General features: G+C 40.6%; 1 protein-coding gene across 1 annotated transcript; it reads left to right on the top strand.

Annotated features, from left to right (window-relative positions):
* The first annotated feature begins 23,946 nt into the window (after window positions 1–23,946).
* On the top strand, window positions 23,947–117,896 carry LRRC8C (leucine rich repeat containing 8 VRAC subunit C). Its single transcript, XM_055139747.1, has 3 exons — window positions 23,947–24,156; window positions 82,724–82,865; window positions 110,986–117,896. The coding sequence occupies exons 2-3, from the start codon at window positions 82,728–82,730 to the stop codon at window positions 113,257–113,259; spliced, it is 2,412 nt and encodes an 803-aa protein (XP_054995722.1). The 5' UTR covers window positions 23,947–24,156; window positions 82,724–82,727; the 3' UTR covers window positions 113,260–117,896.
* The last annotated feature ends 12,375 nt before the right edge of the window (window positions 117,897–130,271 follow it).

Genomic DNA, 130,271 nt, shown 5'->3' on the forward strand with positions numbered 1-130,271 from the left:
AGTACCACTGGACCGCCAGCACCCTCAACCCTCAAGCATTGCAGCTGGACCCAGGTATCAAGGAGATTGGCTGCTGTCCCCAACCCACTCTTGGGTGTGGCTCCCTGCTAAGAGAGGGCAGGGGAGGACAAAGAGGAGGAGAGGAAAGGCAAGGATTTACTGTTTCTTCCCAGTGGGAATCACTGATTTCTCTGGGGAAACTGCTTCAGGAGCTTACTCTAGTCTAAATGGATTGTGATTAAACTTTCCCCCTTCACTGAGAGAAAAAAGAGAACACAAATAGTGTTTCTTTTCTTTAACACAAATAGTCCGGCATGCCAAGGTGGAGTCCATAGCTAGAAGCCCCACTGTAAAGGAGAGATAGAGTTTAAATTTGACTCCAGACAACTCTGAAGACTAATGTTCTCCATCTCAGCAGCTGTGAGCACCTCCAGGAATTCAGAGCCGGAGTCTGAATGTCTCTATAGTGGGAAAAACAATGGCTTCTCTTGGGGAGTGGGGTATGAGGATAAAATGAACTCACTTAAGTAAAAGCACTCACCCTGGGCCTGCAAGGCAATAGATTCTCAGTGTTCTCTGGCTTCTCTTCTCTTCCCCTCAGTTGCTTTGTTTTACAGCCAAAATTAGAAACAGCTTGGTAAGCAATGCATAGACAATGCTCTCCTAATCCCTCCTCTCCTAACCTCTAGAACCATTTCACCAGCTCCAGCAGCCTGAATCGGAGACTTGCCACTGGGGATTCCAAAGATTTGCAATTTGTGGAAGATTTTAAAAGAGCTGCAGAGGATTTCAAAGCATTGTGCAGAACATACCCATTTGCTTGTAACCCAGCGGCCAGACCTGTCTCATTGAGGTAGAATATTTCTCAGAATAGAAGCTAAGTGGAGACAGATACTTAGGTGGCCTTCAGCCCAAACTAACCACTGGTAGGACCCTGTGGGAAGAAGATCAGAGATCACAAAACATTCCCAGTCTTTGTCCTTGACTAGTCAAAACATTTTTATTCTTTTTGCCTTCACATTCGCAGCATGATTCTTTAGCAAAAGTTCATCCAAGCAGATTCTGTGTAAGTCACAGTTGAGAAAGTAGTATTTTATATGGTCTGGGGAGGCTTTCAGGAAATCAGTCTTTCCATGACAGCTATATCAGATAAAAGCATGCTCTGGTGACTTGATCTCCAATTGGACCTCAAATAATACAGCTTTATTATAATATTGATAAGGAGAGGATCCAGGCAACATCGAAACAACATTATTTGGGGACTGCTTTCCATTATATATCTTCTCACTTAAATTGGTTTCCAAGAACCTATCAACACACTAAGTGAGGACTTACTGTATTTCCGTAGATTCCAAGAATAGCTACTTAGCACCGTCTCTGTTCTTTCTCCAGTCTAACCCAATTCTATCACTGATTCCCCAGAATTGACACAATTGCACTGGCTGAGGGCAAATCCTTCACAGAACCCTTTCCCCAACACACACACACACACACACACACACACACACACACACACACACACACACACACACACACACACACACCCCAGACACTGCCATAAGTTTCAAGGAGTCCCCAGCCCACCCACATTTTTTTCCCACTCGCATTAAATTCAGCCAAACTCGGGCTGAATTTTAAAACCAAACTCAGGAGTGACAATTCACTAGCATTACTCAGAACTCAGGAAAGTGTTACTTGTTATTCTTATTTCGACTTATGAAGAGCCTAGCTCAAGACACTCACACGAAGTGTGTGTAGGGTGAGGGATTGAGAGACTGCAGATCCACTGTACCCTCCCCGCCAGCAAGTCAGGACATGTCATGTCAGGTCAGTCCAAGGTCCCTCTATGCAGTCACCAACCAGCCACAGCCACATTGAATCTCAGTGTCTAGAGTTCTTAATTGCTGTTTATATATATATATATATATATATATATATATATATATATAGTTGATATATATATATATAGTTGATTAAGTAATTGGCAGTTGGGGCCAGATTATGTACAGGTAGGCATTTGCCTTGTATGTGGTTGGCTGCAGTTCAATCCTCAGGACATGTATGGTCCCTATGCATCTCCTGAGCATAGAGCCAGGGGTGCCATAAGCACGGCCAGGTGTGGCCCGAACACCCCTCCTTTCAAAACAATAATAAAAAGATTTTAAAATTGGCCATATAACTGGGCTCAGTCTCCAGTTCTCCCCTCCCCTAGCCCTGGAGTGCAGACTGGCATAAAGTTCTAGCACTAATCATAGGCTTGGTCTTTCCGGGAACCTGTTGAAGTTGGCTGGGAGGTGCTCCTGAATCCCCTCATGAGCTTCACAAAGTCTTTTTTATCACTCAGGAAATTCCAGCAGTTTTAGCTACTCTGAAGAAGGAACCAGAAACAAATACCAGAAATATTATTTGTTATTCCATTATCTCCCACTATTGTTTACATACCAGGACTTTGAGTGTTTGTGCTTTTTTTGAGGTAGGAGTGGGCAACAGGGAGCGGCTTAAAGCAAGCAAAATTTATGCAGCTGCTATAGGCCAGCTGCTTATAACATATGTACGGAAAATAGTGTTGTTGAAAGATAAACAGACAATTGCATAGGGTGGGGTGGGGATGGGGAGTTTGGGAGAGATCCAGTCACTGTTTTGTAGTACACAATGATGACAACTTAATTAGGAGGGTAGAAGCAAAAGCAGACTGGGAAGAAAAGAACAAATTTGAGTGAGATTTTGAATGGGATTTAAAGTTTTGACATTAGGAAGTATTAGGTAATAGATACAGTGAAAACTACTTGAAGAATTAATCTTTTTTTTTAAATATCCATGTATCATTGATAAATAAAGTGACTCCACTATGATTAAAAGAACTCTGTGTTCTAAACGAAGGCTGGAGCGATAGTACACTGGGTAGGGCATTCACCTTGCATGCCGTCGACCCAGGTTTGATTCCTCCGTCCCTCTTGGAGAGCCCGGCATGCTATCGAGAGTATCTCACCCACACAGCCAAGCCTGGCAAGCTACCTGTGGCATATTCAATATGCCAAAAACAGTAACAAGTCTCACATGGAGATGTTACTGGTGCCCACTCGAGCAAATCGATGAGCAACAGAGTGACAGTGTGTTATAAACAGATAAAGCTTAACAAATAAGAGCAATCTTAGTACTTTTACCTCTTAAACCCCAGGATCTTTTCTAAGTCCTTACTACCATTTTCTCATTGGTTCTTCAGATAAAAACTGTTAACTCTCTTCATCTTTGTAGGGAAGTGTTGCAAACTGAAGCACAAAGGGGAACCAGTGTGGGCTGAGCAGCCACAAAAGAGAAACCTACTCAGTCCTGCCTGGAAGTGAGTACCCAGGGAGTTTGGGTTTGCACAGGATCTGCACGAGCTCTGCATGGCACAGATGGTCTAATCCTGCCAGCCTCCTGAGGGAAGCTGTCAAGTTACACCTGAGATGCACTTTGTCAATTTCATGTGGTTGTTCCTTCCCACCTGAATTTTCAGGAAGCTGTGGTCATCAGGCTGAGGGGCAGTTACACCCTGCACAGGAAAAAGTCAAGGCTATTCTTTTTTTTTTTTTTCTTTTTTGCTTTTTGGGTCACACCCAGCGATGCTCAGGGGTTACTCCTGGCTTTGCACTCAGGAATTACTCCTGGCGGTGCTTGGGGGACCACATGGGATGCCAGGGATTGAATCCAGGTCGGCCGCGTGCAAGGCAAATGCCCTACCCGCTGTGCTATCGCTCCGGCCCCAAAGTCAAGGTTATTCTTAGTCTCCATCTGAGATTTTCTAGATTGGTCGTCTGTCTTGCAGAAAGGAATTTCAGGGGTGGAAGGTGGAAAATGAATGATATAGTAAAATAGTTTTACTAGGATCTATGAAAGGAGAGAGAAGAGAAAGAGTTCCACAAGGAGGGAAATAACACACGCTGAGATGGAATGAGAGGACCCCAGAGTGGAGTTCCAGGGATGCTGTATACCTGAGCTAGAATTTGGGCGACTTCTAAATGGAGTGCACCCCAAGTTGCCTCAAGAAGCTGATTCCAGAGACCTTTCCCAAGCTGCCTTGGTGTGGGGCTTTTTATAGTCAAAAGTCTATAGCCAGGGTTTAATCAAGGACTCTGAGCTTGGTGGTCTTTATGCAGAATCTACTCAGGGCTTCTGCTCTGGCTGAGTTGTCTCCTGAAGTTTGGACTGGGTCTGAGAGCTAAGCTCTTTTCATATCACATCTTGGTTTTATGACTTCCTGAAACCGATTGTGCAGAGGCATCCCCGACCTTACTTCACTTTTTAAATTTTTATTTTGGCTTTTGGTCTATGCACAGTGTTGCTAAGGTTCTGTGCTTAGGAATCACTCCTGGTGGTGCTGCAGAACATATGCAATGCTAGGGTAATCTAGGGTCAGCCACACATCTCCAGCACTGCACTAAAACAGATTTGTTTAATGAATTTACTTTGGAGAGTCTTGCTCTTATAGATCACAAATTGATGAAGGGGCTGGGAATACATTAGGATATACTCCTATAATCAAGACTTTTTGCAACTTTGTTTCTCCTCTCCCCCCCAAAAAATAATAAAACAGGTCTAGGGAGATAATTCAAAAGGATACAACACATGTTGTGTGTTTATTTTATTATTATTATTTTACTGAATCACCATGAGGTATAGTTACAAGCTTTTGTGTTTGAGTTACAATCACACAATGATCAAATACCAATCCCTCCACCAGTGCACATTCGCCACCACCAATACCCTCTTCCCCACCCTCCCACTGCCTCCATGGCAGACAATATTACCCATGCTCTCTCTCTACTTTTGGGCATTAGGGTTTGCAATATAGAGAGGTTATTGTGTTTGGTCCTTTATCTACTTTCAGCACACATCTCCCATCCTGACTGATTCCTCCAACCATCATTTACATGTTGTGTGTTTAGGCATGTAAGTTTGATCCCTAGAATTGCCTGACTCCACTGAACACTACAAAGAAAAGCCCTAGTGGGTCACAAGAACCACAGAGGTGACCCTCAATACACTGGTCCTGAGCACTGAACCATCAGGCCTACAACACTGAGCTAAGTATTGTCAGACAAGGTTCCTAGGACCCAAGCACTGCTGAGGAAGTCCCCTACATAAAAGTTAAAAAAAATTTAAGTTTTGCATTTAAATTGGGGGTGAGGAATGGAATAATTATTTGAAGGTATCATGGGTCATATATAAAATATAAACAAAATTATAAAATTATTCAGAGGTATGATAAGACATTAACTAAAATTTTTGTTATATATTAAGTTACAAGACACTGGCTTTTAAGAAAGTGGGCAACTCTTCACCTTGGTCAATGTGCTTTTAAGAAATAGTTTCCTACAGCATTAAAGTAAAATTAAGTAAATCAAATAATTTTTAAACCTCAGGCTGGAGATTTAAAAATTATCTTCCCTCAACGTGGGAAGATGCCATCCTTGACAACATCGACGAGGAATACGACTGACTGGTTCAGCACCTCCACGACTGTGCGAAGAATGCTAAGAGTGAGAAAGCCACAAACAGACGCCTGTCTTCGGAAACTCTCGAGCTCATTCGTCAACGTGGTTTGGTGAGAGCCTCAGGCAACCACAGGCTAACGTCCAAGCTCACAAAGCTGTGCATAAATTCGATAAAGGAAGATCTCAAAGAGAGAAGAGCAGTAGTGTTGGCCAGTGCAGCAGAAGCAGGGAAAAGTATTTGCAATGCTCGCCTGTCCTTTGCCAACCACAAGACCAAGATGACTGCCCTCCAACCTCCTGATGGATCTATCACATCTTCCAGAAAGGCAATAGAGAGGATTATTCACGACTTCTACTTGGATCTCTTTGACAGCCATGTCCGCCTGCCCACATACCAAATTCCGCAGGATAGATATGTCGTTCCCAGTGTTCTCCCTTCTGAAATCCGACACGCCATTTCGTTGGTAAAGACGAGTACAGCACGTGGTCCGGACAAGGTCAGACCCGAACACCTGAAAAATCTGCCGCCAGTACTCATCAATACACTGGCCCGACTCTTCACACGCTACCTGTCTGAATACAAGGTTGCGTCTCAGTGGAAAACCAGTAGGACCGTTCTGTTGTACAAGAAGGGAGACATCCATGACATCGGCAACGATCGCCAAATCTGCCTGCTGTCTGTCGTCTACAAGTTGTTCACTCGTGTCATCCTGAATAGAATAGGTAGAACACTAGACAAAGGACAACCATGCGAGCAAGCCGGGTTCTGAAGAGGATGCAGCACAATAGACCATATCCACACAGTGACCAAACTCATTGAAGTTTCGCGAGAGTTCAAGATGCTGCTCTGTCTAATGTTTATCTTAAAGAAGGCCTTCGATTCTGTTGAGACTGAGGCAGTCATCGAAGCCCTGGCCAAACAGGGCGTTCAAACTCAGCATATCAAAATCCTCGGCGAGCTGTATTGTAGATTCACCACAAGGATCTTACCATTCAACAGGGAAGTGATCATTGATGTAAAGAGAGGGGTGTAGCAGGGTGATATCATTTCACCGAAACTCTTCAATGCCACCCTGGAGAACATCATGGGACAACTGGAATGGGAAGGAATGGGAGTGAAGATAGACAGTCAGCAATTACACCACCTCTGCTTCACTGATGACATCATTCTCATAACACCAAATATTAGCCAAGTGGCACAAATGCTGGCCGACTTCGACCATGAGTGTTGAAAGGTCGGATTGCAGCTGAATCTCAACAAGATGATGTTCATGAAAAATGAACTGGTCCCTGAAGCTCCATTTGCTCTCAATGGAACGAACATCTCTGAATGCAGCAGTTATGTGTACCTGGGTCGAGAAATCAACATGAGGAATGACTTGGTGCCAGAACTGCGCAGGAGGAAGAGAGCAGCGTGGAATGCTTTCAAGAGCGTCAAAGAAGTGGTTAAGAGAACGAAGAACCTCCGACTCCAGGCACATCTTTTTGATTCCACCGTTCTTCCTGCACTAAAATATGCCTCAGAGACCTGGGTCCTACGCAAACAGGATGAGAAGGTTATTAGGGTATCCCAAAGAGGAATCGAAAGAGCTATGCTAGGAGTATCATGTCTCACTCAAGTCTGAGAAGGAATCCAGTTCTGACCTCCATTGACGGTCAAGAATCAGGGGCGCTGTCTCTTTTGCCAAGGCATCAAAAATCAGATGGGCTGGTCATGTAATGCGATTCAGAGATGACTGCAGGACTAAAGCTGTTACCGACTGGATTCCACAGGATGTCAGAAGACCTTGTGGCTGCCCACCAACTAGATGGTCAGATTTCTTCATCAAATCCCTGAATGAACAATTTGAGGCTCTTCGTGTACCTGGAGCAAGCAGATATCATTGGGCTGCACTAGCATGCGACAGGGACAAATGGAGATGTTACTGGCACCCGCTTGAGCAAATCGAAGATCAACGGGATGACAAGTGATACAAGGCTGGAGCGATAGCACAGCAGGTAGGGCATTTGCCTTGCATGCGGCCTACCCAAGTTCGATTCCTCCATCTCTCTTGGAGAGTCTGGCAAGCTACTGAGAGTATCCCACCCACACGGCAGAGCCTGAGCAAGCTCCCAGTAGCGTATTCGATATACTAAAAACAGTAACAAGTCTCACAATAGAGACGTTACTGGTGCCCACTCGAGAAAATCGATGAGCAATGAGATGACAGTGATACAGTGATGTAACGAGGAAAAAATGGAAAACTTTGAAAAGATGTAACTTGCAGTTAAATATCAATAAAGATGAATTTTTTTGCATGTTTGTAATGTGTCAGGCACTGTTCTGAAGAATGTTAAATTGATGTGGGTGGGAGAAGTAACTCCCCAAAAGAAGGGCCCCTGAGAGTTGTGAATTATGTGGCAGGTTACCTGGACCTGGCTATGTCATCAGGTGATCTCCATCACCTAACTTGGGTGAAACGAGGAACAAGGAAGGGAGCCTTGAGAGGAGAGTGTAACCACCTTTCTGTTCTATCATCACTGGAAGTCTTTGAACTGGTAAATTGGGCCATGAAGAGATCTGGAAATTAGTGATCCACCAGCCTTTCTGGCCATTCACCAGATGGTGCCTGAAGACCACTTGATTGACATGGTCATAAGCATTGGCTCCTAGAATCCAAGTTCTCAAGTAGCAGTGGCCCCAGGCTGGAGTGAGGAAATGCTCTTTGCAGGAATGGGAAAATCAGTCCTAATGTCAGTCCAGATTTTTCAGTACTGTCTTCCCTAACAGAAACAGAATTTTAAGAATAAACTAATGAAGTAAAAATAGTTTTATTTTGATACGTGAGCAGAAAAGGAGAGAGAGAAAAACATGTTCAACAAAGAACACAGGTTTCTCCAGAAGGGAGAGAGCCAAAAGTACACATCTCAAATTGAGAGGAGATGGAATCCCCAAATGGAGAATACCCACAGTTTGTCTTTATAAAGGTGGTTATGGTTATTTATTTATTTTTGGGGGGCCACATCTGGCTTTGCTCAGGGCTTACTCCTAGCCAAAGTATCACTCCTGGCATTGCTCAAGGGGTGGAGCTGGGATCAAAAAAGGTTTTTCACATGCAAAGCAAGTGCTAACTAGTCCCTACAAAGATAATTTTATAGCAGAACTTTTCTGAAACTGCCTCCCTGCCAGCCTGGAACTTACTATGTAGCTTGGGACTTTCTATAGAGATTGCTAGACATTGTTAATGGGAAGAAACTTAGACTCTTGATGGTCTTTTTTATTATTCATATACTGGCCTTTCCTCTTGGAGCTTCTCTTCTGAAGGGTCCACCTTTCTCTGGGTCATACTTTAGTTTCTGCATCTCAGTGCTGCCTCATTTTTTACAATCATGAAAGAACTCAATATTTGTTTCTCAAAAAGATGTGGTCCTCATGCCTTTAGGCTATTTCAAGGGTGGTTACCAGGTAATTCTTTGGTTTGTTTCCTTAAAAACCCATTATCAGTGGTTGGAGGTCATGTGGGGGAAAGATGATGCGGGCCCAATATAGACTAGAGACTGAACACAATGGCCACTCAACACCTTTATTGCAAACCACAACACCTAATCAGAGAGAGAGAACAAAAGGGAATACCCTGCCATAGTGGCAGTGTGGGGTGGGGGGAGACTGGACTGGGGAGGGGGGGAGGGATGTTGGGTTTACTGGTGGTGGAGAATGGGCACTGGTGAAGGGATGGGTTATCAAACTTTGTAAGGGAGAAACATGAACACAAAAATGTATAAATCTGTAACTGTACCCTCACGTTGACTCACTAATTAAAAATAAACTATTAATTTAAAAAAAAATAAAAATAAAAATAAACCCATTATCAACTCCACACCCCTCCTCTCCTCCACTCTCCCCCTCCCTGCCTGCAACAAGATCATCAAATCCTCACAACACTGTAAAGTTATCTATGGAGAAACTGAGGCTCACAGAGGTTAAGAAACTTATCCAAATCCTCACACTGAATGGGGGATAATAAGATTTTTGTAATTAAGATGAGAGTTTACAGAAAAACAAATGTTAGGAAAACTTCATGGAAATGAAATTTGAATAGGACATTTAAAAAGTTATTAATTTGGAGGGGAGCAGAGAGAATAGGAAGAGAAAAAAATAGAGAGTTGTAGAAAGTTGTGAAAGACACATCCTGGGCAGGGAGGAGAGGAAATCAGCTTCCAAGTTGTCAAAGGTATGAGCAAATTTGATAATGAGTTCCCCTTATAAGCAATGTAATATGGAGGAGGTGACTTCACCAGGATAAATCTGCGTCCACAGTAATTCCTTTATAGCACTTTAGCACTGTCATCCTGAGCGGGCACCAGTAACCTCTCCATTGTGAGACTTGTTACTGTTTTTGACCTATCAAATATGCCATGGGTAGCTTGCCAGGCTCTTCAAGAGGGATGGAGGAATCAAACCCTAGCCAGCCGCAAGCAAGGTAAATGCCTTACCCGCTACCATGCAGTTATTTGCCATCTCAAAATGATCAAGAAAGGGGTTGTTACTTGTTTCACTTAAATCCCTAGATTCATTCTAGATAACAGAAAAAAAAGCCAAAAACACCCCCAGAAGTACCCACCCTGCTCTTGGTTCCTTAAAGTCTGATCAGGAGGAAGTGAAAAACTATTTACCAGTCTCAGAAATCTTGTTCTAATAGACTGTGACTAACCCCTCACTTTCTTGTAAAAGTGGTAGTGGGGAGCATAGTGGGACATGGTGCTCTTGCACCCAAAGTTTGTCCAACTTTTGTTTTCAGTGGCCAGAACACTAAACAGATCTAACATTGCCCAGATGTACAGCATATCTTCCTAACACTAGTTTTCAGAAATAACGACAAGGCTTCAAAATCTGGGCAGCAACCCATAAGTGCTGCATGGTAAATGATTTGTTCATCATTCTAAGATATATTTGTCTGAGAGTTTAAATAACTTTCCCCTTTAAACCCTCCAAAGTCCTCCACTACTACCGACCAGCTCCAGGCTCCTTGGGAGATTGGTGAGATACACTGCCTGAGATACACTGCCGGTCTGATTTGAAGGAAAGTATTGTGATGTGATTGCTTTAGTCTAGCTGGATCACAATATGCCCTTCTGGCCACTGTGGGAATTGTTGGGAATTTGAGGACTGGTAGAAACAACACTTTGATTATGAAAATAGAGCTTGCATAAAGATTATTATTTTAAAAATACTGTGGCTTTTCTCTCTTTAACTATTTGATTAAAGAAAAAAATATGTTGTAAGGTTTTGGTGTATCTCAAACTCCTAATATAAGATACATTTGAAATATTTTTAAATAATCTGATACAAGTACACAGCATATTTTTTCTTAAGCACTCCAGAAAAAAATTTTTTCCAGTAGTTTTAAACTTCTGTTAAATGGCATAAAGAGAATATAAAGAGAGTGTGGTTCTGCCACCTAATGGCAACAGAACCTTAGGGAAGTGTCATTTTCTAACTGTGCCCCACTCTCCCCATTTGTGAAATGGGGACAGGAATAGTGTTACACAGATTAAATAATACATGTGAAATGCCTCAAATAATATTTCACATAGAGCAAATGTTAATTTACTCCCTATTTGTGATATCAGATCACTATAGCAAATTGTCAGCCTACCTACTAAAATTCCCAAAGATTGTTTCTGAACTGCTTACTGTGATAACCTAAAAATCTCCCAAAACCTTTTAATCAGAAAATGTTTGCTTCAAAGCAGTAGACCATATTTATTATTACAGAAAGCATAATTTTGAGTTCTGGTTTTGCCAATGAAATCAACAGTTATTATGAAATGATATCATTTGAAATGAACAGTTATTATGAAGTGGTATCAGATGCAAACAGAGTGTTGTCAGGAACATTTACAAATTGAAGGATATTGGGTGCGTTGAAAAAATCTGTATGTCTCCTAAATTAGACGATAGCTGTGTTCATGGTGTGGTGGAATCATCTTCCTTTTGATTGCCTGAAGCAACTTATCTGATTTCTAGACTTTTCCTCTTTCTACATAGCTGATCAGTACAATTAGCTCCAAAGTATCGCCCTCCCACCCCAAGGCTCCCCCATATCCATTCTTGACACTAAGTTAGTATTTTCTCTTTTTTCTTTTTGTATTGTTTCTGAGCCACACCTGGCAGCGCTCTTGGTAGTACACTGGCAGTGCTCTGGGTACTATGCAGTGCCAGAGATCAAACCAATACTTCTGCATGTGAAGCATATGCTCAGCTCTTTGAGCTATATTCCTAATGTAGTACTTTTTAACTGAGGATTCCAATACTCCGTTAGAAATATAACATAATATTTTGTAATAATTATCATGAAATGTTATTTGTACGGGACAGAAATTTCTAGTGCCTTTCTTTGAACACAGAATGCATTACTTATAAGATCCCTCTCCTTACTGTTCTTAGAAATAAGGATGGGCCAGGCCATAATGTCAAGAAGCCTAGAAATGCATTCATAGAAGAGATATTTAGAAGGGCAGGTATGATTTATTTTATTTGATTTTTTATGTTAGGGATTTTATTTTTTAATGAATCACCGTGAGGTACAGTTAAAGACTTACAAACTTTCGTGGTTACGTTTCAGTCTTACAGTGATCAAGTACCCATCCCTCCACCAGTGCCCATTCTCCACCTCTCCCCTCACCCCACCCTCCCTTACTCCACCCCCCACCCCTGCCTCAGTGGCAGGCACATTACCTTTTACTCTCTCTCTTCTTTAGGGTGTTGTGGTTTGCAATGCAGGTATTAAGTGCCTATCATGTTCAGTCTATAGTCTATTTTCAGCATGCATCTTCCATCCCAAATGGGCCCTCCAGGAACCCTTTACCTGGTGGTCCCTTTCTATCTAAATGCCTTTTCCCCCAGCATGTGAGGCTGGCTTCCAAGCCATAGAGCAATCCTCCTGGTCCTTATCTCTACTATCCTTGGGTGTTAGTCTCCCATTCTGTTATATTATATTCCACGAATGAGTGAAGTCTTCCTATGCCTGTCCCTCTCTTTCTGACTCATTTCACTTAGCATGATACTTTCCATGTTGATCCACTTATATGCAAATTTCATTACTTCATCTTTTCCATTGTGTAGATATAGGGCAGGTATGATTTAGAGACAGAAAATTCCCCCCAAATATAAAGTTAATCTATTGGTGTCCAACTCTGAAGAGAAAATAACCAGGTATTGTCAAGAACTGTCTAAGGTCTGGTATTTTTTTTTTTCTAAATTTTTATTTTTATTTTTTTTTAAATTTATTTATTTTTAATTAGAGAATCACCGTGAGGGTACAGTTACAGATTTATACACTTTTGTGCTTATACTTCCCTCATACAAAGTTTGGAACCCATCCCTTCACCAGTGCCCATTCTCCACCACCCGTAAACCCAGTGTCCCTCCCACCCTCCCCAATCCCATCTCCCCCCCACCCCACCCTGCCACTGTGGCAAGGCATTCCCTTCTGTTTTCTCTCTCTAATTAGCTGTTGTGGTTTGCAATAAAGGTGTTGAGTGGCCGCTGTGCTCAGTCTCTAGCCCTCATTCAGCCCGCAACTCCCTTCCCCCACATGGCCTTCGACTTCAATGTAGTTGGTGATCGCTTCTCTGAGTTGACCTTTCCCCGGAACGTGAGGCCAGCCTCGAAGCCATGGAGTCAACCTCCTGGTACTTATTTCTACAGTTCTTGGGTGTTAGTCTCCCACTCTGTTATTCTATATACCATAGATGAGTGCAATCTTTCTATGTCTGTCTCTCTCTTTCTGACTCATTTCACTCAGCATGAAACTTTTCATGCCCATCCACTTGACTACAAAATTCTTGACCTCCTTTTTTCTAACAGCTGCATAGTATTCCATTGTATAGATGTACCAAAGTTTCCTCAACCAGTCATCCGTTCTGGGGCATTCGGGTTTTTTCCAGATTCTGGCTATTGTAAACAGTGCTGCGATGAACATACATGTGCAGATGTTGTTTCGATTGTACTTTTTTGCCTCTCTGGGATATATTCCCAGCAGTGGTATTGCTGGGTCAAATGGGAATTCAATATCTAATTTTTTGAGAGTCGTCCAAATTGTTTTCCAGAAGGGCTGAACCAGTCGGCATTCCCACCAGCAGTGAAGAAGGGTCCCTTTCTCCCCACATCCTCTCCAACAGCGGTTGCTTTTGTTCTTTTGGATGTGTGCTAGTCTCTGTGGTGTGAGGTGGTATCTCAAAGTTGTTTTGATCTGCATCTCTCTGATGATTAGTGATGCAGAACACTTTTTCATGTGCCTTTTGGCCATTCGTATTTCTTCCTTGGTAAAGTTTCTGTTCATTTCTTCGCCCCATTTTTTGATGGGGTTGGATGTTTTCTTCTTGTAGAGTTCAACCAGTGCTTTATATATAAGGTCTGGTATTTTATTCTCCTTGCGAGCTCAAAAGGTGAGCTTGCTGGCTCCTTGGAAACTGGTGGGAGGCCTGAAATTCCTGAATCAGGTAAAAGGAAGTTTATTCCACATAGCAACCATAGAAGCCAGAGTATCCACATTGTACAACATCAGTTCCTGGAAACCCAGCTTCCCAGAGATGTGTAAGGGACCGAAGAGCACCTGTAGATGCTGTATACTGTGCTCTGGGAGAGGAACTATATGTTTAGGACATGTAAAATTTTGCTATACAGAGAAACATTATTATAATGGAAAGTAAATATATTTGCCTTTCTCTCTGGAGGGAGATATCTTTATCTTCAAACATCATTCACTATAAGATATTCTTGAAATTTTAGTATGGAAAAAAAAAGAGCCTTAATTACAACATAGTGCGAAGTCTCTAAATACCCATGGAAATTGTCTATCAACAATTAGCAACCAATAAACTATTATAGGTCATTTATCTGAGCCTAAAATGTATGAATTTGACTTATAGAGTTTCGAAGCTTCTAAAAGAACGTCAAAGAGAGTCTGATAAAAATGTGTAAAAGAAGGAAAACTGCTCCTCAACATAAAGGAGAAAGCTACAGTGAGAAAGGGTGTTCTTTGTCTTACTAAAGAATAGCTGAACAAATATCTACCAGGAGGATTTATTTTGATAAATACTCATTAAATGAGTTAATCGGGTTTACTAATTCCTTCTTTTTCCAAAGAGAAAAAAATGATTTTTTAGGAAATATTGATTTACTTTATTTTTCAGGAATGCTTTTTCATAGCTCTTGTTACACTATGTTCAACACCAATTTGCCAAAATCCTTCCATCAACCTCTACAGGATTTCAGCCTTGGTGTCCCCTTTGCACCCCACTTTGGCAACAGCCCCAATATAAGGTTTACTTTTATAATCATTTGGTCAGCTCCCTTGCTTTGTTTCTTTATATCTCACATATAGATGATCAGTTTGGTATGTCTGTTTCTAATTTTTTCACTTAGCAAACACCCTCCAACTCTATCCACACTGTTTTAAGTGACAAGAATTCACCATTTAAAAAATAGAGCTGAGTAGTATTCCATTATGTATATACAAAAACTTCTTTATCCACTTTTCTGTTGGTGAGCACTTGGATTGTTTCCGTATCTTGGATTATTGTAAATAGTGTTGTGATGAACATAGGAATGTGTGCATCCTTTTAAATTTGTGTTTTAAAAAGGGAGTGCCCTGCCACAGAGGCGGGGGGGGGGGCGGGGGAGGGGTGGAGGTGGTGGGAGGGATACTGGGATCATTGGTGGTGGAGAATGGGCACTGGTAGAGGGATGGGTACTCCCTCCATTTGTATGATGGAAACGCAAACACAAAAGTTTGTAAGTATATTTTTTTAAAAAGTTTGCAAGTATATAACTGTACCTCATGATAATTCACTCATAAAAAAATACATTTGTGTTTTATTGTCTTTGCATAGACATATACAATTGGGATCATTGAGCTGCATGGCAAGTCTATTTTAGCATCCTAAAAAACTTCTATACTTATTTTCAAAGAGGCTGAGCCAGTTTATATTCTCAAGACAATAAACAAGAAGTATCTTTTCTCTGCAATATCAACAATTGTTTGAAGTCTTTGTGATATAATCCATGCTCACAGGTATGAAGTGATATATTATTGTAAATATGATTTACATTTCATCTGTATATTTTTAAAAAAGAAACAGCTATTCATCTTGCTGCTCATTTTCTTTGGATTCTTCTTGTTGAGTCCAAAGGAAAAAAATCTTACAAAGGCTCTCCAGTCTTTAATTCAAAGCTACCAATTCAAATATTTTATTTTAAAAGATAACATTCTTCTTAGGACATTAGCAGGTAAGATAAAGAAAATAGTTTTATGGTCAGATAAATTTAGACAAATGCTAGATTCAGCACGATTAAACAATGACTCAGAGCACAGAACTCCTCAGAACCCTAAGTATGTCATTATGAATAAGTATTCATCTCCAAAAGGAATAGAGTATCCTCCAAATTAATTTGACCCTGGACCCCTATTTTTCAGGATTCTCAAAGTGAAAAATTATTTTTAATGTTTTTTTAATTTTTTGATAGGGAAAGGAGAAACTCCCAGCTGTGCTCAGGGCAACATGCAGAGCTGGGATGGAACCAAGGTCTCCGGCATGCAAGGCATGCACTTACCCACTGAACTGCCCATTTGAACGGTAAGCTTCCACACAAAGCTGCTTGGAAATGCTTCCACTAAGAGTGTTTCTATCTCACTAGCAATGATAGCACCTATTTCTATTCATGCCTCTGAAGAACAAATGGCTCTTATTAAGAAAAGAAAGAGGGGAAAGGAGAGGAGTAGAAAAAAAGGGAAGCACCAGCAGTTTCTTGGGCTTAAAATCAGGTGCTTTATTAGTGCCAATATCACTGAAATTCAACCAATTCACACTGATACTGTGAAATACTCTGTAACATATATACAAAATAAATATTTTTTAAAACACTGAAAATTTTGAGTTTCAGATAAAATAATCTTCCTAAAGACATCTTAATGTTTTCTTTAAAATAAAAAAGATCTTTTTTAATTCTTGAAGAAAAAAAAAAGACTCTTAAGACTTTTTATTATCATTTAGTGCTGTGGTTCCTGATTCCTGATTCCTCTGCTCTTCTTTAGATAGACAGATTTCCCCATGATGGGCATGGTCCCCTGCTTCCTTGATGAAACACCAGTGATTATATTCATTTCTGACCAAAATGTGGAGAGGACCAATATATCACTTAAAGACTGGTATGAAAATTTTTAGTACTGAACGAGTCCTAATAAGTTGTCTAGTCCAACTTTTTCACTTCAGAAAGGAGACTGAGGATCCAAAGATACTAAGAGACTTTATCCCTGCCCAAGATACATAGTTATTTAGTCAAAGCATAACTTGCCTGGAACCAGTTCCCATTATTCTGTCTAGTTCTTTCCAATAATAGCAATAAATGTGAACATTAATAATCAATATTACTGATAGTAAGAAGGCAATCCAGACTTCCTTTGTATTCCTGACAGAAAAACAGGAGTGAATTTAGGAAATAAATGAAACTTCAAAGACTCAAGAAAGACACCGTGACATTCAAAGTTCTTCATAGTTGAGTTTTATGGGCTGGAGCGACAACACAGTGGACAGGGCATTTGCCTTGCATGAGGCCGACCCGTGTTCGATTCCTTTGCCCCTCTCGGAGAGCCTGGCAAGCTACTGAGAGTATCTCGTCCACACTGCAGAGCCTGGCAAGCTACCCGTGGAATACTCAATATGCCAAAAACAGTAACAAGTCTCACAATGGAGATGTTACTGGTGCCTGTTTGAGCAAATCGATGAGCAATGGGATGACAGTGATAGTGACAGTGATAATCCAGCACCAGACGCACCCCAATGCCTCCCTCCACCAGTGTCCTCAGGGACCAGAGCCTGCCCTCTTAACCAAAAATAAAAGTATTCTAGTGATAAGCATTTACCAAAAAAATCTTTAAAAAAACCCTCAAGAATATATGTCTTATTTGAATAAGGATTGTGACTTTATAAAGAGCTATCCTACAAGCAACAAAGAGAACTCAAAAAGCTGCACTGATGTTAAATGTTCAAGTTACAAGAAAAGACAATTGTATTCAAATTTGTAGAGCCTAGAAAACTAACTAGTGGTAAATGGGCTGGAGAAATCACTTTGATGGTCACTTTGATCACCTGGAATCTTCTAAATCTTGAAGAAATGGTACTTTTCCTTAGAAATAATGCACAAGGAATAAATTTTTAAATATATATATTTACTGTTCTGCTCTATCAATCTCACTTCTATTATTTATTCAAAACAATTGAAACAATCTAAAGAAGACATTAGTGCTCTCATGTTCATTGTACAACTATTTGCATATGTACATTGTTTCCATATTTGCAGGTGGAAAAAATGTAAATGTCTATCAGCAGATGAATGGATAAAGACAAATATGGCCTGTGCATACAGTGGAATCTTATTCAGTGTTAACAGAAAAATAAAAATATGCAATATTAACAACATGCATAAAACTTGGGTACATTATGCTAAATGAAATAAGTAAATCACTGATAGAAAAATATGTTAGTTTCTCTTGTAGGAAGTATCCAAAATACTGAAATTTACAGAATCAAAGAGTAAAAAATGTGGGTGTCAGAACTTGTGGGAGGAGGAGATTAAGTGTTGCTAATCAATGGGTATAAAGTTTCAAACAAAATGAATTATACTCTAGAGATATGCTGTTTAACACTACCTATAGTCAAAAAAGACTGTATAATGTACTAACATTTTGTTGAGGGTTAAAAAAAAAAGACCGAGAGATTCTAGGTATGGATACATTTTTTTTTAACATACATAAAATTCTGTGACAATTTTTGGAGAGATTCATGTTATGGGAGTCACAAAAGTGTCTTCAGTTTCACTACCTGATAAGACTTCTTGAGTCATCAATATTCATGACTTATATTTGGAGCAGTGAACTTCTTTCTAAAATAAGGAAACAAATAACAAATACAGCAGCAATGGACCTGAAAATTAGATGCTTTGTCAGGATTGATGCCACCAAAACTTGAAGTAATTTGAAGTTACACTATGGAGTGAGGTGTTTTAGAATACATTCTATACATGTAATAAAATATAGTGTTATGATTAAAAATCTTGAGAGGAGATAGGGAATAGTATTGGGGAGACACTGAAAACAATGGTGGAAGGAAATGAACACTGGTGGAGGGTAGAATGAGCTAGAATGTTTTATGCATGAAACCTTACCATTAATAGTTTTGTAAACCACAGTGCCTAAAATTAAATTTTTTTTTAAAAAGCCCCCAAATCTTGAGTACTGGGGAAAAGAAATTATTTAGCTTAGGATGTAGAACTTAATTATTTCAGGTAAATAAAGAAATCTAAATATATGAGTATTTTACTCCCAAATAATTCACTTCATAGAGAGTAATTTGTAAATTTAACTAAAGGGTGAATACATGATACATGTTAGTTCTTAGACTAGTAGTTGTACATGCTTAGTAAATAGTCGCAAGCAAGTAATGTTGAGCAGTACAGTTAAAGAATTAATTTTATTTATGTATGTATTTTGGTTTGGTGTCACAAATGGTGCATTTGGAGGATTATTCCAGGCTCTGCTCAGGGATTATTCCAAGTGATTTTTAGGAATAATCCTAAATTATTCCTAATTTAGGAATATGTGGTCCCATGGGGAAAAACTCGGGTCAACTACATGCAAGGCAAGCACCTTACCTGCTATACTATAAAAACTACCTACCCAGTGGAAAGCTGTGATTATTAAATGAGTTAATAATCATAAGGCTAGACTACTCACAGTATTACCTAGTAACTATTCCCCCAGCAACTCCCCCACCCCCGCCCCAAAGAACATCTCACCAGTTAGTGGGGCAAACCACTTCTACAGTGTGTGTGTGTGTGTGTGTGTGTGTGTGTGTGTGTGTGTGTGTGTGTGTGTGTGTGTTGGGATGGGAGGGAAAGGGACAGAGGTTTACAAATATTCAAGGCTAAGTTTTGAAGATTTTGGCTCTTTTTGTCCTGTCCTATTTTCCGCTCAGCACCAGCACTCTTATTTCAGTTCTCCAGCACACAGAGAGCTGCATTTTAACTTCAAGACCACATTGATCACATTATCTCTTCACAAGACATTTTCTAGAAGAGCTCTTAATCTTATTCTGTTAGTATTTCAATAGCAGAACCAAGAGGTTCAAAATTGTTGCCAAAGGTGGGTTTTATCTTGCAGCTGTTAATTCAGAAAGTGCTAATTGTTTCAAGGGTGTTAACAGTAGAAACTTGAAGCATTTCCTGTTGGCTCAACCCTTCCTACAAAGCTCAGAAAACAGTTTGGGAGCAGATCTGCACAGAGTAAAGAAAAACATTTGGTAAAATTTTGTGAATAATTTTGGTTGAGAACTTGGGTTTGACTTTCAATGTTAGTAGGTAGAATCAACTGACATTAAACGCACTATAAAAGAATAGCAGATTGCTCTTTTTAAAAAGCCCAGTGGTAAAAACCAAGATTTAAACAAATCCATACTACACACTTTTGATATCAACCCTTTTTTAACTAAAGGGTTCAGATTTTAGAGTGGATCGTTAAAAGCAATTTATACTGAATCAGCACAAGAAATTGAAATCTTTTAAAGCTGTTCTTTCAACATATCACACCAGCCTCTGTGCTAGGTGTTGACAGAGGGATAAAGTCACAGTCCTTGTCCTGGTATTCCCCTAGGTAGACGGAGTTGGGGGGGTGGTGCAGAATGTAGAGATAAATAGTAGCATACCAATGTAGATTCTGAAATACAGGTTAGAATTAAATGTTACAGGGAAACAAGAGAAAGAGAATGTTGCTTGCCTGAACATGGCAGGGATTTCACAGATGTGACTTGAATTATGCTTTTAAGTATGAATTAGCCTAGCCTATAGTTTTGTGTAATTAACTACAAAACAAAAATACAGTATAATTACCTTTCCCCTGCAACTCACTGAAGGGGTTGCAAATATAAGTCTCACCAGAACCTGAAGAAGTATGTAGGCATTGATGTCCCAAGGGTCAGATGAGCAAAGGTTATGTAACTCAAGGAGGTCACATAGTTAGAAAATGGGTACAGATCTGTAGGGTTCCAAATTCCTTTCTTGCATTGGCAAAAAAGACCTATTTCTGCTGCCTAGGGTCAACCATTCCACGGTTAACTTATCGGTAGAGTCTGGTGGAAGTCCATCTGAGAATCAAACTCTGGCCAAAAGAATTGGCTGTTAAGAGAAGGAACAAACCATTGATTTTGTATTCCCAGTTCACCTTGCCCACAGGACCTCTCTCCTTTCTCTGAACACCAACCACGTGAAGTTCAGCAAGGTTTATTCTGATTTGTGTGCATGCCATATTCCTTCTCTTATGAGCTATGAGTGCTCAGTGTCAGAGAAGGAGCTGGATACTTTTTGGAGGCTCAGAGACCCTGCTCAGTCTGGTGCTTTTAATCAAGGGCTTACTATGAGTGGATGCATTGCAGCTTTCAATGAAGTTGACTTAAGGTAGGTGACTAGTCTTATTAAGGTTTAAGAATTATAGAGATAAGGACCAGGAGGTCTGCCCCACAGCTTGGAAACTGGCCTCACAGGCTGGGGGAAAAGGCAGCTGAGGGGGGCTGGAGAGATAGCACAGCGGGTAGGGCGTTTGCCTTGCACGCGGCTGACCCAGGTTCAAATCCCAGCATCCCATATGGTCCCCTGAGCACAGCCAGGGGTAATTCCTGAGTGCAAAGCCAGGAGTAACCCCTGTGCATCGCCAGGTGTGACCCAAAAAGCAAAAAAAAAAAAAAAAAAAAAAGGCAGCTGAGATAGAGAAGGGAACATCAAGTAGAGGATGTTGGGAGGACCCATTTGGGTTGGAAGATGCGAACTAAAAGTAGACTATAGACCGAACATGAAGGCCACTCAATACCTCTATTGCAAACTATAACACCAAAAAGGAGAGATAACAAAAGGGAATGCCCTGCCACAGAGGCAGGGTGGGGTGGTGGGGGATAGGGTGGGGGTGGTGAGAGGGATACTGAGATCATTGATGGAGGTGAATGAGCACTAGTGGAGGGATGGGAAAACGATCACTGTATGAGTGAAATGCAAACACAAAAGTTCATAAGTTTGTAACTGTACATCACAGTGATTCTCTAATAAAAAAATTAAAGAAATAAAAAGGTTTCCATGTCAAAAAAAAAGAAAAGGAGAACTAAGCAGAATAATGGGTTTTGAGACTTGTGCCTTCCTCAGACTTGTGTGTGCTTGTAAATCACCTGCCAATATGGTAGAGCTTTCCAGTGTACCTTCTTAGACAATAGGCACAGAGTTGACCCAAGTATTGCATTTAAACAACTGGATGGAAGGGCAGGGATCAGATTCCATCTCTGCTACTTGTTGCTTTCCTATTCATAGTTGTTCATTTCATTTCCAAAGCAATTAAGAATAGTTAAGTACAATTTAACTAGTACAAAATGTCTGGCACTGTTCCTGCTTCTTTAAACATATTTTCTAATGCTCACAGCAACTTATAGTATTGATCTACATACCAACATATACCAATAAATAAGTATATTACAAATAATGGGGGGGGCGCGAGAATGGAACAGTGGCCTTCTTACACGTATGCAAGAATTGGGGCCTGTTTTTGGCCTACTTAAGTCGAGTGGATAACGTTAGCTCCTTGATGTTGAATGGGAGTGGGTATTTTAAAGATGCATATACATTTCTGGGTATGAAACATATAAGGAGAGGTATGTATTTAGAAAGCACTCAGAACAAAGCCCTCTTAGGGCGCATTTGTGCCCTGGTACTCTTTCTTTGTGTGGGGAGAGTACCACATTTGGTGGTGCTTAGGACTTACTCCTAGCTGTGCTCAGGGATCACTCTTGTGGGGCTTGGGACACAATATGGGATGGCTGGAATCGAACCTGGCTCTGCTGCGTGCAAGACAAATGCCCTACTTGTTGCCTTGGCACTCTGAGAGCTTAAATCCAGATTAAGTACTGAAGAGCTGGAGCTATATAAGATAGTCTTCAAGGCTTACAAGATGCTCCCATATTTTGCTAGCAAATTGACAAAGTCGGTCTCTTTTTCTCTAGAAACTCTCCAGAAAAATTTCCACCTGTTGCCTAGGGAAGGATATACCTATCCCAGAATTCTGTCTTAATGTAGATTACTTAAGGCTGTTGTCAGAGTCATCACAAGGCCTTAGAAGGGTCTACAGTTGTGGTCTAGTCCCTGAAAAATATGGAGTAGTTTGCCAGGCAAGCAGAACACTTGGTTAAAAGCCCTAGAGAATGACTTTTAGATGAAATTCCTTTCCATGTTGACTTGGAAACAGGGGGTAAAAGAAAATGTTACTTTCTCAAGGTTGGTGGTGTTAAACTCACTAGTTAGCTGTCAATGAACGCTTCGTCTAATGTAATCAATTGCACTTTTCCATAATTTAATTTCTGGTGTTCTTAGAAGAAACGGTATTGAAAAGGTGCACCCCACATTCCTCTGTCATTTGCTTTGCACACTTCCCCATTGTGCAGGTCACCCTCACGGAGTTGTTCATTTTTACGAAGGGGGGGGGGTGTCCAGCAATCTGGTGGGGCCTGGAGGAGAAGCAAAGCTGGATTCTGATCAATCAGTTAGGAGACCCCCACCTCCCTAGTCTCAACAGTCTTAAAACAACAGGTAGTTTTGCTGTGCATGCTTAGCCATGGAGGTCAGCAGCAGGCAGCGCATTGCAAACCGTTTGCCCTGCAACCTGCGCGGCGCTGAGGTCTGGGATTCCGTCGGGAGGGGTCTGGGAACCGGGTCTCAGGTGCCAAGGGCCTGTGTGGCCCAGAGAAATTGGGGTTTGCTTTGTCCTACTCAGTTCCCCACTGCTTCCCACGACTCCCACCCACTCCCTTTCCCTTACGAAGTTCTCTGGGTGGGGTGGGGAGCATGAGGCGGGATCCAGTCCATCCTGCCCTGGTCGTTCCTAGGCGAGCCCAGGAGGGCCGTTTTCGGGGTCGTAGATTTCCCCCTGACTTACCCCGGGGAGGAGGCGCGGCGGCCGCGCAGGCCTTGCAGCCGAGAAGCCTCCGCTTTCCACGCATTGTTAGGGTCGGGGGGAGCTGGGGAGCGGGGACAGCGGGTGCGGCCCGCAGGGGCCACCAGGCGCGCGCATCCCAGGCCCGTCCGGGAAGCGTTTTCCAGACGGTCCCCCTACCCCCACCCCAAGTCCTGAAGAAAGGGGACTGCGCGGGCCGGGCGCGGGGGGCTCTGTGCAGCGGAGGAAGTTCCCGGGCGCGGCGGCCTGCGTCACAGCGGGCTGCAGTGGCGGGGCGGGCTGGCGCGGCGGCGGCGGCGGCGGCGGCGGCGGTGGCGGTGGCGGTGGCAGCGGCCACCCCGGGCCCGGGCGCTGGGCGGCGCTGGCTGCCGCTGGCCCGGCTGCGCGCGGGGCGGCGCTGGAGGCGGCTCCGACCGCGGCCGGGGAGGCGGAGTGGGGGGCCGGGGGGAGGGCTGCGGGGCTGGGGCGTTAGCTGCGTCCCGCCTCGGAGCCCGCGAAGAGGACTCGGAGGAAGGCGCCGCCGTGGCCGCGGCCGCACAGCTCCGGGCGCGACGAGCCATGCGCTGCGGCCCCGCCGGCGACCCCGCTGCCGCCGGCCGCCGCTGAGCCCCGCCGAGACCCGGCTCGCCGCTCCCCAGCTCGCCTCCACGCGCCCGGAGGTAAGGGCGGGGATCGCCGAGGGATGGAGCGCGGCCGGCCGCCGCTGAGCGCCGGGCTCGGTCCGCTAGGTGCGCGGGAGCCCGCACTCGCCCCGCCGCGCTCGCGTCCCCGCGCCTCGGGCTGGCGGAACAGGGTCTCGGGGACGGCGTGGGGTAACCTCGGAGCCTTCCGGGTTTCCAGCACCCGCCAACTCCTACACCCCACCCAGCCCACGCTGGTAGCCCCGGCTTCCCCGCCGAGGACCCCAGCCCGGCGCCCGGCGCCCCGCGCCCAGCGCGGCGTGGCCGCGGCAGGTTCTGCGGAGTCGGGGAGGGAGGTGGGGTGGAGTGGGGGTGGGGGAGACGCGGAGAAAACCCGACTGGAGCCGGGGGGCGATGCTGGTTCTTTCTACCTTTCGATTCCCGGCGACCCCAAGGCCTGTCCCTTCTGGTCTGCGCTTCCCCCTTGGCAGCCCAGAGCCCCTGAAGTTAGCACTTTGGGGAAGGAGGGAGAGGAATTTGGAGGTCCCCGCAGGGAACGAGGGCGCGGTGTTTGTTCAGAGGCTGGAGGAGAGTGGGGAGACGGCGGGCCCCAGAAACCAGGTGTCTAGGCCGGTGGTGGAGACCAGTACAGCTGCCTTCAACCCCAACCAGGTTCGCCCATCGATCGTTCCGTGTCCACTTGGAGTCCAGCACAGGGCGGCTGGGGATGGAGTTCGCAGCTCAGGGACCTCGGGGTGTGCGTGTGGACGCCCATCCCTTTTCTCTGTCCTCCACCCAGCCTGGTGGTGTGCAGACATCCCACCCCAGTGCGTGGCACTCCGTGCGCGGTACCCAGCTTCAAACAGCCACCGGCGTCAGAAAGGGTATTTCTGCCCCAGGGCCAAACTTCTCTTGCTTTTAAATTGCCCACGTATTGGAAACTACCAGCAAATTAGTTAGGATGCGCTTTCAAGTTGCCATGCTTCCGAAATGGACAGATTCGACCCCATCCATCATCGGGAGTGGGGCGTGGGGCGGCGGGCGTGAATGACCCTATTTAACACAGCCTTTGGGGGAGAAATGGGTAAAGGAAATGGCAGTTGTTTGTCACCGGAGCCTTCAGCCCCTCAGTCTTGTAAAGAAGTGTGGCTTTCATCAGCAGCCACATCGCGGGATTGTGTTGACTTATATAGGGCACGAGGCTTCTTTGCGCACAGGTCATTAAAATGCCTTGACTCTGCGTGTCTGGCACCCTTTTGCCTGGCACCGCACTGTCAGATGGCCAGAGCCCATCAGCTTTATGCGTTTATACATTTTTATTTTTAAATGATGTGTATGTCCCCCAAAGTGAGCTGAAAGTCAGAAAGCATGCTTCAACGTGTGAACGTAACAGTTTAGAGGTGTATAGCTCTAACTTAGACATTTTGTAAATTTCCCGAGTCTTGCTTTAATGGGGAAGACCTAGGGTGTGACCCTGATTCGTTTCAGTTTGGTAAATCCTCTCTTGAGGACAGTTTTCTTTTCAGAGGTGGGGGAGCAGTTTTGCAAGGAAGATGTTTTCATGGGTCACTTCATAGATTGACTGGGGCACTCCAAACCCATGGTGATAGGAGTGCTACAAAGTATGCCTAGATATTTCTTAATAATAAAATTAACAAACCCTTTCTTAGTGGTACCAACTTTTTTTTTTCTTATTTCAGATTCAGCACTTGGTTAGTGAAACATGCTTTTCTAGTTTATGAAGTTTGTGTTTTTAACAAACGCATGAAATTAGCAATCTTTTAATTTCTAAGGTTTAGGAATTAGAAGTTGCATTTGCAACTGCTAAGTTTTAACTGATTAAAAGGAATAAAACCTGGGCCTGTACCTCTGTGGTGGAGCACTTTGTTGTGTGTGAGGGGGAGGGATGGCTGGGAGCTGGGGACTGGAACCACACACAATTCCTAAAACACACACAATATAAGTAAATAAAATATTTAAAACAGGATAGTAAAAGAAAACAGGTTTTACCAAATTGTCATTGCTTTTTTAATAGTTTGCAATTTTTAAAGTTATAACACTATAGTAGAAGCAAAGTTTAAGAGGAAATGGGGGTGGAGACAAATTCTTTTGTTAAAGATTAGTGATTTAACATGGCACAGTGCTATAGACTCACAGAATGTCATGTTCTTACAAAAAACCCTTAAGGTAGATGGTGTCATCTGCTTTATCGTTTATTATTTGCCCCAAGACGATACAATAGTATAAATACCTGAACCAGGCCAAGTTTTATTAGCCTTAATAATTTTCCATTTTCCAAAGTCATTGTTTTTTCTATATAACTTTGTCTTGATGTACCTTAATGATTGTGAGAAAACTGAAATCAAGGAAGAAAGCCACTTTGTCCTGGGTTTTCCATATAATTACTATAAATGAGAATTCAAATTTGGAATCAAAGACATCTCTTTCCCAAGTCCATGTTTTTGCCACTCATCTGTATTAAAGGACCGATAAAGAGTTTGACCCAATGGATGTCTTACACTTACTCATACTCCCAAGATTCTTTATTTAATCCTTGGAGTGCTGTGTATCCTGCTCTGGGTCACTAATAAAAGCAAAGTGCAACCAACAGGATGACATTAGTATTGAGATATCCTTGAATCCTCTTGATTTCCTTTAAAATGTAAATCGGGAAATAGAATCCCAATAGCCATGTGATAAAGTGCGTTTCTTCATCATAAAAAATGTTGTTTCTGAATCCTGGCTCCCCTGTGCAGTAGGAGTGCAAGCTAATTCATGTTACAGAACTTCTCAACACCCCGATATCCTAATGCCTAATGGAGTTTGTAAGCCTAGTTAGCAGGATGGGTGTGCAGTCTAAATGTAGAAACACATATAAAGGACAGCTCCTGTCGAGTGCTCAGTAACAGTCAGCAAATGGTAAGGATCAAAACCCCTGTGTCCCAGCATTGATTGAAATTTCTGCTGTACTTCACTCGATGTCTATTGTAGATGCATATAGTGATTAGTCAGTGTAATCCTCCTTACAGCCAGGCAAAAGCCTAATCCAGTTTTTGACATCTTTAACTTTTGAATCACATCCTCTTTTTTGTAGTCTTGACTTCGAATTATTTACTCACCTTATGTAGTTCTTCCTTTGCTCCATTCAGCATATCTTTTAGAACTTTGCTAACCCTGTTTCAGTGGATTGGAATTTGTATTTTTTGGCAAACATCCTTTCCTGTTTTCTGCCTCTCCTTATTTCTAGACCTTCCTTATCACTCCAGACACCATGACAATCCCAATATCTCCCCATCACACTCTTCACATTTGACCAAGTCTCTGTATTCTGTATCTGAAATTCTCTATCTGCTTCAAGGCTCACTCAAAATGTTACTCCTACCTGAACCCATACACCTTTTACTTTTAAATTCGTTGTCAGTTCATATTCAATCCCGATAACATGGAAACATCCCTAATGCTACATTAACTTTTAATTTATTTATGCAGTTATATTTTCTAGATATGTGCTCAAATTATAATTCTGTGAAAATCTATAAACATTTTGAGATCAGAGGTGTTTTTATGTTTTTTTTATAGTCGTTGTTTAGACAAAATATGTATGGTTTCTATTTCCTGAATGAAAGATTAATCAGACTAGGAAATCACTTGTCTCTGTTTCATGCTTGTTAGAGGCACCTTCTAACAACCCTTTGTTTTTAATTTGTTCATTAACTCTCAGAAAATCCAACTGGTATTATATAAATTGGAAGGCACAGTTCTTAGACAAAGACTTGGCCACTGTGTACCTTGTCTGAAAGCTGGGTTTCATTAATAAATTGCTCCCATGGTAATAGGATATACCTCGTTAGTTTGCAAATACATTGAGCACATCAATAGTATTTGAGTCAGTTGGCTCTTTAGAGGGAGTAATGGTCCAGATGGGTTTCTTTAATTAAGAATGGGATTTACCTAAGAGAAAATAATATCTGCCTTAAGAGCGAAGGGTGAGATAATAAGCAGAGACGATTCCAGACGCCTTTCATTGGAAATAGGATTGATCATTACACAATGTGGAGTATACAATCAGAAGTGACCTTCATGAGAGCACAGGAAAAAAAGACATATTGTCTCACCACAATAATGAGAGGTAGAAAATATAAAAAGAAATATTCATATTTTATATAAATATAAAAAGGGCTGGAGCACAGTGGGTAGAGCGTTTACCTTGCATGCCGATGACCCGGGTTTGATTCCTCTGTCCCTCTCGGAGAACCCAGTAAGCTACCAAGAGTATCCTGCCTGCAGGGCAGAGCCTGGCAAGCTACCCATGGTGTATTCGACATGCCAAAAATAGTAACAAGTCTCACAATGTAGACGTTACTGGTGCCCACTCAAGCAAATCAATGAGCAACGGGATGACAGTCAGTGATATAGTCATGATAAAAAGAAATAGAAAAAATAAATGAAGGATGACTGTAATACTACATGATGAAGCCTGCTGAATATTGGTCCTTCCTGGGCTGTAGAAAAAAGGCTATGGGGAGAGGGAGGGCAATCAAAAATGGGCAAGGGAAGAGAAAGTAGGGTGGCCTGAAATATCTATCTGGAACATTCATATGGTCCTGTTTGGTAATGTCAGAATTTTGCTTTAAGTAGTTTGGCAGAACTGTAGTAAAAATTTCCTGGGTATCATAAAAGGTAGCTTGAGAATGGCTAAATTCTTTCCCAGTGTTATTCATGAAACAGAAAAGAACCCAGACCCTCTACTTAGAAGTGTTGCAAAGAGGAGTGTAACATAGAGTCACAAACTTGGGGAGTGAATTTTAAATCATTTTCCAGTATAGAGTGAGTTTCCCTTTAAGTATGGGCTTATGGTATAAAGTGTATCCAACTGTGAATGGCACTTGGTAATGGTAATGAGTTCAGAAAAGGAGAGTTCAGAAAAGGGAGAACTGGCAAGATTCAAAAATCAATTCTGAATTGATTCAAAGAGGTTTTAAAGCTCAGAGAAGTAACTGAAAGTGTTCCAGAGGACAAAGTAGAATCAAAGGAATCCAGGAGAACTATGTGTTCTTTAAAGAACCCTTCTAAGGATGCGGGACAAAAGTTATCTTATAGAACGGGAAGATAGAGCAAAGAGTTTGGAAAATTTTCAAAAAGTGTTTCTTTTTCAGATATAGTTAGTATGAGGGATTTCATAGACAGGCCTTTCTCAAATTTTTCATTTATTTATTTACCCTCCTTACCAGAACCTATTTTATATAAATTTTGATGCTACAGACACACTATGTTTATGTATTGTGGCCTTTAGGCAGACTACAAACCATTATTTAAGATTTTGATCAACTTTTAGTTGGAGAAAGATTTCTCCTCTATTAAGAATAGGAATTAGGGGCTGGAGAGATAGCACAGCGAGTAGGGCATTTACCTTGCACACAGCCGACCCGGGTTTGATTCCCAGCATCTCATATGGTCCCCCGAGCACCACCGGGATTAATTCCTGAGTGCATGAGCCAGGAGAAACCCCTGTGCATTGCCGGGTGTGACCCAAAAAGCATTGCAATTCATTGTAATTATATAGCATGCTATATTCTACGATATAGACACAAAGATCATATGGAACCAACAGACATGAAAAATTGTATATCATACCTTATTTGTCAGGTCCATTAGGATTAGATTGCAGGGTTGGGGTTGTTTTTATTTTTTGTTTACAGGAAAAAGCATGCTTCGTTGCCTCTTTTTTTCAGTGAAGCAAATAGTTTTATTGAGAGAAATTTACTTAAGGAAATTTGAGGGAAGAGAAAGAGTTACTTGTTCAAGAGAGCACAGGCTTCTGTGGAGTGGGGAAAAGCTACTTTACCGGCTCTCAGACTGAAATATGTACGTAAAAAACCTAAGACTTCTAACTGACCAGATTTCACCTTGATAAAATTAGTGGACTCATTGCTAAAGTCCAAAACCACCTCAATATACATCCTTTTATTACCTAATGGGAAGTTGTCCCCAAACTTTAAATGCTCAGCATTCGTTACTAATTTCTGTTATGCTGAGAAGGCTGTTTTAGCCATTCATCCTTATGCCTGGTTAATTATTCATAACTATAAAACTCTTTATAGTTATTTTAAAGCCATTTATTTATAAATATTAAATACCATGGGCTCAGAGAAAGAGTGGACACTTCCTTTGCACATGACCAACCTGGGTTCGAGTCCCAGCACCCCTTAGGGTCCCCGGGCCTGCCAGTAGTAATCCCTGAGTGCTGAGGCTGGAGTAAGCCTGAGCATCACTGTGTGTGTTCCGACCCTACCCTTCCACCCCCAAATAAGGAGCATGTCACCTATCAAAGAGATTCCATGCCTTAACAAGTAGATATTCGGAGAGGAGGGGCCTCTGAAGTCATTCTTTATGTTTTTGTGTTTTGTTCCTTTCCCTGATTTCCTAGGGAATATAATCCTGGGCTTCTGACGTGATCTGGAGAGCTTCTGGGAAAAGTCTTTCTTTGTATTTTTGAGTGTGGTGGACAGGGGGGTGGGCGCTGTCAGTGCTCAGGGCTTCCTCTTGCCTCTGTGTTCATGGATCAATCGTGGTTTTTAAGGTACAATTAAGCAATTAAGTGATGTCAGGGATGGGTCAGCTGCATGCAAGGCAAGAACTCTACCTTACCTGCTTTATACTCTCTGTCTCTCTGTCTGTCTGTCTGTCTGTCTGTCTGTCTCTCTCTCTCTCTCTCTCTCTCTCTCTCTTTCTCTCTCAGCATTTGGGGCCTTCTTTGCTGCCTTTGGCAATGTTAGGCTGTTCACTTTCTCCCAAACAACTCATTGTCATTCTAATCTCCTCCAGCTTTTACTTTTACCATATTGTTCTTTTCCCCGTCTTTTCCCTTCAACCCTCAGGAATCTTTCTCTGGGTTTTAATTTTGGAGCTGTTCTGAAACTTTGCAAAGGCTGTGGCCACTACAGGGTATCTACAATTACTGCAATTACTGCAGCCAACTCTGTGTGTGTGTGTGTGTGTGTGTGAGTGTGTGTGTGTGATATGTATACTTGGGAGACTAGATGAGGAGCAAGGACAATGGAGGGTAAATCCAGTACTTCTCAGCAGGCTATAGCTGGGGGCTGATATGCCCCTCCTAGGTATTCCATACAGATAGAAGGTAGAGAAACTGAGATGCCAATAGACCCTAGGAATCCTGTCCCACAACCTGGACATGCCAAGCAACACCTGCCAAGATTCTTCAGGCAACCGTTTTGACATCATCTTGGGTACCTCCTTCAGGGCTTTGCAGGGCCCTTTTCGTTTTCAAACAAACCCTTGGTCACCACCTCTTGTCTATGCAGCTGTTCAATTGAGACACTAAGAACCTAGACATCTATACCCCACCCCCAGCAACAATACCATGTTTTCTAGAAGATCATCAGAGATTCCATTATAATAACATTGACTAAAAATGCGTTTGTCTTGCCCTTTTGTGTAACTCTAATAAGTGAAGTTTAATTAGAAGCTAAAGCTAGTTGTGTTTTTCTGTTTACCCCTCTAAGATGGCAAGAATTGTTTCTGTTCTCCCAAGGACTCATTCCTAATAGAATGAAACATAGAGAATATTTGTTTGTACTCACAGACAAATATTTGGCTTTTTGTTCTGTTTTCTCTTGCAAGATGTTTATTTCTTCATGGTGATACACTCCTAATAATGTTTAGCTCTAGAATTCTAAAGAGTTTGCTCTTAATGGGTAGTATTCTGAGGAATATAGTTCTTCAGCCCTAAATCTGAGTTTCTGACATTTACAGTATTACTATACTAGTCATAAATTTGAGTTTTGCAGTTTGCAGGTACAACCAATGAGAGCAATTTAAATTAGAAGCCTTTTAACTTTAAAATTGGCCTTGGGATGGGGGTGGGGGGTATGCCTGAAAATGTTCGAAAATAACATGCTGAATTAAGCATTAAATGTCATCTTAGAGAAAAACAATTTTTTTCAAATGCCTTTCAGAAAATAAAATACCAATGGTTGGAATGGTTTCTATCAATTAACCTTCTAGCAGATTGCAAGCCCTGAGTAGTATATAAAACCCAATTTCTGGAAGGCCCTGGAGAGCAACTGAAAGTGAGTAGATCTTTGAACAAAGGAACTGACTACACTTTGATGTATGCTTACCTCCAGGTAGAGTCTCAGCTAAATCTCAAACCCAAAGCTGCAGTCCTCCTCTCTTTCATAGTTCCTGCCAAGTGAGGAGAAAATCCTGAGTCTAGTAAAGAAAAATTGTTAGGATCTAGAGGCGAACTTCTTTCAAACCTTTGATGGACTCCAGAAAGGTTAGTGGTGATAACATCCCCCGGGGTCTGCACACAGCTTTTGAAAGCATAAAAGACCTGAGCAGGTGTTCTAGCTGCTGACCCGATTAAGGAAGACAAGAGTTTGGAATTTGAATATAACCAAGTGAAAGGTCTGCTGAAGTAAGATAAGTATTTTTTTCAGGGGAAGATTACAGATTCCAAAGCATTCAGGGGCCATGAAGGCATAGTGCAGCAGGTGAGGTGCTTACATGGGTTTGATCCCCTGCACCTCATATGGTCTTGAATTCTTCATTAGGAGTGATTCCTGAGCACAGAACCAGAAATAAGCCCTGAGCACAGCCAGGTGTGCCCCCAATACCAGTAATAATAATACATTTAAGATCATAACACATCAATGGTAGCAAATATAAATTAAACAAATTTGGCATTCTCTTTTTTTGTTGTTGTTGCTTTTTGGGTCACACCCGGCCATGCACAGGGTTACTCCTGGCTCATGCACTCAGCAATTACTCCTGGCAGTGCTCCAGGGATCATATGGGATGCTGGGAATCGAACCCGGGTCAGCCGTATGCAAGACAAACGCCCTACCCGCTGTGCTATCAATCGCTCCAACCCAAATTTGGCATTCTTTCTAAATTCGAATAACTTTAGCAAATCTATAAAAATGTAGGACAGTGAGAGAGAACCCAAGTTACCAGAATTATCAATGAAAGAGTGAGTCCTTTACAGACCCTTTAGACATTAAAAAGACATGAAATTTAAAAAACTATGATTAATAACAGGCTAAAACTTTTGACTTTATTTCAGTGAAACTGGGGTGGGGGGGGAATCCTTGGAAAGCACAAATTACATTATCAGACAAAAGTTTTATTAGTACTTAAAAACTGTCTCATAAAGAAAGCATCATTTGAAGAAGGTTTATGCCAGGAATAGAGGATTGGCACAGGATTAAAAAAAAAATCTCCAATCTCTCAGTACTGGAGAGACAGTCCAGGAGTTTAGGCATGTACCTTGCAGCACCTGACAGCCTTTCAATCTCTGGCACCCCAATATTAAATAAGATTGTAAGTCAATGATAAATTAATAGAAAATAATTGATTACTGATAAAAGATTATTTTTATTAAGTAATTCTTTTTATTTGGGAGCTATACTCTCTATGCTCAGGCCTTACTCCTGGCTCTGCACTCGGAGGTTTCTCCAGGTGGCTTGCAGGACAAGATGGGGCACCAAGAGTTGAACCCGGGTTGGCCACATGCAAGGCAAGCACCTTACCACTGTATGATCTAGCCCTGAAAGATTAATTTTAACATAGCAAAAAATATCTATCATTATAACTTAACATTTTAAATATACTATCATTTATTTTTCTTTATTATCTCAATAGATGTAAACATGTTTAAGATTTTCCAGAGCTATTGATGATAAAGATTCTCAAAGACTCATTAAATCTCATAAGGCCCTTTCACTTACAATGTAATAACCATAGCTATCATAATGCTTAATGGTAAATTTGAATTTGGGGTTCTAATTCCCCTCAAATCAATGTAACACTGTAGCACTGTCTTCCCATTGTTCATCGATTTGCTCGAGAGGGCACCAGTAACGTGTCCATTGTGAGACTCGTTATTACTGTTTTTGGCATATCAGATACACTACAGGTAGCTTGCCAGGCTCTGCCATGCGGGCGAGATACTCTCAGTAGCTTGCTCAGCTCTCCAAGAGGGACGGAGGAATGAAACCTGGGCCAGCTGCATGCAAGGCATATGCCCTGCCCACTGTGCTATCGCTCCAGTCCACCCTCACATCAATAAGAAAAATAATCTGCTCTATGATTTTCATTTAATATTATACATAAGGTTAGCTAGTGCAGTAGTGATAAAAAATTAAAGATGTAAATTCAAAAGGAAGAAGTAAAATTGCCTTCTAATAGACTTTGTGATTAGAAATTAAGATTCTTATCCTAATCTACAAATAATGAATACTACAAATAAAATAATAAATACTCCTCTTGACATAGGGATATTATATATATTAATAATTTAATGGATATGAAACTTTACAAAAAAATTTTAGAAGTGAATCTGTTGACATCACTGTTTCCGTAACAGTGAATACTTGTTCATGTACATGAACATAAAGATTTTTCTTATCTCAAAGGATATCTAATAGCATAATTGCATTATTTGTATGCTACCTTTTCTTCTATTTGACAGTTTTCCCTTTGATGTGATCTCAATAAACTGGTCAGCCTGCTGTTGACCTAATTAAGGAATAAGAACCAAATTTATTTATTTATTTATTTAGTTAGTTAGTTAGTTATTTTTTGCTTTTTGGGTCAAACCCAGCGATGCACAGGGGTTACTCCTGGCTCTGCACTCAGGAATTACCCCTGGCGGTGCTCAGGGGACCATATGGGATGTTGGGACTCGAACCCGGGTTGGCCGTGTGCAAGGCAAACGCCTTACCCGCTGTACTATTGCTCCAGCCCCAGGACCAAATAAATTTAAACTACTTCTGGCATCTATTTAACTATTTTGGACTATAGACAAAGGAACACGTGCATTTTGAAGTTAACCTGTGTCTAGAAGTTCCTCAGTTTTTGATTGGCTTCATTTCCAGGGTGGGGCTAGGAAAGCAAAGGAGCAGAACTTGAGATGCTGTGCTCAGTGATACATACAGACAGACCTGAGGATTCCACGCTCAGGCTGTTCTGCTGGATACCACGAGGGTTATATATAGGTGCTGAATGGGAGCAGATATGGAACTCAGGAACTAGCAGGTACCATGCCCTTTACCACTTGTAGTATCTCCCTGGCCCCAAGAATTTCTTTTCTTATTTCAAATTAAAAACATTATCTTAAATATTTTTTATAATGCTGTCAGTTAAAAAAATACAGATACCAATCATAAGAGCAGTCTGTTTCATTGCTTCATTAACTAGTAGCAAGTAAATCAGAAAGTATATTAGAAATGTCAGAATTAAAAATTTTTTTGCAACCCAAGTCTTATTTTTCTGCCCGTTTGCTTTTATTCACTAACAATCTTAATTACTTGTAAGTAAATAAACTTATAATTTACCAAAAATCATTGTAAGCTGATTTGCCCCTGTGAAAAAGAACATTTGGGGTGAGTGAGGAATAAAATATCTTTTGCTATCTGAGTACAATATATTGTAATCAATTAATTTTCAACTCTTTGTATTGAGAAATATTCATCTCAGAAATAATTTTTTTATTTTAAAAGTAACTTTAACTCATGTATATTATTTGTCATATAATACAAATCACATAAACAATAGTGAATAACAATTTTTAAAATGTTACATGTCCCCCAGGTATCCAGGGGCTGATGAGTGAATAAGGAAAATGTATATTTCCTAATGGAGTACTGCTCAGTTACAAGATGAGATTTTGCCATTTGCAATCGGTAGAACTAAAGGGGTCATACCAAAGAAAAATAATCCAAAAGGAGAAAGACAAATAGCAAAATATTTCTTTTATGTGTAATATAATGGAACAAAATCAAACCAAAATTCTTTGATTCTGATCACAGAACTGAGGTTATCCCAAAGTGGGAAAGTGGGGAAAAGGATGAAGGGTGGAAGGTGCAGAGAACTTCGGGGGAGGGATATTGGTACTGCCATGGTACGCATGGTGTAGTGGCATGTATTTTAAAAGGTGTGAAACTCTGTCCCTAAGCATTCTGTTTAGTTCAGCTGGCTTTATCTCAACATATAAAAGTATTTTTCAAAGCAAGAGTATTAAATTTTAGTTTCTGAGATAAAAATAATTTTAATAAGTTGACATGACAGTCATGATTTCATTCTGTATTCTTAATATTTGAATGTCATAAAGGAAATTATGGCCTTTTGTAGGCATTATACATGGATTAAATATTGAGTTGTTATTAAATTATAATTAACTTTATACCAAAATTGTTAAATTTATAATCATTAAGAGAGTCATTAAAAGATTAAAAGAGTTGAATATGTTTATAAAAATTAAATTTTTCTTTATTTAATTTTAGGGTGGCCATACCTGATGGTGCTCAGGACTTATGCCTGGCTCTGTGCTTATGTGCTCAGGAATGACTTCTGGTGGGGCTCAAGGGACTATATGCGGTCCGAGGGATTGAACCTAGGTCAGCCTCATGCAAGGAATACACCCTACCTGGGCTATCAGGTATCAGCCCGGTAGGCTACTCAGATACCTAAACTTAAATTTTTACTGTATGTAATGATCTAATTTATGAGACACATATAAAAAATTTAGTAACTCCCAATTAAATAAGCATCTTGTCAGAAAATAGAACAGTTATGCATGAATTAAAATTCACTTTAGCAGCTCTATTAAAATATTGCTTACACACTAAAAAGGTTTGGTGCTTAAAGTATACAATTCACTGCCTTAAGTGTAATTACTGAATTGTACAATAATTTCCACAATCTAATTTTAAAACATTCTTTGTCACCTCCAAGAAAAGCCGGAGCTCATATAACTTACTCACCACCATGCCCCCACTTTTCTTCCCAAGCTCTACATACCCATTAATTTTCTGTCTGTAGATTTGCATGTTCTGTACTTTTCATGTAAATGATGCTGTGTAACATGATCTTTTGTGATTGCTTCTTTCATTCATCGTGTATTTGGGGTTCATGCATATTGGCAGGTTAGTTTCTTTAGAGACTACAACCATTTTAGGGAGCCATGTAGTCCTGGAGATAAAGGCATGTACTCTATCACTTGAACTATCCTCATAGTTGATGTTCTTCATTATTTTCCTTTTACATTGCCAAATAATAGTGCATTGTATGGATCATCCATATTATAATCTATTCATTAGTTGATGGACATTTAGGTTGTTTCTACTTGGGGGCTATAAGAAAGTGCATTTAAAAAAATAATTTATTTGGGGGGAAGGGCTTGGAGCCATACCTGGGGGTCTCAGGCATTACTCCTAGCAGTGCTCAGGTATGGGATCATATGAGGTGCTGATCGACCCAAAACTAGGTCATCTGCAGGCTTACCAGCTGTAAGGCTTACCACTGTGCTATCACTCACCAGTCCCCTGGAATAGTGATCTTATGCACATTCATGTGCAAATTTTTTGTATGACCTTATATATTTTTTTCTCTTGAACATATATGTGTAGATCTAGATTTGCTGGATCAAATACTAATTGTTCAACATTTTTAAGTAATTGAATTTTTGCATTATCTCTAAAATTTGAATAAACCAATACTGTAGCCCTTTGTTCATCAGTTTGCTCAAGTGGGCACCAGTAACATCTCCATTGTGAGACTTGTTACTATTTTTGACATATCGAATATACCACGGGTAGCTTGCCAGGCTCTGCCGTGTGGGTGGGATACTCTTGGTAGCTTGTTGGGCTCTCTAAAAGGGACGGAGGAATCGAACCCGGGTCGGCCACCCTACCCGCTGTGCTATCACTCAGCCCAAACCAGTACTAAGACTTGTAATAGTCTTTTAAATAAAATTTAATAAAATCATTAAATATGTTCATTATGATCAGAATATCAATTGAATTTCTAAATTTATAATTCAGTTATTGTTTGCAAAGTTCATTTAAAAAAGCAGTTTGGATTAAAGTTCTGGGTGATAAAGGTAGAAAGCCTTCCACTGAAGGCATACCAGAGAACTGTATCACTGTATCGCTGTCATCCCGTTGCTCATCGATTTGTTCGAGCGGGCACCAGTAACATTTCTCATTGAGAGACTTATTGTTACTGTTTTTGGCATTTCCAGTACACACGAGTAGCTTGCCAGCTTCTGCCACGCGGGCTCCATACTCTCGGTAGCTTGCCGGGCTCTCTGAGAATGGCGGAGGAATTGAACTCAGGTCGGCCGTGTGAAAGGTGAATGCCCAACTGCTGTGCTATCACTCCAGCTATTTTTTTTGTCTATTATCCCTAGTAGTCCGGATAAACCAAATTTATTTTTTGTGTGTTTTCCCTCTTCCTGCTTTAGGAATGTTTGTGGGAGTGAGGAGGATTTGGGGGGACTTTTTATGTCCCATTATTATATATAATATGTGGGTATACTAATTTTTGCCAAGAATATGTGAGCACCATTCAAGTCTTTGCAGTGTTGTTCTCCCTCTGGAAAAGGCACTTCTTAGAGGAAAATGTCTTTCAGTGTTAAACATTCTTTCAGACATGATTCTTTTGCCAGAATGCAGAGTTGGAAGAACTTTAATAGATTGTAGTTTCCATCTTTTTAGTCTGTTCTCTTAATTTATTGTCAGACCAAGACCTGACAGTAACATCCCTTAGCTCTTTCTCTTGTCTCACTTTTTTTGGGTTTGTTTGTTTGTTTATTTATTTGTTTACTTATTGTTCCATACCCAGCAGTGCTCTGGGTTTACTCCAGGCTCTGCACAGGAGTCACTTCTGGTGGTGCTCGGGGGACCATATGTGGTGCTAGGGATTCAACCCAGGTCAAGTGCAAGGCAAGCACTCTAATCACTGTACCAGATCTCTGGCACCTCTTGTCATCTTGAAATCACCCAAGCAGATTCTTCACATTTCCCTTCAGTTCATAGTCAGTCTCCTCTCCATTTTTATTTATGTACCAAAATTTACAGTACATCTAATGTCGTTTTATGTGTACAGCATTCCAACACTTAATCCACCACCAGAGTGCTTGCTTGCTTTCACCAGTATCCCATGGATCATCTCAATTCGCTTTCCCTGAGGTAAGATCAGGTAATCCAACAACAGTGAGGCTTTATATCAGATACACATTAAAAGAACAATAATAAATCAGTGTGAGAAAGAGGAACCCTTATCCCACATTGTGGGAATGTCAATTTGTTTGACCTCTTAGGAAAGCAATATGGACAATTCTTGAAGAACTGCACTACTCTATAACCCAGTAATTCCACTTCTCAGCATCTTCTTCAAGGACCCCAAAATACTGTTTCAAAAAGACATGTATGTCCCTATGTTTATGACACAATAACCAAAATTTGGGGAAAAACCAAGAGCCCAACAATAGATGACTGGATAAAGAAACTGTGGTATGTATAGACAATAAGATGCTATTTGGCTCTTTTTTTTAAAAAAAAGATGAAATCATACAGTTATCTACCACTTTGGTGGAACTTGGAGGATATCAAATTGAATGAAGTCAGAAGGAAAGGGATAGGTGCAGAATGATCTCATATTTGGTCTATAAAGATACATATGTAGTAATGGGATAACAAATGGCCAACAACAACAGAACTAGAGACTTGGGAAAATTTAAGTGTTTAACTTTACTATTTCCTGAATAGGTATAGAATACGTGTATTAGAGTCTCTCAAGAAGCTAGCAGGAAAGTAAAACTGATAGAAAAAGCATCAAGGAGCTCAGAAAATAGAACATTAGAGTAATTTTTCTAGCTTAGATACAATATAAGTCACTCTTTTTTTTTTTTTTTTTGCTTTTTGGGTCACACCCAGCAATGCACAGGGGTTACTCCTGGCTCTGCACTCAGGAATTACTACTGGTGGTGCTCAAGGGACCATATGGGATGCTGGGATTCAAACCCGGCTTGGCCGCATGCAAGGCAAACGCCCTACCTGCTGTGCTATCACTCTAGCCCCAACTCTTTTTCTTTTAATTTTTAAAAAATTTTATTAAGTCACTGCGAGATAGTTACAAGCTTTCATGTTTGGGTTACACTTTCTCAAGGTCACAGGAACATCACTGTATCACTGTCATCCCATTGTTCATTGATTTGCTTGAGCGAGCAACAGTAACATCTCCATTCGTCCTAGCCCTGAGATTTTAGCAGCCTCTCTTTACTCGTCCTTCCCAATGGTGCCACATTGGAGACTCTTTCAGGGTCAGGGGAATGAGACCCATCATTGTAACTGTTTTTGGCATATCTAACACACCACAGGGAGCTTGCCAGGCTCTGCTGTGCAGGCAGGATACTCTCGGTAGCTTGCCAGGTTCTCTGAGAGGGAGAACTAGACAATAAGAGGAACTTTGTTTTATAGTCTCTGGATGTTGGCCGTTGATGGGATTACATGGGCCAGAGGGCAGTTTCTGGCTAGAAGGGTGTGACTGCCTAGCTACTGGAAAATGGGGAATCTGGGTGGAGGAGGCCCAGTCCCCATTTGAGCAGGCTTGGAGATCTCAGCCACGCGTCCCGCACACCTGGGTTCCTCTGCCGGTTCCTTCATGCATGAGACTCGTTCAAGCATGTGGCGAGGGGCCTTGAGCATGGCTGTGACTGGGTTCTGGAGGTCTTTGGCTGCCAGGGCTCTGCTCAGGGCAGGGAGGGAAATTCAACCTCCCCTCTCCGAGGGACCCCAGTGAAGACAGCCAGGCACAGGGGCAGGAGACTCTACCCACAGGAACATAATGTATGAATTTTCTTTTCAGCTGAACAAAATCAAACAAGTTTAGAAATTAGTCATAGGTCAAAGTTAAGTCAAAGAAAAGTAAGTTTTTTCCTTAATCCTTATGTGAACCACTTTAAACCTTTTTTTGGTATTAGTGATATACTGCCTTTTCTTTGCCTTCTTTCTTTTTTTTTTTTTTTTTTTGCTTTCTTGGGTCACACCCACCAATGCTCAGGGGTTACTCCTGGCTTTGCACTCAGGAATTACTCCTGGCAGTGCTTGGGGGACCATATGGGATGCTGGGGATCGAACCCGGGTCAGCCGCGTGCAAGGCAAATGCCCTACCTGCTGTGCTATCTTTGCCTTATTTCTAAATTGAAGATAAATTCTTTCTTTTTCTTTAATAGTACTACTTACTTATAAACTTTCATTTTGGTCTTGACTGGAAGGGGTCTCACTTGATTGGTCTTCCCAAACAGTACTCAGGAGATCTGAGGGCTTCTTCCAAAAATTCCTGTCCAACCAGGCTGGCAGTTCAATGCAAGGGCCTAAGAATGTAGTGCTCTTTGGGGCCTTGTGCTGCTAGGAGTTATTCAGACCTCATAAGTGGTACTCAGAAACTTCCAGGGCTGTACCTGGCAGTAGTCAGGAGACCAGATGGTTGAGGAATAGAACTGGGGTTAGCCACAAACAAGGCATGTATCTTAACCTCTCTGTACCATATTTCTGTCTCCCTAGACTTTTTTTTTGAAGAATTTTGGTTGTTTCTTAATTTGGATATTTTTTTTAGTAATTTCATAGTCACTTATTCATGGAATGTGTCAAATGCATAACATTGACCTTGGAAATTCTCAAACTGAAAATATCGGACAGAAACTGTGGATTCTGTATTTGATTCACAGTGTTGGGTATCAAAATGCTTCTCTAATATCCTGCTTGGAAGGAGTTCTGTTTATACTTCAAGATCAGTTGGTTCGTAAACCCACACTTTTCTCCAGACTGTCAACTTGTATGGCAAGTCATAGTACATCATTTTAAAAAGTTAGAATAAGAGTCGTTTAAGAGAAAAATTCATAATTTTGACACCGGGTGCTCAAATTGCTATATCTCAACAACAAAGGAATAACAAATCCAGGGCTCAAAAAAGAAAAAGCAACAACCAGAAACATTTAAAATTTTTACATAGAAAAACAATCAAAAACTCAAGAGGAGAGACACAAAAGATCTCAATAGCATGTATGCCTTGAATTCCTTGATCCAGAAACTGCTAACTGCTCTTCCTTTTTTTTAATCAATATTCAAAATTTAATCACAGTGAAATACACAGTTACAAAGTTGTTCGTGATTGAGTTTCAGTTATATGATGTTCTTCAGGCTTCTTTTTTTTTTAAGACAAATTTCCATGGAACTACCAAGAACCATTACTAAGTGGAAATGGCAAACTGTGGCCATTAATTTGATTCTGTGACCTGTTTTTATATGACCTAATTGCTAAATTTAAAGCATGTGCTACTAAAACCATATGTAAACTGCAAAGCATAAATATTTGCTGTTTTTCCCTTTAAGGAACAACTTTACTGATCCCTGCATTTTAAAAAAGTTAACAAATTTGACATTAGCATCTATAAATGTTTTTGCTAGTTTGATTTTTGGTTTTGGGGCCACACCCAGCTGTGCTCAGGGCTTGCTCTGGCTCTGCACTCAGAGATTACTCATGGTGGGGCTTCAAGGACCTTCCATGGTGCCGGGGATCAACCCAGGCCAGAAGCATGCAAGGCAGGCACCATAGTCACTATACTTATTGCTCAGGCCCCCAAATATACAAACATTTCATAACTTACTATAAGGGGAAAACTTTCTATTAGGCTAATTTAGAGATTAATGGTGAGGACATTTCATGGGAAAATAAAATGGTCAGAAAAACAGATCCAACATCAAAATACAGTAATATTTTGTTTAAGACCACTAAATTCTTGGTTGACAGCTGGTGAACTGTGTGGGTGGTAACTGAGTTCCCAGAAAAAATTTTCATGTCATTAAAGTTCATGAGAATCAATTACTTAAGTGTTGTTATCAGGACACTAGTTTCTTTTTGGGAAGAGGTTGCATGTTAAATCATGCAAACACATTTGGGAGAATTTTTCTTTCACAAGACAGTGTATTCATTTCTTTTAAAAACATGTACTGGATGTGGTAAAGAAGAGTCAAAGAATTTTTTTATGCCACGCTAGTACAGTTTAATTTAGGACTATGCAAATAAATAGAAAGATGAAAAACTTGGAAGAGAATCAGAAGATCATCTCAAAGAGGATTAGAGGATTGAAAAACTGAATCTCTGTGGAAAAAATGAAAGGAATTGGAGTATTTTAGTCAAGATGAGGAGAGCAAGAAGAAATTTAGTATTTCCACTATTATGAAGAAGGAATCACTGACTATGAAGAGCAATGATTCATCTCTTCTGAAAAGATATAAAAACAACTTACTGCCTAAGGATTTTTTAAAAAATAAAAGCTTTTTAAATGACAGAAGAATTTTATGACAAAGTCTTGAATCTTTCCACAGATGTTCAGAGAAACATGGTCTTTGGGAGATTTAAAAAATAAAATAGAGTTGAGTCCACTGTACCATGGGTTAAGTTTGCCTAAAATTTTAACCAGATAACCCTTTGAGATATACTATGTATTTTTAATTCAGTGTTATGAGTGTAAATCAGCCCTATTATCACTAAAGGAAATTATAAAGCAGTCACTGTTTTTGGGTGACAGAGTTACCGTGAGAGTAAGGTAAGCAAATAAATTTACTTATGGCAGAGATAAGAATACCACAGTCACATGTGAACAGGAAAATATTTGCAAGTATTTAAATATCTGGGAAGATAAACAAAAATATGATTCATAGGGCAAAGAGCTGAAAGGGGAAGGGAGCCATCCATAACTGACAAAAGAGAATTCCAAGCCAAGATAGAGACATATTCCTGTCATAAGGGAGAATAGGCAAGAAGGCAAGTGTGGTGAAGCATCTGGTGAAGCTCAGGGCTTACTCATCTCTCTGTGCTCAAGGAACCTTATTGTTGCTAGGGATTGAACCAGGGTCGTTTTGCATGCACAGCAATCAGTGTAATCCCTGTACTATCTCTCTGATGCTAATCGCTTCTATCTTAACCTTAAAAAGCACATGTTAGCTTCAACATGACATTTCCACCCTTTTTTTTTCCTGCTGCAGACGCAGGGTGAGGTGTTGGGGGATGGGGCGGGGGTCGTGGGAGGAATACTGGGAACATTGGTGGAAGAGAATGGGCACTGGTGGAGGGATAGGTAAACGATCACTGTATGACTGAAATGTAGACACAAAAGTTCATAAGTTTGTAACTGTATCTCATGATGATTCACTAATGAAAAATTAAGAAAAAAAGACACTTCCATTTTTAATTCCAAATCTTTAAAGTCATTGTATCTGGGAAATTATACCATGTTTTACCCTATGGCTCCTCAACCCCCACCAGACTCACTTTTACTTACTCTAGTGTGAGTTTTTAATTTCTGTTACCTCCTGTTACCCGACTGGAGCGATAGCACAGCGGGTCGGATGTTTGCCTTACACGAGGCTGACCCAGGTTCGATTTCTCCGTTCCTCTCAGAGAGCCCAGCAAGCTACCAAGAGTATCCCGCCCACACAGCAGAGCCTGGCAGGCTACCCATGGCATATTAAATATGCCAAAAACAGTAACCACTAGTCTCACAATGGAGACGTTACTGGTGCCCATTTGAGCAAATCGATGAACAACGGACTACAGTGCTACAGTGTGAGTGTTGGCATGTATGACTAAGAGTCAGATTCAGAGTATCTCTGACTTTTCTTTGCTCTTAACAGGAGGATATTTTTTTCTTTTCCATACTGGTTGGAACATGATCATGTGGGTCTATGTGATGTCAGAACTCCGCTTCCTTATATCTTGATGTGCCAGCATTGCTATCATGTGCCTCTCTCTGATCAGATTGAAAATGGTTACTACTCAGTCCGCATCTCAGCTCAGAACTGGGAGGGACATTTTTGTGTGGAAAAGTTCCGTTTTTAAAAAAAATCGATGGGAGCTGGAGTGATAGTACAGGGGTTAAGGTACTTGCCTGGCATGTGGGGGTCAGCCCTGCTTCAATCCCAGCCTCCTGCAGGAGTGATCCCTTAGCACGGAGCCAGTAGTACGCATGGCAGATGGGGGAGTCTCACAAATTTGCCATTGTCAGATTCTGTATTTCTAGAGAGCTAGTTCAAGGATTGAGGGATATTGGCTCTTTCATGGGGTTTTAATTCCATGTTTTTATACAGAAAGGACATCTTTCATCCACGGAATTAAAGACGGCTGATTTGGAGAAACTAGTTCAGTTTGAGGCAAGGGGAAAGTTACTAGACTTTTTTTTAATTACTATTTTGAAAAGAATGCTGGAATTTTAAGATTATTTCGGTGTTTTCTGTGAACAGTAGGTATGAAAGAACATGGCTATGGGTGTTGGGCCCTATAATTGGGGGAGTAATCATTGCTAAATGCTGAAGGTTACCTTGGCAGTATTCAGCAGACCATATAGTGCCAGGGGATTGAACCCAGGCCTTCTGCATACAAAGCATGCACTCAGTTATTTGAGCTATTTCTCTGGCTGCTAATATTTTATTAATTGTAGAATAAAGTCGATAATGCTCATACTTATGGCCAGGCCCTTTCCTAAGTGCATAATTTGAAGTGACTGCCATATACTTCAGTTTCAGGGGTCAGAAAGATAGCACAGGCATTAAAGTGCATGCTTTATTGGCCCAGTTTTGATCTCCAGCACTACATAATCACCTCAGCATCACTGGGTGCATCCTGTAGTACCCTGAGCACCACTGGGTGTGAACTTAAGGGCCCCTGTGCCCTGTCAGAGTCACCCTGGTAATCCCTATTACTGCAGGGCCCTTGCGTTGGCCCCACCAACTCAGTTTCCCAAGAATTGCAGGGAAGGACCCATAGGCCTCCTTAGCAGAGCTTGGAAGGACTCCCACAATTAAAACAAGGAGATCTGTTTCAAAATTCTGACTTTCTTGACTGAAGTTTATGCATTAAGCCACTATATTATGTTAAAATAGAGAGTAGAGATGACTTATAGTCTTTTATTTAAGAATTACCAAGGCTGCTTATAAGTAAACTTAAGAGTTCTAGAGATTCAGATATTCAGTGAGGTGTAATATGCAAAGAAATAATTGGAGTATTTTACGTAGTTTTACTATTGGCATATGATGTTAAGGACTAAGGTCTTCATGTCAACCTAAACATATAAACAATAATAATCACTTCATTGAGAAGAGAATCTGCTAAAATGATCATTACATTTTCTAATCAAGTGTCATTAGGGAGTGGGGGACAGATTCAGTGGTAGCACACTTGGCTTGCATATATGAGGCCCTAGGTTAGATCCTTTGCACCTCAAGAAAAAAGGGCTGTGTGGGTGCCTTAGGTGTGTATCCATGTTTATGAGTGGTCTTCAGTGTGGGAGTGGGCTAGGAAAGTGGGGCTCATTGTAGCTTAGAAGAATGATGCTTAATATTATGAAAGTCATTCTGCAAAAATCTCAGGAAACCTGTTCTATAGAAGGGAAGATAGCTTTAGCCCCAAACAGCAGCCATGCACAAAGAATCATATTAGAATATTTTGTGTGCGAAAACAAAAATGTTTCAGGCCAGGCAATAAAGTATGCTATCAGTACTGAGCAGCAGATGTATTTATAGAAATTTAAAGAATGTAAGTCTAGGATGGAGCGCTATTGAGATTTAAAAAATTCGAAATATAGCATGCTTTCAAAACTCCCCCTTATGCCATGTCTAAATAAAAGCAGAATGGGTCCTTTATATGAGGAAACCACAAATCTCGAAAACAGTGGTCTTCCTTGATGTTCTTTGGCCACATAACTGTTTTGTTAGTAAGCATTCCTGGTAATGGAATTGCTTTAGTCTCAAAATTGAGTTTGCAGAGAATTTTTATGTTATTGCCAGACTTCTTCCTGTTGTCATATTGAAACTGAATCAGAAATTGTGATGTGTGTGATATCATAAGTATCACATCAGCAAACAGGCTAAGTCTTCAATTTTATTTAATTTGTTTGATGTTTGCATGAAAACCTGGAATGGGTCTTATTTGGAATACATTTGTCTTGAGAATACAATCTAGAAAGATGTTAGAAAAAATTTAACATTCATAATTTTCAAAATATTCCCCCTCTCTCAGCATATCATAGTTTTTATTTAGTGAAAATTAAGAACGTATAAGAATTATTAAATTGTTAAAATAGGCAGCTATTTCCTCATTTTGAGAATAATTATACCTCAGCACTATTACCGCTTATTGAAGTCGTGTACAAATAAAAGAAATCCTCATGATTTACTGAAACTTGAGAAGTTGATAGAACAATTCAATCTGTGTGCCATTATCTTTCATATCAAGTGATAAACTATAAAATGTTTATTAAAACATGCATTTCCATTATGCTGAAAATTAATACTTTTGCACTAAAGAAATAGACTATGCATTTAATCTATTCTTTTCACTGTTAGGTGAAATAGATTATAGTCTTTAAATTCTTTCAAGTTATTAAGTGCTTGACCAGGAACCTGAGGAGCTAAGAGATTTGATGCCAAATAATTAATAGCAAATGCCAATAGAAAACCAAACAGAAATTTGAAAGAACACATCTCGGAGCATATATAGAAATGAACCACTGAGTATAATAAATGTAAAAATAAAACATACCTGATATAATGTAAGTTAATTGGAATTTTTAAGTAGTGTCATTCTTTTTAAGAAAAACCTTTGTTAAGAAAAACCCCCTTTCTGGGGCTGAAGTGATAGCACAGCAGGTAGGGCGTTTGCCTTGAACACGGCTGAGCCAGGGTCAATTCCCAGCATCCCATATGTTCCCCGAGTACCGCCAGGAGTAATTCCTGAGTGCAGAACCAGGAGCATAGCTGGGTGTGACCCAAAAAGCAAAAAAAAAAAAAAAAAAATTAAAATTAAAAAAATACCCTTTCTTCTAAATTTTTAGTTCAGTCAAGAAGGGACTCGATTTTCAATTATCTGTCCATGGAATGTTAGGTTTGTTGTTCTTAGAATTATTGGTTCTTAATCATTGGGTTGTATTGAGGCTCTTCTACTTAATACTGTGTAACCCCAGGAAGATTGTCTAAACTTCCCAAGGTTCAGTTTCTTTTGTTAGAGTATCCAGAGCTTGAAGATGTTTGAGGATTCAACAATGATACAATAGGGATCGCTGATACCTTCTAAATATGCAGTAATCATTAACATCATTATGGCAGTGGAGTTTTCTTTATATACAGAGAGATTATCTTGTCTGGGAGTAATAGGTATTATTATTCTGAAGTAAAACACCTAGGAAGGAAACCTGGGCCCCATCAAACTTACAGTTCTCATGAATGGTCAGAGCCTCATCTACACTCTGAATTGTCCCAGGGTGGAGGAGGTATTTGAAGAATCATTGCTCTACATATAAAGCTCCTTGTCATGTAAAACCCATTACTACTTAGATAACTAAGTCAGAGGCTGGGAGTGCCAATATGATCAAGGCAGCCTCAGCCCTTAAAGAATTTATGGTGTGGGAGGGGAGTTAGACAACTATATAAATAACTGAGGGGGTGCAGGAAGGGCCGACACAGGTAGGGAAAGTGTTGATCTTGGACTCCATATAAAAATTCTTAGCCACAGGCTTCTAAAATAAGACAGTGCTGTTAAGGTCTGGGGCCCTTTTGAATGTTATTCCTGCATGCTGCACTTCTCGTGGGAGGGCCGGCTGCCTGGGGAAGCAATGTGATCGTTTGGGGAAAAAGTGGGCTTCACTCAATAGATGATATTAAAATATAAAGTCTTAGGGTGCTGAAATAATTTTAAGTGAACTCTGCTTTTATAGGCCTACGTCAACGAGTTCTGTTTTCAACTTAAGACTTTAGCTGGTGTGTAGGTTTATTTTTATCACACATCAAAAAAAAAGGAAATAAGTATTTCGAGGGGAATCAAGTTTCAGCTTCTTCTGCATTTTGGAATCGCTAGGAGACCCTCAAAACTTGTACCAGGGTCGTATCCTGGGCATCTGGATTTCCCTGGACTCCCACATAAGCACATTCAAGCTCAGTTGCTTCGAAGGCACAGAGTGGAAAACCACAGCTCCACATCCTGTGGGATTCCCTGCCCCCAGGAGGTTCTGCTGTGTCTCAGGGACCGGCTCCACCTATACTCTGTAATCCGGTTTTTCAGTGGGCAAACCCTTGTTTATTAACAGAACTTTGTGCTGTTTCAGTCAGTTCATTACCTTCTGGAGAAATCAATTCCTTGCTAAACGGCAGGGCACTTTCCTCTTCTAGCACCTGCCTCTGGAGAGCTATTCTCACCATTCGAACATGATCTACTATGGCATGACCCAGACACATGTTTCCTTCTAGGACCCCGATGTAATCAGGTTCTTTCTGTCTCCCCTAAATCTCTCATGTATTGTTTGAAATCTGTTTTTGTATATGAAGTCGAAGCTTTTTATATCTGGTACCTTAGTCTACCCACTTATTTTTGCACTCCTGACTCACCTGTTAGACTTACATATTCCTCCTCTTAACTTACATAAAATTTCTGTATAGGTTTTACTCCCACAATTTATACTTTTATTCATGTTTCTAACCATCTCACCTGGACTAGAGCGATAGCACAGCAGGTAAGGCGTTTGCCTTGCACGAGGCTGACACGGGTTTGATTCCTCCATCCATCTCAGACAGCCCGGCAAGCTACTGAGAGTATCCTGCCCACATGGCAAAGCCTAGCAAGCTACCCGTGGCATATTTGATATGCCAAAAACAGTAACAACAAGTCTCACAATGGGACGTTACTGATGCCCAATCCAGCAAATCGAACAACAGGATGACAGTGCAGTGCTACAGTGCCACCAAATATCTGTGCAGATGACAAATGGGGATAGGCATTCTTCTGGTCATCGGGGACAAACCAGTATCCAACCAGGCAATGATTTCTGCCTTTGTGTGACTTAAGTCTGAGGACACAGAAAAGAAACACATGAGTTACTAAAAAATGCAGTTTGTGCAAAGGCACTAGAAGCTGTGGGGGAAAGACAGGGCAGGAAGAAAGAGGGTGCCGGAACTTGGGGTTGTAATATTTAGTTGTCTTTTATCTTATTAGTCAAGCTAGGAAAGGCTTGAGGCCAGCGTAATAGTGACAGAGATGGTGAAAGTGGGTGGAATCTGGTTGTCAGCAAGTTTGTAAAAGGCAGTGGACTGAGCTGCGCAGAGATGAGAAAGAGAATTTCAAGCAGAAGGTAACTGCAAAGACACTAGGGCAGGGTGTACTTGATTTTTTCTTTTAAAGAAAACTGCAAGAGAGGCTGAAGATATAACTCAGTGAGCACATGGTTTGCATGTGGGAGCCCTATGTTCAATCCCAACACCACAGGGAGTGACTCCTAAGCAAAGAGTCAGGAATTAGCCCCTAAGCACTACTGGGTATAGCCCCCCAAAACTGCAAAAAGGATCAGTGTGAAGCAAAGGACAAAAACAGAGAGAACGATGAGATGGGATAGGAGAGAGAATAAAGGAGCAAATTATATAAAAACTGAGCGAAGAAGAAACACAATATTGTAATAGGATCATTTTGACTTCTTGGCTGTAACTAATCTCTATGGGCAGATAGAAGCTGGAGGAAGCTGTTGCAATAATCTGAGAAATGATAGTGGTTTGGGCCAGGAAAATAATATAGATGTGACAGAATTTGATGGATTCTGTATACAGTTTGGGAGGTAAAATTAGGCCCTCTTAAGTTAGTGCCTGTCTAATATATTTCCACATTCTATTTTTCAAGTTCTGTTCTTTAAAAATAGTCTGAAACTCCAGTAGGGACCTGCATAATGCTAGTTAGAGCCAAAGCTTGACTTCTAGTGTTAGATACCATGAATTCTTTATCATGGATTTGTTTTAGTTTCTGATTTGTTTCACTTAACATTCTCCATAATTTCCCAGTGTCCCCAATGCTGGTCAATTGCTGTTGATTCTTTTGACCCAAACGATCAATGATCACAACTCTGCCACTGTTGTGTAGTTCATACCTTACTCCCCCTCTTGTAGTTTTCCTCTATTTCATGGCAGGTCCTTGGAAGATAGGCAGGCAGTAGGAGTAGAAGAAAGAACACGAAACTGTGATATTATAAATGAGCCCAGTGCTCAAAATAAATCTGGCTGAGAACACCTCTTTTTCCACTCCTCCTACCTTCTCTCTCAACTCCTTGAAAAAGGCAATAAAAGATTTTCCTTTCCAACCTCCACATGAATCCCTCCAGTAACCTTCTATGCCTTATTTGCTTTTGCTTTGCCTCTAAGCAGCATGCAGTTTGCATGCCACGTTACATTTTTGTAGAAGAAATCAGGCAGTTTTTTTCCCCAAAAGTTACTGTGTCTTACTTTAAATACTATATATTTAAAAGTAACTATGTCTTACTCTATATGCAAATAATAATCTGATATTCATAAAAACATTTGTTATTTATGTACTGGGGGTGTTTAAAAATAAGTGTTCACTTTTCATTCACTTCAGCAACTGTTTGTTTAGTTGAGTTTATGTGCCAGGCACTGTTCTAGTCTTGAGAAGTAGGCGTTAACAAAGCAGAATATCTGTTTCTTATTGATTCATCTTAAATGCAGGAAAGAGATACTGATTTGATATAATACATGGATAAATATGATGTTATTAAGAAATGATTAGTAAAATAATGGAAAAGATAATGCTGAGATGCTGTGCTGGTGAATTACTTACTATTAATATTTTTAAAAGATGACCAGATAAGACTTTTCTGGAAACAGCATTAGAACAAAAACCTCAAAGAAGTTATTCATGCCCATATCTGTTGGAGAAATGCTCCTTTCTTTGGGAAGCCCTCAGATAGTTTTCATCGCCATATGGAAATAATTTCATCCTATCCCATGACTTAAACCACTTACTAGACCCCAAAGACTTCCAAATCCTTATCTTTCGTCCATATCTTTCCTAACTCTAAGCAGTTGTTCATAGACTTCTCCCATTGGATAACTAACATGTCTTAGTTTTAACTTGTCTCTCTAACCAGGTTTGTAATTACTCTCTATGCCCTCAAACCTCTCTCTCCATAGAGTAAATGACAACACCACCCTTTTCATTTCTGTGGCCAAATATTCCGGTTCCATTCCTCTCAATATAGATTGAATAATCACCTTTAATCCTTCAACTAGATAATTAATTTCTTATATTGGGACAAGGTAGGAAAGAAAGAACAGGCAGTTGGGATGAAAAAATTGAATTAAAATAGCCCAGCAATGTCAGGACCAAGAAGTATTGGTAAAATGAAAACTGAAGCAAAGAGAACGTTACTCTGGTACTTGGGTGCATATTATACTGCATCATAAAATTCCCCTAAAAATATGAACCTATAAGGTGGCCGATAATGTTTGGATATATCTTAACACTACGATTAGTTAGGGGCCAAAGAGATAGTTAGGGATTAAGGCATTTATCTTGGCACGCAGCCCACCAGGTTTGATTCCTGGCACTGTTTCATATGGATTCCTGAGCATTTCCAAGAGTGACCCCTGAGTGCAGCTGGGCATGGTCCCCCAAACAAAGAACAAGCAAAAAAAGAGTAGCTGACAGAACTAGGTCTGGAGCCCCACAGATTACAAAGCATTAGATACCCAGGTGAATGTTTTACATAAAGTTATCCTAAAGTATTTACTGTACCTAGCCTTTGGAAAACAATGTGGGACTTGGGTAGGGAAATCAGAAATGCAAATCATTTTTAAAGTAGTGAACATTTTTTTTTTCATTTTTCTTTTTGGGTCACACCCAGCTATGCTCAGGGGTTACTCCTGGCTCTGCACTCGGGAATTACTTCTGGCTGTGCTTGGGGGACCATATGGGATGCCGGAGATCAAACCCTGGTAGGCCGTGTGCAAGGCAAACGCCCTACCCACTGTGCCCCTGCCCCAGTAGTGAACTCCTGCGCTAGTAGTGAACATTTGAACCAGTGAAAAAGTGAGGGCGGGGGAGATAGCACAGAGGTAAACCTAAAGAGCATGTTACCTATGGCAGTGTAATCCTCAGCACTGCATGGCCCACCAAGCACTGAATATGGCCCTGGTATCCACAACTCCACAGGGCCCAAGCAGCTTCCCACCCTCAGGCCCTGGTATTGATCTGTCAGCCCCTATTGGCTGTGTTGCCTCCAGGAGAGTCCCCTAGGCCCCTGAGCACAAAATGCTTCTGTGTGGTCATACTTGCTTTGAAGCAAATGCAAATTGCTGAAGCAGTTTCTGATAATTTTCTAGGGAAGAGAGAAGGTTAATAGGTGTCCTTACCAAATTAATCTGAATGAGAACAATGAAAAGGAAGTAAGTAGCTATTGTCCTTCTAATTTAATTTGGTACAAATTTCCCAGTATTCAACTTGGTACAGAAGGTTCTTGCTGTTTTTGCTAAGTTCTTAGAAACCACATCCTAAAGGATATTGGAGCAGTGCAAATTTTGGAAATTACATTCTATGATGAGAGGTTTAGTATAAGAGAGAGAGAGAGAGAGAGAGAGAGAGAGAGAGAGAGAGAGAGAGAGATGGGAGAGGGGAAGAGGGAGGGAGGGAAAGAAAAAAAGGGAGGGAGGGAAGGAAGGAAGGAAGGAAGGAAGGAAGGAAGGAAGGAAGGAAGGAAGGAAGGAAGGAAGGAAGGAAGGAAGGAAGGAAGGAAGGAAAGAGAGGAGAGGTAGATGTAACAAGAATGTAACAGTAGAGTGTATGTGACTGGTCAAATTCTGTTTCTATAATTGCTTACAAAATAAGGGTAAGTGGGGCTGGAGAGATAGCACAGCGGGTAGGGCGTTTGCCTTGCACGCGGCCGACCCGGGTTCGAATCCCAGCATCCCATATGGTCCCCCTGAGCACCGCCAGGGGTAATTCCTGAGTGCATGAGCCAGGAATGACCCCTGTGCATTGCCGGGTGTGACCCAAAAAGCAAAAAAAAAAAAAAACAAAAAAAAAAAAAAAAATAAGGGTAAGTTCCACTCCAATTACTCCTTTATAGACAGAAGCTGTGCCCTTATAACCTTTAAAAAGATCTTTTCTCAAGCTGGATTTCTCCCTCAGGGCCAGGTTTTAGGCAAGAGTGTGCAAGTTGCAAATATGATTGCTTTGAATTCAGTCCTAAAATAGCCAACTTGGCATTTAGGTGTCTTGATCAAGGGATGACATAGCTGAATTTTCCATAAAGAAGGTTTGACTAAAATTATTTTTCTCCCGAAGTGGAATGATCTGGACATTGGCATCAGGCAGACCCGAGATATTATAGTAGCATCTACAGGCTTGTGACTGTGAGGAAATTATTTAATCTCTCTTTGTAGGTTTCCTTTTCTGCAGAATAAAGATAATATCTACCTCATGGATTTAAGTTGGAAGTGATTAAATAATATGTTATCATGTTTTGCTGTTAGTAGGCACAATAATATTAAATGCTCCTGTTGTAAGATTTCATTCCTCATTTACAATAGTTCTTTCAAGGTTTGTCAACTTAGTTTTTATAAAGAATTATTTTCCAGTTTGATTTTGCACATTATAGTTCAGGAAAATATATGTGGTTCCAAGGATCAGACCTAGGCCAGCTACACACAGGGTAAAGGTCTTAATTCCTTTGCCATCTCTTCAAAAGTATTATTCTTATCTAAATAGTAAATGCCATATCAGATTTAACGCATCTGACAGCTAACACTGTTAGCTCTATGGATAATGTTTTATATTGGATGACAATTTTTTTACCTCATACTGCAAATTAGTATAGCCACAATGATCTCTTATACACTTGTGAACAACCTTGTGAAAGAAGGTAACATCCTCTTATCCTGTATTAAAAATTAAAACCATTTTAATACTGGAGTAATGCTTTAGGTCTACCAGTGACTTTTTTTTTACAAGTCTATGAAGGTAAGAGTTTGTCTGCTCCCACAAAGTAGATATAGGCATAGAAAATGTAGCCAGTTTCTTATGTTTTTCTTTTTCTGCCTCTTTTTGATAATAAAACAAGAACCCTAGAATATGTGGAGATTCTATGCTATTTAGAAAAGTGAATAAATAGAATACATAAGGCACAACTTTAAAAGCATTTTAAAGGTGATATAGCTCAGTGGTAAGGCACTTGAGTTGCATGGGTGAGACCTGGGTATTGATCCCCAGCACCACAAAATAATCACTGTATCACTGTCATCCCATTGATCATCAATTTGCTCGAATGGGCCCAGTAATGTTTCCATTCATCCTAGCCCTGAGATTTTAGCAGCCTCTCTCTTTACTCGTCCTTCCCAGCAGTGCCGCATTAGAGGCTCTTCAGGGTCAGGGGAATGAGACCCATCATTGTTACTGTATTTGGCATATGAATACGCCAGGCTCTCCCCTGTGTAGGAAGTAAATTCTCGGGAGCTTGCCAGGTTCTCCAAGAGGGAGAACTAAGCTATCAGATGTCATGTTCATGCTTCCAGGAGCTTGGTTTTATAGTTTCTGGATGTTGGCCATTGATGGGATTACATGGCTCTGAGTGAAGTTTCTGGGTGTGACTACCTAGAAAATGGGGAATCTGGGTGGAAGGGGCCCAGTCCCAATCTGAGCAGCCTTGGAGATCTCAGCCCCAGGTCCTGCACACCTGAGTTCCTCTGCCAGTTCCTTAATTCATGAGGCTCTTCCAAATGTGTGGAGAGTGGTCTTTCCTAGGACGGTGAGGCATGGTTTTGGGTCACAAAACAATAGAATCATTTAAGAGTATGTCTCACTGAAGAAAGGCTTGCCTGATCTATGGATATCTTTGTTTTTCCCTCTGTAATTCTGTGAATAAAATAGGTGCAGAGTATTTACAAGATCAGCTTAGTGCTTATTACCAAGCATGGTCCCTTGGATATTTTCTTTCTTTAACCCATTTACATGTTTTTTGCCTGTTGCCATGGAAAACCTCATTCTATGATGTGAGAGACCTCAGTACTGAAGAAGGTTGCTGTTTCCTTTAAAGTCAAATACAGCGCTTTCTACATTTTTATCTTGGTGTTACTAGGGCAACCCAAATAACTTCATTTTCTCTTTGAAGTTGATACCTTAAGGCTGTTATTCCCTCATGCTGACTCATTCATTTTCTTATTTTTTTCTAGCTTAATTCCTGCAGCTACTTTCCTTACACAGATGTTTTCTGCTTTTTATTCTAGACTCATAATAACTTGTGTATGTTTGGTATTTGGGTAAGCATTGGAGGGATTACAGATCCTGCTGAGGACTAGAAAGTATGCCAATTTAAGAAATAATGGGTGAATATACAAGAAGGAAAGGATTGTCTTTAGATAATCAATGCAGAAAAAACTAAGATCCACATGTAAAGCAATGAAGTTGCACCACTATCTTACATCAGGCCTAAATATCCTAGCAACATTAAGACTTGAACAGAAGACCTGAAACAAAAACAACTACAACAACTTGAAGAAGAAGATATAGGGGGTTGACATCAGTTTTAGCTATGAATTTTTGATTTTGAAACCAAACAAAGGCAAGAAAGGCATAAAAAAACAAAGGGCTATATAAGGGCACAAAACTTTCTGTACAGCAAAGAGAATAATCAGGAGAGACAGAAAGAGAAAGAGAGAGAAGAAAAGTGTCTGTCATAGAGGCAGACTGTGGAATCATGGGGGTGTTATGGGAGAGAAATTGGGGATATTGGTGGTGAGAAATGTGGATTGGTGAAAGGAATGAGTACTGAAACATTATGCCACTGAAACTCAATCATCAACAACTTTGTAACTGTGTATCACAGTGATTCAATTAAAATTCGTTTAAAAAGGACCTACCCACCTCTAAAAAAAGAATCAGCAAAATAGAAAAGCAACCTAAGGAATGAGAAAAAATATTTGCAAATTATTTAGCTGTTAAGGACTTTATACCCCCAAACATAAATAATTCATATGACTCAATGTGGAAAAAAAAATATGCAGTGAATATGAATAGATATTTTTCTAAAAGAGGCATAAATAGCTAGCAGATAAATTAAATAAAGTGCTCAACACAGCTAATAATTGTACAAATAAAAATGAAAAACAGAGAGAGATACCATAACCACATACTGGCTATGATCAAAAAGAAAGTAGTAAGTGTTAGAGAGAAGAGATAAGCTAGGTGCACTTTTGTTTGGTAATGGAAATTTGTACAACTGCTAAGCAAAGAAATAGAATTTCCTCAGAGATTTAAAATTGAAATTGTAGTATGATCAAGTAATTTCACCTTTGGATATTTATCTAGAGAAAACAGAAGTACTGACTCAAAAGATATATGTTTATATAAATCCACGAAGTGGATCTCTATAAACCTATATAAACCCCTGAAAGTTAGGTCCTATGTCAGTCGTTACTGGGAACTGCCATGCTGCTTTGCTGCCAACAGTAAGTGCTAGGTGTTCTGTGGCCTTCGAAGTACTTAGTGTTGGTCTTGTGCATCTTTTACATTAGAGTCATTTCATGAATACACAGAAAGAGGTTTTACCTGGTCCTAATGACTAGGGTTGTTGAAGAGAATTTATTTTGCTCTCTAACAAGCCCAGTCTTTGGGACAGTCAGCATGATATTGTATATTCTTGGTACCAGGGACCTCATACTTGCCCAAGGTGTTTCCCGAGTCACTGAACCACCTTCCAGGTTTTTTCTTACTGAGAATCCCTAACAGCATCACTGTTAGTATCACTACAGGAAGCACTGGGGTTTAAAAACTCTTGGCTTTATGTTTGCTGGGAAAGTAAGTTAAGCTACTGAATCCTCTTCAAGGTCCCTTTGGATATTTTTATATGCTTATATGCTTATTGACTGGCCATCATGCATCTTCTTTGGAGAAATGTCTAGATTTCCCATTTTTTAATTATGGGTTTGTGTTGTTACTAAGTTGCAAGGGTACTTTCTGTGGAGTATATGTTATAGAACTTATGTTTTGTTAATATTCCCTCTGAATATGTGAATTCCTCTCATTTTCTTAATGCTTTCTTTCAAAGAGAAAGGATTTAATTATTTAAAAAGAAATTTATCAATTAAAAATATAAATCTACATCCCCATATTTACTACAATATTATAATAGCCAAAACCTGAAAGCAACTATAGTTTCCGCTGATGGATAAGTGGGTAAAGACAATGCTTTATATGTTTACAAAGATACTAGAGTGTTATTGTCATTAAAAATGGAAATCTTGCCATCAAACAAAATAGATGGGTGAATGACTGAATTTCTCATGTGAAGTTTAGTAAGTTGCTTCAGTGGAGGAATTTTAGGTGTGTTTTGAGTCACTTGTAGGTTGGACAGACGAGAGAGAAGCAGCCACTGGCCTTCCTAGTTTGCCTGTTCTGTTTCATCCCTGGAAACTCTTGAGCAGCCTCCACAATGATGATGGACTCACTGAGATTAATTCCAGAGCAATGTCCACTATTTGGGATGCAAATTTTGGAGATTCAATACCAAACATCTCTACACTGCAAGAGCTGTGGGACACTTTTTCGTCCAATTAACAAAACCTCTGAGGCATCTTATACAAATTGATCGTCAGGGTTTTGGAAAGCAGCTCAGTAAATGGATACACATGAAGCTGTAAAGATCTGCATATTTCTACAGAAAAGATTTCTGTGTATAGATTTTTTTACCCTATTTGAGCAAAAGACTTTTGGGACCAGAGAGAGCGCAAGACTTATTGCACATGCCGTCCATGCAACTGATCTTAGTTCTGTCTTCAGCACCACATGGTCCCCAGAGGGAGCATTGCCAGGTGCACCTGGAGGTCCTTGAGCACTGTGACATGTGACCTTGCAGACCCCAGAACAGTGCAGGGTGAGTTTGGTAATTCCCAGCACCACATCCTCGGGCCCTTCCATTGAACTGCTGGCCTGGTTTTGCCAAGGATAATTGCCAGGAAGGAGGGGCGCCTGGGCCTCTATGCATGGCTTGGAAAACACCCCCTCACCCCAGTTTTTCTTTAAAAATAATTTTGTTGAGTCTTGGTAACTTTAACGAACAATTTCTGTCTAAGAATATGCAACCTACCCTTTTTTTCTCAAGACATCTGGACTAACACAGGCTACTCCTCTCCTTATCTCTACACAATCAGAAAATCATCGTACAACCTATTGTGTTTATTCAAAAAAACCATAACATTTTGTGTACTCACAATGGAGGGTACAATGATACAGCTTTCAGGGTAACAAAACACTAGCTCTGTCAGACTTTTAAATCTGCCTGCACTGTTGCCCTACTCTTGGCCTTCACTTTCCCTCTACCTTTCCCTCGGTAATCATTCTTATTTAAACTTCATATTCCCAGGGAGCTGTTACTTCCTAAACCCTGACTTCTTTTTAAGAATTTTCCTTCACTCCTTCCCTTCCTTATTATCACTGATATTATTATTGCAAAGACCTGGGCTGGCAGGGCCTAGCTGTAGTTCACACACTGTTTTAGCTTTGGTGCGCACCAGGGATTGCATAGAAGGCCGTGTCCTTGCACACTTGGCCACCATGCTTGTTGAGGTTTGTACTTGCTTAGTTGCAGTGCTGCACAGATGCTCATAGGAGTCATGCTCGGTTGTGCTCCAAGAGGTTGCTGCATTACTCACATACATGCTTGCTAGGAGTTGCACTTCCTGGCCATGGTGCTTGCATATCTTTTTAGCCGTGATGTTCTCCAGGGTGCATTCCCCTTAAATGGATGTAGTGCAGCCAGAAATTGTCTGTGTTCCTGGACATTGCAATGGCAGAGCTGCCAGACGCAAATAGCGGAGCTTCCCAGATCAGAGTCTGCACACATGAACACTGGGGAGTTGAACTCTGGGCCATATATTTGCAAAGCAGGTGTTCTGAACCACTTTTCTATTCTCCAAGACATATCCTGATTTTCTAAATATGATGGGGACCTCAGTTTACTCTCAGAATTCTGAGTTCCTATTTAGTGGTATTAATCACACTTGTGATTTCAGTGTAAATTTACTATCCAATTTTTTCTATCATAATGTAAGATTCATAAGAATAGGATATGTCTAATTTGTTTATTGACATAGCCACATTAGTGAGCTTACTATCACACAAATAAAAGCTACTCTGAAAAGAACAAGTAAAGATTTCTGCAGTGCAGTAAGTGGTACAGTGAATAAAGTTTGTATGTGCTTATACACAAGTGTGCGACACACACATACTTAACAGCAGTATATTTTTATTACTACTACAGTAGTTAAAGTAACATGTTTACCTTAGTGTTGACCTATATGGAATTGTGCAAAGGCACTGCATCTTTGAGAAACTTCGTGCTCCTGAAGCAGCTGTCTCCGATACAACCTGTCACATTCTCAGCTCTCAGAAGAGAAAGACCAAGGGAAAATTAAATTCTCTGACTTTTCTCCGCTTCTTTTCCCCCAAGTCCCACTTCTTTTTGCCAAGAATTCCAATTCTGCTAAAATCTAAAGACATTGAATAGAATTGAACCAACTTATCTTTGTACCAATTTCCATTTCCTGTTGCGTAAACACTTGTTTTTGTGGAAACATATTTCTAATTCTAATTTATGTTGATTTAACTATCTAGGTCCTTAAAATACTAACCTGTGTTCATTTTTACCTGGGTCATCTGAAACTATAATCAGATTTTGCAAAACAAATGAAAATAAGCAAGGCCTCACAATTGTCCCATAAATCTTTTTCTTTTTTGCTTTTTTACTTTTTGGGGGTCACACGCGGCGATGCTTAGGGGTTACTCCTGGCTTTGCACTCAGGAATCACTCCTGGCGGTGTTCAGGGAACCATATGGGATGCTGGGAATCAATCAAACCCGGGTCGGCTGCGTGCAAGGCAAACGCCCTACACACCTGCTGTGCTATTGCTCCAGCCCCTGTCCCATAAATCTTGTTTTTATTTTTCCTTGACCCTGAGTCACACAAAAGATCATCTATTCATTTCCTAAATCCCACTTTACTTCAGAAGTTAAAAAATCTCTGAGCTTTGAAATGTTTGACTTTCAAAAGTAATTTTTATATGAACGTTTCAATTAATCGATTTGTTTGGGTTAACCTAGTTGTACTCAAGGGGGCTATTCTTGATTCTGCTTCATTCAGAAGTCGAGTCCAGTGAATGCTTAGGGGACGGCATGCAGTGCCAGGGATTGTGTGTAATATTACACACAGGGATTATACCTATCTGTAATCAAGTATTTCAACTCCTGTTAGAGCTCTTTATCGTCTCCCCCTCCCCACGAAGGTTTTCAATTTATGAATTTTTATGCATAGATATTCAGAAGTTTTAATTTTTCAGTATTTGCAATTATTATTTAGTTTGTTTGTTTTTGGATTTGGGGAAGGGATGGTGCTTAGAGGTTACCCCTGTCTCTGCTCAGGGGTCATTCCTGGTGATGCTTAATGTGGTGCCAGTTATCAAATCAGGGTCAGTTGCATGCCAAGCAAGAGTCTTTACCTCTATACTGTCCCTCTAGTCTGTGTGATTGATACTTAAAAGTCTCCCAATTTAACAACTACTGAGCTTTTGTTAGCTTCAAGCATTCCCACTTTATCAATGAAGTGGCTGAACAAAACCACTTCTGAAATCATCTTTAGATAACTCGATGTTACTGCACAGGTTGATATATCACTGGGATTTGGTATCCTGTTGCTAGACCTTTCAGCCATGTATGAAAATATATTTGTTAAGACTTTTCAGTAGCTTTGATAGTTTTCTCAGGAAGACCTCAACTGACTCCAAGTCATGTTTCTTACTAATAATAGTAACTGCAAGTAAACCATTTCAAAATAATATACAGTTTGTTTATAAAGTTAGTACTTCTTTGGATCAAGTTAACTGATAGTCTGAATTTTTTCCATTGTTTTTCTTTTGCTAATAAGGTGTTAAAATTTAGGTTTGAGACCTCACATTTTGACTATTGTCACTATTGTTTTAGGTAATTATTGATTAATTAATTTGATGAATAACTGTTGAGTATTTCTGATCCTTGCCAAACATTCATAGGTGTGTCCTGGAACCACACCAGTAAATGGAAAACGTCGTCTATGGCAGGGTGATTGAGGCCAGTTGGCTGGGAGAGACTGTAGTCGTGTCCTTGACCTTCCCTGAACAAGTGAGACAGAAGCAAGGACTGTAGGATGCATAGAAGTCATCAATGCAAGGGGGACTCAAAGGACTTTCCATCTGTAGGATTAGCACCACAAGGCTTGCTCCCATCATTAATTCTTCATAATAACTTTTAAAGAGCTATACAGAACACCTGATCTTTGAATCATGTATTTTACCCACTTTTGCTATTTTTGAGGATGAAGGCTGTTTTTAATCTAGAGAACATAACATACCATCTTCAGAAACTTTTATTTTAATGAATCGACTTACTGTCTGAGCATTTTTTTCTCTTGTGTCATAGGCATGGTCTCAGTCTGAAAGGCAAGTAGCCTCTAACCATATCCTTCTACAGCAAAGAAACCTTTATACCTTCCCTCGGCTGCTACCATGTAAGGCTCTCAGATCGTAGAGTATCCTTGTGATATAATACATTTAACTTTTCTGTGAGAAAGTAAGAGTTGGAAGAGTGAACTCATATAATATCTCATTTGGAAAAGATGGCCATGAAATCAATATGTTAAATTTAAAGCAAATGCAAACAGACAATTTTCTGTAAGCTCAAAGCTTTGCATTATATATTTATTAGCTGGATGGACAAAAACCTGTGATTTTTTTTAGTATATTTACATCAGGTTTAATAGTCTAACAATAAAAGTTTGGTAGAACTTGGGATGTAGTACCTTTCTCAAATCTGTGAGGTCCTAAGTTCCATTTCAGTACCAAAAATTAAAGGTTTGATGGCTGTTGAAAAGTCTTTTTTTTTCTCTTATCAGCTAAAGTACTGACCTGAACTACTTCTATATTTTACTCAACACATCCAAAAGGAAAGAAAAAGCCAGAGCTAAGTTCTTCAGAGTTCTTTAAATGCTCTTAGATTCATCAACTGTTGTCCTTCCACTATCATCAAATTTTCACTTGTCCCTAATCTTCAAAGGGAATGTTTAATGGTAGTTTCCTATAAAGATGAATTTAATGAGAAGGACATTTGAAATGTCCATATTGGATTCAGAGAAATAGTACAGAAGTAAGGAACTTACATGGCTGACCCCGGTTCTGTCTCAGACATCACATATGGTTTCTTGAGCATCACCAGGAGTGACCCCTAACCACAGAGCCAAAAGTCATCCCAGCGTACTAGAGTACTGCCAGGTGTGGTCCCTTAAGAAAACAAAAAACAAGCCAGAACAAAAAACATTTTACTTAAAATACCCATACTAGAAATCTATTACACTTTCCATCACTCATGATAAATCACGTCCTGAGTATTGTTACATTGTTTTTTCATTATTTTGTTTAACACCCCTAGAAATTTTGCACTTTTACCTAACCCATGTAAAAACAGAAGAAACATAATGGGAAAAAAATCTTCAAGTTGCTGTAGTTTCCTTATTACACTTTTGATTGAGTCTGTGTTATAAATACTCTTCTACCATCTGTGTTTATGAAAATGTTTTTATAAATCAAGCCAAATTTCCTATTGAACAGAAAAGTCAGTTTTCCCCTCATGGATTCATTAGAAATCCAACTGAAGAAACCACTGAGTATTTCACCTTCCAAACTCCCCAATGTTGGTCATATGAAATCAAATTTGATGCTCACTTATTTGATTGCTCTAAACTCTAGAATTGAAAAGGTTAAATGAAAATGTCCATTTTTGTGTTCCAAAGGAGTCTTCTGTCTTCTCCAGCTTCTTCTCTTTGCTTCTTTCTTGGGAAGAAAGAGTTCCAGGTCCCAGCATCCCTCCCACCATCTCTACCCCATTCCCCCTCCCCTCACCCCGCCTCTGTGGCAGGGCATTCCCTTTTGCTCTCTCTCTCCTTTTGGGTGTTACGGTTTGCAAGAGGTATTGAGTGGCCATAATGTTCGGTCTATAGTCTACTTTCAGGGTGTGTCTCCCATCCCGAGTGGATCCTTCTAGCACCATTTACTTGATGATCCCTTCTCTAACTGAACTGCCTTTTTCCTCAGTATATGAAGCCAGCGAGAATACACATTTTTTGTTTGTTTTTATTGAATCATCGTGAGATACAGTAACAAAGTTTTCTTTGTTCTTCTTTCTTCTTCTTCTTCTTCTTCTTCTTCTTCTTCTCCTCCTCCTCCTCCTCCTCCTCTTTCTCCTCCTCCTCCTCCTTATCCTCCTCCTCTTCTTCTTCTTCTTCTTTTTATCTTCTTCTTCTCCTCCTCCTCCTTCTCCTCCTCCTCCTCTTCTTCTTCTTCTTTTTATCTTCTCCTCCTCCTCCTCCTCTTCTTCTTCTTCTTTTTATCTTCTCCTCCTCCTCCTCCTCCTCTTTGAATCACCATAAGCTATGCTTACAAAGTTTTAATATTTGAGTTTCAGTCATACAATGATAAAACACCCATCCCTCCACCACTGTACATTTTACACCACCAATGTCCTAGTATCCCTCCTGACACAACCATCCCAAACCACTCCCTGCCTCTGTAGCAAACAGTTTCCTTCTTACACTCTGTCTCTCTCTGTCTGTCTCTCTCTGTCTGTCTCTCTCTCTTTGGGTATTGCAAAACAGATAATGAGAGACCATCATGTATGGTCCTTAGTCTACTTTCAGCACACATCTCCCATCCTGAGCGATCCCTCCAAACCACTGATTTATCCCAGCTACCTTCTCCCCCAGCTCATAAGGCAGGTTTTCAAACCATAGAACAATTCTCCCGGCCCTTGTCTCTACTGTCCTTGGCTATTAGTCTCATATCATGTTAGTTTATAGAATACACACTTTTTTTCTGGAACCATCTTTTTATTTTTTTTACTTTTTATTCATTGTTATATAGATCCTTATAAAGCTGTTCATGATTGGATTTCAGTCATACAGTATTCCAACACCCATCCCTCCACCAGTGTACATTTCCCAGCACCAGTGTCCCCTAGAATCCACATATTTTAAAGGGTTTAAAATCCTGTTTGGGAGAGGAGGACCAGGGTTAAGTATATACCTACTCTCGAAGATGACTTTGCTTAAAAAAGATAGAAACAAAATAGATTTAAGAGTGACTGAGAAGACCAGTGAGTTGCAGAGAGCTGAAGCTATTTCCCAACACACCTAGAGTATATTACAGTAACAGGAATGAGGCAGGGAGCACGCCACATCTAATAATATTTCATAGTCAATTCACCAGTTTTTTAAGACTTAGATAAAAATTTGGCTTCATTTGAGAAGCGTTTCTAAGTTTAAATTTGCTTCAGAATAAGCATTAAATAGCATGTGTCCTATAGATATAGCAAAGCTCTTTGACAAAAATTCCATAGAAATGATAGCCTTTTAAGACCTTACCAAGATTTGTGAATGTTTTATTCTGAGCCTTTATATTATTAGCAAGACATTTATGTTTGGATCTGTTTTCTGTCACTTGTTTCTTAATAAGGTAATGTTCTGACAAGGGATATTGTTATATCAGAACTAATGCTCTACCAAGGGCCAAAATTTGGCCATTAGGTACAAGATGAGGCCTAAGACGTTATTATTAATCGATTGGCACTGTCTCTTTAGCACTAGTGACAGAACATTGTGCATTAAAATTTCAATGACTTTTACCTTTAAAATGATAAATTATTCCTGAATCTCTCCAACTACTCTCTTAATGTCAAAGTTTGGGGTGTTTGTTTTTGTGTGTGTTTTTGTTTGGGTTACTTTTATTTTATGTCCTTCCCTTTTCTGCTTTGATTACAATGATGGATTTTTCACACATCTTGTAATTGTACCACTTGTGGGGTAACACTGAAGGATATTATACATGCACACTCAGTTTGGTGCTTATGGGAGATGAAGTCACACTCCTTTTAGTAGTGGTGCCCACACATGTGCTTGCCTGGGGTCTCAGTATAACTATGTTGTTTGTACACATTTTGGTTGTAGTGCTCCTCAGAGCCACCGTCCTAGCTGCAGTGCTCATACATCATCTTTCTTGCTTGCTAAAAGTCACATCTTCCAGATGTGGTGCTCTGCTGTATCTGGCTACAGGTGCTGACTGATATTGCATGATTCCAGGGGTCATCAGAGCTCTTATAAGTAGAAGGGCATGAGTAGAAATCCCACCCAGATCACACCGAGCACATGTGATGGCACCAAAGATCAAACTCATTACCTCACCGCTTGCAAGGCAGGTGCTTGATCTACTAAATCATCTCCTGGTCCCAGCATGAATGTTTCTGGATAATCATTATTTGCAGTGTCAGGTAATGTGGTAATACACACCCATGTACACAGTTACATTTAAATTTTTTTAAATTATGATATAGCAGGGGCTGGATCGACAGCACAGAGGGTAAGGCATTTGCCTTGCATGCGGTCAATCTGGGTTCAATTCCTCCACCCCTCTCGGAGAGCCTGGAAAGCTACCAAGAGTATCTCGCCTACATGGCAGAGCCTGGCAAGCTCCCTGTGGTGTATTTGATATGCCAAAAACAGTAACAACAAGTCTCACAATGGAGACGTTCTAGTGTCCATTCAACCAAATCGATGAGCAATGGGATGACAGTGATACAGTGATGATATACCAGAATAATGTTGTCTGTAATACAAAACACATGATTAGATATGTCTGATTGTGAGTGTGTGTGTGTAATGGGGCCTATTTCCATTTGACAAACCTGTATCAAGGCTCTGTTCTAAGGCATTGTGCTATTTTCTAATATATACAAAGAGAGACAAGACATAAATCTTACCTTGGTAAAATAAATTAACTAGCTCTTTTGAACACCCTATTGGTTTAGGAGACAATCAATCACATTTGCAGAGCAGGTCAGTTACCATGTTTGCCTCAGTAGCATTTCATGATGCATATTCTCCCATAAGGTGGACACATGGGTGATGGTAGCTGCCTTGTCTGTTTTGTTTATTTTTTTCCTTGGCAACTAGCACAGGGCCTGACATATCTTAATTTCTCGTATTCATTTTATAGTAAATACATAAGTAAATAAAAATAATTTATGGTTGTAGGAATATAAATCAACTACTGATTGATACATAAGATTTGTAGTAGAATTTTAAAAAACTTGGGTGAATAAAAACAACTGTGGAAGCTGTGAGCTGTGTAGTTTCAGAGGTAGAGTGCATGCATTGCATGTAGGCAGTCCTGAGTTTGATTTCTGGTGTGCCCTCACCCCCCACCCCCAAAGATTTTTAAAAAAGAAGAAACTCTGGGGCTGATGAGAGAGTACAGAGTGTATGGTGCTAGCCTTGTACACAGCCAGCCTGGCATTGATCTCAGGCACAATATGTGTGTGGTCCCCTGAGCACAGAGCCAGGAGCACTCTGAGCCCCATCAATATGGCCGAACTCACCCCCTCAACAAATAAAAGCAAGAAACTCTGATGGTAAGCAGAAGTCTTGAGATGTATGGACTTAAATATAGTCGTTGAAGTGGTTTTTTGAAAAAAATAATGAAAGATATACTGATGAGTCGAACCCGGGTCGGCCACGTGAAAGGCAAACGCCCTACCCACTGTGCTATCGCTTCAGCCCTCTCAGAGAGCCTGGCAAGCTACCGAGAGTATCCCGCCCACATGGCAGAGCCTGGCAAAGTAACCGTGGTGTATTCGATATGCCAAAAAATAGTAACAACAAGTCTCACAATGGAGACATTACTGGTGCCTGCTCAAGCAAATCGATTAGCAATAAGACAACAGTGCTATGCTGATGAAAAGATATGGTTAAGAACTAGAATTTCTAAGTAAGAGTCATATAAATTTTTTTAGTAACATTGGTCTACAAAAGTAAAAATGTTAATGTATTTTAGGGTACAGTTTTGCCATGCCACACTACCTAAGCACCATTGTCCCTCCAGCAAGGTTCAGGGGACCTTTTCAGCGTATACCACATCCGTTTAGTAAAATTAACTCTATGGTTAGTCCCTTCCTTTATCGCATCTCTGCACAGCTTTGTGAGCTCGGACGTTAGCTTGTGGTTGCCTGAGGCTCGGGCCAAAGCACGTTGACGAATGAGCTCGAGAGTTTCTGAAGACAGGCATCTGTTTGTGGCTTTCTCACTCTCGGCATTATTCGCACAGTTAAGGAGGTGCTGAACCAGTCAATCGTATTCCTCGTCGATGTTATCAAGGATGGCATCTTCCCACATTGCTCCAATAGTGCCAAAGAGCTCCCAGTTGGTGGTCATTCTGGGAGTTGCCTTCTTAGCCTTAAATTTTGCAGACTTTTCTCCCCACTCTGTGAAGTAGAATTTTGCATGAAGGAGACGGTGATACAATCCTGTTTGGAATTTTGGGACAACAGCGACATCGGTCAGGAAAAACCTTCGATTGAATATGATGTGGTCAATTTCATTGTGGAACTGTCCACCGGGAGACTCCTATGTCCAGCATTTAGATTCGGCCTTCTGGAACTGTGAGTTTCCATGGATGGTCATGGTCGACATGATGAATTCAGACAGTCTCTTACCCTGATCGTTCCATTCTAGGCCATGTGTCCCAATGTGGAGTTCTTCGGGCGACCTTCTCGAACCTATCTTGGCATTAAAATCACCAACAATGATCTTGTAGAAGGTGTGGTCTTCTTTATAGAACTTCTCCAGTTCCATGTAGAACCTCTCAATTTCTTCTTCAAAGAGAGACGAGCAGCAGTGTTGGCCAATGCATCAGAAGCAGGGAAAAGTATTCGCAATGCTCACCTGTCCTTCGCCAACTACAAGACCAAGATGACTGCCCTCTGACATCCCGATGGATCTATCACATCTTTCAGAAAGGCAATGGAGAGGATTATTCACGACTTCTACTCAGATCTCTTTGACAGCCATGTCCACCTGCCCACGTACCAAATTCCGCAGGATGGATATGTCGTTCCCAATGTTCTCCCTTCTGATATCCGACACGCCATTTCGTTGGTAAAGACGTGTACAGCACCTGGTCCCGACAAGGTCAGACCTGAACACCTGAAGAATCTGCCGCCAGTACTCATCAATACACTGGCTCGACTCTTCATACACTACCTGTCTGAATGCAAGGTTCAGTCTCAGTGGAAAACCAGTAGGACCGTTCTGTTGTACAAGAAGGGAGACATCCACGATATCAGCAACTATCACCCAATCTGCCTGCTGTCTGTCGTCTACAAGTTGTTCACGGATGTCATCCTGAATAGAATAGGCAGAACACTAGAAGGACAACCATGCGAGCAAGCCAGGTTCCAAAGGGAATTCAGCACGATAGACCATATCCACAGTGACCAAACTCATTTAAGTTTCACGAGAGTTCAAGATGCCGCTCTGTCTAACGTTCATGGACTTAAAGAAGGCCTTCAATTCTGTTGAGACCAAAGTGGTCATCGAAGCCCTGGCCAAACAGGGCATTCAAACTCAGTATATCAAAATCCTCTGTGAGTTGTATTGTGGATTCACCACAAAGATCTCACCATTCTACAAGGAAGTGATCATTGATGTAAAGAGAGGGGCTCGGCAGGGTGATACCATTTCACCGAAACTCTTCAGTGCCACCCTCAAGATCATGCGACAACTGGAATGGGAAGGATTGGGAGTGAAGATAGATGGTGGGCAATTACACCACCTCCGCTTCACTGATGACATCGTTCTCATAACACCAAACATTAGCCAAGTGGCACAAATGCTGGCCGACTTCGACCACGAGTGTGGAAAGGTCGGATTGCAGCTGAATCTCAACAAGATGATGTTCATGAAAAAACAAACTGGTCCCTGAAGCTCCATTTTCTCTCAATGGAACGAACATCTCTGAATGCAGCAGCTATGTGTACCTGGGTCAAGAAATCAGCATGAGGAACAACTTAGTGCCAGAACTGTGCAGGAGGAAGAGAGCAGAGTGGAATGCCTTCAAGAGCATCGAAGAAGTGATTAAAAGAACGAAGAACCTCCAAATCCAGGCACATCTTTTGGATTCCACCATTCTTCCTGCACTAACATATGCCTCAGAGACCTGGGTCCTAGGCAAACAGGATGAGAACACTATTAGGGTATTCCAAAGAGGAATCGAAAGAGCTATGCTAGGAGTATCATGTCTCACTCAAGTGAGAGAAGGAATCCAGAGTTCTGACCTCCGTCGATGGTCAAGAATCAGGAACACTGTCTCGTTTTGATGCTGTCTCGGCATCAAAAATTAGATGGGCTGGTCATGTAATGCGATTCAGAGACGACCGCTGGACTGGAGCTGTTACTGACTGGATTCCACGGGACGTCAGAAGACTTCATGACCGCCCACGAACTAGATGGTCAGATTATTCATCAAATCCCTGAATGGACAATTTGAGGCTCTTCATGTGCTGCACTTCATTGGACTGCACTAGCACACGACAGGGACAAATGGAGATGTTACTGGCGCCCGCTCGAGCAAATCTAAGATCAACCAGATGACAAGTGATACAAGTGATGTTTAGTCTCTTAAGGGTTTGTGTTCCTTGAGTATTTCCTGTTCTCTTTATTTGTTTTATTGTATCTTATGTTTGAAGAGATCCACTGTTATTTCTTCAAACTTCTGATTTGGCATGACTTCTTCCAGTTCTGTTTATATTGTAGCAAAAAAATAAGACTCCTCTTTTCCAATGGCTGAGGAGTACAACCTTTGTGTATAATATATCTCATCCTTGGGTCTTGGCCATTGTATAAAGTGCTGAGATGAACATCTGTGTACATATAGTGTTTCATATTTTGAGTTATTTAGATAAATACGTAAGAGTGGATTTCCTGGATCTTATAGTAGTTTGGTTTTGGGCTCTTTGAGAAGTCATCATTCTGTGTTTCAAGAGTCTGGTACAATTTACAACCAGAGTAAGGGTTCTTTTCTCTCGTACTGATAGCACTTGTTTCTTACCTTTTTATGTAGGCCATTTTCACAGGTGTAAGATGATATCTCATTGGTGATTTGATTTTCATTTTCCTGATAATAAGTAGCAATGAACATTTTTTCATGTGCTTGTTGTTGACCTCTGTGTGTTGTCTTTGGTAAAGTATCTGTTCAGCTCTTCCCAAATTGTGATCCGGCTGTTTTTTCTCCTGTTGAGTTTTGTGAGTTCTTTTATGGAAGGAGCAATAGCGCAGTGGGTAGGGCGTGCGCCTTGCACGCGGCCGACCCGGGTTTGATTCCTCTGCCCCTCTTGGAGAGACCAGCAAGCTCTTGAGAGTATCTCGCCTGCACGGCAGAGCCTGGCAAGCTACCTGTGGCGTATTCGCTATGCCAAAAACAGTAAAAGTCTCACAATGGAGACATTACTGGTGCCCGCTCAAGCAAATCGATGAGCAGTGGGATGAGAGTGATACCGTGAACACTCTGCAGTGTTGCTCAGGGACTGGAGATCTCTCCTAGCAGTACTTGACTTGGGCCCACTCTCCCCACACTGCTCGGGTGTGGGGATAGGGGTGCATGTGCAGAGCCAGGGCTCAACTTGTGTGTGTGTGTGTGCGTGCGCGCGCTGGGCTGCGGTTGTCAATCCTGCAGACCCATATGTGCTCAAGCTTTTCGAGCTATCTCTCAAATACCATGAGTTTTTATATACTGCAGGTATTAGCCCTTTGTCAGCTGTTTTATATGTGGTATTTTCTTCCAGTCAGCAGAACCACTTTTTATTTTAAAGGTAGTTTCTTCTGCAGTGCAAAACATTTGAGTGATTTTTTTCTTCCTTACCACCACCATCCTTAGAAAATAGTTAAGCCCAATTTGAATAGTTTCCAAATAATAAATATAAATGGGCCATCAGTTCAACATGACATCATAGAAATATCCTAAGAGATATTCAAAAGTACCCATCAGCTTGCAATTTCGATTTGCCTATTTTAATGTTTTCTGAATCTGAACTTCTAGTATTTTGAAACTATTAGGACATGTTAGCTTAAGGATCATTAAAATGAAAAAACTTTTAAATTCTTATTTTGTTAAATATGGACATGTTGAGTGTATTTATAGATGTTCTATTTAAATTATTTATTAGTATATTTGAGAGTTGATAGTCTTTATTTTCAGATAAGTACTGTGTTGTTTGAACTGCATAAGAACTGAAGACTAAGGGGTAAGATCATAGATCTTCATCAGGTCTGATCCTCGGTCATGTCATCCCATCACAAAGAAACCTTAGGAACTAAGTCATTTCTGCTGTATCTTTCAGGGTCTCAAATTTTATAATTCCACTCATTTTTTATTAGCTAACAATTCTGTAGTAACAATTACAGCTTTCTTCAGGGGATTTCTATAAATATTTGATTATTATAGTCTGTATCACAGCGATGGAGAAAACAGTATCTAACCAGTGCTATCACAGAAACAAAAGATTTTTTTAATCTGAGTTGAAACTTTGGCCCCTTTAAAAAAAAGAAAAAAAATCTTTCCATCTTTACACTGCTAGAGGAAAGGTAATTTGTTTTATACTTGTTGCTTTGAGCATATCTTGGCAACTTTATTTGATTCATAGAGCCTTTAGGTGTCACTGAGAAGAGCCAATAAGTAAATCATGGCATTGCTCTGCTTTTTCTTTTTCCCTCTTACCTGTTCTGGCCCTGCAGTCAGGGATCTTTCTCCCATTACATTACCATGACACACATTTTGCTTTGATATTTACTATTTCTAAGGGGCCTCCTTTACTCATTAAAATTATTATAATGTTACTGGTTTGTTAACAAATATTATGTTTTTATTATGAACCAAGCATTATTTTCTAGAGAGTTGAGATACAGCAACCAAATAGGAAAAGCTTCTGTCTTTATGAAGCTTAAGAGTTTTTTGTGTCTTTTGTTGTTGTTTTGTGTTGGAGCTGCACCCACCCCACAGTCTTGGGGCAACATCCTGGGGCTGTATACTCGAGGGTTGTTCCCAGTATACCCTAGGGAGCATGTACTGGGGATCAGACTGAGGGTCCATTTGCAAAGCACATGCTCCAGCCTTTTTTGTAATCTCCTGGGCCTTGAAACTTACATTCTTATAAGCAGAGACAAATCATACGTTAAAGAACATAATAAATGAGTCATTTTTGACAAAGTATGATATACATGGGACAAAGAAGACTCAAGGTTGACTCTAAGATTTCTGATACAAGCAACTTGGGAAATGGAGTTACTGTCAGCTGAGATAGCGAAGTTGTGAATAGTGTAGGGCTTTGCTAGGAGTGCAGGAGATGATATTAGCAGGCTGGGGTGAGTATAAGGGGAGGGAACAAGAGTCAATTCTGGAATCTTACTTAGTTTAAGATGTCTAGTGGATATCCACATAGACTGTCAGCCCACGAGAGTGGATGCAGATAGGAATCTATATTTAGCGTAGGTGCCGTTGTAGACTAGCGACTAGATGGACTCACTGGAGAAATCAATGAGTTAGAAAGAGGACCAAACTGTGAACATTGGGCTTTTTAAATTTAGAGGTCATGAAGAAGACAAAACAATAAAGGAATTAAAGAGTGATTAGTCAAAGAAAGGAGAAAGACCTAAATGTTGTGCTGAAAGCCAAGTAAAGAATGATTGGATTATACTGATGCTGCCAAAGATAAGGTGATATCAAAGAATTGACCGTTGAACTAGATGAATACAGGTGAAATATATGTGGATTTCTTCATATGGGCAACTCTTCATGTGGGCAACTCATATTTCATGGATTCATGAATCAATGCATTTTTAATTCATTTAGGTACGCAACCACTTAGCATGTTAATGATGGGGGTACCATGATGGGGTACCATGATGGGGTATTGTTATCATTTAGAAATGGCCTTGGTTTCCTTAAGTGCTGAATGTCTTTACTGTACTAAGGTGATGTGGTTCTCTAACTACCAGAAGAATGTGCAACATTAACTGTACCGAGCAGATTGGAGAACATTGTTAGCTAGTGGTTTCACATCAAAGTGGAATGAGTTTATACTCTTACTAAAGCAATAATTTAATATTTAGAGTAAATTTTTTTCTGTAATTAACTCTGGGATAGATATTAAAGTGCTCCTGGGAGAAATTATTATTTCAGGGAGAGCAACTAATTTTACCAACCGACTTTATGATATCATATTTTTGAAAGGTACAATTTTATGGATAATAGCACCATTAAATTGCTTACTGATAAATATTTTAATAAAAGTATCACATGATAACCTGCAAAAGGACACAGAGACAGATATAAATATGTATGTACAAACATAAATATAAAAATTTAAATATTAGGTGACAAGCAGAGAGCTCATGGGACTACATTGCAAGCTTTGCATTCAGGAGGCCCAGGTTTGATCCCCAGCAGTAAATGTGCCCTGAGTAACACCAAAACCAAGTAACCCTTAAGCAATAAACCCAGAGTAGGCCTGAACACCATGGGTGTGACCTTACAGCAAACAAACAAATATATATAGCTTTTAATTTAATACCAGAGTACCTTGATTGAACTTGAAATGCCATAGTTCCAAAGATATTGTTAAATAAATGAACTGAAATCTTATTGCTAAAAATTGTAGTTGGAAGGAATTTTATCATTTTGAAAATAGAAAAATTTTCAGTTAAAGTGAACAATGCTGATTGATCTTAAGAAGAAAACAAAATTTATTTTATTATTCTATTTAGAAGTATTTCCTTCAGCTAGAAGCATGCCTCAGTCCCTTGGAAACTAAAGTGATAATGAAAGAGTAAATCAGTATAGGAGCTGGAGCAATCGCACAGTGGGTAGGGCATTTACCTTGCACATGGCCGCCCCAGATAAGATTCCCAGCATCCCATATGGTCCCCTGAGCACCACCAGGAGTGATTTCTGAGTGCATGAGCCAGGAGTAACCCCTGTGCATCTCTGGGTGTGACCCAAAAACCAAAAAAATAAATAAATAAATAACCCTGTGCATTGCCGGATGTGACCCCAAAAGTATCATCATCATCATCATCATCATCCTGTTGATCGTCAATTTTCTCAAGTGGTCTCAGTAACATCTCCATTCGTTTTAGCCCTGAGATTTTAGAAGCTTCTCTTTACTTGTCCTTCCCAATGGTGCCGCGTTGGAGGCTCTTTCAGGGTCAGGGGAAATGAGATCATCATTGTTACTGCTTTTGGCATATGAATATGCCACGGGGAGCTTGCCAGGCTCTCCCATGCGGGCAGGAAACTCTCGATAGCTTGCCAGGTTCTCCGAGAGAGAGAATTAGGGAATTAGGCTATAAGATGTCGAGCAACTGCAAAGTGCCGAGAGCTTCCCAGATCTTGGTTTTACAGTCTCCAGATGTTGGCCGTTGATGGGATTACACAGCGCCGGAGGGCAGTTTCTGGGTGTGACCACCTAACTACTGGAAAATAGGGGACCTTGGCAGAAGAGGCCCAGTCCCAATCTGAGCAGGCTTGGAGATCTCAGCCCCAGGTTCCACACACCTGGGTTCCTTTGCCGGTTCCTTCATGTGTGAGGCTCATCTGAATGTGTGGAGGGGGGCCTTGAGCATGGCTGTGGCTGGCTTCATGTGTGAGGCTCATCTGAATGTGTGGAGAGGGGCCTTGAGCATGGCTGTGGCTGGGTTCCAGAGGTCTTTGGCTGCCGGGGCTCTGCTCAGGGTGGGGAGGAAAACTCAACTCACTCCCTCCGAGGGGCCTCGGTGAAGACATCCAGGCCTGGGGGCAAGAGACTCTGCCACCCAAAAAGCAAAAAAAAAAAAAAAAATGGAATAAATCAGTCACCGTAGTTCATTACTTTCAATGGTAGTGATATTTGTAAAAGAAGGCTATGTATTGAAGGTTTTATTCCAATTAAACCAGAAAAATGGCTATCCGGTCTCTAGAGTTTTGAAGTCTGGGGCCAACTACCCCTTTATCTACTGCTGTATGTATTACACATTAAATATATACTGTCTGGACATGTACACATACACACTTTGCCCAAAAGAAGTTAAATGCTCATGTGGCTGGAGTGATAGCACAGCAGGTAGGGCGTTTGCCTTGCATGCAGCCGACCCGGGTTCGATTCTCAGCATCCCATATGGTCCCTTGAGCACCACCAGGAGTAATTCCTGAGTGCAAAGCCAGGAGTAACCCCTGTGCATGGCCAGGTGTGACCAAAAAAGAAAAAAAAGTTAAATGCTCAATGAGTTATGACATTTGTGACATAAGATGCTATGTCACCAGTTATTTCTTTAATAAGTCTTGTAATCCAGCTTAATGAGTTTGTGTCAGTAGAGGAAGAGTAGATAATGGTACATAATTCTTAAGTTTCTTAGATTTTGTAATTTTTACTTGTAATATTAACAAAAACAACATAGCCAAGAACTTAGAGAATCTCACCAATGAATAATTAGACCTTTGCTTTTCAAGAGAAAGATGTATAGTCTTTGTAAAAAAAACTAAAAAGTGAGCCTTTTAGTTTTCTTTTTAACATCAATGGTTTCAAAGTTTAGTTCATGGAAACCTGGGACTCTAAATCTTTGTTTTTTGGGCCACACCTGGAGGTGCTCAGAGATTAATCCTAGCTCTGTGATCATGGATCTCTCCTGGCAGGCTTGGGGTGCTGGGAATCAAATCCAAGATAGCCACGTGCCAAGCAAGCACTTTGCTGTAAAAAATTACAAAGGCGGCACGTGGGAAGGGGAGACTGATATGTGTTGTTGTTTTGTCCGCAAGCTCTCGGGGGCAGTTCTCTCTTGCATGCGCCGCTCAAGTTCGGTGTTCTCGAGCCACTGTGTATGGACCAGATCAGGACAGCTCCTCCTTGTGCTCTGCTTCTGTGTGTGCCACTGTGCTCTCTTCTAACTGTCTCTCTGTCTCTGTCTCTGTAGTCTCTCCTCTGGTCTCTTCCAACCTCTCTCTCTCTGCTTCTGTGTCTTCTCTGTTCTCCCGTGTCCACTTCTCTCGTGTGTCTCCTTCTCTGTCTCTTCTGTCTTCTTCTGTCTCCCATCTTCTTCTTCTGTCTCCCACAGTCTTAGTTTATATAGCAAATCACATAGGGCGGTAACACAACGTGGGTTGAATATCAACAAATCAACAGAGAAGGGTAAGACCATTTCTCGAGGAGATTAACAAAATCTCATCTAAGGAGATTACTAGGAGATCCGTTCAAGGGTGGGGTCCAAACAAAGGTGTGTCAGGGTGTGTCCCTTTCTTCCTTCCTCAGCTAATAATCCACTTAAATAGCAATAGTAAATTTACTTCTAATATTTCTAGCAATGTCGTTCTGTATGGGCACAGTAAGAGATATATTAGACTTAAAGTTTGGTTCTTCCTGAGGATATTCAATATATATTCTAGACCACAGCCCTCAGGCCAGGTTAGTCTTCCTAACCCCAGCAGGGTCCTAGTCTCGTTGTTACTTTTGGATCATGACAGCATTTGTTTATGCTGTCATGCTCTCAACTTATAGTTGAGTACTGTGGCGCTTTGGCCTGGCCCATTTCAATGCCAGGGTAGCTCACAGCTTGCCCTAGATCCATTCCATCCCTCGTCAGGACCCTGCTTTTGGGTTGCTAGGAACTAAGGGCAACTGAATTGAGAAAGCAGATGCCCAGGAGTAAATATTATTGGAGTCAATCGGCTCCCAAGTTACAAAGCATAATATTAACTGTCTTCCTGTGTCCATACAGAAAGGACATTGCTTTAAGGTAAACTAAGTTCCCTGCAGCAAGGCTAAAAGGACAAACCCATGTTATCCTACATGCTATCCTACATGCTCTGTTCTATTTGTCTGGTCCCAAGAGTCTAAACCTTTTGAGGGAGTCCATAAGCACAAAATATTTGAGTGTAGAGCAAAGCGATAGTAAAGCGAATAGTACAGATAACTCCCTTGCATGCAGCCAAACCAGCACAATATATGGCCCCCTACGCCCCCGCCAGGAGTGATCCCTAAATCCAGAACCAGGAGTAATCCCTGAGCAGGTATAGTATGACCCAGAAACAAACAGAAAAAAAATTTAAATGCTATGTTTTGGATTTATTTCTTCTTTTATTTTGTTTATTTTTGTCTCTTTTCTCTGATACTAAAAAAGCAGTGATGAGTAAGAATTCTTTTTTTTAATTGCTTTATTTCTAATAGCATTTGTTTATTATTTGCTTTTAATCAGACTAATTCCCGAAAGAATTGAATTTTACACAGCCATTTCATGTTCATGTGGGAACAAATGAGATGGCTTTCCTGGTCCTTTAATTCAAAGTACTACTAGTTCTGGAAAACCTTTACGTAAAATATAGACATTCAGGTTGTGCTCTATTTTTTAAGGTCTTCATCACTTTTTTTTTAATGACGGATTCCTCAATTTATTGGGGGGGTTGGTGTTTTTTCTTTAATGAATCACAGTTACAAACTTACAAACTTTTGTGCTTATGTGTCAGTCACAGTGATCGAGAGCAAGCATTCTTGGCATAAATTGAGATAAAGGCATGAGACAGTACTGCAGAGAGTATACTTTCCATTGGCATACATTTTTACAACTTCAAAATATGTACCACTTGCACTTACTGTCCGTATTGAAGCAGTAAAAATTATTATTTTTAATGGCTCTCTACACTTGAGTACATATTGAATTGATTCATTTTGTGGTGAAGGAGAAGAACCCATACAAGCACTGCTAGATTCAAAAAGAAGTTCTTACTTGAGTTGAGCTAGTTACTTCATCATATTGCATAGTGTCTATTTGAATGGAGCATCTGATTATTCAGAATTGAGCATGTGGAAAATATTTTCACATAATGAATAAAGGAAGCCCGACACTTCAAGGAAAACAACAGATAGTTGCTGCCAGAAATAAAACCCAGACTTTCAAGTGATGATTAGAATCTTGAAAAGCTTGTCCTTACCACTGACTTGATAGCTTCCCATTACTTAAACAAAATTTTCTGATGAAAGTTGTGATACTAATGGATGTGATTTTTTAAAAAAGTTGTCAACATTGGGAAGACCTGCATAACTCAGTGATCCAATGTTTTCCAGATGAACAGTACATAGTGTTTTGTATGTTTGGGTAAAAGATTAATTCAAAGTGCAAGGCAGATGGGTGGGTTTAAAAATAATTGTGTTTGAAAAGTTCAGTGACACAGTTTTCAGGTCCATTTTGCAACTCACCTGGTCAGCTTAATATTTTAAAAAAGTTAATAGCTATAATTGTATTTTAAAAAGTTAAAATGACCCTCCATTTACCAATCAAATCCCTATTGGTTCATAAATTTCTTGAAAATAGCATTGATATAAATTGTCTGCAGAAGCAAATATGAAAGCCCAGCGATTTTATTAAGCCAGGCTTTATGGAATTTGCAAAACAGCACAACCATACTACTATTTTCACTAAATATATTTGTTTTGGAGAAGTTAATCTTTCATAAAAATAGAATTTTAGGGGCTGGAGCAATAGCACAGCAGGTAGGCCATTTACCTTGCATACGGCTGACCCGGGTTTGATTCCCAGCATCCCATATGGTCCCCCAAGCACTGCCAGGAGTAATTTCTGAGTGCAGAGCCAGAAGTAACCCCTGAGCATGTGTGTGATATATATATATAAGCAATATATATATACATATATGCATAATTTCAAGTATGTAAAAGGGTCATTATTTTTAAATGAGTTAATGTAAAATGAAAATGTCTTTGAATTTCATTTTTTTATTTTATTTTTATATTTTTATTGAATCACCATGTGAGCAATTACAAAGTTTTCAGGCTTAAGTCTCAGTCATACAGTGATCAAACACCCATCCCTTCACCAGTGCATATTTCCACCACCAAGAACCCCAATATACCCCCATCCCATCCCCCACCCCCACCTGTGTGGCTGATGATTTTCACTTTACTTTCTCTTTACTTTGATTACATTCAATATTTCAACAGAAAGCTCACTATTATTATTTGGAATTTTCCCCCAACAATCAAACCTGCCAAAAAGGCATCATTTGATTATTTGTTTTCCATTGCTGAGAATGAAGAGCATATGAGGTTGCATGTCCACAATAGCGGCCATGCGGTTTTGGATTTCTGGTACTTTAGTAATTAAGTCCAGAGAAATTTCTGCAGAAGTTGCATCATTGCAAGCTCGTACCTCTGTTTAGTGGGCCTTATAAAATGGCAGTCACCATGCCGCCAGGCAAAGGAAAGGCCTAGAGAGAAAAACCTTTTCCCTCCCAGGGCGGCATGGGGCCATAGCTTAATTCACAGTCTAGAGGCATTTCTGCAAGAAGCAACTGGGTGCCTAAAGTAGTTAGTTGGCCTCCGGGATCATGGGCATTCAGGAACAGAGGAGCCGTTCGTGTGCTGGATCTCATTTTAATTATTAAAACGTATAACCCACATCGAATATGCTCTTTTGAGGTTCTTATAATTACATTTTTAGAGTATAAATAAATCCTAAGACCAAAAGTTGAGGATAACTGCTCTGCATTAGTGCATTTTCCTGAATTTGTTCCTTGCATCAGAGAACTAGTCTGATTTCCTCTAAGGTATACAGGAACTTACATGAAAGAGGCAACAACTGAGTCTCTCAGAGAACAAGCTCTATACTCTAGTATTCTCTGTGCAGTTGCTGAGGTGCTCCTAATGTGAGTTGGACAATTACAACTCTATGAATGAGCATCTGAGCCATTCATTTTGTCAAGAGACAGTTCAGCAGGTCTTTTTTTCTATGCACTTTGGTAAATGACAGGAATTAAAAGCAGAATAAAACAGTAGCTTCTCAAGCAGTGTTTGGACATTTTTTAAAATTTTTTAATTTTTTTTTATTGAATCGCTGTGAGATAGTTATAAGCTTTCCTGTTTGAGTTACAATCACACAACGATCAAACACCCATCCCTCCACCAGTGCACATTCCGCACCACCAATATCCCAGTATACCCCCCTTTCCTACCTTCCCCCTGCCTCCATGGCAGACAATATTCCCCATACTCTCTCTCTCTACTTTGGGGCATTATGGCTTGGACATTAAATTGAGTTTAGTGCTGGTCTTTGACTGCCACTGCAACAGGAAAACATGGGGGCAGTGAGATTGTAATTTTCAATGATAAAAAAGAGGGTAAGAGGAGTCAATAAAATCAAACTAGCCTGAAATATCAATGACCTGAGTTATTTATTAAGCTTATGTGACCATGCCCCTAGCCTACATCCTATGTTTTGAGAACATGCATATGTAGAACATACAGGTGCTAGCTTCAAGCAGCTTGCATCCTAGTGGTAACAGGATGGAATTAATTACATTTAGTCCTACATTTCAGGAGTAGACATGAAAATCCAGTGGTAGAGCATATGCAAAGCATGTGACGGGCGCTCGGTCTGGTTTCCAACACTGGCTGGCTCCCTGAGCACTGTTGGGCTTGGTCCCGATGACCCTGAGTCCCTGAGCTTCTCTGTGCCCAGCCATCTAGAGTAGTCTGGTACACCGAGAGCCCCACGACCATGACTTCTCTCCTCCCCAGCAAAAAGTAGTGTTTTATTAAAATGAGAAGATTATGTCAAATGCCCCACAGATATCAAGTAGATAGGCTCTGGGGGAGAGTGATATCAGACCCTTGAAATTTCAACATTGCTAATGAACAAAGTTGAAATGAAGACAGCTTAATGCTTAAGAAAACAGTATGCACTGTAGCACTGTTGTCCCATTATTGTTCATCGATTTGCTTGAGCAGGCACCAGTAACATCTCCATTGTGAGACTTGTTGTTACTTTTTTGGAATACGCCACGGGTAGCTTGCCAGGCTCTGCCATACGGACAGGATACTCTTGGTAGCTTGCCGGGCTCTCCAAGAGGGGTGGAAGAATCACAGCAAACATTAATGAATAACTTAGTAGCTCTCACCGTCAGTGAACTCAAAGAAGAGGTTTTATCGAGAGCTGTCCTTAATTTAGTATTAGGGAAGAAAAGGCACAAGAAGCAAGCAAGGCTTGCAAAAATAAGAAACAAAGGTAGCTTTTCTTTAAGTACGGCTAAATAGCAAGGAAAGATGCAGAGTGATCTAGAGACAGCAAAAGAAGAGATATGTTTGCTTTGGTCCTCCGTGACCATTTTTACTAATTACATAAGATAAGGGAAGATCATTTTATTCTCCCACTGGGAGGTTCATTCACATTTGCTTTAACTCTTGGATCCCAATGGAAAGAAGCAGTGAGAAAGCAGAGTGCAGATGAGAAAAGAAAAAGAAAAAAAAAATGTGTCTTTTCTCTGTTTCCTGGAGCCTGGGAGCACCCTATTCATTTCTGTCATTTAGATAGAGATAGACGTTTCCAAGGAAACCTTGTTTCTCACTAAAGAAAATCAGGATTAGTTGAAGGTTCAAGGTGGTGTATGAAGAGTGCCAGAAATAAAGAAATCAAATCAGAAACACTGAGACTAGAAAAAGGTTGGGGGTGGAGGGGTACGAGAGAAAGTGAAGTCCTCCACAATCACGCCAGGTGGGGTGGGCTGTGTGGCCACATCTGAGGAAGCCAGCAAATGCTTTGCAAATAGGATTTGGTAAATAATTAACACTTGCCAGTGTTAAGATTACACTTTAAAGGTTTACAGCAATATTGAAGATGCTAAGATAAATAGCAAAACCTTTTAAGGATGGGCTTTGCCGTTTCTAGCATCTTAATTTTTTTTACTTTGGGAAAGGGGGAGCACAGGAAATAAGTGGCTGCGTGGCCATGGTTTTTCTGCTCCACAGGAAACACAGAGGGCAACTTGGTGGCAGTAAAGGGACTTGCCTGTTCTTCGTGGGGCTCCCTGTATTTCCAGCAGATGCCTTTACTTGGTGACTTATTGCAACATTGATGTGCCATGACAGCTGCTGGCCTTCCTCAGCCCACTGATACTGATGGGTGGAAGCAGCCTTTCAGATTCTGTTAACCTAAAGGATGAGAGGCATGCAAACAGTGGATTCACCAGTATCTTTTCTTCCCCAGAAACATGATTCCTGTGACAGAGTTCCGGCAGTTCTCAGAACAGCAGCCAGCCTTCCGGGTGCTGAAACCATGGTGGGATGTGTTCACCGATTACCTCTCGGTGGCCATGCTGATGATCGGTGTGTTTGGATGTACTCTGCAGGTAGGTGCCTTGACTTGTCAGAGCGGACAAGACTGTTGGAGCGTCTTAGAAGAGCTGGCTGTGGGATTTTAACCATGTGAATATCAGTCGCTCTTCTCTACTTGGTATATGATTGTTGTAACCATGGCAGAGAGTCCAAAAAATGTATTAAAATCAACTTTCCTAATAGATTAACATCATTCTTGGAAGATGTCAAACAGCAATTGACTTTAGAATAATATTTAATGTCATTTATAACAAATTTTGACTTTATAGTTAAATACAGAGTGTGTTTCTGTGGTGCCATTTATATTGCAGAGAGATTTTTTTTTGAAGAACATTTTATGAGATATCATTATTTTTCCCCACACATGGTTCAGAATTAAAATTTAACTCAGTCAAAATGTTTTCTGTATGGACATCATGCATTCATATACTGAATCCAAAGTTTTTGGGGGGAGTAGGAACAAATTCCTTCTTCTGTGTCCTTTTCTTCCTCACTCTTAAACTAACAGATGTTTTCCTTAGTGAAGATGATTGGCAACAGGGTGGGGGGAGTTATGGAGGCCACACCCAACTATGCTCAAGGTTTACTCCTGACTCTGTGCTCAGTGATCACTCCCGGTGATTGAACCAGTCTATCACATGCAAGGACAGTGCCATGCACCATTCTTTGAGGACCTACATACTTTTTCAGGGAGAGATGCCGTATTCCTCACTGCTCAGGACTTACTTATGTCTCTGTGCTCAGGGATCACTCTGAAAGTGCTCAGGGAACTATATAGGACTGAACCCGGGTTGAATGCAGACATGGCAAATGCCCAACCCGCTGTGCTGTCTCTGGCCCCAAGAAGACCTACAATCTTTGAGGCCTACTAACTAGTTTGTTTTTAGAGGAATGCCAGAAAATCTGGAATTCAGAAAGGGATGTGTTATTCTGTGATGGAGGTCCCCACAAGGCACAGAGGAGAGCAGAGCAGTGACAGTAAGCTTGAGATAGATTAGAGAAAAGGTGATGGGTGTATTAAAACTTAAGAGAACCAGATGAAGTTGAGGAAGAAGGAACCAGAGGTAGAAGTGACAGAAGAGGAAAGAAAATGCTAACACTTTTTTTTTCTTTTTGGGTCACACCCAGTAATGCTCAGGGCTTACTCCTGGCTCTGCACTCAGGAATTACTTCTAGTGGTGCTTGGGGTACCATATGGGATGCCAAGGATCAAACCCAGGTCAGCTGCGTGCAAGGCAAACGCCCTACCCACTATATTATCATTCCAGCCTCATATGCTTACACTATTGATGTGAGAATTGCAGTATTACAAGGAACAGAGTGCTCACAGGATCCTTCCCCTTCTGCAGGAGAATCTGACTTTTATCTTTATAATTCAGTTTCTAGAATGTTGGATCATGTTAGTGGGCAACATTGATTATGGTCTAAATGACTTCAAGTTGGTCAACTGTCTCTGGGATGGAAATATGATAAGTGCTTGGTAGAAAGCCATATCACAGGCTTTCTACCTATGCTTATAGTGACATTTGTATAGGGTCATGTCTCAGGACACATGAGTCATGGTGTATATTGAATTATGCAAGATTTTGGCTCCTTAGCACATACTAAGACTTTTAAGCAGTGTAGATCCAGAATCTGCGTAGTAAGTCTCTTTTCCTTGCTCTAGAAATGATATGGAGGAAAAGAGATTCAAGGACTAGCTCCAGGGCTGCATGAGAAACTCATGGACAGTTGGGAAAATTTCCCCAAAGAGAGAAAACCTTATGCTGTCGTGTGTCAATCTCTCCCTCCAATCCTAAACCAATGATTCTAACACCAGACAAGCTTTATGATCCTCTGAGTGTTGAGATGAACTCAGACTGCTGAGTTCAAATTCAGATCAGATCTCAGCCTGATTCTCCGGTGTGTGTCTCACACCAATGAGCTTGTTGGCTGTTATGGAATATTCTGGAAGCATTAAAACTGCATAGATTGTGTGGGCAAATTTGGGTTGGTGCAATAGGATTTTAACCATAAAACAACTTCAGATTGACCAAAATGGAAAAGAGAAAGCTAAAGAATAGTTTTTCTGAATTACTGTTTTAAATTACATTTTTTAAAAAAGATCAAATGCCATATGTTTGATGTAAAGAAAGCTTTCAACTTATAGTAAACAGTAAATAATTAAATATTATATACTTGCTAAAGAAACGAAAACCCTCCAAAAGTGTACACATTACAAATAAACAGAATATTCTTTAAAAGGGAGAACTTAAGATCTTATTTCAGCTGTACTATGATAATCCTCTGAAATTAGTTTAATGATTTATAGCTTATAAACAATGAATTCTTTATGAAGCTCAGATTCCTTTCCCATTTCCAAGGTGATATTGCAATAGTTGATGGCATTCTTATGCCTTGATTCTCTGTTTGTGAAATACAGTGAATCATTTCTTCTGATATTATTTATAAAACAAATTAACTATCAGAGTTTAAAAACATCCCCACAAAAACCAAAGTCAGCTTAAAAGATCATTGATTGCTGAGGAAATTATAGCTTTTTGATTATTTTGTAAATTCTCCCAGTGGCAAATATATAGCTTATCAAAAATAACACTGTTTTCTTCTTAAAGGTCGTATTCTAATAGGTTAAATACGACTACAACTTTGAAAATACAGGGATTTAAAGGAAGTTATTATATGTCAATGGGCTGTTGATGCTTGTTTGTCCTCCTCCTCTTCCTCTTCCTTTTTCTCTTCCTCCTTCATCTCTTCCTCCTCCTCGATTTTTCCTGCTTGAAGCTCTAGGTGCCAAAATGGGATGCTGAGAATTCAATCAGGTTGGCCACTAACCAAGAAAATGCTGTACCTGCTGTACCATCTCTTTAGCCCTCTTTCCTGCTCTTATATAAAAGGATTCAAGTCAAGACTTCTCTTACTCATCAGACAAGTATCTATTCATTTTTGAGCATGAAACTATTTTCAAGGCTGCTGATGGAATAAGAGCATGTGTAAAGTGCATTCTTTAGATTGCATCAGTCCACGTTGAAACAAATACAAGTTCATTGTAAACCAGAAGAGTGAATGCATCCTATTCCTGTACAGTCATGCACCCTCCAGGACCAGTCATGTAAACACCTAACTCTGTGCTATAAACAACACTATTCATAAACTCAACACAGTCAATAAAATAGACCAGATCCTGAAAGGTCAACACGTTCCTTCCTGGAAAAATAAGATTGCCTTAGATCTCCATTCAGTAACTCCAGGTTATCTTATTAAAACCAAATCCAAAACAGCCCACAGCAGACTAGCCGTTACCAAATATAGAATTAGCAGTTAGAAACCAGAAACAGGAACTGGAAGATGCAAGCCCCCTGGAGCCCCTGGGGAGCCGCTCTGTGACTATAACACAGGAAAGACATTTCCTGCTTTCTGAATCAGAGAAAGAGAATAGACTCGGTGATTTGAAAACACTGACAAAAATTTCATGCAAACTTACCCTGAAAAACAGAGGCAAACTGATAGGCAGAGTCACACTGGAGAGAAGAGTTTGGGTCATCAAAGTTTCTTAGAGCTAATCTCCACCTTGATTTGGGGTACCTAATGAAGTTCTATTAATATCTGCTTCTCTAGTATAGAGTCATTAGTGTCAGTTCCATGACAAATGACCTTAAGGTACAGATGCTGCTGGTAAAAAATCAGACTCCAAAGAAGTCCATATTGTACTGGGGTGTGTGTGTGTTTGTGTGTGTGCGTGTGTGTAGAATGTAGGATAGCAGGTAGGACTGGGAATTAAACCCAGATCTCACACATGTAGGGCAAGTGTTCTGCCACTGAGCCATATCCCCAACCCCCAGGGAGTTCATCTTGATCATGTTCCCATTCAGTATCTTGCTTCTTTCTCTCGGCTACTTCCTCCATTCTCTCTCACTTGCTCCCTGGATTTCTCTTCTTTTCCTTTGACCAAATCTAAATTCATAAAGGATCGAAAGTCTTTATATAGGCCACTTGTTTGAAGTGAAATTCAACACCATCCCCTTCCTCCCAACAGTGAAATTCAAAATACCAAGGAAAGAGCAGGCACCATTAGGTTAAATAATAGCAGATTACTTAAAATGAAGACTTCATCTGAGATAGATTTTATAAATTTTCCATGTACTTTTCATGATGTCACCATTCATTTTGGGGCTTTTGGAAATGTAAAAGAAAATTCATGTGATGAAAAAATAATTTCTGTTTGCTATTTTGTTGCTTTTATATTTTTAATATTTCTCCTTTTATTATTTATTTTTTAATTTTTTTAGGTCATATTATTTATAGTACTGATCCATAGCTAGGGTCAAGCCTAAAATGGTCAAGCCCCACCAGAATGTCAACTTCCCTCCACCATTTTCCCAATGTCTGTCCCCCAGGGGGACCATCAGGGTGACCAGTAGAGGAGAGAGGTTGAAAACCTCTGCCCGTGGTCTGGGTGGAAAACTGAAAGGATCAAAGGAACAGGAGAGCAGTAGCAGATACTTAGCGTTACTACATAGAGGAGAGAGAGACGGAGAGAAAAAAGGAAAGTGCCTGCCATAGAGGCAGGCTGGGAGGAGGGTAGCGGGAGGGAAACTGGGGACATTGGTGGTGGGAAATGTACACTGGTGGATGGATGGGTGTTGGAACACTGTATGACTGAAATTCTACCATGAGCAGCTTTGTAACTGTATGTCTCGTGGTGATTCAATTAAAAAATATTAAAAAGAAAAGAAAATTTAAATGCTTTATCCTTACTTCTTATGTCATGGACTAAAGTAGAGAATCAGCTGGAGTTGATATATGGAGTAATATTTAGTCTTATTACAGTCTCTCAAAATACTCTAAGATGGTAATAGTGCCCAGGCATTTTCAAAAACCATCAGCCCCTTCCAAGGCCATTAGATACTGCTTGGGGCATATGGAAAAAGCATCTTATTTACTATCCCCACTCAAGTCACCTGGCATGAATCCCCAGAACCAAAAACAGTAGCAGGGCTCACCAGAATTCAGATGTTCATTTGGAAGTTTCTAAAAATAGAAGTCATTTAGGATTTTTTTAATAGGGTAGCACTTCTTATTTCTAAGAATAAAGAAATTAAGATTTTAAATTTACATAGTGACAGAACATCATGTAATTACAAGTTCAAATCTTTAGCTTTTCTAAGAAGCACACTTGTGCTAACTATAACATTGGGCTCTTTTGTTGTTGTTTTGTTTTTGTTTGGGGGCATCACCCAGCTGTGTCCAGGGCTTATGGCTCTATGCTAAGGGATCACTCCTGATGAGCTTGGGGGATCATATGGGGTACCAGGGATCAGACCCACATCAGTCACTTGAAAAACAAGCATCCTACCCACCTCATTTATTTACTAGAAATACAAATCTTGGATTGGCTTTTGTAATTTCATCTAGCTTTATTACATTTTTAAAGTTCAGTCTTTCCTCAAAACATGAGACAGAAAATATGAACTCTTCCATGTAATTTTAGGCAAAGCACATAGTTTTTTCTGAACCTCAGTGATAAGAGAACAGCATTTGCTTTGTTTCCATTTAGATTTATAGTGGGGGGAAGTGGAGGGGAAGAAAGATAAAAATAGAAATGCATTATTTTAGTTTATTTTTAACTATAGATTTCAAATGCCTTTCTTTCTTTGAGACCTTCCTATGTAGTCATACATTTAATCAGTTGGGTACTGGCCAAACAGATTGAGAGCTAAGATAAGGACAAAGTGCCCAGTTCTTCCAACCCCTATCTACCGGCTTCTGTGTTGGAAAACCCAGCAGGAGTACTAGCCACGCAAACAGAGAACAAGACCAAGCCAAAGAACATTTCAGGATTGCTAACCTCGGTCTCCAAACCCATCTCTCTGGAGGTTTGCTAGGTAAGCGCTGTCCTGTGTGTTGAGCTGGGCTGAAGCCACTGGTAGGGCAAGTCGTCTATAGGCCAAGGTAGTGGGTGGCAGACAGCACAAGAACCACCTCAGCCTCTTGACCTACCCCTCTGTCTCTGCCCATCCAGAGCAATGACAGGGAAACCCTGGAAAGGAGCAGACAAGAAAAGGGAGCAGAACCAAACTGATCTTTGGTTCTCCCGAAGGCGAGAAAGAAAGCTGTCAGGACTGTGCTCCTCAGGTCAGCCTTTCTGGAGTAGGCCAGCACATTACATCTACGCTCAGTGAGGACGCCCCAGACAAATGCTCAAGAATCCAAAAGGACCGAGTTCAATGAAGAAAGCCCCCTTTCTGTAGAGCACCAAGCTCTGATACTTTTCCTCTGGTTACTGTCTCTGCTAACCCATTTTTTTCCCCTAAGATAAGGACCAACAAAGAAGAAATCTGAGTGCACTCCCAGAGATCAGCAATGTATATAAATCAGAAACATGAAAAAAAACTGATAACTGAAATTTACCCAATATGGTCATCTATCTGTCTGCCAGGAATGTGTCGAACCTCTTTTGTCCTGATTAATGCTTTTGCTGGGCAACTAGCTTAACTTTCAGTAAAGCATGATGTGCGGGAGGTGGCGTGGGGGGGGGGCGAGTGACTCTCTTCTCAGAAATCACAGTTAAATAACTGATACTTCCCTTACTTGCAAGCTCACTGCAATGTTTTCTTGTGAAACTTTCACTTTGGGCTCTCAGGGTGGCTCAGTGCCTAGAATGTGCTGGCTTTGGGGCTGGAGCGATAGCACAGAGGGTAGGGTGCTTGCCTTGCACACGGCCAACCTGGGTTTAGTTCCCAGCATCCTATATGGTCCCCCGAGCACTGCCAGGAGTAATTCCTGAGTGCATGAGCCAGGAGTGACCCCTCTGCATTGCCGGATGTGACCCAAAAGTGAAAAAAAAAAAGGAACGTGCTGGCTTTGAGCAGGAGCTTAGAAGCTTTCTTTTTTCTTTTAAATTATTTTATTTATATTATTTATTTAATTTACTCACTGTGATTTATATAGTTTTTACAATAGGTTTTCAGGCTTACAGTGTTCCCATCTCCAATCCTATTACTCCATGAGACCATCCCTCCACTAGGTTCTGTCCCACCCCCAGTCTGAATCATTGATAGATACATATTAAAGTTTAATTATAGTAGTTTAGGTCCCATGCTTTGTTTGTTGTTGTTGTTGAATCACTGTGAGTGAATCACTGTGAGATAGTTACAAATGTTTCATGTTTGAGTTTCAGTCATACAATAAACAAACACTCATCCCTCTACCAGTGCACATTCTCCACCACCAATGTCCCCAGTATACCCCTCTTCCCTCTGCCCCGCCTCTCTGGCGGACAATTTCCCCCATACTCTCTCTCTACTTTTGGCCATGATGATTTGCAATACAGATACTGAGAGGCTGTCACGTTTGGTCCTTTTTCTACTTTCAGCACACATCTCTCATTCTAAATGATTCTTCCAACCATCATTGACTTAGTGATCCCCTCTCTATTTCAGCTGGCTTCTTCCCCAGTTCATGAGGCAGGCTTCCAACTATAGGGCAATATTCCTGGCCCTTGTCTCTACTGTCTTTGGGTGTCAGTCTCATATTATGTCATATTATATTCCACAAATGAGTGCAGTCCTTCTATGTCTGTCCCTCTCTTTCTGACTCATTTTACTTTGCATGATACTCTCCATGTCCATCCACTTATAAGCAAATTTCATTATTTGATCTCTCTTCACAGCTGCATAGTATTCCATTGTGTAGATGTAACAAAGTTTAGAAGCTTGATTTCTAATGCCACCCATATGCACAGAGTTAGTCCCAAAGAATCAGCTCACAGTCTGGGAACCCTAGCCCACCACAGATTATGTGGCCTCCAGCACACAGCCTGGTGTGTGTGAGCACTGCAGTGGAAGTGTGCCACCCCTAGCAAGTACCACAGCTAAAATATTTGCAAGTCCTACAGTCAAAAATGTGACCCCCCCAGGCCAGCATTTTTGTGAGCACAACAGCTCTCTTTAAGCACTGAAATCAGAATGTTCTTGAGCACCAGTGAATGAGTGAGGCCCATGGTCATCTCAGTAGCAGCATGGAAGAAAAGGAAAAGAAGGAAGTTGCTCATGTGTACGCAGTCCTTCCCATGGATTGTACCATCACTGTATCACTGTCATCCCATTTTTCATCGATTTGCTCAAGCAGATGCCATTCATCCTAGCCTGAGATTTTAGCAGCCTTTCTTTACTCGTCCTTCCCTACGGTGCCACACTGGAGCCTTTTTCAGGGTCAGGGGAATGAGACCCATCATTGTTACTGCTTTTGGTATATCAAATATGCCACAAGGAGCTTGCCAGGCTTTTCCGGGTGGGCAGGATACTCTTGGTAGCTTGCCGAGTTCTCCGAAAGGGAGAACTAGACAATAAGAGGTTGTGTGGCCACATTTGCGTCCAGGAGCTTTGTTTTATAGTCTCTGGATCTTGGTCATTGATAGGATTACACGACACCAGGGGCAGTTTGTGGTTGTGACTGCCAAGCTACTGGAAAATGGGGATTCTGGGTGAAGGAGGCCGAGTCCTGATTCAAGCAGGCTTGGAGATCTCAGCCCCGGGTCCCTCACACCTGGGTTCCTCTGCCAGTTCCTTCAGGCATGAGGCTCGTTCAAGCATGTGGAGAGTGGCCTTGAGCATGGCTGTGGCTGGATTCTGGAGGTCTTCAGCTGCTGGAACTCTGCTAGGGGCAGGGAAGAAACTCAACCCGCCCTCCTCCGAGGGGTCCCAGTGAAGATAACCAGGCATAAGGACAGGAGTCTGTACCATAGCCTAGTAAATACCACCATTCATTTCCAAGAACTAAGATAGATTATTACAATATTACAGTATATTTTAATTTTTTAATTATTTATTTGTTTGTTTACTTATTTACTTGATTATTTCTTTTTGTTTTGGTGCCACACCTGGCGCTGCTCAAGTCTTTCTCCTGGCTCTGCACTCAGGTTGGTGGGATGGGGGAAGCCAGTGTGGAAGGCAGTGCTCAAGAGAAAACCTTGACCATATAAGGTACTGGGGATCAAACCTGGGTTGGCCGTGTTCAACTTCTTAGTACCATACATGCTTTACTATCTCTCCAGACCTCATGACAGCATATTTTAAAAGAAATCAGTTTTAAATCAGATCAGTTTCTTTGGGGCGGTGGGAGGGGAAAACCTACACCCAGTGCTCAGAGCTTACTCCTGGTTCTGTGCTCGGGGATCACTCCTAGCAGGGCTCACTCAGGAAACCATATGGGGTGCCATGGATTGAATTTAGATCAGCACATGGGAAAGAATAATATTTTAAAAATTATTTGGAAAAAAGTTATTTGAGATAGAAGAAAAGTGCCTGCCACAGAGGAAAGCTGGGGGTTGGGGGAACAGGGATGGTGGGAGGAAAACCGGGTACATTGATGGTGGGAAATGTACACTGCTGAAGGGAAGGGTGTTATAACATTTATGACTCAAAACCCAATCACAAACAATAAGCTATCTCACAGTGACTCAATAAATAAATAAATAAATAAATAAATAAATAAATAAATAAATAAATAAATATAAATTTAAAAAATTACTATTTTAGTATAGGGGCCAGAGAAAAAGAAACTACAGGGATTAGGAATGCGTGTCTTGCATGTGCCTGGCCTTGGTTTGAACCATGATCCCGGAGCATCACCAAGTGTAGTCTTTGAGTCCCCTGGACACCACTGGGGTCGCCTGAGTCCTCCCTAGCACTGCAGGACCCAAGCACCACCTCTAGGTTGATCCATTGAGCCCCATTGGCTGACAACTGCCAATACCACTTGAGAAGCTCTGCCCCCCCCCAAAAAAAAAGCTAAGATGAAAAACTTTTAGTACTTTACAGAATTTTTTTCATTGTTTGGATATGTTGAGCATTTCAGATTCTCAGTTTGTACATTGTGTGTTGCTAATCCAGATGATTTATGTTACTCTGGTCTCTTCCTATTTCTTTGCTCTTACTCCGCTCAGAGTTATCCATAAACTGAGTATCTAGAGATAAGTGTGGTTCAGGGCTAAGATTTCACTGAGGGTTGCTTTCAAAGGAGTGTTTCTATTATTACTATAGTTATATATATTTAAAACTTTTGAAATGACTAAAATAAGTGAATTGACTAAAAATGACTAAAATTGCCTCTGCTATGAATGATAAACCCTATGTTCCTAGTGTTTATCCATAGTTTTTATGTATACAGTGAATTTTCTCATGTTTTTTAAACTTTGAAATGGATGCTTCCCTCTTTTACTTTTATTTTTATTTATTTATTTATTTATTATTATTATTATTATTTTGCTTTTTGGGTCACACCCAGAGATGCTCAGGGGTCACTCCTGGCTCTGCACTCAGGAATTAGCCCTGGCGGTGCTCAGGGGACCATATGGGATGCTGGGAATCGAACCCGGGTCAGCCGCGTGCAAGGCAAACGCCCTACCCACTGTGCAATCACTCCAGCCCCTCTTTTACTTTTAAAATCACATAATCACATGAGTGAATTCACTAGTCAACTTACTTGGCTTGTGAAAAATGCCCTGAAACAAAATGAAGTGTCTTGAATCACACCCGTGCTTTATTTTCTTGAAAAGTAGTTTTCCTTTTCTTTAGCTGGGGGGCTGGGGGAGTACACCTGGCAGTTCTCAGGGCTTATTCCTGGCTCTGCATTTAGGAATCACTCCTTGTGGACTCAGGACCATGAGGTATGTCAGAGATTAAACCCAGGTTGACTGCAGGCAAGGCAAGCACCCTACCCCCTGAAAAGTATTTTTCTATTTCTTTCCTTGAACTGAAGATGCTTTCCTGCAAAGATGGAAAAACCTGTGTACATACAACTGAGATACAGGAAATGAGAGCAATCATTGTCTGCTGGAAATTCTCAAACCAATAGAGGATTTAAAAAATTAGCACTGATAGGCTGGAGATAGAGTTCAAGGGGTTAAGGTGCTTGCCTCACAGCAGCCAACCTTGGTTCAATTGCCGAAGTCCCCTGAGCACTGCAGAGAGCAAATTTCAAGCACAGAGTCTATTGTAGCCCCCCAAAGCTACCAGGAATAACTCCCTAAACAAGTAAATTTGCATTGCTAATACTCATGGTTGGACTGGAGCAATAGCACAGCTGGTAGGGTGTTTGCCTTGCATGCAGCCGAGCCGGGTTTGATTCCTTCATCCCTCTTGGAGAGCCCAGCAAGTTACTGAGAGTATCCCACCCGCATGGCAGAGCCTGGCAAGCTACCCATGGTGTATTCAATATGTCAAAATCAGTAACAAGAAGTCTCACAATGGAGATGTTACTGGTGCCCGCTTGAGCAAATCAATAAACAATGGGACAACAGTGCTACAGTGCTACAATACTCATGGTTATCCTTATTCCTGGAAAAGTTGATGCATCTATAGTTACAGTATTATTGTAAACTGAATTGACTTTATTAAGTGAAATATCAAAATATAGGTATGATCCTAATGTAGCTATGATTATTTCTCTTTTTTTTTTAATTTATTTTATTGAATCACCATGTGAAAAGTTACAAAGTTCTCAGGCTAATGTCTCAGTTATACAATGTTCAAACACCCATCCCTTCACCAGTGCCCATATTCCACCACCAAAAACCCCAGTATGCCTCCCACCCCCACCCCCCCACCCCCGCCTGGGTAACTGATAAATTTCACTCTTCTCTTTACCTTGATTACATTCCATATTTCAACACAAAACTCACTATTGTTGTTGGAGTTTCAACACAGATTCACTATTTTTGTTGGAATTTATCCCCAAGAATACAGCCCTATTGACAAGGAAATATTTGATATTGAGTTTTCCACTGATGAGAATGAAGAGATAAAAAGTCGCGTGGCCGCGGAGGAGTAAATGGATAATGTCCTCCCAGACTTATACTCTCTTTGTGCTCCTCAAATGAGTCAGCAGTTACCTGTGACTTTAAGAATCACTCAATTTATTTTTAAATTTTATTGAATCACTGTGAGATAGTTACAAGCTATTATGTTAGGGTTACAATCACACAATAATCAAACACCCATCCCTACACCAGTGAACATTTCCCACCACCAATATCCCCGGTATACCCCGCCTTTCCCACCCTCCCTCTGGCTCCATGGCAGACAATATTCCCCATACTCTCTCTTTACTTTTGGGCATTTTGGCTTGCAACACAGACACTGAGAGGTCATTATGTTTGGTCCATTATCTACTTTCCGCATGCATCTCCCATCCCGACTAATTCCTCTAGCCATCATTTTCTTAGTGATCCTTTCTCTATTCCATCTGCCTTCTCCCCTCCGCTCATGAAGCAGTCTTCCAGCTATGGGGCAATCCTCCTGGCCTTTGTATCTACTATCCTTGGGTGTCAGTATTGTGTGATGTTATTCTATAGTCCACAAATGAGTGCAGTCCTTCTATGTCTGTCCCTCTTTTCTGACTCATTTCACTTAGCATGATACTCTCCATGTCTATCCATTTATAATCAAATTTCATGACTTCATCTCTCCTAACAGCTGCATAGTATTCCATGGTGTAGATGTACCAAAGTTTCTCTAACCAGTCCTCTGTTCTCAGGCACTTGGGTTGTTTTCGGATTTTGGCTATTGTGAACAGTGCTGCAATGAACATATAGGTGCAGATGTCATTTCTACTGTGCTTTTTCACATCCTTAGGATATATTCCCAGAAGTGGCATTGCGGGGTCATATGGAAGCTCAATTTCTAGTTTTTGAAGGACTGTCCATATTGTTTTCCAGAAACACTGGACCAGTCGGCATTCCCACCAACAGTGAAAGAGCATCCCTTTTCCCTACATCCACACCAGCACTGGTTGCTTTTGTTCTTTTGAATGTGTGCCAGTCTCTGTGGTGTGAGATGATATCTTTTGGTGTGTGGTTTAGCATCATTAGATGTGATATTAAAAAACAAACATAAAAACCCATCCAAGTTCCAGAGCTATAAGCCTAAATGAAGTTGTTTCTGCCCCATAGAACTTTGTCCTGCTTGCTTCAGGACTGAGTTCTCGCTGTTCTTTCTGCATTACTCGACTTATAGTTTTCTCCTCAACTCATCCTCTCCTCTTCATCTTCTGTATTCTGGGAACACAGAAGATTGTCTTGTCCTTTTGGCAGAAGACACCTCCTTCAATATTTGAGGGCAGTTATTATGTTCTCCTACCTGGTTGAGTGTAGAAATTTTAATGTAGGTCCTAGGAGCTAGCTCCGTGGTTGAGCATATGCCTGACCTCTTATTTGCATCTTTTTTGGGCTTTTTACATGTGGCTTGGGCTGGAGCAATAGCACAGCAGGTAGGGCATTTGCCTCGCACACAGCCGACTTCATCTCTCCTAAGGGTTCGATTTCTCCATCCCTCTCGGAGAGTCGGGCAAGCTACTGAGTATCCCGCCCACATGGCAGAGCCTGGCAAGCTACCCATGGCGTATTCGATATGCCAAAAACAGTAACAAATCTCGCAATGGAGACGTTACTGGTGCCCACTTGAGCAAATTGATGAACAATGGGACGACAGTGCTACAGTGCTACAGTGCTACATATGGCTTATTCTCCAATAACATAATAAGTACCTTTAGAACAGTAAACATGAGTTATATCTCTTTGGTTTACTTATGGTTCATAGCATGAAACAGAAATTTGATAAAATAGTTGATAAACTAGTGTGTCCATAATACTTTCTGAAAGAGCCCTGGATGAAAGTCTTTTGGTTCTCATTCTCACTGCTCTGCTAAGGCAGCAGAAGTAATATATTTTGTTCTATTAAACTGTGAAAGAGCTGGATGCTTTGCTTTAAAGGACTTTTTGGAAGCAGCTGTAAAAATCACCTTTATATTGATCCACCTGCTTTTTTGTGACTCAGACTCTTTGTATCAGATTTTCTCTAGCCACGTTTATGTATTGAGTTTGTAATGAATGAACCACAATCTAAAGTAAACACCTGGAGCTCAAGTGAACAGATCAGGAATGGCACCGCCTCCTTATCATTTGCAGCCAGTGCCCCTGTTTTCTTCAGTGATAATCAAGTCATAACTGTGATTTAAAGCACAGACTGGGAAAGGAACTCCTGGACTCAGGTTCATAGAAAATGAGCAGTGGACCTTATTACTGGGGAGGTAGGAAAATAAATATTCTTGTATACTGTTCATGGGAGTAAATCAACCTTGTCTGGTGGGAAAATAATTCCACACCTGGAGTTTCCCTTGTTTGGCACTACCCAGGCAACACTGATGCTTTATAATATTCAACTAAAGGCTAATTTTCCCACTAGAACACACGCTCTTTTGAAAAGGTAATACAGCAAATGCTGCATTTCAGAACTCACTTGACTGTACAGGCCTCGGCTAGAAAGAGACGAGGAGTGTGGAGAGGCGTGCATGGACTCAAGCATGGGATAAGCATTTTGGGGGCTCACAAACACAAAAGAAGGGCAAAAGAAGGATTGAGGCAATAGGTGGGCTCGCAGCCAGCAGCTCACACTCCAGGCCAGGAGCTCAGCCACTGCCAGTAAAGGAACTAAAAATGCCACAAGCAAGATAAGAGACTGGAGCCGGGTTACTGTTTGAAGCCAAAGGCCCCCATTCCCCAGAGGAAACTGAGAAGAATGGCGATGAGCCGGAGCTGGTTTCCCAGAGGAAACTGCATCTGGGGTGCCTCCTGGCCGGGAACTGACTTAGCGCCTGCTCTCCTCCTGGATGCCTCCATGAGGCCTGACATCCCTGTGGAACCTCAGGCACCACAGTGATAAGAACAAATGGGAGACTGGGGGCTGGAAACACAAAGAGCCTGCAGAAGATGGTGACAACAATCTCCTCCTCAGAACAAGCTATGGCCAGCATTCATGAAGCAGGGCACTGTGCTTAGAAAGATGGGTCACAGCAGTTCCAATTGAAGCATGGATTTGCTGGAGAGGAAATTGTTTTTGAAACAAATATAAATATATTGATAGTAAAGCCATGACATAAAGTAGTAGGTACAGATGGCAGAAGTAAATGGCTAGTGATTCTCCTTCCCAAAAAGTGGGGCACAAATGCTCATATCTGCAATTTTAAAAGTCACTGAATTTAAAAATATCAGCAAGTGAATAATTAGACTATACTCACGCACAGAAAGCAGTGGCATAAGAATTCTGAATTGGTCCAGAGCTCAATGCAGACAAAGGACAATAATATAACACATGTGCGCGCACACGCGCATGCACACACACACACAGACACAGACACAGAAGATCAATTGAGAAATCTTGACATATATGTCTGATAGAAATTGGCAGCAGGAGAGGGGTGGCAGAAGAAATAATTGAGTAAATTTTGATGTGTTATTCAAAGATCTGTTGCTAAATTTTTTCAAATTAAATAAGCCCTTAGCTTCAGATTTCAATAGGGTTAATTCACATACTCAAAGAACAAACTGCAGAAGACCTGGGATTAAAGATAAATCTTAAAAACTACTGTAGATATGTCAAAAGCGGTTGCTCCCTTAAGAAAATCACAGATTTCTTGTCAGCAAAATAAAATGCCAGTTGGTGGTGGGAAATGGCAAGTAATGGAGAGATAGGTGTTGGAATATTGTATGACTAAAACTCAATCACAAAGGCTTTGTAACTGTATCTCACAGTGATTTAATTTTTAAAAAGTAGAAAAATAGTAAATGCCAGAGAAAAGTTAAACAGCATTTTAAGAGCAATTTGTTTTATTTTAAAGTGATGAGTAGATGACAACAGAATTTTGTAGTTTGCTGAGATACTCTAGAATGAATGCTATGAGTGTTTTCCACTTTCAAGACTTCTGATTTTTAAGGTGTTTTATAGGTTGAGGTTCTATCATTTGTAATACTGTTAGTGTTTGTTTCCCATGTACATAATTCCAACACCACACCCATCACCAGTGTATCCTCCTTCCTTCCCCAAGAGCCCTCTGCCCCTCCCTCCCAACCCCTACCCAACAAACTCCATTGTATGGGTCAATTCTTCCATTGTATTAGGCATATGTGATTTTTATCTATAGATTGTTATTATAATGGGTTATAACAAGCCATTATACTACTATAAACAAAAAGGGAGATGAACCCACAGGGTAGATATGGGATCTAAGAAACTAATGAGTGGATTTTATTAGCAGAATCAACAATATATTCCTCTTTAATTTGTATATTTCAAAAGAAAGGTAGCTTTAAGGGCCACAAAATTGAGCAGTTCTAAACATGTTTAGAAAATGGGAAGGGACACTGAAAACATTGTTTGTGTACATTTTAATAAATGGAGGGGCTTGAGAGATAACAGTGTTATCTGGTGCACAAGGTTTGCATGCTGTGCCCCAAGGTTTAATCCATGGCACTGCATCATCCCTTGAGCACTGAACCAAAAGTAGCTTCTGAGCACTGCCGTATGTGACCCCCAAGTTTAAAAAATATGATTATAAGGAAAGAAATTATAGTTAATATCTCTCCTAGAAATAGTCCTTCTAAATAGCAGAAGAGGTTGGGAAGTAGAAGGCATGGAAAATGTTATCAATGATCCAGAAGCCAAGAAGAAAAATTACATAAAGATTAAACTGTAGCAGTGAATCCATATATCCAGTAAATAACCAAATACGACTGATCAAAATAATGTAGCACTGTGGCGCACATATGCTGCCTGAGCCCATATGCTGCTTGCACCCATGTGGCCAAGCACATGTGGTACCTGAGAACATGTGTCACCACATCTTCCCCCCTTGAGATGTGTACTTTCATGCTTTCTTGTCTAATGCTGGGATGTGTGTAGGGGCTCTCTCCACCCTTGGAGAAGCCCGGGTCTCTCTCTCTCTCTCTCTCTCTCTCTCTCTCTCTCTCTCTCTCTCTCTCTCTCTCTCTCTCTCTCTCTCTCTCTCTCTCTCTCTCTCTCTCTCTCGCCCTACCATCTCTTCCCTTCCACACCTTCAAAACCTCCAAATAAAATCTGTTTTACTTCATAAAAACAACAATAATAATAATGTAGCACTGCACTGTAGCACTGTCATCCTGTTGTTTGTTGATTTACTCGAGCGGGCACCAGTAACATCTCCATTGTGAGACTTGTTGTTACTATTTTTGGCATATCGAATACACCACGGATAGCTTGCCAGGCTCTGCCTTGCGGGTGGAATACTCTCAGTAACTTGCTGGACTCTCCAAGAGGGATGGAGGAATAGAACCCAGGTTGGCCCTGTGCAAGGCAAATGCCCTGCCTGCTGTGCTATTGCTCCAGTCCATCGAAATAATGTAGTGAATAAAATTCACAAGGCGATTAAATTGTTTTTTAATCAATAAAACAAATACCTAAATTTTGAAACAAAGTCACTGACAAAGGTGTAAAATAGTAAATATCCATATAAAATATTTTAAAAACCTAAAAAGAAATGTTAAAATCAGACATTTATCCTTCCCTTTTTCAATAATCCACTGTTTATGAAAACTAACTTTTCATAACTTAGTTTTGATAAGCATCTTGTTTTGATAAGCATCTTGGATTCAGAGATGCTTTCTCTCTCTCCTTTTCACCCTCTCTCTCTCAAAAATGTTTATGATGAAAAAATACTTTAATATTTTTTTAATATTTAAGTTAAATATTTATGTTAATATCCAAAATCTCTATTAGAAACATGTGAGATACTCCTGAAAGCCACAAAATCAGACGCAAAAAAAGAGGGAAAAGTAGATTCTTAGGCTACAAGTGTAACTCAGTCTCAATGAAACTGAGGGTTTGAGCAAATTTGATACAGCCAGGGTCTGAGAAGTCATTGTGTAAGACAAGCATAAGTTTGAACATCATTATGTCAATTACTGATTTGATTTTCTTTTTCCTATGCTTGACCCAGAGGAGTTGATGGCTTTGGGTATCCCTAACATAATTCCTGACATCTGAAAGATAAATTGAAAATGGTTGATTACTCCTGGGGTACTCTCAGAATTTCCCCAATACTTAGTCTACATCTGCAACACCACTTCCATCATTGTCATTCATATCTTTGGTCTGTGATTAACAAATTGGTCTTTGTATGTGCCAGTTATTTCAAATTACAGGCTATGCTATTTCAGTTACTGAAGTAAATGATTTTGTTTTGACCTGCGTTGGTGTCTCGTTCCAACAAATGTGATACTTCAACCTGTTACCACAGGTGGCTTTTTGCTTTTCATTGCATTGCTTTTCTGGAAACTGCCTAAGTTAAGTACATCCTGTTGTTACATTATCATGATATGTGTTATGATTCTAACAAAGACTCAGATAACCATCATCAAAGATCTAGGCAATCAAAGATGTAGCTATGGGCGTTATGTTTTTAAATAGTACAGATTGCCATTTTGCCAATTACAAAGGTCCTAATTTGCTTTAACCATACATGATATTTCAATGTGTGATAAAGTCTACACATAACATGCTTTAAACACACATGCCGAGGACTGGAGGGAGAGCTCTGTGGACTGAAGCACTTGCTCTACATGCAGGCAGCCATTGCTGTACATAATCCCTCATCACTGCTGGTGGTGATACCCAACCACTAAGCGAGGAAAAGCCTTGAGTACCCAGTTGTAGCTGCAAAATCCAGGGGAAAAAATGCTTATTTTTTGATATAAAGTTTAAATGTTTTATTTCTTAAATCTGGACAGCATTTCAGGGTGTGATTTTGATGGGCTTTGGTTGTTTCAGTTTTAAAGGAGACTTGAATTGTTACTTTGTTTCTCTTAAAAACACCTCCACCCCCACTGTAGAAAGGAAAAGCAGGAAATTCAGTTTATTTCATTGACCTTAGAATTGAGGAAGTTGAGTTCCTTCTTTTTTTTAAAAAAAATAGCTATTGTATTATCTCAAAAATGATAAACAAATGAAAACCCATGAATTCAAATTTTGGTAAAATTTTGAAAATTGGTTTATTTTTCTAATCCTTATAACCCATCAATTTATCCAGAAAGATTTCCTTAATAGGAAATTAATCATATTTTGCATGTATATATTGTTATTTCTACAAGAGGAACAGTGCTATTCCTTTGTGAGGCCATAAGAAATATTTTATGTATTTCTGTCCCCTAGAGATCAGCCGCTCCTTAAAAGCTCAAGGTACTGGTCAGACTAACTCCTAGTTCTTTCCCAGCTGTGGGACATTCCTAAAAGGATTCAATTCTTCTAGTCCCAATCTCTGCATCTACAGAAGTAGATTTGATTTTTTAGATTTCTGCAAGAGCTCTGTTAGTACAACTTTGAAAATTGTCCTTTTTCACTGTGATTTCTAGAAAATTCATTCATAAGAGTGTGTTTGTGCAGTGTGTGAGTGTGAGAATGTGTGTGTATTTATGTGTGTGTGTGTGTGTGTGTGTGTTTGGTTTTATGTTTGATTGGAACCTGGAGGGTATTTTCCTCCTGCAATAGAAATGGATGTGTACTCCAACCTTCTACCATGTTGTCTAGCCTGTTTACTTTTATTCTAGCCCCTCTGCATGCTGACTCACCACCTCCACCCTCCAAGCCTGTTCATCCCAATATAGAGCAGGGAGGTTAGCCATCAATTTGTTGCTTTGGCTCCACTGACCTTTATTTTCAGTGAATCAGCTTCTTCTGTGTCCTTTTCTTCCACACTCAAACTAGCAGATGTTGTCTACAACCATACCACCCTGAATACTTCTGATCTCATTAGACTAGCAAATGTTTTCTTTAATGTAGATGAGTTGCGGTTCACCACAGGGAGGCAGAGAATAGGCCACACCCAGCTGTGATCAGGGCTTATTCCTGGCTCTGTGCTCAAGGTTCACTCCTGATGATTCACAGGGTACCATATACAGTGCCAGAGATTGAACCCTGGTCTGCCACCTGCAAAGCAAATTACCCCACTGTACTCTTTCTGTGGCCCCAAAGTAGATGGCTTTATCCAGTAATTATTTGGGGGCTAGAGATGTGACTCAGTGGTATGTGTAAGACCTTGAGTGTAATCCCCAGCACCACATGCATGCAAACCTGACCATTGCCACCACAATAAAAGTATTCTCCTATCAGCATCAGGATCTCTTGTTTGTTTAATATTTTTTGAAATTATTTTCTTCTACCCACTTTCCCCAGCTCTTGCCTTTCTTCTCTCCTTCTCTGTACAGAAATCCATGTGACTCTAACCCCAAGCCTTTCTCTTGCAAAACAGTCTCAGGATTACCTGAAGGAGAAAATGGTAGCATTGCTGGACTCCATGATGTCTGTGTGTATGCGTGAATGTGTATGTGTGCTGGAGGGGATGGTCCTGGCTCAGTGCTAGCACTCAGTAAGGATGGAAGTTAGCCGTCAGCATCCTCCAAACACTCTCCCCTAGTTTTTCCAGCTACATCAGCAGCCTTGAACCCTACAATTAATCTTTTGGGAAAAAAAATTGAAACCTTTCCTTAAGACTTGTTTTTGCACTTTAATCTTTTAATTACTGGATATAGGTATAGAGAAGTGAGGTATGGTTTTCTTTGGGCAAACTTCTCCAGGGAGAAGGAAAAGCTTAAATAAAACCTTACAAAGATACCCCAAATAAACTGTTTACCCTTGTCTTTTGATCTAGGAAACCTGACTGCCTGAGTTTTGATCTTCTTTCCCCTTTTTCATATACTTTTGGAAATGTTGACCCTTCTCCAGTCTTCACAAGGTTGCAATGTATAGAAATAGTGTTTCCAGTAGATATTTAGGGTAACTTTCTCTGCTCACACTGCTGTACTGTGGAAAGTCTCTCTTTCCACGTGTAGTATTGGACTCCCAAACCCATCCCGTTTCTTTTCCCAGTCCTGAATGAGACAAGCTGCCATCACCTTCCTTGGGAATCCTACTCTAAGCTGGGTCTCTGCTGGAGTCTTCTGTGATGTCTACTTGGGGCAGCATGAGTAACTGTTACTCTTAGCAACTGAAGTTCAGGTTTTTCCTTCTCTGTGCTCATTTCTGAGCAGTCAACATCTTTTTTTAAAATAGAGCACTCTATTATCCCTCCTGGGATTTAGTGTAGGCATTTTTTAAAAGTATACTTTTGTATATGTGACAGAGAACTATGGCATAAGAAGACTCAAAGGGACTTCAAGACATTGTTCATTTACCTTCCTTGGTGGGGCTGTTTTCTATAACAGCCTCAGAGAAACTTGGGGAAATGAGAAGATGAACTGGTGTGGTAGAGGAAGACTGGTCTATTCTGTTGTATCCCTGGGATGTGAACCTGAACAAATGCTCTAAATCTTAACGTGGGTTTCTTCTTCTCTTGAATGGGGAGAGTCTGGGCTAATGTGGTGGGCACTAGCCAAACTGGAGCCTTGCAGCAGAGAGGAAAACATTCTCATCAAGAGAGTCGAGCTGAGCGAGAAGAACACAAACAAGATTCCAGTCTCCCTTATCCCTTAGCTAGAAAGCGTGGTGCAGTGCATAGTATGACACCCTATACATCAGTTTCAGAGTTCCCTCATCATCTGTCAACAGAACTAAGCACGGGGCAGAGCAGGACAGGACAGTTATGGCCTGGTTGTTTAGCATGGGGTTAGTTCCTTAATGTACTTGAAGGGGCTGTGGTGATAGTACTTGAAAAAAGGAGCTTGCCTTTTTTCACACAGTTGACCCAGATTCGATCCCCAGAACTGCATATGATCTCCTGAGCTTGTCAGGAGTGATCCCTGAGCACAGATCCAGGAGTGAGTCCTAAGCACTGTCCTCCCACCGAAAGCAAAAAAAATGCTTGTAGGTCTCACTGATTTAGCTGTGTGGTAGAGTACCAGCCTGACAGGTGTGAGGCCTCAGGTTCCAGCCCCAGTCCCTCCTCATATGATCTGGTGCTGTCTCCACAGCACTGCTGTTGTGATCTAAAATGACACATCAAGTATGTGATCACTGGTGCACCACAAGCAAATCTGTGTCAGCACAACTGAGTGTGTAACCCCAAGTGAACTCCCCAACCAAAAAGTCTCAGCACCACAACCCAATATGTGTGACCCCAGAAACCACACAAGCGACAACAATGGGAAGAGAAGTGTAAAGAAAAGATTTTCCCTTTAAAAAGGTTTTCCAAGGTAAAAACCTCTCATTGATTTTGTTTTCACACTGATTCTTCTCTGATTTCTATCACACCATTAACAATGTCACATTAGAATATTATCCCAGGGTGTTGCTTTAGTAGAATATGCTGGGGGGGGGGTGAAAGCATTCCTTGCTTCCTTCCCCACTACAGTCTCTAGCCCATGCTCTTTTTCACAGATTGTTAGAGCATTAAATAATACGATGAGTGGTTAGTATGGATTTCATATTTATTTCTCCTTTTGATTCCATCAAGAAAGTTAGCCATTTTTTTTCTCAGTTTGGTTTTTCTTCATTTTTTTAAATTCTAGAGATTTCTAAGAATGCTTAAACCCCAAGAACTATGAAGGTACTCTATTGAAACATAAAATAAAAATGAAAGATTTTATACCTTCTCTCTAAAGAGACTCTTACCTTCCAGTGGGCAAGGCTGGAAATAAACACCTATTCTCAAGAGGGGAAAAAAATGAAAACTTTTATGTTTTTTCTTCATTTACTTATTGAAAGAGTGCTAAAAGAGTATGATGTTTATACACTTTAGGGATATAGTGTCACCACAGTGCCCAACCCAAAGGGCCAATGCCTCGCCACTGCAGACCATTAGACCATTTTATCCAACACCTCTCCCCCTTGATAACCTCAGTTTTGTGGTCAGAGTGGGAAGAGATAAGTACACATTCCAGGCAGAGCTGCAGCATAGAGAGTATGCACCATAAAGTAAAAGAGTGTACACCTCCCATGTAGAGATGTGGGGATCCATGGAAATGTGGGAAGTATGCACCTTTGTCCCAGTAAAGTTACTTTTTCTGAGACTTCCCTTAATCTTTTCAAAGGGTGTCTTCACTGGGCAGAGCTTAAAACTGTTGGGGGTCTTCTTTTGACATTCTTAGCATCATAGTTCCAGCATTTCAGCTTCTTCTCCCAGGGGGTCCATTCATAATCTAGACCTAAAAATCTGCATCTTAAAGGTTTTCTGGGCTCTTCAGATGGGCCTATATTTCAACAGTTTTTATGCCTTTGTGCTGTTTGGGTTCCAGGTAGCAACTTTCCCAGTATATATTACAGGACCATCCTTTCTCTCTCCCTATAACAATTGCTTTATATGTTTTGATGTCCCTTTATTGAGTCCCTTATTGTTAATGAGTTTTATATTCTCTGGTTGTTTTTCTTGATCCCTGATCACTACATAATGTCCAACCTTAACTCATTACTTTTTAATTTTAAAATTTGTGTTAGCCGACATAAATATGCCTGTCCTTACCTTTTTTAGGTTACTTACTGTCTGATCGTTTTTCCAGTCTTTTACTTTGAGCCTGTGTTTATCACTGAAGTTTAGGTGGGTCTCCTATAAATAGCAGAAAGTTGTTTTGTGTTTCCTGAGCCATCTGACAACTCTGTCTTTTGATTGGTGATTTCAGGCCATTAAAAAAGTTATAAAATCATTGATCTAAATGAATTTATGAACACTTCTCTATCTCCATTCTGGGTGTTTTTGCAGTTTGTCTTTGTTTCATCATTTTTCTCTAATTTTCTTACCAAGAATTTTAAGGTTTGTGTCCATTTTAAATTTAATGGAAGTAAACCTCAAGTTGTATGCAGCTCAGTATCACTCTCTTTTCCCACATTTTATATTTTGAAAGCATCTTACTACTTCTGAGAGGAGTTTTTCTTTCATAGACAATCCTTTGGTATTTCAAGTAGAATAAGGTTAATAGTTATAAATGCCTTTGTTGTTTGTCTGAAAAGCTTTTAATCATTCCTTCAAGTCTCAGTGGTAGCCTAATTGAATAGTGGATTTTCCAGCCAACTCTTCGACTATATCATGCTGTTCCTTTCTTGCCTGTAGAGTTTGGCTCAGAGGTCTGCACAGATTCCAATCATTTCCCTTTCATGTGATTCTTTGCTTCCCTCTTACTGCTTTTAGGATTATATGTCTATCTTTTGGAGGTGGTGGCGGGGAATCCCACGTGGTACTCAATGGGTCTGGGGTCACTCCTGGTGATACCTGACCAGCCAAACTGCTTCAATACCTGATACCTGCAATGTGGTGCTCCTTGAGCCTGGTGAGATACTGCAGGGGTAAAGGGGGCAATGCAGTAACAAGAATTGAACTTGGGTTCTTCTGCATGCAAGGCCTGTGCCCTGTGCCCTTGACCACTGAGCTATGTGGCCAAGGCCCCTCTATCAATCTTTGACTTTTTCTATTTTAATTATATTGTGTTATATAACTCTTTGACTTAGTTCTGTTTGGAACTCTTTGAACTTCCTGTCTATGTGTATCTGTTGCCTTCCTCAGTTTAAGGAAATTCTCAGCTATTATTTCATTTATTTTTTTTGTGGGGCACACCCAGCAATTGGCTTAAGGGCCAACCATGGGCTCTCAAAGGTCACTCGTAATGGTGCTCAGGGGACCATGTATGGTACTTGAAATCACACTGTAGTTGACTATGCAAAGTGGGCTCCTTAACCCCTGTACTATCCTCTGACTCCTCAGCTAATATTTCTTAAGTAAGAGTTCCTTCTTTTCTTTATTCTCCTATTTAGAACCCTTGTGATAAGAATATTGTTCCTCCTGATGTTGTTCCTCATATTCCTCATTAATTTCTTTTTTTTTTTTTGCATTTTGGGTCACACCCGGTGTTGCATCGGGGTTACTCCTGGCTCCAGCCCCTCCTCATTAATTTCTTAAGTTATCTTCTTTTTTTTTTTTCCAGTGCTTTCATCAGCCTTATCTTCAAGCTCTCTGATTTGATCTGGGCTTCTCTCATTCTGCTATTGAACCTCTTTGTTAAAACTTTTAGTTCAGGGGCTGGAGTGATAGCACAGTGGGTAGGGCATTTGCCTTGCATGCGGCCGACCTGGGTTCGATTTCCAGCATCCCATATGGTCCCCTGAGCACTGCTAGGAGTAATTCCTGAGTGCATGAGCCAGGAGGAACCCCTGTGCATTGCTGGGTGTGACCCCCCCCCAAAAAAAAAACAACAACTTTTAGTTCAGCTACTGTGTATTTCATTCACTGACTTCTATTTGGAGGTTTGTTGTCTTTACTGAAGTTCTCTTCCACTGATCTTCTCATTTTGACAAACATCATTGCGGTTGTTGCTTTGAAGTCTTCTTCAGGGAATTACAAAAGCCCTGTTGCCCTCAGGATTCTTTCCAGGCCAGTCTTCATTTATAATTGCAGGTAAACTCCTTCGTTTCTTCTCTATGCCTTCGCAATAATTCTAGGGTTCAAGTCAAGAACCCAGGTTCAAGCAGACTTTGGAGGTGATTGGAGATTCACAGTTGCTGATTGAAGATAATGACTCTGAGACTCAGTCACTGTGGTCTGGACAACTGTCGGGAGTTTGGGTTCACAAAAGCACTGCAAGCAGCAACTACACTGAGGTTGAGTGGCCTAGCAGGTAGTCAACCAGGGCTCATAATTGCTGGTGCCTGCCTGAAGCCGTGATTTTGAAGTCAGGAGGATCTAGGCAGCAAGTTGGGATCCCTGTCTACAGAGTCTAATGGCAGCCATAGCCTCCAGAAGACCTGTGTGCCTGAGGATTGTGTGTTTGTCAGCAGCCAGACATAACAGTGGAGCTGAGGTCCTGCAGACCTGGGTAGCATCCTATGTTGCAAGTGTTTTGCATGCAACCTGTGGCAACAAATGTTCAAAGTTGCAGGTACCTGGGGGGTACCTATGCACCATATTTGAATAGATATTAGCAGTGACTAGGAGTTTTAGCTTCTAAGGGACACATAGGAACACGTACGTGTTACATTATGAGGGCTGAGTGATAATATAGTGGGTAGGGCATTTGCCTGGCATGGCCCTGGGTTGGATCCCCTGTATCCCATATGGTCCATTGAACACCCGCAAGAGTAATTTTGGAGTGCAGAGCCAAGAGTAACCCCTGATCATTGCCATATTGACCCACACACACACACACCAAAACAAAAAACCCAAGTGACACATAGGAACACTTATGTGTCAAGTGCGAGCAGGCTTGGGGGCATGGGTCCAATATTGTCAGTTCCTTGGTCTATCAGTCACCAGGTTTGAGCAGGTCTGTGTGGTGATCAGAGTTGTGCAGTAACAAGGTCCTAGTAGCAGCTATTTGCCAGATTCAGACCTAATGTCCCTGGAGGACCATCTGGGGATCAAGATCATGATTGTCCTGAGGCATCTGTGCATCAGTATCAAGGAGCTAAGTGACAACCATGGATTCAATGTGTGGCTGCACTGCTATGGTCCCACTGGCCTGAGCATGACTGAGAAATCCACAGGAGGAAGGTAAGCTTAGGAAAAGGCTGGGCCTTGGCCCCAAGGATGCCCTCTAAGGATGAATTAGGGCTCAATGAGGATCTCTTGCTATCTGGCCTTGCTATGGGAGGTGTGCAGCATGCATTGTGATTATACTCAGCTGCCTTGCTAGCAGTCAGAATTGGAATGGGAAGAACCAGTGCTGTTTAACTGGTAGACTTAAGCCAGTGTCTCTCAGCCCCTAAATGGTTCAGCTCTTAAGTACTGGGTTAAGGGAGATCACATCAGGAATTTGCTCTTAAGATCTGTCCTTTAGAAAACAGATGGGATATGACATCCCTCAGCAAACTTGCAAGAGGTCACTAGGATGGTGCCTGCTAATGAGTCCCTTACTCTGGCAACTGAGCTTCATTGTGGACTCCACCACCAGGGATGTACAGAGTCACCAAGATGACACTTGCAGGTGACTTTTTCTCCTGTTCATATTCTTAGTTTCTTGCTTCCCATCCCAGTGCTGAAAGCCACACTGGGTTCTGGGTGTTCAGAGTAACCTCTCATTCTCCAGGGCAACATTCTGTACCTTAGGATCTTCCCCCATCCCACCCCACGATGTCCCCCATGTAGCCTGCCTCTCTGCACTGGGGTACCCTTCTGGATGAAGGTGGCCCTCTCTTCAGTCTCACTGGGAGCTCTCCTGATTGTTGTTCCTTGAACTATACTTCTGAGTCTCGTCAACGTTTTGGTGTAGATTTTGCAATAATGACAGGAGGATTCAAACCCTGGTTTTCTATATTTGACCATTTTCCAAACATCTTACACTGATTTTTATACTAAGGACATTTATTTTAAGTTCTTTTATCTGTTTAACCACTGCACCCTCTGAATACAATTATATTATAATACAATTTTAAAATACTGTTGTTCTTCCATGACATTTTTATGGTACCAGGGATCGAATACAGGGCTTCACACGTGCAAGTCTTATTCTCTACTGCTGAGCCACATCCCAGATGCCCAATTTTTCTTTGATTTATGTACTAAGTGGTATTTCTCCCTGCCTTATCACCCAGGACAGAGCTTTTGTAAATCTCCTACTTTAACTTACTTTCTTCCCTCTACCCTCATTCTTTCAGTACCTATAGAAAGAGGTAAACTCCTTCCTGAAAAAGTTAAATAATTTTATAAGACAAGTTTTTACTTAACCTGAAGTCTAATTGGGATCTGTTGAATTCATCACTATATGCTCTGAGATCAATCCTGGTGAGCACTGGGGGCCATATAGAGCTCAGGGGACAGGATTTGCTTCTGCTGCATGCAAGGCAAGTGCCTTACCTGCTGCACTATTTCTCCGGCCCTAAAACATTGTTTTTATAGAAGTAGTAAACTCCTATTAAAGCCATTAACATTCATTATGCATATAGTCCAGAACAAGGATGAAATAAAAGGGGGAACAACAAGAATTTCTTCCATATTTCTTCTGCCCAGTCCTCTGACTTCTCATACACAAGCTATTATAACATTGGGTGCCATCCAAATCCAAATTGAGTTTGTGCTAAAGTGATGCACTTCCCAGGGACTGATTCTCCCAGGCTCCAGTGAGAGAAGAAATGTAATCTTTTATAGTATATCAATGTTTTTAAAATATTTATTTTGTTGTGAATTGTTCTGTGTCCTAGTAAAACTAAGTTTTATGTGAAGTTGGACATGACAAAGATACTTCATTTTCCCAATATGTGGGCTAAGAATAAAATATTGGTGCTGGAATTAACCATTGTATTCTCCAGGCAAAGGAAATGGACATTTATTGGATGTTATTGCTGTTTTCTTCTCACTAATGAAATTATGAAAGCTCTTTGAGTAATATAATTTGAAAATATTCTTTCTGTGTTTCAGGTCATGCAAGACAAGATAATCTGCCTTCCAAAAAGAGTTCAGCCTTCTCAGAACCACTCTTCCGTTTCCAATATCTCTCAAGCAATTGCCAGCACGACCCCCCTGCCTCCAACAAAACCGTCTCCTACTAACCCTGTCACTGTAGAAATGAAAGGACTAAAGACAGATTTGGACCTTCAGCAGTACAGTTTTATAAACCAGATGTGTTATGAACGAGCCCTCCACTGGTATGCCAAGTACTTCCCTTATCTCGTCCTCATCCATACCCTGGTCTTCATGCTGTGCAGCAATTTTTGGTTCAAATTCCCAGGCTCCAGCTCCAAAATAGAACATTTTATCTCAATCCTGGGCAAGTGCTTTGACTCTCCCTGGACCACAAGGGCTTTATCTGAAGTGTCTGGGGAAGACTCAGAGGAAAAGGATAACAGGAAGAACAATGTGAGCAGGTCCAACACAGTTCAGACTTGTCCAGAAGGCAGCCTGGTCAACTCTCAGTCTTTGAAATCTATTCCTGAGAAGTTTGTTGTGGACAAATCTACTGCAGGGGCTCTGGACAAGAAGGAAGGTGAACAAGCAAAGGCCTTATTTGAGAAGGTGAAGAAGTTCAGGATGCATGTAGAGGAAGGTGATATACTCTATGCAATGTATGTTCGCCAGACTGTACTTAAGGTAATAAAATTCCTAATCATCATTGCGTATAATAGTGCTCTGGTTTCCAAAGTCCAATTTACTGTGGACTGCAATGTAGACATTCAGGATATGACTGGATATAAGAACTTTTCTTGCAACCACACGATGGCACACTTATTCTCAAAACTCTCCTTTTGCTACCTGTGCTTTGTAAGTATCTATGGACTGACATGCCTTTATACCCTATATTGGTTGTTCTACCGTTCTCTAAAGGAATATTCTTTTGAGTATGTTCGACAGGAGACCGGAATTGATGACATTCCAGATGTGAAGAATGACTTTGCTTTTATGCTTCATATGATAGATCAATATGACCCTCTATATTCCAAGAGATTCGCAGTGTTCCTTTCCGAAGTGAGTGAAAATAAGTTGAAGCAACTAAATTTAAACAATGAGTGGACTCCTGATAAACTGAGGCAGAAGCTACAGATGAATGTCCACAACCGACTGGAATTGCCTCTCATCATGCTCTCCGGCCTTCCAGATACAGTTTTTGAAATCACAGAGTTGCAGTCACTGAAACTTGAAATTATCAAGAACGTAATGATCCCAGCCACCATTGCACAGCTAGAGAATCTCCAAGAACTCTCTCTGCACCAGTGCTCAGTCAAAATCCATAGCTCAGCACTCTCTTTCCTGAAGGAAAACCTCAAGGTCTTGAGTGTCAAGTTTGATGATATGAGGGAGCTGCCCCCTTGGATGTACGGACTTCGGAATCTGGAAGAGCTCTACTTGGCTGGCTCCCTAAGTCACGATATTTCAAAAAATGTCACCCTGGAATCCCTGCGGGATCTCAAAAGCCTTAAAATTCTCTCTATCAAGAGCAATGTTTCCAAAATTCCCCAGGCTGTGGTGGACGTGTCCAGCCATCTTCAGAAAATGTGTATCCATAATGATGGCACCAAGCTGGTGATGCTCAACAATCTAAAGAAGCTGACCAACCTGACCGAACTGGAGCTGGTCCACTGCGACCTGGAGCGCATCCCTCATGCTGTATTTAGCCTGCTCAGCCTGCAGGAATTGGACCTCAAAGAAAATAATCTGAAATCTATAGAAGAGATTGTTAGCTTCCAGCACTTGAGAAAGCTGACTGTGCTAAAACTGTGGCATAACAGTATCACCTACATCCCAGAACATATAAAGAAACTCACCAGCCTGGAGCGCCTGTCCTTCAGTCACAATAAAATAGAGGTGCTGCCTTCCCACCTCTTCCTATGCAACAAAATCCGATACCTGGACTTATCCTACAATGACATTCGCTTCATCCCCCCAGAGGTCGGAGTGCTGCAGAGTTTACAGTATTTCTCCATCACGTGTAACAAAGTGGAGAGTCTTCCCGATGAACTCTACTTCTGCAAGAAACTTAAGACTTTAAAGATTGGGAAGAACAACCTATCCATACTCTCTCCGAAAATTGGAAATTTACTCTTTCTTTCCTATTTAGATGTCAAAGGCAATCACTTTGAAATCCTCCCTCCTGAACTGGGCGACTGTCGGGCCCTGAAGCGAGCATGCTTAGTTGTAGAAGATGCTCTCTTTGAAACTCTGCCTTCTGACATCCGGGAGCAAATGAAAGCAGAATAACTTATTTTTGTCGAAAATCTGACTGAAACATGCTTCTACCAAATACAGTATACATAATTAGGTAGTCCTTATGCCTTTCCTATTTTATTTTATTTTTTTCCTTTTTCACATGAAACTATATGTACACAAGGTTGAGTAAGGAGTCTGTATTTTTTAATAAAAATTTATTTGTATTTTTTCAATATTAATATTTTTAAGTTTAATTTGTGCTGGAACCTCAAGTATCTGTAATTATTTTCTACTGACAGAATCAGATGGTTCCATCTGTGTTTTGTTTTGTTATGGTTGGTTTGTTATTTTGGGTTGTTGTTTTTTTTTTTTTTTCAGTTTTTATGAAAAGGAGGGAATTTTAAGTTGCATGCTTTTGGTATTTTTTAAATAGATGAAGATATTTTGCCAAGGTCATTTTTAGTCCGTTTACACCTGTACAGTGTCCTTATTTTTGTTTTCATTATGTGTGTACCAAGGAATGTGTGCTAGTTATTTTAATACCAGCTGCCTTCTCCATCGGCCAAGTCCTTCATTCTACAGAGAAACTCTTCTAAGAGTATAAATTCACATAAGTGCATTGTTACAGACTATTCATTTTTAAATTCTGCCACACCACGTTATTTCATATATCTGATGGTTAAAATTATCCTTAGGCAAGAATTCTATAAGTGGGTGAAGAAAATAATCTTCCGTGGTTAGTACGCTTAAGCTCATCATTTATAATTTGACCCATTTGTGATTTTACCAACCTTTTAAAAAACATTCTAAAAGTAAATACAGAGGCTTTCCCCACCCTTAATCTCAATATTGTTATGTAGTGCTGGAGAAGAACCCTAGAAAAGCTAGATTTGTTTTAATTTACATAGATAATTAAATTTTAAATCATAGAATTGGAAGCCTGTGTGTTTTTTAGTAATTTAATCATCCTTGATATCCTTATATGCAAGTGCATCAAATGGAAAACTTTCACTACTAAAGTGTTCTGTTGAAGAGCCGGTCACTCGGTCAGCCCTTCTCCTTTCCTCTGGGTAATGTGGCAGTGCTAATTATTCAAATTCTGCCTGTTGCATAAAATAATCCACTTATTTATAAATACATGTGAGTACATAATTCTCCATTTCCCTCAAGACTACCTAGCTACAAATGTTAGTAGTACAATCACAGACACTCTTTGACTTAAAATAAGTATCTCATCTAAAGTATTTGTGTTGCTTTTTTAAGTGTGAATTAATTGCTAAATTCATGTCACTTAGCAGTCCTTACTGCTTGATGATCAAGAGAACTTTTACTTACCTTTGTGCTTAAAAAACTCAATGTGGTGTAGGTCTTGGACAAAATCTTTCACTGACTGATAAGTTGTGTGTAGAACAGGAAAATGAAAACACTATTTGTGCCCTCAATTCAGAACCTATACTACTGATCATTGGAATTTTGTTGTATGTACCAGATTCACATGGACTGTTTTCCAACCCCTAGTCTGATGTGAGAACGTTTTAGATCTTAGTGGTGGAAAGGGGATTTTAAAATGCTGCTTTTAAATTTTGTTCCTTATCCTGGAAAATGTGCTCAATGCTACTTTGAGTTTCTATATAGAAAATAACTCTAGGAACCCTCCCCCAATAAATTTACCTCACTCATGTTTTAAATGTTATGACACATCATGGGGTAAAGGATTTGGGGAAACAAAGCTTTTCACTTCTTTAATAATTTAATCTTGCCTTTTTGTTCTATGTTGAAGTGTTAGAGGGGGATTTTGTATAACTGATTTATTACCACCTGCTATGGAAATAATATGTTTAAAATGATAAATTACCTGTAAGATAAAATATTCAGTTCTAAAATATTATCAGGATCCTGATTATGACAATGTGTTGTATGTAGAAACAATCCTCTCTTTATATAAATAAAAATCCTGATTGTACATGACTAAACATAACAAAAATACCCTATTGAAAGGTAAACTTAGGCAACTACTAGCAAAACACTGGGTGCACTGCTTTTTTGGATAAATTAATTTTTTTATGTCACCCATTTAAAGGGTTAGAAATCAGATTGAAAGTCATTTATGCTGAAGTATTTATTTGATGTTAACTCTTAATCTCATTTAAATTCATAAATGAAGTAAGTCATTAATACTTTTTACCACTGTGACAATTTTCTCCAAACACAATAAAATTTTATTGGCTTTCTTAATGATTTTTTCAGATTGACTCCTAACCGCCCTTCTAAACAATGTCCAGTAAATCCATATAGTCACACAACCTTATGTTTTAACTCAGAAGGAAAATTCATAGATGTTTCTATTCGATTTTATAAAAATATAAAAGTCTCAAACTTTAGAGTGAATTTTCTGACTCTGGCCCTTTTTAATATTGCACTTGTTGTTCAATTATTAAGTAATGGGTATTCAATTATTGGGCCCGGGATATATTTCAGTGGTAGAGCACCTGCCTTGCATGTGTGAGGTCCAGGGGTTCTGTCCCTGGTATTGAAAAATTTAAAAAGTAATTACTACTCAGCCTTTCAATGGGAAACTCAGGTAAATGAACTGCTGACTTTTTAAGAACTTCTTTAACTGAGAATAAAATGAGATATACCTAATCCTTTTCCATATGTACAAGTGCTCTTGCTAAAAAGGAACAACTAGTTCTTTCTTCAACCTCTATAGGATTCATAAGAAACTGCTTATGTAAATATGAAATCACTATATATAGCAAAACTCTAATGACTGCTTGAAGCCCATAGCAGATAAGCTGTTTGGTCATTTAAAATGATTTCATGTAAAGCAATCAGTCGTATGGTGATAGTTTGTTTGACACAGAGCCTATAAGTATATCCAAATGAATCTTACCTACAAAGACCACAACTTAGAAAACTTTTTTTTTAGTTAGGTTTTTGTTTTGTTTTATCTTTAACAATTTTAACATAAAGATTTTTGGTACAGTGAAACCTGTTACAGTCATAAAATTTTCTTGTTGTTCACTGATCTTTCCCCTAGCCATTCCATTTCCAATGTAATTCTAACAATTTGCAGACTGTCCTGTGAAGTAGGCACTCCTTTTTAGAAATATTTAAAAAATATTCTGAGCTATGAGTATTTGTTCATTTACAGGTGCCTCCTTACCAGCTTCAAGCCATCTTTGTCAAGAGGGCCTTACATAACCTCAAATCTTCCTGGAGTTAAAGAAAAGTCCAAGTACTTGGAAATATGCTTCTTAGGAATTCTGGCATTTAGAAAAAGAAGGAAAAAATCCTTATATTTCTTGTTATTCTACTTCATGGGAGGTGTTACTGTTGTTTAGGTTACTAATTCTACTATAAGAAAACTCCATCCTTTGGTTTACTTCACTTATTGATCAAATTTTATACCAAACACTTATGATAATTATATGTTTAAATAGTGAGACTTCATAATCCATCATTTTTAAACCATCAGAGTATTTAGTAGTGAATGGATAAAATAAGTTGCAATTTATATTTCAACTTACATTCTATTAGAACTTAATTAAGACTCAGTTAACATTTTTCTGTTCATCCTGAGTGTGATGATATTCAAGCAGTTCACATTTTTGGTAGGATCTCAAAAACTCGGGGGAGGGTTCCATACTGATTTAGAAGAACAAATCAGCAAAACAGTGCAGTGTTAGCAAGGAAATACCTCAAAGGCCTGAAGATTTTCTTGTCTTTTTCTTCTCTAAGAATCTTGTAAGAGCAGAGGCTGGAGCGATAGTACAGCGCATAGGGCCTTTGCCTTGCACGCGGCAGACCTGAGTTTGATTCTCAGCATCCCATATGGTACCCCGAGCACCGCCAGGAGTAATTCCTGAGTGCAGAGACAGGAATGGCCCCTGTGCATCGCCAGGTGTGACCCAAAAAATAAAAAATCTTGTAAGAGGGTTAGAGAAAGTGTAAAGGTTAAGGCACTTGCCTTGCATACTGCTGACCCTGGTTTAGTCCCCAGCACCATAGATGGTCCCCTGAGCACTGCCAGAAGTGATCATTGAGCACTGCTGGGTATGGCTCTCAAAATAAAAATAATAAAGATAAAAGAGGTTAAGAAATCATTAATGGTCTCCGCCAGACCTCTCATTCATTTTTCAATTAGGCTTCAGTGACATGCCGCTAATACAATTTCATACCAGCCTTCCAAACAAGGTACCCGCTTACTCAATCTTCCTGGAGCCATTCACTAACAAAGGGTTCATTGGGGAAGAAGGTTTCTTCCCACCCCAGATAATTTTTTAATCCAAAGGCCTGAAAAAGGGCTATATCAAATGGGACAGCTTATTTTCTTGCCATGTTAAATTGCAGTTCCCATGCACAGTTTCTCATGCATAAAATTTACTTTCTGCTGAAGACCATTCTTTCTCCCATCTGACTTTGCATCTTTAATGAATTTTTCAATTGGTGTTGAAACTTAATGCCTTATGTGCTCCTTCAGTTTTCTTTCTGCCATTGTTTTCTCTCACACTGCGTGTTCTAACTGTGTCAAATACTGGCAAAAACCCTCCTGACTGTCAAGAAAATGCTTGAAAGTTTATTTGACATCGTGCAAATTCATGATAAAAATGTCTTGATGTTACTTGGCTATGTAGTACATAGGAACAGAAAATAACATGAATAAAGTCCTTTTTTGTAATTTAAAATTGAGGTGTGTCCTTTTGTCTTCTGTAAAAATCACTTACTTTTTGCTTGTCTCGTGTTTTGCTCCAACTCTTGCTTTCCTATACTTTGCAGGAAACAGGCTGTGGCTGTGTTCACTGTGTGTTGAGCTGGTTTCTGCAATTGTGGCTAATCATTTCCTTCCTTTATTCACTGTACTGCATCTACCTAAGATGCCCCTAGAGTTTCATTTGGATAATTAGTGCCTTAATATGTAATCAGGAATGCAATTTTTGAGCATTTGCCAGATCAGCTGTACAACTGCTGTGTGCCCAGCTTTCAGTTAATGTATATGGTGGTGATTGTGCTTATTTAAAAAGAGCCTCTATGGTTCTGCACTGCCAATAGGCCTCTTCTGGGTAACTCCATATACTACAGGCTCAGAGATACTCTTACAAGAAAGCTTTCTGGGTCAGAGAAAGTTCAGCAGATAGAGTGTTTTGCCTTGCACATGGCAGACTGGTTCTGTCCCCAACCATTGCGTTGGGTCGCTTGAGCACAGAGTCACGAACAAGCCCTGAGCACTGCCAATGAGAGAGAGAGAGAGAGAGAGAGAGAGAGAGAGAGAGAGGAAAAATCTTCCTGTACTGTGTAAAATATTATGATTGGTAACTTTCAAAGCATCTTTAAACTTTCATTTTGTATGTCTTTCTGTAGTCATTTAGGACTCTTTTCTCTTAAACTAATAATCAACTGATAGACATTTGGATGAAGTTTATATATTATTTATTGTTGACTGGAGCGATAGCACAGTAGGTAGGGCGTTTGCCTTGCACTCGGCCGAACTGGGTTCGATTCCTCTGTCCCTCTTGGAGAGCCCGCCAAGCTACCATGATTATCCCACACGAACGGCAGAGCCTGGCAAACTACCCGTGGCATATTGGATATGCTAAAAATAGTAACAAGTTTCACCATGGACACGTTACTGGTGCCTGCTCCAGCAAATCGGTGAACAATGGGACAACAGTGCTACAGTGCTACAGTGCTATTTATTGTTGAGATGATGAAGAATTAAGTTGAGAGGCTTTGTGAATATATCAGAAACTAGAAGGGACTGTATACAAACTCTGAGGAAATTTTGAGACTTTTGAGACATAGGATGAGGTGCTATAGTTAGAGCTGGCAACTTTAGTGCAATTGGTACCTAAGGAAAAGACCGCCTGTGACTACCTGGCGCTCTCTCAACTCTAGGTTTTTTATTTATGTAGAAAATGGAGGTCAACACAGAAGAGAAATAAATTCAGTTATCCATTATTGTTGGCTAATGAGATAGAAAACATTTTAGTTTAGTGTGTAGTTTGTGAAGAGAGAAGTCACCCAAGTCAATCTCAGACTCAGCAGGAAGCTTATAAAGCACAAGACTTCAGGATTTCTGAATATTAAGTATGAATATCATCCTAAAACCAAAGTGAGTGGGAAAAAGTGAGAAGTGTGTGTAAATCTTTGAATGTTTGTTATATTTTAGGTTTTGTATTTAACATTGAGCAAAGCAAAGGGTAAATAACATGTTTGACATCACTGGTAGAGTATTTTCAGCAAATAGTTGACATGAAAGGAAACAGTGGGGACTGGAGTGATAGCACAGCAGGTAGGGTGTTTGCCTTGCATGTGGCCAACCCGGATTCTATTCCCAGCATCCCATATGGTTCCCTGAGCACTGTCAGGAGTAATTTCTGAGTGCAGAGCCAGGAGTGACCCTTGAGCATCGCCGGGTGTGACCCAAAAAGCCAAAAAAAAAAAGAAAGGAAACAGCATTGGGCAAAGGTATTACCAATTGGTTGACTTTCCTGGTCATGTTGATTCAGGGATTCTCTGGTTATGATATCTGGGAAGAAGCACAAGATGGGTATTCTTTTTTTTAATACTTTATTTTTTAAGTTTACTAACTGAAATAGTTTTGTTGTATGGAAGAGAGGGAGAAAACTACATTTTTCAGTGTTTAAATTAGAGCTGCTTGGAAATAAAAGCAAAACAAAGCTAGCAGCATAACATTCTCCACTGGGATGGGTTCCAACTTCTGTGCAGTTGGCATAGGATGACAATTGTCAATAGAGAAAAAAAAATTGCATTAAAGCCAGATCATCTGTCTTCACCTGGCTTATGGCAATTCTTAAAAGCAAGTTTTAAAGTTAAGATCATTATCTCTGAAACAAGACCCATTCTAACTTTGAGGGAATGCAAATCAAGAGATCAAAATTCACAGTAAGATTTTTGGTTATTAGTTTTTTTCCAATGCCAGGAATTGAACCCAGGACTTCACACATTCAAGTGTTCTGCTGAGCTACAGTCCCAGTTGTTGGTGAACTTTAGGCCTTGTCTTTCATTTTGTTCAGCTTGGTTCTACAGCTGGACAGGGATTGCAAGAACTTCACAGTTTGAAAGAGAAGGGTTTCTTCTCTCCATGGCCGACTTGGAAAAACTGAAAAATTCACCTCCCCTGTGCTGTTTTTTTCCATGACTTTAAGGAATTGATTTTATTTCAATCCAAGTTATATTTAGATCACTGAAAAACATTCAGTTAAATATTCTTGTGTGAACGTTCAGGTGACAAAGGTATTGGGGAGAAATATGTAAAAGAGACATGTAGTTTTGCATTTTATAGCTCTACAGTACTTTCAAGAAATAGTTTTTATCTAGAAAATAATTCCAGCATTTATTCAATTTGAATTACAAATTGAATAAATTTGTAATTTATGCTTAAGTTTATGCTTAAGTTACCATTTAATTTTATATATACTTGAATGATTTTAGTAATCAGTTGGGGGCAGAGAGATAATAGAGAGGGTAGGGCACACCCCAGCACCCCATACAGTACCCAGAGCCTACCAGGAGCGATATCTGATCAGAGAACCAGGAGTCAGCCCTGCGCACTGCCATGTGTGACCTCCAAACAAAAGCGTATTCTAAGGGGTCTTAGTTTGGGCTACCTTAGGTTGATTTAGCCCAAGAAAATGAAAATCAATATTAAAACATGATGATACAACTTTTAGGAATCAGTATACACAGGATTTTCTGAGTCAATGAGTTCCATTTGTGCCTACTTAATTATCTGTATGAATTCTATTAGTGGTTTAAATTGCTTTATGGGTACATTATGATGTTGTTAATCTCAACAAAAACCTAAAAGACTGTGTACAACAATGCCTAAGAGCATTTAAAAATACCATCCTAAAAAAAAAAAAAAGACCATTCTAGCATATGTTAAAGCAATAAGGAAGACATTACGGGGAGAGAGTTATTCATGATTTTCTCCCTCAACTCTCTCAGGTGCTGTCCTCTGGTGGCATGACTCACCATTTTTGGTAGTTCATTCTGAACCTTAACAATGTCCACATGTCCACAGACTTAGCTCTGTGTGCCCACAAACAAAGGCAGGATGTTGATAGATGGTGTTCGTGAGGAAGTATTTAAAAATGAGTTCATGCTTATGCTATTGAAAACTGGAGATTCCTCTTCACTCAAAACTACTCAGCTTAACATTTAGCCACATAAATATTTTAAGTTTAGCTAACCTCTCAAAAAGCTGAATTGGTTCAGATGGGAAATATAAGGAATGACATAGGGTCCATGGCTGGGAGCTTAATTTAAAGCTTTATATTACATAAAGCTTTGATTTGTGGGGGGAAGAAATGGAAGTCTGATTGCTTAACACAGAGCCCCCTGATTTATATTGACCAGTACTCCTGCTTATTCAAATCTTCTATATAGCAAATAAGCTAGGTGTATTACTTTCAGATAGCTCTCCATATCCCAGCAAATGCAAGTGGCACTTTATTCTTATTTTAAAATTATAACTCAAGTTCTTATAATATTCTTATAAACTGCCCCCCAGCACCATTTAATCCCATCAATGGCCAACATCCAGAGACTATAAAACCAAGCTCCCGGAAGAACGTGGCTGCAATGTGGCCAAGCGACATCTGATAGCCTAGTTCTCCCTCTTGGAGAACCTGGCAAGCCACCAAGAGTTTACTGCCCGCACCGGAGAGCCTGGCAAGCTCTCCGTGGCATATTCATATACCAAATACAGTAACAGTGATGGGTCTCATTCCCCTGAGCATGAAGAGCTAATGCAGCACTGTTGGGAAGGACGAGTAAAAGGAGGCTGCTAAAATCTCAGGGCTAGGATAAATGGAGACTCTATTGGGCCCACTCGAGCAAATTGTTGATCAATGGGATGACAGTATATACATACTCTGGCAGAGCCCGGCAAGATACCAAGAGTATCCTACCCACATGGGCAGAACCTGGCAAGCTACCCATGGCGTATTCAATATGCCAAAAACAGTAATGATAGGTCTCATTTCCCTGACCCTGAAAGAGCCTCCAATCATTGGGAAATAGAGTAGGGAGAGGCTGCTAAAATGTCAGGGCTGTCCTTTTGGAAAACAATATGGACAATTCTCAAAAAATTAGATATTGAGCTTCCATTTGACCCAGCAATATCACTCCTGGGAATATATCCCAGAGAGGCAAAAAAGTATAGTAGAAATGACATCTGCATTTCTATGTTCATTGTAGCACTGTTTATAATAGCCACAATCTGGAAAAAACCAGAGTGCCCCCAAACAGATGACTGGTTAAAGAAACTCTGGTACATCTACACAATGGAATACTATGCAGCTGTCAGAAAACATGAAGTCATGAAATTTGCATATAAGTGGATCAACATGGAAAGTATCATGTTGAGTGAAATGAGTCAGAAAGAAAGAGACAAACATAGAAATATGTGCACTCATATGTGGAATATAAAGTAGCAGAGAGGTACAAGCTTGCAATGATGCAATTTCTGGCAGAAATTTCTCTGGACTTAGTTACTAAAATACTAAAATACAGAAATCCAAAACCGTGCAGCTGCTAGTGCGGCCGCTCGACCTCATATCTCTTCATTCTCAGTAATGGAAAACAAATTATCAAATGCTTCCTTTTCAGCAGGTCCGACTTTTGGGGGGAGAAACTCCAAACAATAATAGTGAGTTTTTATTGAAATATTGAATTTAATCAAAGCAAAGTGAAATTTATCAGTTACATGGGCGGGGTGGGGGGCTGGGGAGGTGGGGGAGGGGGGAGTATACTGTGATTATTGGTGGTGGAATATGTGCACTGGTGAAGGGATGGATGTTCGAGCATTGTATAAATGAAACTTAAACCTGAAAGCTTTGTAACTTTCTACATGGTGATTCGATAAAAGAATAAAAAATAAATAAAAATAAAATCTCAGGGCTGACAAAATCTGGGAAAAAACTAAGTGCCCCAAAGCAGATGACTGGTTAAAGAAATTTTGGTACATCTACACAATGGAATACTATGCAGCTGTTAGAAAAGATGAAGTCATAAAACTTGCATATAAGTGGATCAACATGGAAAGTCTCATGTTAAGTGAAACAGTCAGAAAGAGAGAGACAGACATAGAAAGATAGCACTCATCTGTGGAATATAAAGTAAAAGAGTGGAAGACTAACACCGAAGAGTAGTAGAGATAAAGTCCAGGAGGTCTGTCCCACAGACTGGAAACTGGCTTCATATGCTGGGGGAAAAGGCAGCTGAGATAGAGAAGGGAACACCAAGTAAAGGATGTTGGAAGGACCCATTCAGGTTGAAAGATGCATGCCGAAAGTAGACTATAGACCGAACATGATGGCCACTCAATACCTCTATTACAAACTACAACACCCAAAAGGAGAGAGAACAAAAGGGAATGCCCTACTGCAGAGGCAGGGTGGGGTGGTGGGGGATGAAGTGGGGTGGTGGGAGGGATACTGGGAACACTGGTGGAGGAGAATGGGCACTGGTGGAGGGATGTGTGAACGATCATTGTATCGCTGAAATGCAAACACGAAAGTTCATAAGTTCATAACTGAACACCACGATGATTCACTAATAAAAAATGTTTTTTTTAATGCAATCAGGGGGCTGGAGTCATAGCACAGCGGTTAAGGCATTTGCCTTGCACGCGGCTGACCCGGGTTTGATTTCAGGCACCCCATATGGTCTCCTGAGCATCGCCAGGGGTAATTCCTGAAGGCAGAGCCAGGAGTGACCCCTGTGCATCGCCGGGTGTGACCCAAAAAGAAAAAGAAAATGCAATCAGGCAAAAGATTTTTTGAATTCAAGTGTTCAATGAAAAGTTTCAGGTCAGATTCGTTAATCTCTCTGTGATTAATATTTTTTAGAGATGTCTATTATATGTAATTCCTTATGCAATTAAAAGTAACTTTGTGGAACAATAAAATTAATCCTTTTTTAAGTCATTATTATTTAGGTATATGTAAAATAATAAAATTAAATTATTATGATAGTAGCATATCTTATAAACAAAGTTTGGTGGTATGCAATAAATACATTTGTGATTATGTAAACTATTTAATTTAAATTTATGCCTCTGCCATTTGCAAAGCAGGATAAAACATTTTCAAAAAAAATTTTTTTTAATTTCAGGGCTAAGAGGAATAGAGACATTACTGGTTCCCGCTCAAGTAAATTGACAAGCAACGGGATGATAGTGACAGTGACAGTGACTTATAATATTTATGATATGCAAGAATTTGCATCAGATTTGCCCAAAAGTTGACTCCAAAACCTTGTAGTAAATACTACAAGGGAAAAATGACATTTTTCTTTGATTAAGGAAGGGGGACAGAAGGTGGAAGGCTTGGGCCATACCTGTTGGTCTCAGGGTCACCCTTGGAAGTGCTTGGGTAATTATTTAGTGTCAGGGATTAAACCCAGATTGGTCACATGCAAGGCAAGTGCCTTTGCCCCTGTACTATCTCTCTAGCACAGATAGTACTGTACTCTCTGTACAGATAACGGCACTCTTTTTCAAATTTTTGCCTTGTTTTTGACTTGGAACCACACTTGACTGTGCTCATGCTCTGCACTCAGGAATTACTCCAGGCAGCCTCAGAGAGCCATATGAGATGCTAAGGACTGAACCAGAGTTGGCTGCATGCAAGGCAAGTGCCCTATCCACTGTATTCTCTCTCTCTAGTCCTCATAATGGCATTTTTAATGGCATGTACGACAACAGAGTAAACTGTAAAAAGATATTGCATTCTGAGTGGTTATAAAATTTGGGGAATCATGTATTTTTCCTATGTATATAGAGAAAAAATACTTACCTGAGACTCTAATAAATAAATCTTAAAGGAATCATTCTTTACCTATGTTCTTACAATAATCAGAATGGGACCTACAAAGAGATGTTGTTATTAAAGTCCCTTCTTGGGACTGAAGCGATAGTACAGCGGGTAGGGCATTTGCCTTGCATGTGGCCAACCTGGATTCTATCCTTGGCATCCCACATGGTCCCCCAAGCACCGCCAGGAGTAATTCCTGAGTGCAGAGCCAGAAGTAACATCTGAGCATCACTGGGGCTGGGTGTGAACCAAAAAGCAAGGAAGGAAGGAAGGAAGGAAGAAGGAAGGAAGGAAGGAAGGAAGGAAGGAAGGAAGGAAGGAAGGAAGGAAGGAAGGAAGGAAGGAAGGAAGGAAGGAAGGAAGGAAGGAAGGAAGGAAGGAAGGGAGGGAGGGAGGGAGGGAGGGAGGGAGGGAGGAAGGGAGGAAGGGAGGAAGGGAGGAAGGGAGGAAAGGAGGAAGGGAGGAAAGGGGGAAGGGAGAAAGAAAGGGAGGGAGGGAGGGAGGGAGGGAGGGAGGGAGGGAGGGAGGAAGGAAGGAAAAGTCTCTTCTAGCTTGAGTTCTGTCCATCCAAATTTAATTCAGGCTCTGCTTGTATTCAGATTGCTGAAGATTTGAGTTTTAAGACCTAGAATTTCTCTAACTTTCTACCTACCTTATTGTTTAGGCTGTCTCTCACTTTGGTGTGGTTAATTTAGGGCCTAGCATATCTCTTTGAACAAAATGGTAAGCACTTCAAGGTCATAAAACAAGATTCTCTTCCCTGAAGTGCTTCCCATGGTGACATCTGAGATGGACCTGAAAAGAATATTTCTGAGTGAACAAGAGGCTGAACTCCATCAGCTTCAGGCTTTGGAGCTGGAATGAGCCATCATTCCACCATCTCTGTTAAAATTAGTTCCTGGATCTGGTATTCTCATGCTATTACAATATATCAAGTATTGGTGGCTTAACACAGAACATTTAAAGTCCTTCAGTTCTAGGTCAAGGCATCAGCAGGGTGTGTTCCTTCTGGGACCATGAGGAAGACTGTTCCATGCCTCTGTTCTTTGTTTTAAGGGCTTCCTGGCAACCTTTGGCTTCTTTGGGAGAATCTTGGCAATTCCTTGGCTTGCAGATGGCCTCTGCCTTCATCTTCATCTTCATTTTCACAGAGTGTTCTTCTCTGCGTATGTCATCAACACTCAACTTGCCCTCTTTTATAAGAACATGTTCACATTGCATTAGGTCTCAACCATGGACCTCATCTAAATGACAAAAACTTTGCATCTTTGTGACCCTTCTCCTTACCACCAAAGAGAAGAACTATCTGGAGCTAAGAAAGATAGAACAGACAGACCAGAGGCCAGTGATATATAGAGTGTGACAACCCTTCTCTGGAAGAAGCTGCCTCTTCATTTTGGCTTTCACTGAGCCAAGACAGAACCATAACAAGCCCGTGCTGGACAATATTAGTGGAGACTGCACAGTGACGCCTCCAGGACCTACAATCTGCATTTCTTATCTTTGTTGTACTAAATACCACCCTGATGAGAAACTTTTCTACCATTATCTCTTTTTTTCCCCCTTTTTGTTTTTGTGCCACATCTGGGGATGCCCAGGATTCACTCCTGGCTCTTCACTCAGGTATCACTCCTTGGTGGAGCTCAGGGGATGAGATGGGGTGCCAGGACTCAAACCTGGGTCAGTCATATACAAGGCAAGTGCCCTGCCCCCTGTTTTCTCTCTCTCTTGTTCCTCTACCATTTTCTGTGCCTGCAATGTGTGTCCATAGGATGGTTCTCAACTATGCATGCCACAGTGCCTGCTTGCAAGTATGCATGAGTCTAATAAAAAAAACTCTCATTTTGTACAGTCTATAATATCACCCTAACTTGAATTATCTCTCTGGCCCCTTCACCTAATTCTTAAGTTTGGGCGAGGTAAGAACCAAGAATTTATGAGGAGGGGCTTCTCCCCCACTTCTCCTTTGATAGCTTCAGGGCTGTGAGAGATGTGACAGTTTAGGCAGGACCCCAGGCAACTCTCCCAGCAGATGGAAGGGAAGCTGCATCCTCTCTGACTCCTCACTCCTATCATCCTCTGCAGTTGGATAGCCATAAGTCATCTATTCTAGGGAGAGCAGAGGGAAAATGGGACACCTGTTGATGTTATATTGTAAGAATATGTGGAACAGAAGATACTGCTGTGACATCTGTGGAAAAGAACTATCACACTCTCCACTCCAACCTCTTCAAACACCTCTCCCTAACTCCAGTGTTCCTTCCAATTGTAAATAAGAACTTGATCAAAAGGAGAGCTCAGTGATGGAAACACTTGCTTTGCATGCAGGACACCCAGGATCTCCTGATCATCCCCCTACCACTGAGCCACAGGTAGCCCCTGATAACAGCCAGGTGTGTCTCAAAACGCAAAAAAACAAAAGAGAAGAAAAAGTCAACTGAAGCCAAGCAAAAACCACTCATTTCATATCATATTTGAGCATATTATTGTGAAAACCAGTAAGTTAATACAGCTGTCATTTTCTTCTTTTCTTTGTTTCCAAAATCTTTAGGGGAGGAGAGCAAAGTGGGAGAGCTGATGGAATTTCACCATGAAATAATTAGAAGAAAGCCATCATTTCCCACTTCCTGAAGCACTTTTAAAATAATCAGCTTTTGACAGGGTGTAAGCTAAGTGCTGTCACAAATTTTATTTGATGATCATATGCATCTCCCAATGTCACGGGTATGCATATGCACACTCGCGCACGTGTGCAAGCACACACACACACACACACACACACACACACACACACACCAAACACACTCTGTAACTTCCACTTAATAAAAAGAGAAGCCTTATTAGTGACAGGAGAAAAGTGAAGAGGCTTGAGATGCCTCTTCAGTTGGAATAGCGTCCAGTTTAGGATTCTGCCCTGGCCCCCCTGATTTTCCCCCAGCCTGACAAACCATCACAGAGACGCCAGACAGCAGCATGGTGGCAGGCCTTGAGGCTCTACTTCCTTGCTCCTTTGCACTCCAGAAAAATATTAGCAGGAAAAAAAAGTTTTCTAGGAAACAATTACTCATGAGCAAAGGAACCAGAAAAATCCCAGAGAAGTTGTCCAACAGATGATGTTAACATATGACTCACAGCTAGGCAGCCTGCCCTTATCCCGCTGGGGTGAAGGCGTCTGTGAAATCCTGTCTTTGGCCCTGTGTTCCCCCTCCAGCCACTAAATTTTCCAGCTCACCAAGGGCTACCCAGGCTCATGTTCATTCTTATAAAGTCACTGATATGTCCAGCTTGTTCAGAAAAAAATAACTATTTAATCGCCTGCCTTCCATCCTAAGGTTGTAGCAGAGACGTCAGCTGGAGTTTGAATATCTCCCCAGATTTAAAAGGAATTAACTATATATCCCATCCTATATCCATTGCCAATTCAAAGACCTCTCCAAAATTCACAAATTTCTGGTGTGTTCATATTTTCCAGCCACTAACCCCAAACCTGTTCCTTTGGAATATTTTCCACTTTTCACCATTCTCTGTTCTGTTTCTGGGGACAAGATTCCTGGATTTCCAATATTCATGCCAGGTTCCTGTGCATTTTAGGGTCTTTAAATCTTTGAAGAGAGAACAGCGTGTCTATAGGGTTCATGCAAGCCCTCTTTAAGCACCTGTATTTATAATAGCTATTCTCCACTGCACTTTCTATTCAGCCATCCCATCCTCCCAATTCCTTATTTCCTTTCTTGCCTTTCTGCAGTCTTCTTATCTTTCCATTGTTCTACATCCTCAAACAAATTCCTCCCCCTGCTCAGGGCTATATTCTTCTCTTGCCAAGTCTCTTGCCAACTACCTCCCGAGTCCCACTCTGGCTGCTTAACTAAGTTTTTCTCAACACACTTCCATCCCATCTGGGAAACTATGCTGTCAGCTGCTAAACTTTTTCACCAGCCAGTCGTACAAGTCATCATCCCTCCTGGTCACTCTGACTCTTCCTGTTGCCTTCTCCTTAATGCCCCTCCTTGCTCCTCTTAATATGCCCCATCTCCATGTTTAACCCTCTATCCCTCTAACCTTCTGTCCCCTCGCTCCTTTCTCCTTCCCTTCATGACCTCATTTACTTTTAGAGACATGTCTAGAGGCATTCCATAGCAACGGGCAGATCTCTACTTCTGGTTCACTTCCCTTTTGTCTCTGCCCTTTAACTGTCTTCTGGACATTTCCACTTGTCCTGCCTTCTCAAATCGCATATGTCTAAGACTGAAGTTCTTCTAAGTATCTCTCCTTTAATTGCAAGTCTCTCACAATCTGCTCATCCCTCACCCCTTTACTGGCTTTCCTATTGCTAGATTAGTTTACCAAGGTACAGCTCATCTTACTGAAACTCTGCTCAAAATCCTTCCCATTGTTTCATAATTCAGTCTGTAGACTATCATCTGCCTTTTCAGGACCGCAACAATCTAGGCCTGACCCAATTATCCAGCGTAGGTAAGTTTGCCAAGAGGGTGAAGAGACACTAACACTCTGGTGATGGATGTCCTGTTGGAACAGTGTTCGCCTGGTACTTTGTTATGAACAGTATTGTAAATCACTGGTGCCTAAATAAAAATAAACTTGCAAGAGAGGTGGGAAGAGGTGATGACAACCAAGTCCATTCGAATACAAACTCAGTGGGGTGAATTTCATTTTCTCTGAAGTTAAATTGCAGATAGGGGCCCAGAGAAATAGTATAGCAGGTAAGGTGCTAGTCTTGCATGGGCTGCAGTGGGCTTGATCCCTGGCACCCCATATGATCTCTGCCAGGAGGAAACCCTGAGTGTAGAATCAGGAGTAAACCCTGAGCATAGCCCAAAACCAATAAAATAAAACAAAATGTAAATGGATAGAGGGGTTAAGGACTAAAGGTAAAACTCTCTCTGCCTTTATGAATTTAGAGAGACATGTGATGCCATACACAGGACAAATCACATTTCGTTCTGCCACCATCTAGGCACTGTGCATTGGAGCAAATCACTTTGCTCTTCCTCTGTACAATGGGGGCTGGGACCCAACTAGAGGGCTGTTGAAATGATGAATGGTGTAATAGGACCATGCCTGGAGCAGGGCTTACACTCCAGAAACATGGTATCATGATGATGTTGGGCTAAGGACTAGAGATGAAAAAGTAGCTACAGGATTGCACATTTTTCTAGACAGCATTTATTTACACCTAGCATGCACTAAGAATTATCTTAA

The sequence above is a fragment of the Sorex araneus genome, chromosome 5 (assembly GCF_027595985.1).
Source record: "Sorex araneus isolate mSorAra2 chromosome 5, mSorAra2.pri, whole genome shotgun sequence".
Classification (NCBI taxonomy): domain Eukaryota; kingdom Metazoa; phylum Chordata; class Mammalia; order Eulipotyphla; family Soricidae; genus Sorex; species Sorex araneus.

Excerpts from the sequence above, each read along its gene's own strand:
- LRRC8C (XM_055139747.1), top strand. The coding sequence starts at position 82,728 with ATGATTCCTGTGACAGAGTTCCGGCAGTTCTCAGAACAGCAGCCAGCC. Across the intron at positions 82,866-110,985 it reads TGTTTGGATGTACTCTGCAG|GTCATGCAAGACAAGATAAT; the intron begins GTAGGTGCCTTG and ends TCTGTGTTTCAG.